Source organism: Heterocephalus glaber, unplaced genomic scaffold (assembly GCF_053883595.1).
Source record: "Heterocephalus glaber isolate CG9 unplaced genomic scaffold, H.glaber_assembly_v1.0 deba00001067, whole genome shotgun sequence".
Taxonomy (NCBI): Eukaryota; Metazoa; Chordata; class Mammalia; order Rodentia; family Bathyergidae; genus Heterocephalus; species Heterocephalus glaber.
The window spans coordinates 2854083-2975978 of NW_028258187.1; the positions used below are offsets into that span (position 1 = coordinate 2854083).

General features: G+C 48.2%; 2 protein-coding genes, 1 long non-coding RNA gene, 1 other non-coding gene and 1 pseudogene across 8 annotated transcripts; 3 read left to right on the forward strand and 2 right to left on the reverse strand.

The window, feature by feature from the left end:
• The first annotated feature begins 19989 nt into the window (after positions 1–19989).
• Positions 19990–81820, forward strand: Rab3gap2 (RAB3 GTPase activating non-catalytic protein subunit 2). 4 transcript variants are annotated; one of them, XM_004867400.4, is made up of 35 exons: positions 19991–20217; positions 33378–33442; positions 42691–42814; positions 43715–43796; positions 44946–44993; positions 45070–45145; positions 45391–45492; positions 49131–49230; positions 51510–51608; positions 57161–57309; positions 58114–58193; positions 58309–58398; positions 60203–60342; positions 61696–61912; positions 62317–62460; positions 62610–62689; positions 62913–62977; positions 66005–66095; positions 67613–67740; positions 69702–69915; positions 70268–70365; positions 72504–72609; positions 73115–73275; positions 73541–73769; positions 74301–74480; positions 74564–74670; positions 76159–76225; positions 76919–76989; positions 77649–77684; positions 78940–79014; positions 79092–79310; positions 79925–80014; positions 80214–80435; positions 80783–80941; positions 81025–81820. In XM_004867400.4, exons 1-35 carry the CDS (start codon positions 20103–20105, stop codon positions 81178–81180), a joined length of 4185 nt encoding a protein of 1394 aa, XP_004867457.2. In that variant the 5' UTR covers positions 19991–20102; the 3' UTR covers positions 81181–81820. The 4 variants fall into 4 exon arrangements, with proteins under 4 accessions (XP_012921972.1, XP_004867457.2, XP_012921971.2 ...); XM_013066517.3 differs by having other exon boundaries at positions 73550–73769; XM_013066518.3 differs by lacking the exons at positions 78940–79014; positions 79092–79310; positions 79925–80014; ... (1 more) ...; positions 80783–80941; positions 81025–81820 and adding an exon at positions 77781–78138 and having other exon boundaries at positions 19990–20217.
• LOC147828476 (small nucleolar RNA SNORA36 family) lies at positions 53491–53621 on the forward strand. Its single transcript, XR_015450765.1, has one exon. It is a non-coding gene; the product is annotated as a small nucleolar RNA SNORA36 family (small nucleolar RNA).
• Positions 81821–82988: 1168 nt separating the features above from the next.
• Positions 82989–121074, reverse strand: Iars2 (isoleucyl-tRNA synthetase 2, mitochondrial). Of its 2 annotated transcripts, XM_004867399.3 has the most exons (23): positions 120710–121073; positions 119648–119770; positions 118535–118694; positions 116847–116995; positions 116720–116769; positions 116529–116638; positions 116357–116447; positions 115538–115653; positions 110271–110440; positions 108605–108695; positions 107083–107234; positions 106104–106264; positions 94764–94866; positions 94253–94346; positions 91002–91110; positions 89457–89559; positions 88392–88517; positions 87624–87755; positions 86629–86735; positions 85878–86023; positions 85255–85445; positions 83879–84023; positions 82989–83458 (listed from the first exon to the last, which is right to left on the reverse strand). In XM_004867399.3, the coding sequence occupies exons 1-23, from the start codon at positions 120947–120949 to the stop codon at positions 83316–83318; spliced, it is 3012 nt and encodes a 1003-aa protein (XP_004867456.2). In that variant the 5' UTR covers positions 120950–121073; the 3' UTR covers positions 82989–83315. The 2 variants fall into 2 exon arrangements, with proteins under 2 accessions (XP_004867456.2, XP_087065986.1); XM_087209860.1 differs by lacking the exons at positions 82989–83458; positions 83879–84023 and adding an exon at positions 84057–84196 and having other exon boundaries at positions 120710–121074.
• On the forward strand, positions 85271–86987 carry LOC110346176 (uncharacterized). The gene is made up of 3 exons (XR_002390045.2): positions 85271–85459; positions 85651–86753; positions 86839–86987. It is a non-coding gene; the product is annotated as an uncharacterized LOC110346176 (long non-coding RNA).
• On the reverse strand, positions 113296–113382 carry LOC147828477 (U2 spliceosomal RNA; annotated as a pseudogene).
• Positions 121075–121896: the final 822 nt, after the last annotated feature.

Sequence of the window (121896 nt, forward strand, 5' to 3'; positions counted from 1 at the left end):
AGTAACTATGTAATGATGTAATATCATTACTGGGTAACAATGTAACAGAGTAACTACAGCTATATAGAGGATGAGAAGGGCAGATTTATCTCACAAGTGCTGCTCATCAAAACTCATTCATTCCAGAAGTGTTTATTAAGCATGGACTGTGTCATATATTCTTCCTGCGAATTACAGCTCCAGAGATGGGTGAATCCATTGTTCTTCCCCTGCTGGAGCTTATTTTCCAACACAGGACACAAATACGACACAAGTACCAATATAGCAAGGGCGATAGAAAGGAAACACAAGGTGACCTCTGAACCCAGAGTGGTGGCCTGGATCTCAACTTTGATATCACAGAAAGCATCTCCGAGCAAGAGTTTTGTGAGTACTGGGAGGACACAAGCCGATTTGTGGGATTGGCAGTCAACAAAGCCAAGGAGTCTGACAAATGGGAGACAGTTTTTATTTTTTTAAAAACATTATCTGAACTGTTGCCACATGCTGTGCTCCGGGGTTGCAGGGATGAACAAAACACTGTATTGCTGTCCTGGCAAACAATCAGCTAAGGATGGCAGAGGAGTGGGTTTGCAGCCACTCCTAACTGTGTGCTAGAGTGCTGTGGCTGAACACTGAGGCCGGCTGGGTGTTAACGGGATGGTAGAGCTGACTCCATCTTCACAATAGGCACAATGCAGGGACGGAGGCTGTCCAGACACAGCCCACCTTCTGGCAGAGGAAGTGAACAAGAGGGCTGGTCTACACAGTGCTGGCTCTGTGCGGGAAAAGCTCTCCCAGCCAATTAACAGCTATGTGAATCCACCCCTACCCACCTCCCTGCAAAGCAAGCTGAAGAACTAACATGAAATTTGATCTCAAATCTCTGATATGCCTGTGATATCTGACTATAGCAAACCAAAACCTGTTCAAGAGACACACGTTCTTAACCTGGCTGTACAGGATTCCCACACAGAAGTTGAGCTAGAGATGAGATCACAGTCCAAAATTATGAAACAGAGCTGGGGATGTGCCTCAGTGGCCCAGCACTTGCCCAGAACTGGCAAAGCCCTAGGTTCAATTTGCAGCACCACAGAAAAAGGGGAGGGGATTTGGAGGCTGGAGGTGGAGGTGCTGGCCTAGCATGCATGAGGCCCAAGCATCACAAGGAAAAATAAGAGTGGAGAATAGAATGTGAAAACCCCCAATGTATCTTAAATAGATATTCCAAATGGAGATGGGGGTGAAAAAAAAAGAGATGAGAGTGTTTGTAAAAGCAACTGGAGCTGGCATCGTGGTGCATGCCTGTAACCATAACCAGAAAACGAGCGCTGGTCATTACCGTGGTGAAGGCCAGTGTCTGGGAGATATACTTCACTGTTCTCTTGCTTGTCCACTCTGTAATGGCAGGTAAGGCTCTTGGGGCTGGCATTTTTGATCTCTAGTTGTCAAAACTGATTATTTTCCAGTTTGGTCTTATTTTCAGGGAGACAAGGTAGTAAAGACCAGAGTCAGAAGGCTTCAGCTAGGAACAAGGAGTCCACTGGCATTTGGACTTAAGGCCGTGTGTGTTATGCTCTGGCAGAAAATTTGTCCACATTTTGCCCATCATCTTTGTTATTTTTCTCATTGCTGAGGCAAAATACCTGACACCCACAAGTTAAAGAAGGAAAGGTTTATTTCAGCTCACAGTTTGTAGAAGTTTTAGTCCATAGTCAGCTGGCTCCAAGGCAGAGCGGCATGGCAGAGCAGCATGGCAGAGGGGCATTGCTAAAGAAATAGTCCATGAAGGCAGGCAGGAGGCAGAAGAAGTAAGCAGGAGCAGTGACCCTGCCTTCCCTCTCTCCCTTTATATTCCATCCAGGAAATAAACCTATTGATTGGTGCTACCCACATCCATGTTGGGACTTCCACTATCCACACCCAGAGCTATGCTAAACCCATTTAGTTATCACACATCCTTAATCCCAGTAACACACACCCTAGATCCAGCTACCTCTGAAAATCCCCACCTATGAGGACACGAGGCTTTGAGGGGACATCTAGATGCAAGTCATAACACCTAGGTTCAAGGTTGCAGGAGCCTGAGATCAAAGATGGCATACTAGTTAACATGGTGGAGGAAATTTCAAGGCACCTCAACACTTAGGGTGTGGTATGGGTACTGCTTGCGGCTTTTAGCCAAATTTATAGTGACAATCAGAAGCAAATGGCAAAGCTGAATAATTTGAAAAGTCTACAGTTTCATCAGAAAGGAAACACCTGCAAATTTGATGCTTGGAGACCTTGGTTGCTGAAAAGATTAGCATTAAAAAGAAGCCAAATACTTTGCATCAGAACACTAAGAAAGATGGCTTGAGGGCATCTCAGGAATCAGTAAGGCCCTTCTCTTTGTAGTCCTTTTTTTTTGGTACCAGGGATCAAACTCGGGTCCTTGTGCTTGCGCAGCAGGCGGTGAAACCACTGAGCTAAATCTCCAGCCCTAAAGGTGTAAAAGTGAAAGACTTTACTTTGAGAGTAGAGCCCTAGGGAGTCCAGGTGATCCAGAGCCAACTAGGGAAGTTTCCCTGAGTTCAGCCATCTGGGCACTCAGAAGCCGCTGCAGCCATGATCCAAAGGGACCTAACTAGCTGTTGCTTGAGCTGGCAGCAGATCCTGGCATCATCCACATGGAGCTGATTTTATATGCATGCAGGATGTAAGACTTATGAGGTCATGGAGGCTTTCCAATCAGATTTCAGAAGAAGGCTTGGGAGGCCAGGCAGTGTACTCCTGAGATGGCAGTGCATGAAGCTGTGAAAGTGAAGCCAAAAATACAGCAGACATCCCAGGGGGGTGGAGATGCCAGGAATATGAAATGTCTGCTGAGGAAAGACAAGGGTAGTGAGAGAACCCACCCCAAGAGAGAGGCTAAAATGCCTGCAACTGCCAGTGCTTTGGGGACGGGGCTGCCCAAGCCCTTTGGCGTGTATAGCCCACAACTCACTCTGGGTGGAGGATGGGATGCTCTAGGGTTTAATGGTTTCCTGTGGGGCTTCGGTTTTGCTGTAATCCAGTCTCTTTCTATCTGATTATTCCTCGCTTTTTGGAATGGGAATGTTGATCCTGTGTCACTGTATGTTGGAAGCATTTAACTTCCTTTTTTATTTTTACAGAAGCTCACAGCTAAGAGTTTGCCTTGAATCTCAGAGGAGACTTTGGATTTGGAATTTTTAGCAATGCTGGAACTATGAAAACTCTGGCAACTCTTTCAGATGGAGTAAATGCATTTTGCATAAAAAGATGGATATGAGACTTTCAGAGAGCAGGGACAGAATGTTATGGTTCAGATTAAAAGCCCCTTCTATAGATTCATCCACTGATGAGTTCAGAGATAAATGTGCTTTTAAGTGTTGGGGTCTCTTCAGAAGAGGTGGGTTACTGGGGAGGTAACCTAGAAGGGAATATCTCCCTCCTGGTCATGCCCTTTCTGCCTTGGAGCCAGCCAACCAGGAACTGTAACCATGAGCCAAAATAAACCTCTCCTCCTGTAAGTGTAGGTGTCAGGTGTTGTGTCCCAGCAATGAAGCACGTGACTAAGACAGGAGAGCTGCAGGGAGTTGGAGTCATCCAGGGAGGATGCTGGGTGAAGTCCTCTGGCAGGAACCCATGAAGGAAGTTTGCTATGGCCAAAGCACATGTCTCCTGGAGCAGCCGTGAGGTGTCTGATGCAGCTATAGCTAACCGAGGGCATTTGGGGGAAGCTGCAGAAGAAAAAAACCTAAAATACCCCTTGAGGTATGTTGGGCCCTTCTCTTCTGTCTCAGTATTGCTCGATGTGATTGTACAATTCAGTTTTTAAAATATCCTTCAAAGAAATAAACCACCTAATGAAAAAATTATTTGTGGGTCTACTGCCTTTATCTGAAAACAGTTCCCATTTTTCTCTTCATTTCTCCATTTCTCTTTATGCCTTCCTTCTCTCTTTGCTTTCTTCCTTGAGACAACTGACCAGTGATCTGGGGTTGTAATCCAAATAAACGTGGCTCACACATCAATGCTACTTAGTTCAAAGTGGCAAACAAATGCCAAATGCTAACCATGTTTCAGGCACTGAAATATAAGGTATGATCAAAACACACACTTAATACTTAAATTTTTAAAACGTTGTAAGAGTAAGACACATTGCCATTAATCTCCCTCAAGCTACTCCCCTTCCCTTTGAACACTCATCCCATCATTTTTGCCACTTTCTGAAGCAGTTCTGGAGTCTTCTTTCATGAGGGTCTTTAGTTGTGCTGTCATGGCTGCCTCAATGTCCTGAACTGATTCAGAACATTTGCCTTTCATGGTCATTTTGACATTGGGGAGGAGCCAGAGGTAGTATGGTGCTGAATCTTGTGAATAAAGTGGATGAAGAAACACCGCGATGTTTTTACGAGCCTGCCTTTCCATCAGATGGCCCTTGGCACAGCATTCACAGCATTTTTTTCTTTAAATCGCACCTCATAAAGGCACTCACAAAACAGGACTTCCAGAATGGCTTCAGAAAGTGGCAAGAATGACTGGAGAGGGAGTATTTTGGTGGAGATTAATGGCAATGTGTCTTTTACTGTAATCATTATTTTTTAATTTAAGGATTCACCATATATTTTGACCACTCTTTGTAAGTGATACTTTATTTCTTTTATTTCTTTTTTGTACTGGGGATCGAACTCGGGTCCTTGCGCTTGCAAGGCAGGCAGTGTAAGTGATACTTTAATGGAATTGATTATATAGGAATGATCACTACAAGCTGCCAATCATTTTCTGTCATTTAAGATAAAACATATTTGAGACTCTTACTTTAGGAGTCTTAAGTTTCAGTTTGTTCTGTAAAACCACCGTTTCTTTGATGGTGGTGATTTTTCCTCTATGGCACATTTGGCAATGTTTAGAAATATTTTTACTTGTCACATTGGTTGAAGTTGGTATTGGCATCCACCAATTAATTCCAATGTTCAGGAAAGGACAGCTCCTATTACAAAAAAATTATTGGGGTCAAAAGTGCCATGTTGTAAAGAGTTTTCTATGATTATATTCTGCTCTGCACATAACAGATAGTGGGATTATCAAATGTGCTCACTGGACGTGGACATCTATAGCATATCACGTCTGTGCAGTGCAGTGATGGACCAAAGGTCAGTTTTTGCAGTTGGCATTGAGGTGGTTTAACTAATGGTCAACTTGTAATGTCCAGCTGAACTGAATCAGCCTGGTCTGCGCATGGAAGATCCACCTGAGGATGGGTACCAATGGCATAAAAAGAGAACTGGAGGGGAAGATCGTGTGCTGTTGATTTCCTGGCTAAATCCCCGGCCCTGTTTCTTATTTCTTTGTGATACTTAAAATGAGAATCTGCACTGAATAATTTATCTCCAATGTCATTTTTTTTTTTTTGGTACCAGGGATTGAGCTCAGGATCTTGTGCTTTCAAGGCAGGTGGCGGCACCACTGAGCTAAATTCCTGGCCCTCCAATATCATTTTTAATCTTCAAGACAGACACAATATAAAAAATGTCACAGACTCACATTGCAGTTGATGAAATTGAGATTAGGGAGATGAAAGTAACTTGGATGTTTACACTACTTAAAAATCCAGAGCTAGAACTCCAGCTTCCGCTGGTCTGCTGTGAGAGAGAACCCTTGCTCACCCCTGCCACCCATGCCGCCTTACACACTTGTACAAGCTTAGTGAGAGGACCAGGAGTTAAGAAGTGTGCAGAGCAGGGTCTGTTTTACAACAAAACAAACACCAGGTGTTTAAGAAAATCTATTTAAGACATTTTTTAAGCTATGTATTAAGAAAACACATTAGGGGCAGGGATTTTGCTCAGTGGTGCTGGCGCCTGCCTTTCAAGCACCAGGTCCTGAGTTCAATCCCTGGTACCAAGAAAAAACTAAACTAAACTAAAAAAAAAAAAACAGATTAAATTAAAACGTTTTTTATTTACCTTGATCACAGTCAGTCATGTGCTGGCCAACACTTTTTATCAACTGGTCTTGGAAAGATGAGAAAGAGCAAATCCAAATCTGTAATATGTCCTGATTTCTGTGATGTACATATTCTTACTGTTCCAGATTTCAATATACCAAGGTGAAAAAACTGGCTTCAAGTTACCGAGAAGTTAGTGCTCTGCTCCAACTAGCTGGGAGCAGCTGGCTCCAGCAGCACCATTGCTAGAAAAACGTTAACTGATGGTGTGAATATCTTAGCTCATGATCCCATTTTATACAATCTTATTTGCAATGTTAACTCAAATTGGTGTGGAAAGGAGGATCAAAAACTGCTAACGTTATCAGGAAGCAGACATAAGATGGTGAGCCTGTTTAGAGAGGATGTGAGAGGAGAGGAGTTTGGTCACATCCGTCCTTTTGGGTTTACGGATAGGATTCAGTCCTTTCCACACCTTCAGACAGACACTGGGGTCTTGGAACATACCCCCCATGAATAATGAACTTCTACAGTGAACCCGTCACTTTTAAGTACAGTTTATAAATAAAAAGCAGAGATGTGATGTTCAAACTTTTAAGATTTTTTTAAGAGAAAAAAACTCAAAATGAAATTTAGAGATTATCCTAAATTTGGGATTGTTGTAAACAAGGGAAAAGACTGAAAAAGAACGCCACAAACTAAAAAAAAGAAGCTTAAAAGAAAAAGAATCAGGAGGATGAAATAAGTTTCAGCTTCATAAAACGTGAACCATTACAATTAGAGAAAATAATTTAAGCAGTAGAATCAGAAAAGTAAAAATTCAAAGATATGCAGCTGTGATGTACAAACTGCAACAGGGAAATGCACTTACAGGGGGATAGGCAGCAATGCTGGTGAGGGCCAGGAGGCTCCGAGAGGACCACAGTCAAACTCGGCCCCGGAGGAGCTGTCCACAGACCTATGTGTGCTAGGATTGTCTCAATTAATGATCGCCTAAAAATTGTAGGGTATTGATTGCTCTTTCAAAGCAAAATAAAATTTTACTGCTATTTATTTTTAACTGAAAGATAATAAACATGATACCTACTTTGTGTCTTTGCATACTTTTTTTTTTTTTTGGTACCGGGGATCGAACTCGGGACCTTGCACTTGCAAGGCAGGCGCTGGAACCAGTGAGCTAAATCCCCGGCCCTGCACACTTTTTTTTTTTTTACTAGAACTCAATCATAACAAAAAGTATATTCTGGCTTGGGATTTAGCTCAGAGATTCTGCAGCCTGCCTCACAAGTACAAGGTCCCGAGTTCGATCCCCAGTACCAAAAGCAAACAAACAAACAAAAAAGGTATATTCTATTCGGATCAAATATAGGAGCTGGAGTTCCCTTGGGCTCTGCCTCTATGCATGGGCACTGCGGCACAGGGCGGTCTGCCTGGGCTCTGCGGCCTTTCCACAGAGCTCTGAGGCCCTCAGACAGGAGGGGATAGAAAACAAACCAAGGAAGTTGAGAAGGAATCTGCTTCCTCCTTCTCCCTACTCCTGCAGGGCCCTGTCTCTTCAACACCCTGACTGCATTTCCTTCCCACACCCGGCACTGCTGGGTACGTGGCCTCTCCTTTTTAACTTTTCAAGAAACCTCCGTACCGTTTTCCACTGCGGCTGTTCTAGTGCACACTCCCAACACCAATCACACCCGAACCTCCACACAAGCACTCCCAACTCTGATATCTGCCGGGCCCGGTGGGGCAGGCATCCCACTGTGGTTTGGCTTGCATTCCCTGATGATGAGTGGCACGGACCCTTTTCCATATGTTTGTTGGTCACGTGTGTGTCTTCTTTTGAAAAATGTCTGTTTCAGTCTGCTGCCCAGTTTTGATCCTTTGTTTTTGGTTATTTTTCTACTAGTGAGATTTTTGAGTTCCTCCTATACTCCAGAGTTATTCTTTTCTTTGTAAACCACACTCCTCCTATCGATGAAGCTCCGGTCCCATCTTCGTTGTGTAGGCCTCCCCAACCACCGCTGGTCACAGCAATTGCTCCAGTCTTTCCCGTTCCCTTGGATGCTCCCTTCTCTTCGGGGGCTGAGTCAGAGGGGCCTGGCACCGACCTGTTTTGACAGGTGCATCTCACCTGTGCAGTGAGGTGTGGGTGAGAGGTGCTGGGTGTGAGTCTCACGTCATTGACATACGTGCTGGGCCATTCCCCTCCTCTTCCTCCCTTCCCCACACAGGGATTAACCAACTGCCTTGTTGTCTAGCACTTTGCCAGGCCCAGGAGAGAGAAGCAAATCCGAGCAAACTTCAGTCCCAGCCTGAGAATCTGTCTTTGATTTCAGCCCTGCCTACCTGCCTGGCTGCATCCCTTAGCTTCAGCCCCACTAAAGCACATGCAGCTCTCTAACCGCCACGTCCCCCGTCCAGGTTGGGAGCCATTTCCTCTGTGCCTGAGAATGCCAGCCTCGCCGTCCGCAAGCTACCTTAGCGGGCATTGACCCTTCCTGGGGAGCCCTCCTGGGTCCCCACATCGACCTGTCCTTTTCCTGCGCTCCTTCATGCAAGTGAGTGTAACTGCTGCCTCCCTGTGGAGTGGCACACTTTCGTGCGTTGAGTGTGTTCCTTGTGGATGGCTAGATAGGTGGCGCCTAGCAGGGACAGTACTCAGCAAAGTGTCGAAAGAGTTGTCACCAAAGTAGGCAGGTCAGGAAGCCTGCCCTTGAGGATATCGCCATCTAGTGGGAGCGTCGGAAACGCAGATAAACCACAGCCGAGGTGTTCGCTTCACAGCAGGCGAACTCACGAAAGGCCCTGAGGCTCCAAAGTGACTCACTGCCCAGGCAGTCAGGCCCTCTCCGAAAGAGGCTGTGTTTCTGCTGATTTCTGAAGGACTTCAAGGTTACTGAATGAGGAAGAGAAGACACGGGGTGCTCAGAAGGAGCGACTGTAGGAAGTTCCCACGCGGCAGCCAGCAACGTCACGAATCCCAGAAGCCTCTCGGCGCAAGAAAGGTGGGAAAGCAGAGTGTCCGGGGACAGGGGCTTCAGCTCATCAGACAGGGGCCGGACTGTGGTTTGATTTCCACATTTTGATTCGTACATGTTCGCTGCACATCTGTTCACGCTCCTTGTGTGGAGTTGGTAAGAGTACATAGCATGACTTAATTCCTTTTCATCCCGCTTCCCTCCATCTCTCGAGCCGCTTCCTCTCTGAGAAACACCTAGCTCCGTACTTCCCATTGCTCTCTTTTCTTGTGCTCTTTACATTTTGGGTTTCTCATATAAGAGAAACCGTGTGATAATGAAGCTTATGTGTCTGCTTTATTTTACTCGACATTGTGCTCTCAAGGTGCCTCCTCTTTCCAGCACAGGTGTTTGTAAAGATGTAAAATGCAAGCGTCCCGTGTAAGCCACGAGGCAGCCGCCAGTGGGACAGTTGGCACTGACTACATCAGGAGGAGAGAAAACACTGGGTGGTGCCAGTCAGTGTGGGAAGGAGAATTGGAGGGCCTGCAGGAACCCTGAGCGGGCCATCGAGCCATCTAGGAAAGTTCTAGCAAGGAAGAGCAGAGTTCAAAACCCAGCAGGAACCTTGCCTCTGGTGTGAAGCATCGGGCGAGTCGGGGGAGAGGAGCAGGTGGCCGAATCCCTCTCCTGTCCGCCTTGGCTGCAGGGAGGTGCGAGAGGCTGTGCTACTGCAGAAGAGGAAGGTAGGAGCCATTCCTTGCCTTGAAGCAAACTAAGAAACATTCATTTGCCCTGCATTTCTGGAGGAAATGAAATTTGAGGAAGTTAAAATCCCCCAGGCCACCTCCCGAGAGACACTGGCTGTGTTTGTCCCCAGGAGATGCTGCTGGCCTGGCTATCAGATCCTCCCTCTGCCCAGGGCGCATCCTCACCACTCACTCCCCTCCTCAGCCAGTGGAGACCTCCCAGCTCCCTGCACTCGGGCGGAGCACAAGTGTGCAGCCTCCAAAGCCCTGCTGACTCCAGAGGCTTTTGCCCCTGCTCTGTGCCCTCAGGATATTTTTACCTCTGCGCTGGTTGTCTCCCATCCCCATCTTACAGGAGGTGTTACTGGAAAATGCAGTGTGTCTTGATCTTTAGTTGCTCGGTGTTATGACTCATGATTCAAAACATTTCCTTCTCATGGGGAAGACCTATCCAGAAGTCACAGGGTGCCAGATCCACACCGCCATGTTTTCATGAGCCTGTCTTTCTGTTGGATGGCACTGGGCAGCAGTTGTAAAGACACTCACAAAACAGGACTCCAGAACTGCTTCAGAAAGTGGTGAGGATGATGGGATAAGTGCATTTGATGCAAGAGAGACAATCTGAGGGGGACTCATGTGTCCTTTACTGTAACACATTAAAAAGTTATAAACATTTACTGTATTTTTTGAGCACCCCTGGTATCTATGTTCATAGAGACTCCAGCCACTCAGGGCTCCTAATGGGCACTGGGAAAACAGTCCTTAAATGAATGAATAAATTAAACGATAAATGAAGGTGTCATGGAAGATTTACCGAGTGACAGGATTAGACCTCTGCCTTGGAAGGCAGATCTAGCAGCAATGTATGGGATGACCAAAGAGGGAGGGCACCAGGATTCGAAGCAGGGCACTCCTCCGGCGAGGAGGTGGTGGTGAGGATGGCCAGGAGAGGCCCAAGCCAGAGACATCTTGGAAGTTCAGTCACCAAAACTTGGTGACTGAGAAGTAGCAGTGGCGGGGTGGAGCGTGTTGTTAATTAACGATCCTGAGAATAGGTCACACACTCATGAAAAGGTAACACCATTAACAGAAAGAAGAGAATCTGGGATAATGCAGGTGACTGAAGAAGGGACTGGAGAGAGGAAGAAAGATGACAAGAAGGTAGCAAAATACCCAGAAATAAAGAGGTCATAGGGGAAGAAAGGGCCCAGGAGGTTGCAGCTCCATTGAACAAGGTTGCAGAAGGATTCAGAAAGGGTGGCCAGTGCACATGGACAGGAGCAGGCCAGGAAGGTGCCTAGCTTTCTGTGTCACTAACTACAAGACAATGGCTATTTGGACTTGTGCTTCCAGGGTTCAAACCTGACACCACCACCCCCCCACCCCCCTGCCAGAAGTTTCTCCTTCTAACCTGCCCTTGACTTCCCATTATGAAAATTGTTATTTGGAAATTATCACTCGGCTACCAAATGGCAATGGGACATTCCTTTATATCACAGAATCTTTTAAGGATCTATTTTGGTTGTGGCAAAAATAAGAGGGAAAAAAACAGAAATATGTGGTCATCTGGACATATTTTTATTCCCTAATGAAACCAATATTATTTTAGCAATTAAAAATGTCTAGGTAGGGGCCCAGAGATTTGGCTCACTGGTTCCACTGCCTGCCCAACAAGCACAAGGACCGGAGTTCGATCTCTGGTACCAAAGAAAAAAAAAAATTCATGAAGATGTCTTAAATGTCACCTGGGTAGACATGCCACAGCTCCCAGTGGAGAGGAAGAGGCTTCTAGGTCGACATGGCACCACTCCCAGTGCAGAGTAGGAGGCTTCCGGGCCAACGTACCACCACTCCCAGCACAGAGGAAGTGAGCTGCCCCAGGCGCCAGCAGCATCCCCCCCCCAACGAAATGAGAAAACACATAAACAAGCCTCAAAACCAGATTTCCAGATCACCCACAGCAACCCCAAAGGGAAACGAGATGGAACACTGATACTCAACCGCCTGGAGTTCCTGAACTAGCAACAAAAGAAGATCTGGAAAAAATGAAATCAGAAATAATTTCTCATGTAACAGCAGAGATTGTACCCATAGTCCAAGACATGATTAATAAATCTAGAGAGGACACAGATAAAAAAATAGAGGAGCTGAGGAACATGATGGAATCCCAACATAGGAAACAAATGGAATCCATAAAACAGATGCAAACAGATTTCCAGGAGATTAAAAACTCCACTGAAAGTCTACATAGCAGAATGAGCCAATGTGAGGACAGAATTTCAGATATAGAAGATAAAATTGCAATTAGTGACCAGGAAAAGAAAAATTGCTTTAAAATTGTAAGGGACCACGAGAAATCAATCCAGCAGCTGCTAGGCGATCCAAAGAAGAATAACATAAGACTGATTGGAGTCAATGAAGAAACAGGAGAGAGTACAGACGACATAAAAAAAACTGTTCACAGAAGTGATGGCAGAAAACTTCCCAAGCAGGGGAAAAGAACTTGACATACAGATAAGTGAGGCATATAGGAATCCAACTAGCCTTGATCAAAAAATATCTACACATAGGCATAAAATTGTCAAGATTCCAGAAACCCAACAGAAGAACAAAATTCTACAAGCAGTGAGAGAAAAGAAACAAAACACATACAGAGGAAAGCCCATCAGAATCACAGCAAACTTCTCAATGCAAACTCTCAAGGCAAGGAGAGCTTGGAGTGACATATTGCAAGCCCAAAAGGAAAACAGCCTCCAACCCAGATTGAGGTACCCTGCAAAACTATCTTTCAAAATTGATGGTGAAATAAGATACTTTCATGATAAAGAGCACCTCAGGAACTTCATGAATACCAAACCAGCACTCCAAAAAATTTTAGACAATATCCTAGGAAAAGACAATGAGGATCACAACCTCAGGAAACCCAGCAGAATGAATCCATCAGGCACAAGAAATTAAATGTAAAGGGGGAGAATCCAACAAAAAGAAAAAGTCATGACAATGATAAGTCAATACATATCAGTTATAACCATCAATGTTAATGGTCTCAACTTGTCAATCAAAAGCAATAGACTGAGGACTGGGGATTTAGCTCAGTGGTTTCGCCACCTGCTGCACAAGTGCAAAGACCCAAGTTTGATCCCTGGTGCCAAAAAAAAAAAAAGAAATAGACTGGCAGAATGGGTCAAGAAGCAAGATCCAACAATATGCTGCATGTAAGAAACACACTTAATTCAAAGAGAAACTCATAGACTGAAAGTTAAAGGATGGAAAACAATACTCCATGCGACAGGAGTAGCTATCCTCTTTGCAGATCAAGTGGATTTCAAACCAACATTGATTAAGAGAGACAAAGAAGGACACTACATCCTTGTAAAGGGAACAATCCAAGAGGAAGAGATGACAATCATAAATATCTATGCACCAAATACTAGTGGGCCCAACTATATAAAACAAATACTAACGGACATGAAAAATCATATAAGCACTAATACAGTAATAGTGGGGGACCCCAATACGCCAACATCACAAATAGATAGATCAACTAGACAAAAAAAGAAAGCATGAAAAATGTCCAGGTAGGGCCGGGGATTTAGCTCAGTGGTTCCACCGCCTGCCTTGCAAGCGCAAGGACCCGAGTTCGATCCCCAGTGCCAAAAGAAACAAAAACAAAAACAAAAACAAAAATGTCCAGGTAATTGGTCTGACCTCTTCTAAATTATGCTAGAGAAAAAGAACATCAGAGTAATAAAAATGCTTTTGTTTAAACATGACTATGGACTGGATCACACTTCCTTCAGAGGTCGCTCTCCTTCCTACTCAAGTTGTGCTGTGGTAAGAGCTCCCACTGCAATGACAAGCAACCAGACGGCAGCTGATGAGATAGATATGGATTCAATCTGTACGTGGAAGAAGTCCAGATGCGGTGGCCCCAGCTCAGCCTGCAGTTCACCTTGCAGAGAGAACTCGGTCCTATATGCACACCCCACCTCCTTCAGGTCGCTCCACGGTCTAAAAAGGATGTTGGAGCTACAGCTATGCCAAACTCTAGGCAGAAAAGAGGACAGCAGAAGGAAGGACCAAAACGCCTTTCCTTGGCTGTCTGTTCCTCCTTTAAGTAAACTTCCTAGAAATCCCTCTTGACACTCTGATGACTGGTGCTCTGTCCCATCGGCCAGCTCTTAGTCAATCACACAGATTTATGGATTTACATACTCAGGGTCAAGAGAGGCTGGGAAATGTGGGTATGGTTTGTTTTCTTGTCCGAGAACACAGCTGGCCCATTATATAGGGGCCCTCTTCTGAAGAAATAAAAAAGAAGAGTGGACAATGGCAATTAGTTGTCTGTTCCCTGAATGTCAGTTCTTGTTTAAAATGTGGTGGCTTACTCACCTGACAAGCCCTAAACACATCAAACCAAACAGACAGAGACAAAAGCCTCAGCCCTACTGATATCTGGAAGCTAGCAATGCTAATATTGTTGCAGAATACCAGAACCAGGAAACAGACGGCATCCAGAGGTTTGGAGGCAGTAAACAGCTTTATTTACATCGGTGGACCTGACCAGGATCTTCCCCAAAGAAGCCAGGCCCAGAATATCAGTGGGGCAGCAGTTTTATAGGGTTGCAAGCAAGAGGTATTGTTCCAGAATTGCAGAAAGAAACACACAGAGACACAGAAGTTGGGTAAAATAAAAATTTACTCACAAGCAGGCAGGACTGCCAGAAACTGGTCTGGTCAGAGTCCGCGCCCTGTGTTCTTTGTCCATCACCTTTTATACTTTTGTCAGTCATTATCTCATCCCTAGTGGTCTTTGCTAAGTAAATAAAGTTCCAATTCCTGTTTAATGGTTAGACACAGGTGGCTTCTGTCACTGATTACAGTCCTGAACACTTGACAGTTAAGTGACATACATCACAGGTTAGTTCAAGGATTCCCACTTTGTTCTTCAGAGCTAGGATGTTATCTATAGTGGAGCTACAGATCAAAAGAGCTATATAACCTTCACTTTAGACAACAAAAGCAATGGGCTAAGGCAAGCTTTTAAAGGGATACACTACCTATTTTGCTTCCACAACTACTTTAATAGCTAATCTGCTAAGCTTACTTTAGAACTTTTCCCTATCAGTATAGAAGCAGAAGCAGAGTATTTGGCAGTCTTTGGTTCATTAGTTGTCATTTTTAGTCCATTACGCTCCTCTGGTGACAGATTACAGAAGCTGTCATGGCTACTCAGGTGCATTATACAAAGAGCATAGTTACCTAGTTAACCCATAGTTGTTAAATAACACAGTTAATTCATAGTTGTCTAATTTAGATATTTTTATTAAAAATATCCATCTGCCTGGAAATTTCCTTTCGATATCTTCTTTCCTTATGTCGACATAAGGTACATTTTGATGCAATACAAATACTGGAAAATGTTGACACTATGAATGTATTTTTCTTGCATTCAAAAAACAGTAAAACATAGTGTTTGATGAATGGAATTTTCCTTTTCATAAGATCAATGCCAGCATAAGGGAAACTCTTTTTCAAAAAGTTTCTCCTTTAGTTATATTTACAGAAAAGGATTGCCATTGCCTCTATGTCTATCAAAACAATATTTTGCATCTGAAGAAAGATTATTGCACGTCTTCTGCCAAGGAAGCAGAGTTTGGCTGTCCCATAGGCTGGACGCTCACTTACAGCTTCCTACCCACCAAACATGGTCTCTCTTCTCAGCCTTGTTCCCCTTAAATTCTTTATCTAATGCAGTACCACAGATTCGCCCATTTGTGAATGTTTCCTCTCCCTCTCTTGGATCTTTGGCACCATCCTATTCTCCATGGTTTCCTTCTTTGACTGCTTCTTTCCTGTCTCCTGCACTAGGACTTCTTTCCTACATAGTCCCCTAGCTGGCTCCCCTCACCTAATTCCACTTTCAGGCTATACACACGCCACTGGCACTTTCAGCCCATTCTTCAGTAAAACCTCGTGTGGGTGATGTCCACAGGTCTGGCCTCTCTGATACGACGTTTCTAACCTCTGTGGACAGGACACAGCTTTCTTTAAACTTAGCTCTTCCACAGGCTCTTCAAATTTAATGAATCCAAGACTAAATTCATCCCATTCTCATTTGACTCCAACTTTTCCTCCTTTTGCATTCTCTCTCAGTGGTGACACGACCTGGTAACCTCCCAGCTCTCTGGACTGTCTTATCCTCTCATCCCACCACATGCATCTAATTATGTGTCCAGATTCCGTGGAACTGCCCTCCAGCATGTCCTTACTTCTTGTTATTGTTATCGCACCCTGAGGAGTCTCTGCCACTGGTCATCCCATGCACTGCTCGCTCTTTGAAATTCTTCACTTGGCTACATTTTTTACCCAGAAAAAAAAAAAAACAGATAATGTTATTTGAGCTTTAAAGTTCTCTATAATCCAGAATCAATCTGTTCATCACCTTCCTTACCTCTTTGCTAAACCTTTCCCACACAACAAGCCTAGTAACCCAAATCAACCTCGCCTTTATTTCTCCCACCGCCCACTGGCCACTCTGCTCCTTCATGTGCTCCTCCACGGCTGCCTGTTTTCAGGTAGTGAGTGACTACAGAGCTCGTTCTCACCAACCCACTGTGCCCACCACAGCACCTCTTGCTGATACAAAATACCCGACACCCAAAGTTAGAGGGGAAGGGGTTTATTTGGCTTACAATTCACAGAGGTTTCAGTCCATAATCGGCTGGCTCCAAGGCAGGGATGGCAAACAGGCATCGCACAGGAGAAACAACATGGCCCACTGTCAGGAACAATTCTACATAATTTGGGGGAAAAATTATTTCATAATTAAATTACGATTAGGCCTAGTTTCCCTGCCTATAGGCTGGCTATGGCATGTTGAGACATAATTCCATTTTCACCTCCCGTCACAGCTAAAACCTCAATGGTCCAGTGATGCTCCAGGGCAGGATTACACCAGCTGAAGTCATCCTGGGGAGGAACAAAATCTTCATCTCCATAGTTCCTCATTGTTCTGGGATTATCACCTTGGCAGGCCTTCTGAGTCATCTGTTAGTCCCAATCTACTAAATAAAGGTGTGGTAAGGTGTGGTCTTTCATCTTTGCTGCCCAGACCAGCACTGAAAAGGGCCAAAGCTCAGCTTCTGCTCTAAGTCTCATTCTCTGTCTTCATTAATTTTTCTTATGCTGTAGTGACTCACAGGAGACTAGGACTCAATATAGGAGTTCTAGTAACATCCCCTTTTCCTGTTCCCTACAGTGTACACAAGGCAGCAAAGGCAATGAAAGACCTTAACAGCATCTTTCTGCTCCTTTTATCTTGTTCAGACTGCTTAGGGTGAGTAGCACTCATACCCTTAATCCTAGTGCCCTTGGGCCTAGCCCCACCATGAATTAATCACACTCTCTAGTTTTGGCCACCTCCAAAATAGCCTATGACCACATGAGGCTTTGGAGGGACATCTAGACTAAAACCATACCCTAAACCACCCACAGATGTTTGTTGAATAAAAACTCACTGTAGAAAGCCCTTGTTTCTGCCCATGCCATTTTCTGCTCAAGGATGACCCTCAGTAACTCTACTCCTTTTCTTTGCTGTGCTTTCAGAGATGCTCAGAATTCTCACACCTACTCCTGCCAACCCAGGCCTTTTTCTCAGTGTCTTTTGTGCAACTCAATGCACAGACCTCGCCTGTGCCAGTTTCTTACCAAAACCTACATGTCCCTGGGGTTGGCCTCAGATCCCAGCCTCTTCATTTTACAAGTCAAGACACTAAAGCCCAGACAGGTGACACACATAGCCCAAGATCAGGAGACTGATCAGTAGCAAAGCTGAGACAGTCTGGAAGGCTCCTGACCCCACGTCCATTGCTCTCTGTCACCCTTTGCTGCCCATCCTGCAGCTCAGCCCCTCGGCCTTGGGCTGTGGCTAAGGACTGGCAAGGATTTGCTGCTGTGAGTTACTGTCAGTACGCATCTCTCTCTTAATAGCTGCGGGTGCTCTAACTCAGAGGAGTGGAGCCTAGGGAGTTCCCATCGAACCTGGCACCTCCTCTTATTCTGGTCAGAGCTCTTTTCCTAGCTCCTGAACTCAGATCTCAAAGAGACACCGTCTACACCTGTGTATGAAAGGCCTGCACATTTTCCTCAATGTGCTTTCTTGAGACCGTGTGATTACACGTCCACTGTCTGACACAGTCCTCCCACACGCCACAGGAATGATAGCAGCAGAACTCCGAGGCGTCCCCTGCAGCTTGACAATATCCTGAAGAGCTCATGAAAGTGCTGTGATTTCTGTGAAGCGAATCTGAAGTCCTTAAAACATTCATAATGAGCCTTTTCAACACCACTTGGAAGGAAGTCGGTAGTTCAATACTGACACTGAGCCAACACAGTAACGAAGTCAACAACTGCCACACAAGAGCTACAGCAATGCTGCAGGGCCGGACAGCAGCCGTCCCTTCCACAACATGCATGTACAGGAACAGGAACCTGACAGGTTTCAAAGAAGGACACTGTATTTCATAAAGGGCTATGTGCTCTTTATTTGTCCAATAAAGCTATGAATCTAAATTTCAATGTCTCTCTCCCTCTCTTTCTCTCCCCCTCTTCTTCCACTCCTTTTTTGTGGTACTAGGAATTGAATCCAGACCACTTAAACTGAGCTTCATTCCCAGGCCTTTGAGATAGGGACTTGCTAAGTTGCCCCAGCTGGAACTTGTGATCCTCCTGCCTCAACCTCTCAAAGTGCTGGGATTACAGCCATGTGCCATCGTGCCTGGCTTAAATTTCATTTTAGTTTGCTGTTGGTGCTGGATTTTAGGAAGTAATCTTATCAGAACTGGATTATTCTACTGAGTGAGGATCTGAGGCTGCACTGCATGTTCTTCAAATGAGGAAAGAACCACATTGGCCACTGCCGTTCTGCAAGATTTGATTATATAATTATAGCTCCCTGACAGTTAAACTTATAATACATCTAATCCACATCTAATTGTATAGGTGAAAAATAGATCCCTGTAAAACTTATAACACAGAAATTGTTGGTCCTATTTTGTGAAAATCCTTCTACTCTAGAGGCAGGAGTTTACGGAGTAAGGACTTTGGCACTCAGCTAAAGTTGTTACATTATTAGGACCAAGTGTGCACACAGGACTGAGAGATACGAATCTCTGGACTCCATATATGTGCCTGGCACTGATTCTTTTATAAAAAGTAGATGACCTCATTAGATTTTCTTCAGGAAGTGAATGCCTGCAGTCCTTTGTGCCAATATTAAAATGATACATTTTTTGTTTCTTGTTCTCTAGAAAAAATAACCTAAATGGACTTCAAGAGTCTCCTTCATTTAGATCAACTTCTTCATTTAAAAATTTGGGACAGGGACGGGGATTTAGCTCAGTGGTTTCACTGGCTGCTGCCCAAGCGCAAGGACCCAATTTCAATCCCAGGTACCAATAATAATAATAATAATAATAAATAAAAATAAAAATTTGGGACAAGACACACTTTCAAGATGACATTTTTTGATTCTCCAATTGCACAACGAATGGAAAAATACTTTCAAAAACCAAGTGCTTCCTAAAAGAAACGGATAGTCTATTAATTTGGGTACACATTTATCCCTTGGGGAAATATGATTAAGCACTATGTGCCAGGTACTATGCTAGATACTGGGTATACAAAGGTTATCTTCTGTTATAGCCCTTTGTGCTCCTTTCCGTCCTAGAATTATCACAACTTCGGTTACAACGGTGCGTAATTAATTGCTTAGTGCCTGCATCAGTCACTGGCATTTCAGTGCCGTGGGAGTAGGTCCTCTTTGTTCTGACACTCGGCGCCTAGCCTGGCGGGTAACAGAAAAGACTAACAAATACTTCTCGAATGGGTGGATAAATGAATGAAGAATCATCTGGATGATGGAAACACAGAGTATAATACAGAGTATACACAGTGTCACTCGTCTACTCTATTCGCTTCCGCGGCACTGCGGGAATTTATGGGAGGAACATTTAAAGCCAGCCTGGATGGGGCTGATTTTCAGAAATCCATCTTTTCAAAACAAGCTACTTAAACGTGCATTTTATACCGGTACCTGCCCCTGGCTTAAAAAGCATTACTCTGTGAAATATCAGAATCGTGTCAGCAGTAAACATCAATAAACTGGCTGGATGACTCAAAGGTGCGCGCAAGGTCCCATTAGGTCACATTGGGCGAAAAGGCAGAACGAACCTTCACGTTAGCTCAGCACTGCAGTTCTGCCCCGCCCGGGCTCCCGTAGTTTTCTGAGGCGGAGCCACGTGCCCCGTTCGGGTGCCGCGCAGGCGCAGTGCCGCTGTTGGGGGGGGCGCTCCGGGTGCAGACAGCTTCCGGTCTGGCTCCCCCCGCCCCCTCCTGCGCGGCTGACGCGCTCGGGCTCCGCGGTGCCGGGCCAGGCGCAGAGTCCCCGAGTCGGCTCCCGCAGCTATGGCCTGCTCCGTTGTCCCGTTTTGCCACTTCCAGGACCTCCATGCCGCCCGGGACTTCCTGTTCCCGCAGCTGCGCGAGGACGCCCCCAGCGGCGCCGCGCGGAGGGACCCGGGTAAGCGCTCGCCTCGCGGTCCCGGGCCTCAGGGGGCGTCCCCTCCTCGGTCCGCGCGGACGCCCAGCCTGCCGGGCCCCTGGCCCCTGCCCTTCTCCTCTCCCTCGGGGGTCTCCCCAGCTGCCCGCCCGCCGCCAGGCATCCCCTTCCCGCGCACCCTGCCCGCCGGTCGAGTCCTCCACCCCATCCGGGCTGGACGTCAGCCTCTTGCCCGGAATCCCTGCGCTGTGTCTTCCAGAAGTCTCGTCCCCGCACCCCTTCCACTCCTCCCTCGTCCAGCTGTAGGGCACTCCTGGCCGACTAGCAGGAGAGGGACTGGGTGGTGAGAACACTTCTCCCAAGCAGGAAAAATTACCTGTTAAGAAGTGGGCACGAGTCGACAGTGGGACTCAAATGACAGTAGCGTGGCCAAACAAAATTAATTTTGCTTTGTTGAGGTGAGAAGCCTTCCACCTGTTAATAGCATCAAACAATGTGAATAAGCCCTTCCTTGAGCTTAAGTATAAATTCCCAAGGCCGTGTCATTAGGTACTATGTAGCTCCTCAGTTTCCTACATTTCTGCTCTTGAAAGGGCGTGTTGTCATTTCCGATGTGAAGCACATTTTCTGTGTAGTACAGTGTTGTCACTTTGTGCTGTACTGGAATGGTGAAATATAAAGGCCACAAAACAAGCTTCCCTTTCAAATATCAGACAATACTAAATAAAAGCTATCCGGGAGAGTTTACTCTGAATCAGTCATCGGTGCAATAAACCAACTAGAGTTAGTAGTTTCTGCCCTCTAGGAGTTTATGGTTCATTGGGAGAGACAAACAGTAGCTACCACAAAGTGATGACATCTCTATGAGGTACTTCCTTGAAGTGGTCCCAGGAAACCTACTTTTGAAGTAGCAAGGCGGGGAATAAGGGAAAATAATAGCCTGTGCAGAGGAAGGAAAACTGACAGGCTGTGATACTTAAAGAACTAAGAAAAGCTAAAGGGCTGGAGAGGAGGAGAGGGGACAGGATGAGGCTATAATGCTGATACAGAGCCGTATCATCTTGAAGTCCTGTGAGAGTTATTGGAGGCCTCTGAAAGACTTCAGGCAGAGAAGTGAAGCGGTCAGCTCTGTACAGAATGTGTACATGAAATTTGTCAAATACCTATCGTGTTCTGGCAGCGATGTGGTGGAGAGACAGGAGCGGGAAACTTAATTGGAAGGCTGTTCAGTCATCCAAGCAAGAAGTCATGCGAGCCTGAAGTAAGCCTAAGCAGGCTTTGAGAGGAAGGGCCACGGCAGACTTTAAGGAGGTGGATCTGCAGGACCTGGCAGAGGCCTGGTGACTGGCGGTGGCTGGTGAGTGGCAGGGAGTTTAGGATGCCTCTCGCTTGGGCAGGGGTCTGTAATGAGAGAATGACAGCATTTTAACCTTTCACGTTTTAAATCTTTGTGGTGTGTTCAAGTGAAGAGGTCCAGTCGAACAGTAGATATAGAGGTGTAAAACTTGGTATAGGGTCCTGAGCCAGGGATATTAATTTGAGAGTTACCAGAAGTGTCATTTTCAATCTCAGGGATTGTGTGCATTGTGAAACAGTCTTAGTTCCAAAGATGTAACCTTTAAGAGTTGGTGAAAAGTTTGGAGAGGGCTGAGGAGTAACAGAAGAAACTAGGTGACAGTAATCCCCCGGGAGCTGAGGAAGGAGAGCATTGGTGCGCGCAAGGTGGTCAGCAGTCTTGCAAATACAGCAGACGTCAGGTAAGAGTAGAGTGTTCGCTGGTTTGGGGAAGATGAAGGTAACTGGGACCTTTGGACAGTTGGAGTGGAGCAGTGGAGACAGAAAGCATCTTTATAGGATGTTGAGTTAAAAAATGATGGAGACTGTTCTGCGGAGCTTGGCTGTGAAGGTTAATAGGAACAGGGTTATAGGCGAGGGATACAGAGAAATGGAGTAGTCTTCTCTGTCCCTCTGCCACTGCCCTGGTCCACCCTCTGCTTTCTGTCAGCCTGGGCCTCAGCACCAGTCTGCTAACAGATCTTACAGCTTCTGCTCTTGGCTGCCTGTAATTCAGCAGTAGTCAGAGTAAGCTTTTAAGAGGATGGATCACAGCATTTCCCTCTTTGTAACCCTCTATGGCTTTTGATGGCATAAAATCTAAAATTTTTACATGGCTTATATGGGCCTGAAGGCTCTGCCTCCTGCCACTTCTTGGACTAGTATTCCTGGCCCCTTATTTCTTCTACTTCACTCTTGTTAAACTAGCTGGGCTCATCTGCGCCTGAGGCCTTTGCCTCACAGCTGACTCTGCCTGGGATGCTCTCTGCAGACCTTTGCATGCTGCTTGCATCTTGTGTTCCAGACTCAGCTTACACATCAACCCCTTGGGGTAGCCTTTCCTGACCACAGGATCTAAAGCACTCCATAAGACCTCTTGCTTCCACTTGTTATCTTCAATCACATCTTCCTGGTTATTTTTACTACCATCTGTACTGTCCGGTGTGGTGACAGCGAGCCACACATAGCTTCAGAGCTCATGAAATGTGGACAGTGCAACCGAGGAACTGAACATTTCACTTAATGTAAGTTCAAATAGCTGAATATGGCTAATGACTATAATATACGGTGGCACAGCTGTAGATCCTAAAACTCAGGTTCCTACAAGTTGAATACTCGTCTAAGGCCACAGAGTAAAGAGCAGACTCAGGATACAAACTCCATCCCACCAATTGGGGGTGTAATCGTACTCTACTATCAGTAGCAATTTGCACTATGTTTATAGGCTAGTGTCTATAGTTTATTACTCTTTTAAATCAGATTCTTAGGCTTACATATGTTGGCACTATTGTGACTACCCTCATTCACACAGAAAATAAACAGGAAGAAATTCCTAGCCAGTGAACGCCTTTGCAAAAGCTGTATTTTAACTATATATGTGATAAAATATAAAATAGTATATATAACTAAATTATATGTAATGTAAGGTATATATAAAACTATATTTTAGTATAATATAAAACTATGTTAAAATGGTGCCTTAATTTACAAATAAACATCAGAAAAATAGCTTTTTCTCTAGGTAGTTGAGTTGGAATTCTTAGAATGACCAGGGCTTTGGATTTCTGTAGTCATCTCTGGCTGCTATTTACAAAGCGTCAGGTTTTGTAAGAGCTCTTCATGAAGAAACCCTGAACTTAAACTTTTGTTACAGCAAAATTTTATAAAGTAAAAATGAAGTTAGGGCCGGAGGCACATTTCAGTGGCAGAGGGCATGCTTATCTGCACGGGGTCCTGGGTTTGATCCCCAGGACCCCATCCCCCAACCCCCACCCCCAAAAGCAGCACAGTTAGGGCCTCAGGAGTGCTCCTGCTGGAGTGTACTGTCTTGCTCTCTTCACCTTATTAATGCTATGAATGATTCCTTTTCTGGGAAGCAAACTCTTGAGATAATTTTAGTTTTTCTATCCGATTCAGTTTTAATTTGTTAATGCAGCTGATGTCTAGAGGATATGTAAAAACAAAAGAATTATAGAAGCTTATCAGTTGATTTAGAATGCTTTTGGTCGTTGTTTTGGTTGTTTGGTTCCAAGCGTTAAACTCAGGGCCTTGCGCTTGCTCGGCAGGCGGTGGCACCACTGAGCTACATCCTTGGCTCAGCTTTTATTTTTGTGTAGACAGCTGCTAAAGATGTTAATGCTACCTGATACCTGGGCACCCAGAATTTAATACCACTGTCTTCTATTAAATTGTTGAATAATAGTATGTCTTTATGTTGCTTGTATCTTATTTCTTGAATTATAAAATAAGTTGTACGTAGCTTTAAAAGATCTTAGCACTACTATTTACCAATGTTCACATCAGTGATAACTATTAATAGTTGTTTTTTTTAAATCAGGTGCCCTCTATTTCAGACATGAAATCTGGTCTTACTATGAAATTGTAGGGATGAGTGTGAGTCCCTCTTTATGGGTCCCCACTTAACCACAGAGTGACATAATTTCCAGTGAGCCTGAGTTCTAGATCAGAGTCTTCTGAAATTTACATTTGAGTTGGACAATAAATGAATACGTGCGCAGATGGAGTCAGAACGTTTGGTCATAATTTCAGTTTTATACTACTGCAGATCTCTTAATTGACCTAATAGTAAAATAATTTTCCTGCTGGCCTACTAAAAATGTAGAGCAGCTTTTCTTGGCCGTTTTAGTGAAAAGATAGAAGATAAGGCATGACGCAGATAATATTGGCATCACCAGCTGAAACCATGTTTTTATGTGATCATTGATGAAAATGCCTGTGGTTTTTTGGACTCTGTTCTTTTCCACTGATGTATGTGTCAGCTCCTGTCCATTTCATGTGTGGTAGATACAGTCCCTGCCAAGCTACCCTCCTACCAAAAATATTCTCATACGTTCGTCTTCCAGTTGAGCTTCAGAATTATGTATCAAGTTCTAAACTAAAGCCAAGTTCATACTGTGATTTTGATGAAAATTGTCTCTATGTGTTAGTTTAAGAATGATGGCCATTTAGCCAGCCTGCATGTTTTTCCTTCAAGCTAAATTTACTGAGGTATAATTGATGGATAAAAATTATATATGTTAATGGTGCACCGTGTGATGATTTGCTATATGATTACATTGTGAAATGATTATTACAATGAACACATCCTTCACTTCACATACTTTTTTTTTCTTTTTGGTGGCAGAACACTTAAAATCTATTCTTGGCAAATTCCAGGTATACCTTATGGTATGACCAACCATCATTGCCAGGGTTTGCCATGTATTGGGTCCCCAGAGCTTACTCATCTTGTAGCTGAAAGTCTGTGCCCTCTGATGTATCTCTCGGTTTCTCCCACACCCTGTCCAGCCCCTGGTGAGCACCGTGCCACTCTGCCTCTTGAGTTCAACATTTTACAATTCTACATATAAACGAGGGCATACAGAATTTGCGTGAATATTTTTATTTATATCTTCTGTGTTCTTTAGCAAAGTTTTTGCTTTGCACACAAATACCACACGTTTCTTTTAAATATATGTGTGTCTAGATATATTATTAAATTCTTGTTAGGACCAAGATCCACTCATCGTTTTTCAAAATTGCTGATTAATTTCTGTTTCTTGTCTCTATTTTCTCTTTTACCTAAAAGCTGTGTAAGAGTACCCTAAAATTTGTAAGTGGTTCCTTTTTTTCCTCTAAAGTTTATGTTTTTGTGTTGCTGATTGTTGTTTTGTTTCATTGGTTTGTGTACCCTTATGTTTCTGCCCTTCGGATATCATGTACAGGTTTGCTTTTTCAGCCAGTCATCAATATGTGTGAGTATACTTTGGACCTAAGAAAACACTCTTGTTTTCTGTAGCGGACGCACTGTTCTGTGGATAGCTCTGCAGCTTTGGTCTCTGCCGCAGCCATGCACCCTGTTGCTGTTTCACTTGTGCAAATAGATCTGTGATTGGGGTTAAAACTGCTGGCAATGGCGCCGCACTGGACTCAGAAGGCTGCTTTGTAACTTCACAGCACCGGAGGTGGTGCTCTGGGAACTAAATGGCCAGAGGCAAGGTGGACGTGCCCCGGCTCTGCCACTTGACCCCCGTGTGTCTGTGAGTGCGTGGGGACCCCTTTTGCCTCAGACCTCATCTGTAAATGGAGAGCAGCGTTCCAGCTCTCTCAGGGACGCTGAAGTGCTTCCAGCATCTTTGCATGTGGTGAAGACCATACGCGTGTTATTTTTTAACAAAGATCCTGATGAGGAAGGCATGTGGAGGGCCTTGTCCCCTGAAATTTTTTTTCTTTTTTTTTTTGTGCCGGGGATCGAACTTGGGACCTTGCGCTTGCAAGGCAGGCGCCGGAACCACTGAGCTAAATCCCCGGGCCTATCCCCTGAAATTTGAAGGTGAATACTGCAAGAGTTCTAAGTTAATACATTTTCTGTCACTGGGATTTTGAACATTTTTGTCTTTAGTGTCATGTGATGTAGGGCATAGTTAAATGTCATCTGAGTACCCACATTTGTAATTATAATGTTCAGATTGCCCAAGAAACCTGTGTCGGGTTGTGTCTCAGTTGGATGTTTGTCCTTATTTTAGGAATGCTAACTGTGAAATAAAACATGCCATCTGTATTTTTTTCTTCACTGTGGATCCAAAATATTTAGGTTCTTAAGGAATACTGTTAAAATTATCAGCCTTTTCCACTGCCTGCCTCGCAAGTGCAAGGTCCTGAGTTTGACCCCCAGTACCAAAAAAAAATAAAAAATAAAAATCAGCCTTTTTCTCTGTGTACTTAAAGCAAAAAACAAAACTGTAGCAGCAAAATTAGACTGGTATTGGAAGAGTAAAGGAAAATGTAGGATTGGCTTCTGTAGAATACATAGAAATGAGCTTTCGCTAGCAATTTTTATATACCTTCAGTCACATTCCATAGTGTCAGGCTCTCCCTCTTATGAGCCATACTTACTCTTTTTCTGTTGCTTTGACTATAAGGGTTATAAGAAACAAAATTAGTGGGCCGGGGATTTAGCTCAGTGGTTTTGCTGCCTGCTGCGCAAGCACAAGGACCCAAGTTCAATCCCCGGAACCAAAAATAGAAACAAAATTAGAAAAGAAACATACGTTCTTTTTTTTTTTTTTTTTTAATCAAACAAGTAAGTTTTATTGGCATCTAAAAACAAAATTCACCCAACATTGAAACGTACTTTAATATTTACGCTGTTTTCTTTTTTCTTTTTTACTCACTGCAGCATGAGGAACAAATCACACACACTTACTTTGGAGTAACAGAGACCACGGTGTAGATTTTACAAAATCACTTTTTAAAATCTCTGTATTAGAAACATACATTCTTTTAAAAAATACATAATATATTATTGCCCTTTACTCACTGACTCCTTTTGAAAAACAAATAGAAAGGAGAATAGAACATAGGAAATTTCTTTTTGTGTTTTTTTGTTTTTCTAAAGGTAGCCTAATGGTAAACCTAAAGATTTCTTAGGTTTTTGGACAAAGCATGTTTAGTTTTATACTTTTTATAGCAGTCTTACCTGGGCCCAGGAGGATGTGATATTTCAGCTTTAAGGTATTTCCAGTCTCCTTTCACAAGCTGATGACCAGGTTATACGTTCTCTATGATAAAGATCTAGCCTGGTTTAATCACCCTGGATAGAAAGAAATGAATCCCTGCTTGTTGAAAATGGGGTTGCTTATTGCCTCCTTATTTTAAATGACTGCATATTTTTATGTCCTGAGAAATATGCTAATATGGAAATTATTTTTCCCACTTTCTATTTCCGTAGAAATAGAAAAAAATCTTCATAGTTTTGAAGCACAGAAAATTCAGAAAGCAACCTCTTCCTTCTTTTTGTTGCTTTGTGCCTTTGTGCAAGGCTTACCTGAGGCAGAAGGAGCCGGGTGAAGTTGGTTCACCCCTGAATTACTCACAAGTCATGCGCTCTGGGGTCCTACTTTTTATAGAAACAAGTACACACTCTCTCGTCTCAGAACGGAAGTGAATTTGGCTCTGGGCTGAGAAGATCTTTTATTAGACCGTGGAAATTAAATTAGGTTTTGCTTTCCCTCACATTTAATGGTTGCAGTTTCCCATTTAGGTTTTGATCTTGACATGTTCATCCAAATACTGTCAGATTAATTGTCTACCTCTGGAATTCAATTTCCTTTTTCACTTCAGGTTCCTGTTAAATGAAAACATACACTTAGTTTATGGGGACAGACTATTGAGAACCAAATTAGAAAACATGGTTTAGGAATTAAACAGCTATAGAAAGCAGACAATGGATTTCTTATTTAGGCTTTTGTTAGAATAATTCATTCATTGGAAATACTCCTCAATGTGATACCTGTGATTTTTTTTCTTTTTGATGATTGAAATAAAATGTATTTTCTCTGTGATTTGAAGGTTTTGTTTATCAAGTTAGAGGCAACATGATTTCTTTATTTCATACTAGTATAATCTAAGCGCTTCAGAAGAAAAGTTCTGTACAGTAGGAAATTGTGGTAATGCTTTACCCTTTAGAGTCACTGGTTTTATTGTTTGAGACAAAACAATGAACTGTATCTTCAAGGGCAAAAGCAAGATTTTATGGTTACATTCCCAGTCATTCTAGACCTGTTCAGAACAGTCCTGTTCATTTATGGGTACTTACAAACTTTGTCTTGCTCTTCTTTATTTTTCTTATGTAAGTTGGTTGGATGTCAGTTTATTAACTTTAGATTTTAACTAATTTTATGATTCAAAATGTGTTATGAAACAATAATGAAGGATAATTTCAGGAAAACATTTTAATCTGGAAAACTTGAAAGATTTAAATTGAATATTCAGTGAAATCCTCAACTTTCTCTGGACTTTAAGCAAAATATGGCTAAGAATGTAAAAAATAAATTTTAAAGGAAATTCACCCCTCAAGAAAGGCTCAGGTGAAAAATATGACTAAAGATTCAAATGTAAGTAGATAGTCTTATGTACCCGAAATGCCATTTTTGTCAGTAGGTTTGTACAGGAACTGAGGTTAAAATATTCCATGAATATTTTAAGTACTCTGCTTACAGTTAAGTTAGAATGTTGTCCTGTAGTAACAGTTTTTAAACAACTGTTTTAGGAGCAACATCTGCTCTCGAATCATATTACGAAAGTAACAGGATCAGAGAAGCTTTCTCGGCATCTGTTTAGATTTCTCCAGTAGACAGTTATTTGCTGTTTTAGCATAACTTGTTTCATTCAGAGTCGGCAAAAGGAATGTTTCCCTAGTAGAGTACAGGCACAACTTCACAAGGCTGTGGTGTTCATTTTACTCTTCTTCAGTGTGGTGTGGCACATACTTGGGACCTCAGTGGCCTCTGTAAATACTTTCCCTAGCCCCATCAAGAAATTAGAGTTTTGTGCTGGGGATTTAGCTCAGGGTACCACCGCCTGACTCGCAAGCACAAGGACCTGAGTCGGATCCCCGGTAGCACACACACAAAAATAGAAATTAGAATTTTGCCGCCTGCCTTGCAAGCACAGAGTCCCAAGTTCGATCCCGCTTGCATAATTTGATGGCATGAGAAACAACCCCTTTTAATGGCTGTCATGACAGACTGAATGGCAGCAGAGTGATTTTCAAGCAGCATTTGGGAGCCCACAGAAAGTGTATCACTGGCCCTGAGTAGAAATAACCACAAGGGCAGTGTGCACTTTGCAAAATGCCGTTTGTGAGTCAACTAGATTTTGGAATGCATTTATTCATAGTGTTACAAATAGACTTAAGATGCTAGAGCAACCTACAAAACTGCTTTAGCTGAATCATAGTACTTTTTCACCTTCCTTGAACCTGTCTTCTCTCCTGACTTCTTTGGGAAACTGTGTTCGTGCGATAGCAGGAAACACCTGATTGAACACCCCCCCACCCCCCACCCCACCCCACCCCCTGCCTGGTGAGAGCAGCTTCTCAGTTGGGCAGTGAGAAGTGTGTGAACTTCCCTGAACCCAAATCTCATGTGTAACGTATTTCTCGAGGTCTTTCTCTGGGATGTTTCGAATTGTGGCATAAAGAGAGATTGGGTCTCCGCAGGGGTAGGAAATCCAGCTCACTGCTGTCTTCCATTTGGTTGTATGAGTCACTTGTGCTTTGAGTCAGGTACTTTTTATTACCAATATGAAGGAGAAATAGGACATTTTTATAGTTTTGTTTTGTGCAGCATCCAAGCAGGATGATGTGCTCGAGCCAAGCTCTTTGAAGGCTTATTTGCTTTTCTATTTCCGGCACCTAGCACAATGTCCAGCACACAAGAGATGCTCTTTGTTGAATGAGTGATTAGCTGACCTTCCTGAAGGGCCTTAAATTCTTCATGGTCTTTTTTGATGTTTTAATTTGATATGTACAGTTTTAAAAGTGAATCATGGACTTAATTTCTTGTATATGAGACAACGCATACTCTGAAACTATAAATGAGATGGCCTAATTGCCTGCCGTCAACCCATAATAAAACAGCTGTTTTTGGTGCAGTGGGAAAATGAGTAAGACTGCCTAATTGAGTTAAAATGCCAAAGAACAAATTGCAATTTTCCAAGTTAAAAAAGAAAAAAAGCCTTGAAGTCTTGGAATGCGGGGACCGTTACTTTTGGAAATAATAAGTCTTCCCTGTGACCCTAGTGTGCACCCTCTTGGCGTCTCGGCCTCGCTCCTGGGCTGCAGCGGGAGTGAGCACAGCATGGCTTGGGCACCTGCACCGCGGGGCTCAGGGAGGCCCGGCGAGGCCCAGCCTCGAGCCCACAGCTCCCGTGTGGTCGTAGTCAGGCTCCTTAAACTCTCTGCGGGTCCCGGGCTTTCTCACTGTAAAGTGGGGGTCACCCGTGGGATCACTGGGCGCATGGGAATGTTCAGGCTGTGCTCATCATCGTGTGAGTTGCATCTTTCTGCCTCTGTCTTTTCTTATTCGTGTTGACCTTTTTTCCAATTACACTTGAAAAGTTGCTGGCGGCTTTTTGTTAGTGCATGTTTGTTGTACATGATTACATTCATCTTCCTTCCCTCATCCCTCTATCGCTAGATCCCCTTCCCATTAGCAAAAGATCTATCACCTATCATCTGTCTTTTCTTTTGTTCTTTATTTATACTTTGGGTTTCTCACATAAAAGAAACCATGCAATATTTAAGCCTGTGTGTTTGATTTATTTCATTTAACATTACAGTCTCAAGGTGCATCCATTTTCCTACAAATGACTCAAGTTTATCCTTCTTTATAGCAGAGTAGTACTCCATTGTGTTGATGGACACATAGACCACTTCTAGGATTTAGCTGCTATGAATTGTGCTGTTACAAACATGGACGTGGATGTGACACAGTAATATGATGTCTTTTAACTCTTCTGGGAAAATATCTAGAAGGGGAATAGTTGGGTCAAATGGGTTTTCTAGTTTCAGTTTTTTGAGGAATCACCACACTGATCTCCACAGTGGTGGTACTAGTTTCCATTCCCACCAACCATGTAGAAGGCTCCTTTTTCCCTGCAGCCTCATCAGCATTTGTTATTATTTGATTTCTTGTTTTTGGTACTGGGGATCAAACTTGGCACCTTGCACTTGCGAGACAGGCAGTGGAACCACTGAGCATGACAGCCATTCTTTCTGGGGTAAGACAGAATCTCAGTGATGTTTTCATTTGCCTTTGTCTGATGGCCAGCGATGCTGGACATTTCCATGTATTTCCTGTGTATACAGTGCTGTCTTTGTCCTTCCCAGAGGTGTCTCTTCCTTTCAGTTGCCCATTTTTTGATGGGATCTTTTATTTTGGGGGGGGTCTCATTTTTTTGTGCTCTGGATGTGTTCTTTATGTGTTCTAGGTACTAGTCTTCTGTTGTAGAAGTAGTGGCAGCATTTTTTTCCTATTCTGTAGATTGTCTCTTCACTCTGTTAGTCATTTGCTGTGTAGAAGATTTTTAATTTAACATAATCCTACTTGGGGGGTTTTCTGGTTTTGTTTTTTTTTTTTGTAATCCTGTTTGTTGATTCCTGAAGTTAGGGAGTTCTGTTTAGAAAGTCCCTTCCTTTGCCCGTGTCTTCAAGAGTTTTACCTATTTTATGGTCCAGTAGACTGCTTCTGCTTTAATATTTAATCAATCCATTTTGATTTTAGTTGAGTGCATGGTGAAAGATACTGTCTAGATTCAGTCTTCTTTGTATGGATAGCCCGTTTTCCCAGCACCATTGGCTAAAGAGGCTTTCTTTCTTCCAGGATGTTTTGGCTTCTTTATGAAAGATCAGATAGCTGAATGTTTCTTTAGTCTTTTCCATTGATCCCCATGACTGTTTTTGTGCCAGTATCATGCTGTTTTTCATCAGAGTAGCTTTGTAATGTAGTTTGAAATCCAACCAGGATTGTGATGCCTCCTGCTTTGCTCTTGTTGCTCAGGATTGCTTTTGCTATTCTGGGTCTCTTCTGGTTTGTGTAAACTTTTTAGGATTTTTTTTTGGTAGTTCTGTTTGGAATGCTGTTGATATTTTGTTTGTTTGTTTGTTTGTTTGGTGCTGGCGATTGAACTCTGGTCCTTGTGCTTGCTTGCGCAGCAGGCAGCGAAACCACTCAGCCAAATCCCCGGCCCTCCTGTTGATACTTTTTTTTTTTGGACCTTGCGCTTGCGAGGCAGACGCCGGAACCACTGAGCTAAATCCCCTGCCCCATTCTAGCTACTTTTTGAAGACTTAGTTTGGGATGACTCTTCAGTGTGCGTGTGTGTGTGTGTGTGTGTGTGTGTGTGTGTGTGTGTGTGTGTTTTCTAATCTAACCCTTGTCCATGTTCTTGTAAAACTCTGTTGCAGAATTCACCGTGTATTATAATTGTGTTTGTCTATCTACTATACCAGATCACAGATTCTTTAAGGGGAATGAATATGTTTGTATTTTTCTTAGCTTCTACTACAAAGTTTGGGACATAGTATTTAACAGAGCATTTGTTAAATTACATTGACTTGTATATGGAGGTCTTCTATAAGTTGCTCAGTTTTAATCAAATAGGAGTGCTATTTTAGGACTTAATATATACCTACCAATGTGCTGGGCATATTAGGAAGTAATTATTTGGCATATAAGTGCTGTAGTTTAGACTATTACTATAAACTAATTGAGCAGTAATTCTAAGTACTAGACTGCACAAATTTTTTATCTCTATAATTGATTTCAGCCACTTTTAAAATCAGTATATAAGTGAAAGTTCTGTTTGCTGCCACTCCACTATAAGCCATTAAGATCAGTCCCATTTTTTTTTTTTTTTTTTTTTTTTGGTTCCAGGGATCAAACTCGGGTTCTTGCGCAGCAGGAGGCGAAACCACTGAGCTAAATCCCCAGCCTAGTTCCATCTTTTAAATTGATTTTTCCCTCAGAATTTTAAAGTTGGTTGCTTAAATATAGAATTTTATTTCTGTTTTGTAACCGTTACACTTTAATGGTTGAATCTTGACGGCTGGCCTTGAAAATGTGCAGTGTTTTATTAGTGCATAGATTTGGAAATTCAATAGGCCAGATATTTCCTGATTGTTACTATGTGTAGCAAAACCCTAATGTAATACAATTTACCATTGTTTTCTTCCTTAACATCAGCATTGTACGGGGATTGGTTCTGTTGTGTTCAGGAAAGAAATCTCTGTAAAATATTTAAGCCCTATATTCATGTAAGTCCTTTTCATCTCTCCTAAATAGGTAAATCAACAAACTGGGAAGATGATGGTTGGGGAGCATGGGAAGATGCAGAACTCCCAGAACCTGTAAGTCTTTGTAAATAAATGTGTGCTCTCTGCTGACAATGGCATTTCCTTGTGCAATGTTGGTGACATATTTCAGTGCTAGGCTGACATTTTTAAATCTGACATTTTTATGCTGACTTTATAGTGCCTCACTAGATACTTTTTCTTAGGGATCTTAGTGACTGTATAGCTAAGGGGGTGTCTTAGTCCATGCTGTGGCAAAATATTTGAGACTAAATTCGTAGTGAGCGGAAAGGTAATTGGGTCATGGTTCTGGAGGCTGAGAAGTCCAAGAATGAGGGCTGCATTTGGCAAGGCCCTTCTGGCTGTGTCATTCCATGAGAAGTCAGACAGAGCGAACGAGCAAGCAAGCGAGCGAGCCCGCACTGGCCTCCCCCTTACAACAGATCCACTCCTGTGATGAAAACACACTCTTGCTCCCAGCATTAAGCCATTTCCACTTCTTCATGTCCTGGGAGCCTGTCCCTTGGCTGCTTCTCCGCACATGCTTTCATTGGTCGTTAAGTTTCTAACATGTGCTTTGGGGAGATGTTCGAGCCATACATAGAAGAGAGTTGTTTTAGGGTTCTTCATCCTTCTCATAAGTTATTTTAGACTGTCACTTATCCATTCAGTGAACATTTGGTATGCCCACTATATTCCAGGCATTTTTCTAGGTGCTGGGAACATAGCAATGAAGAAGGTAGACAGTCTTCGTATGAATTTTCATGTATTTTCACCCGTGAGTAATAGAAAATCTGATCTAAGGTGGCTTAAACAAGAAGCTTTAGCTCACATAGGTAGGAAGCCCCAGGTTGGTTGGCCAGGTGACTCCACTGTCATCGGGTTGTTCCTTCTCTCTGTCCCACATTTAGTTTCTCACAGACATAGTGTGGCAGCATATCTCTTATTCATGACCAGCGGGAGGAAAACGTGTGGCTTTTCCATGATTCTTTAGGACAAGGGAACAACTTTCTTAAAAGCCTCTAGCAAACCTTGGCTTTCATTATCTTAGCCCATATTGGGCCATGGGCACATTTCTGAATTGGCAAAGGGAGAGGGTTTTCATTGACTAATCCTGTCGTTCCTTGGAGTTGGAGGATCAGAGGGTCAGCTTCTCTCCAGCTTCACATTGATATCAGAACAAAAATCAGGATTTTCTTTTTCTTTTTCTTTTCTTTTTTTGAGGAAAGAACATACATACTTACATAGGTCTTACGGACTCTGATCCCAGGAGCTTACATTCCAGTGGGGAGAGAGAAATAAAAGGGAAAGTGAGAGGTAGCAGATGGTAGTAATAGTTATGCAAGGAATTTAAATGATTGTGTGAGAGCGGGTGATCGAGGGCTGACTGTAGGTTGGGTGGTGGGTGAAGGGTTTTCAGAGGAAGTGAGCTGAGATCTAGAAGACCACATAACGTCAACAAGGTAACCACTGGCAGAGAGTGTTTTAGGCTGGGACAGCAGCTCATATATGATATAATTCCGTAATGTTTTCATCACCCCATATTCATTAGCAGTCGCTCCCTGTTCTTCCTCATCCCTACCCTGACAATCACTCATCTCCTTTCTGTCTATGGATTTGCCTGTTCTGAATATTCACATAAGTAGAATTATGCATTTTAAAAAAAAAGACTGACTGGCTTCTGCTTATAATTTAGACTTTTTTGTGGATTTTCTTATATCTTTTGTTTATGGTCTTGGATTCTGTATTAGTCACTTTTCCATTGCTGAGACAAAAATAACTGACATACATACACAGCTTAAAGAAGGAGCAGTTTATCTTAGCTCACAGTTTCAGAGGTGTCAGTCCATGGTTGGCTGGCTGCAAGGCAGGAACATCAAAGTAGACAAAGATGGTGGAAGAAACTTCACAGCAGCCAGCAATTAGAGCAGGAAGAGCCAGAGAGAAAGAAAGGACCGGGGGCAAAAATATACTCTTCAGAGCCATGCCCACAGTGACCTGCTTCATCCAGTCAGGCCCCACCTCCTAATAAGCCCATTAAGCTAATGAATTTATTGGTGAACTAATCCATTTGATGAAGTTAGAACCCTTGTAAGAGTCCCCAAAGCCCTAACAGTTCCAGCATTGCTCAAAAGTCCAAGTCCAAAGTCTCTTCTGAGACTCAAGGCAAACTCTTAGCTGTGAGCCCCTATAAAGTAAATCCAAAAGCAAGTTTCATAATCATAAGATACAGTGGTATTCATAGCTATCCCAGTACTGTCAGAAATTTTATTCAAGTATGGTGAAGCTGCTGTTATTTCTACAACTTTTAGTGATTATGAACAACTCTAGAGGCTTAACCAGCTCCAGAGTCACTATAAGAATCAAAGTAAATGTTAACAGATGCACAGATACTCACAAGGGTAACCGACATAGCTGCTCGTAGGAAGGTGGAGATTGGAAGGGAAACTTCCCTTCTCTTTTGGTAGGAACACACAGCAAACTGAAACCTGCTTTCCCTGAGAGAATGACCGGGGTTTGTTCACATTAAAGATGACACCAGGAATGGAAGAAGTGGGGTGTCTTGAAGTCAGCTAGTAGCAGTGTCACAGAGTCATCACTGTGAATATGAAATGTTCTCCATCACATGCTGTGGAGTTGAGGTCATTTCGACCCCCAGAGGAGAATAAATGTTCCTTCCTTGTCGGTCTGGCCTAGAGCGGCTGCAGTGGCAGGTAGGAAATGCCAGGTGGAGGTGGCAAGGAGTCAGGAGGAGCAGCCACCACCCACCCTCTGAGTGCAACTGGAGGCTGCCCTGCTGCTAGTGAGTTGGGTGGAAAACTGCAGGAGCTCCGGGATATATTTATTTCCTCAGTCTGTTAGCTCTTTGAGAGTCATTCCTCAAAGGCAGCAGAGTACAGGGTTTTTGTATCTAGAGAGACTTAGTCCCAGGGATTTGGACACAGCTTTCAAAGAAAGGAAACATCCCCTTCAGCGTTTCTGATTGCGAGGGGTCAGCTGTAATAGAGGCTTAGTGAAGAAAGTGGATTCTGGACCTGGCAGAGTGGAAGTCACTCTGGGTAGCAGTGGCAACAGCAGCAGTAAAAGGAGTGATTCGAGCCTTGAAAGATGATGAAGTGGGGACCATGCTGGAATGAAGAAAACAGCACACAGAGGATAGCAAGAAGGAAGAGCAGGGGACCAGTCAAACTAGCAAGCAGAGGAGGGCCATGGCCTGGGCCCCCAGAGCACCCTGGGGCTCTGGGCTCTTCCGCCCACTGCAAGAGTTGTGAGCACAACATGCAGCGTGTGAGGGCCGGGGATTTAGCTCAGTGGCTCCGCAGCCTGGAGGACTTACAGCCTGCATGCGCTGGGGGCTGGCTGCCACAGTGACTTCCGACTCTTCAAAGGTGAACTCAGTCCACGTGGCAGGGTGATGCAAAGAGAAGGGGTGACGAGGGCTCGCTCACCTGCTGAGGGCTTGGCCTCGCGTTGCTGGGGACCAATGTGTGGTTGGGGAGCAGCTCTGCGGGCCCTTGGATTCTGTTTCAGTAGGACACTGAAAATACGGGCTAGCACTGCTGGACCAAGAGCCAAGTCCCAGGTCTGGGACTCCGCCTCCGCAGGAGCCTAGCCCCTCCCAGGGCCGACGTGGGGCTTGGAGTTCATGCTGAAAGGCCAGGGAACAGATGGCCGCTGTGCTAGCACAAGTAGCTCCACAGTTAGACGCAGAGGCATGTGGCTGACAGGAGGCCAGTGTGTCGAGACAGGACAGACCAGGCTCCTCTCCAGGGCTCATTGCCACTTGCACAGTCCCTGTTGGTGTGGCTTCCTGCCACCTGCACTGCAGGGTGCTCTGGAAGGCCCCACGCCCACCCAAGCTTCCTTGGTGTTTGGTTTCAAAGGTGGGTGCTGGTTCACCGACCCCGCCTGGACCAGGGCTGTCCTCCTCTGCACTGTATGACATCTCGTGGAGGTACTTCTGCCGTGACTGAGGCTCCCCTGAGTCTGACAAGGACCTACTTCAGGCAGATCCACAGTCTGAATTCTTGCTTTGTATGTCAGCTGCCCCTGCCCTTTGCATTGAGCTGCATCCGTGTGACTGAGACGTGGTGAGACAAAAAGCCTCTGATGACAGTAACCCAGACTAGGTAATACCCCAAAATTATAAACAGAGGTAGACATTTGTTGTTTCTGCATCGTCTTGCCTGTTTTGCCCCAACCAGAGCAGATTTACCATATTATAAAGTAAATTTAAAACAGAAAAATACTGGAGGTGCAGGTGGGAGAAGTCATCTTATGTAAATCAAATTTCTTTCAATAAATCCTCTAAAAGAAAGAAGAAATCCCTGGGTACATGATGAGAGCAACGGTGAATATCAAAGGCAGACAAGGGACAGAAAAGTTCGTGTGGCCACGCGTTGCCTGCTAGCTGTGCCCAGCAGTTGGGGCTGCAGACCTCAAAAGTCTCGGCTCAGGATGCACAGCGGCCCTTCGGTGTCCCTACGCTGCCAGCCCCGGGTCTGCTCGGCCAACAAGGAGGCCCCGCCCGGTTGCCCTGCCCCGTGGAGCCCTGTGCGGTGTTTGGCCCCACCGTCGGCACCTCTGTAGAGAAGGCCCCTGAGTCAGCAGGACAGCTGCCCGTCCCAGAGGAGCGGGAAGGCTGTGAAGGCTGGCACAGGGCCACCGGTGCTGCTTCTGTCCCAGCAGTGGGTCAGGATTCAGGGAGTGGCGAGAAGCTCAAGCCCATTTCCAGCCTGCGAGACAAATGCCTCCTGGTGATCAATCAGTCGATCGATCAGTCAGTCAGCAGTGGAGTGGCTCGAGCACAGCCTATCTGTTGCAGGGCTGTACCACATGGTAGATGGAAGTGGCCCTGTGAAGTGAGTGTTGTTCCGCTGCTCTTTTCAAGGAGAGCCGTGAAGCAGCGCCCGCCTTTAGGTCCTGCATGACTGCCAAACACTGTAGAGAATCTGCCCACTTAGAGCTAGGCCATAGGCGCTGGAGGAGAAACAGAAACTTAGAGCAGGCTCGGCCTTGAGTACGGAAACGCTGGGCCTGTGGTTTAGGGCTCTCTGCCTCAGTGCTCCTGACAGGCCACGCTGGACAGGGACTCTGTCGGGCGGGGCCTGGCACTGTAGCATCCCGAGAGCATCCCAGCCTCTGCCCACCAGGGACTCAGGTGTCTCCAGGCTCTGCCCAGGGTCCCTCAGGGAGCAGATGCCCCCAGCTGGAAACACTGGGTTAGCTAGGGAGAAACGTTTTACGTTAACAACAGCAGCAAATTAACTTACTAAGAAATTGTAGCACTAGGACAAGACCGTGTGATCAAAGACCCTGGAGTGCGTGTCAGCACCCGCGGTCTCCCCTCAGTGTCGCGGTCCCACGGCCGTCGGACAGGATTGTGCAGTCTCAAAGAAATGACGGCAGACTCGTTTCTCTGAATTTATATCCAAGAAGATGACGTCCATTTCCCGAGTTTTCCTCATACTTCATGCTCACGGAACAAAATTCTGTTTGCTTCTGGGATCTCTCAGAGGGCTTTTGTAGGGAAGGTGGCAAACCAAGCTTGATGACAGTGTGGTGCTGCTTTGCAAGCCCAACTGAGAAGGCGGCGAAGAAGTGGTGCTGTCTTGTGTCAGTCTTGTACCATCACGATTGTGTCAGCCACAGTCTTGAGCTGTTACTGTTACTTAAGAGAAAGCACTACTAAGAATCGATGGCTGTTGTGATAATAGATTATCCACGTGTTTTTGTGAATGCGAGAAGAGAGATGTGGGATTGCAGGTCTTCACTCACATGTGCTGCTGCAGCCTGTGCCACCTATGGAGGAGAGTCATGTAGGCACAGTCTTCACCAACCCCAGGGCTTCTAGTCCAGCATGGGAGAAACAGTGACAGGTGGAATAGGCAACAGAGAGCAATAGCTTTTAATTGCAGTCAGTTGGAGAAAAGGTAAAAGAGTAGAATGTGGTTGCCAGAAGAACTGGAACTTCAGGTGGAAAGGCACAGAAGAGGTCCAGGTGTTTTTAAAGGAGTGCTTAAAAGGAACGCCTCAAGAATATGCTGCCAGAAAAACCCCAGAATATGCTGCCCCCATGTTTAGGGAGTTACCTCGAAGCTCTTAAGTCACTACAGAAAGGAAGTGGTCAGTAATGGAGCGGATCGTTTTAAGAAAAGGCTTTTCATAGATTTTGGGACTGGGGGAAACCCGGGGCACAGGCAGCCCGCTGCCAGCGCGGCTGCTGCCTTCTCTGAGGGGCAGGAGAAGAGTAGAAAAGCCGCCCTGACTACAAGTCAGGGCTCCGTGCTGCAGCTGGGAGCACAGCCTGTAACCTCCTTCCAAGGGCCGTTGTCCCGAGGTTTGGCCAGCTGGCCTCTAACGCCTCGCTCTTTGAAATGCGCTAACTTTGTCTCTTCTGTGTACACAGGCATCAGGTCTAGCCCCTGTCCGTGACATTGCTGTGATATAGGCAGAGATGTGGAAACAGTAGGCCTTAGTATATACTCAGGGTTTACTCTTTGAACATAATCGTAGAAGTATGATAAAAGAAAGAAATGCATTTGTGTAGATGACCGATTGGTTCTTAAAATTATTTTTGGTAGAATTTGCCTAAATTGATGTACTACTCCTTTTCTGGAGCATTATTTTGATTCTTTTTTATTGCAGTGAAATGGAAGCTATGGGATAAAAGAAGCCAATTAAAGGTTTTTAGACACTGCTAATATTTTTTGTCAAGCACGATGCCTAGATAATATTTGTGTACTATTTCCCCTGCTTCGGGCTGCTGCCTGAAGGTGGCCCCCACTCGCTTGAAAGGTCCCGAGGCTTGGTATAAGTGGGGTGTCCGTCACGGGGGAGGAAACCGCGGTGGCTGCCTCTGGGGGGGTCTCGGGTGACGTTCAGTAAGTGCAGGCTCTCCCACCGCAGAGCCTGCTTGGGAGAAGCTAACCTCAGCTGACCTTCATCCTTAGCAGACAGTTTTCTCCGAGTTTTTCTGTATAAAATACACATTTTAAGAAACACCAGGCTAAAGAGTGGAACGTGGACAAAGCAGGATTTTCCCAGTATTACTCTTGTCTTCCTACTTTGGGAGAGGGAAGCGTGCAGCCTCCTTAGCTCACCTGGTCTTAAAAAACAAAGGTTCTGAGTCTTCATTCTCTAGGGTTCGGTCTAAAGGGAAAAGGACTGCAGGTTTTCCAGGGGTTCAGGCTTCCTGGGAGCCTGTTGGCCTGTCTTATTTACGCTTTACACATTTCTCTGATGGTATCCCCTCAAGAATAATTGATCTTTCCTGGAAATGCTACTGGAATATTTCTGACTAGCATGACTTTCTTTTTAAAATCTCTTAAATTTTGTTAATGCTGGTAGTGCATGCTTATGAAAAGTTTTTAAAGAGCATAAAATTGTAATTTTTAAAAAAAAACGAAAGCAGCCTTACAGTTCCTTCCTCTTTTCCCACTTGAATAGTCCAATCTAAAAAATACTAGGTGGGGCTGAGCAAAGTAGGAGTCTTCGTGACATGAAGCTGAGAACCTGTAAGAGAACAAGTCAGTGATTTAGCTGCTTAACAGTAAAGCATGAACTACCACACAGTACATTGGGAAAAACTATTTACAGCTCTCGTGACAAGAGCAAGTTTTTATCGTGTGTAAGGACAACGTACAAGTACTTAGCAGCAGGCTAGCAGGAAGTCTACGGAGGACAGCAGCAGCCTGTTCCTAAGAAATTTGCGTATTTTTATGCAAATGAGAATTTTTGTTATGCAGATTAGAAAGTTCTTATTCTCACTCTGAGAGTAGGGTACTGAGCTGTCACTTTTCCAGTCCTCAGTACAGAGAGTCAGAGACAGAGACAGAGATCACTTGTCATGTATTGGATTGACAAAGATCAAGAGTTACAACATTTTTCACAGTGGAGCACTACTCTGCCATGAAGAAGGAAAGCCTTGAGTCATCTGTAGGAAAATGGAGGCACCTTGAGCCATAATGTTAAGTGAAGTAAATCAACACCCAAGGTTGAATATTGTGTGGGAGGGGGAGGCGGGAGGGAAGGGGATGAAAAAAGAATTGAGATGTGCGATGTACATGTAACTCCCTGCAAGGAATATAATCATTATGTACCGCAAACGTGTGCTAACAAAAAGTAAAAACTGAAAAACGAGTTCAAACATCTTTTGAAACATCTGTGGGAAAGCAAGCACTTTCCAAGCTTACATAGTACAGTGTGTGCAGAGCACAATTGGAGAGCACTCAGCAACTTACTCACGCACAGTCCCTTTGAACCAAGTTTCACTTCTAGGAACTTTGTTATTGAGGGATTCCCAAGCAAATGCGCTGACAGATTCCTGAAGTTACTTACTGCATTGTAGTTTATGACAGCAAAAGATCACAAACAGCACAAACGCCCATCAGTAGGGAGTAGTTGAACTTGAAGGATGTAAAACATGGAATATGTGCAACTATTAAAAAATAAATAAACTAAATGTGGAATGAAGCCTGAGGTATCTGTTAAGAGAAAAGAGCAAGTAGTTGGGCCGGGGATTTAGCTCAGTGGTTCCGCCGCCTGCCTCTCAAGCTCAAGGACCCAAGTTCGATCCCCGGTACCAAAAAAAAGCAAGTAGTTAAAGTCTGTGCGTATTCTGATGCTGTTGTGTGAGAAGGAAGGGTGAGGCACTCATGTGTGTATACACAGAGGGTCTCGGGAAGCACACAAGAACGGGGAGCCACGTCGGTCATCTGCAGAGTGGACCGCTAGGGGACTAACGTGTGGGAACGGGGGATTTCCAAATGTGTCTGCTGTTCACATTTTAACCATGGGATTTACCATGTAGTAAGTATCCAATTGGAAGATAACATTTTGCAGATCAGATAAAAAGCAAGCAGCATCGCATACTTTTACAGACCCTACAACCATCATCACAGTCATCAGGTGATGTTTTTCTCCTCCGTCCAGCAGAAGATACTGTAGTTATCTCTCTGCAAAGAGAGTTATGTACCAGTTCACCAATACCGACTCATTCCTGGAGTGACCCCTGTGTAACACTCCTCTAATGCTGTGCTTTTTTATATTCAAATTTGTTGGGTTCATATTCAGAGCTGAGATGTATTTATAGTATTTTATTTGTTGGTCATCTTTGACATGTTTTGATAAGAAATATAAAGCTCTCTAAAAGAATTGAGAACCCTCAAAAAAGCAACCAACGAGAAAAGAATGGAGAACCTTTCATTTTCCTTTTTTTTTCTCCCTGCCCCTCAAGGCAGGCAAGCCAAGTTGAAATCCTTTTGCTATTTTTGCACTTACAGTAACTGCGCTTTTACCCACAGGAGGAAGAAGAAAGTACTTGCAAGACACAGAAAACCTCCTGGCTTCAAGATTGTGTTTTATCCTTGTCGCCAACCAGTGACCTTATGGTCATAGCTCGGGAACAGAAAGCTGTGTTTCTAGTGCGTGAGTAACTTGTTATTTTGGGGACCTTTATTTTCAAGCAGAGCCCTGAGCAGAAGAGCGATTGGATGGAGCGGAAAAGCGTCGCTTCTGCTGTATGTATCATGCAGTGGCGTCTGTAGACCGCAGAGCACTTTGTCCACCCCTTCCCTTTCTTTTTCTCCTTCCTTCTGTTTCATCTTTTGACTTGAGACACTTTAGCTGTCTCTGTGGCACTTGAGGAGCTGAACTGGGCATTTTCCACTTCTTGCAAGGGACAAGGTCCCAGGCCCTCCTTTCTTTCAGTTCTTTTTATTAGCGCGGTGTGTAGCACATAATGATTGGATTCGTCCTGGGGTTGGACAGACCCTTAGATGAGTAGGGTGATTTCCAGCCTAATCTGAAGACTCACACTACTCTAGAGGTTTTTTTTGCTACGTAAGTTTTCAGCTCATAAAATTTTTGTTGAAGGTCAAATTTTTGATTTGGGAATATATGGGGTATGAAAACCCTCATTGGTCAAGATGAGGTTATATATAAAATGGCTAGGAAACAGTCTTACAAAGCAAATGTATCCCCAGTATCCTAAATGTGATAGAAACATTTCTCTGCTATCTGAAGATAAAAGTAATTATAAATAAAATACATAGGATGATGCATAGGATTAATAACTTTGTTCTGCAAAAACTATGAAGACATTATATGATTTTAATTGGAAGAACAGGAGACTAAAGGCTAGGAGACCAGGTGATGTCATAAAATCTCTTTAAAAATTTAAAGCATTATCTTGTGTTTAACACCCAAGTCAGTTAATATAGAACTTTTAAATTTTGTACTCATCATTCTAATGGGAAAGAGTGAAATTTATAAATTACTGTCTTAGTGTATTACAAGGTTATTTTATATGGTATCTTAATTTTTCAGCAAAATGGAAGCATAGTGATAAAGGAAGGGAAGAAATGCAGTTTGCCGTTGCTTGGAGCGGTTCTCTAAGTGTTGAAGAAGGGTAGGTGCCAGTTAACTTTGTTGTTTCTCTGTGAGTTAAATCGTATGTGAAATTGACTTGTAACTGAATCTATTAAGTTTTATCATTTGAAGTTATTTAAATGTATGTGTATCCCAACTTCAAAAGTTATAAAGAGTGATTTTCCCAGTAAATTTTAATTTTACTTGCGTGATTTATTTTTAAGTCCAGTTTGAAGATTAGAGTTCAGGAAGAATCCCATAAAATCCTTTGTATACCCTGTCTTTCACCTCTGCTCTCTGTAGCTAACTTTAGTCATCCAAAAAAGCCAAGGGTGGTCATTTTCCTGTTTTACTAGCTTTGGGCTTCCACACCTCAAGGGCTATACGTTCATTCCCAAAGCTCTCAAGTACTCCAGAAATGCACGTTGCTGCATTTAAGTTTCCTACCGACCCAGTGAAACTTGTAGAACCCGGATCTTAGGGTGGTCACATGCCAGTGCTGCTAGCATTTACCCTGGAGCCAGGAGTAGTGTTTGGTTACATTTTTACGACTGGAGACTGCTGAGAATGAATAAGGAGGCCTTTCAGACTTAATCCATCAAGCACAAGTGCCTGGTGCTTGCCCGGCACACTAGAGATAGTGAAATATTTTCCATTATTATCAAGAGAAGCAATATTTTTCATTTTATCACAGCATTTTACGCATATTAAAATGTCTTGTCATAAATGAACAGTAAACATATTACTTTAAAAAAATCAAGAGGGGGCCGGGGATTTAGCTCAGTGGTTCTGCCGCCTGCTTCGCAAGTGCAAGGACCCGAGTTCGATCCCTGGTACCAAAAAAAAAAATCAAGAGGGCCAGGGATTTAGCTCAGTGGTGCCACCACCTGCCTTGCTAGCACAAGGTCCCGAGTTCGATCCCCAGTACCAAAAAAAAAACGAAAAAAAAAACAAGACTAATTTAGTTCCTTGCTTTCCTCGGCCTATGTGGGGCGGGAGTGCTGGAGATTTCTTCCGAAAGCTGGTAGTGCCCCAAGGTTTGCAGGGTTAATGAAGGCCAGTCTATAGGAGCTGTTCCAGATAGAACTGAGCACTTACTGCCTTTACCACCACACTGTGGAGAAATAAAAGTAATTGCTAATCACTGGATAGGCCTAAGATTTTGACTGTGACTTGCTTTTGTTCTTAGGGAGTGTGTGACCAGTGCTCTGTGTATCCCACTAGCAAGCCAGAAGAGGTAAGGGGAGCACGGGCTGTCTGTGGCCTTGGCATGGACGCGTGGGCTGTTTGCTCATGAGCTGTGTTTGTGACAGGAGTTCCACAGGGCGTCCTGACTGGACCTGCATCGTGGTGGGTTTTACTTCGGGTTACGTTCGCTTCTACACTGAGGTGAGTTGAGTTTCCAGTGGCAGAAAACCAGTTGTGTGCATCCCCGTTTACTCGCTGTGACTTAGTTTCCTCCGCCTGGAAATGTGTCCATGATGCTTGAGGGGGTGGCGGCCAGGACAGCATGGGCCTTCTGGTGGAAGATCCGAGAAGAAAAGCTGGTTTGGAAAAGGGAGGACGCCGAGTGGCTCTGCCTGGCCACCTGTCCAGCGCCAGGGAGAAAGCAGCGCCTCTGTGCTTTCTCCTAGACCGGCGTGCTTCTTCTGGCACAGCTGCTGAACGAGGACACGGTGCTGCAGCTGAAATGCAGGACCTACGAGATCCCCCGGCACCCTGGCGTCACTGAGCAGGTACTGCGGACAGACTGCTTTTCTTCGCTTTGCAGCATTCACAGTGAAAAGTGTAGGGTATACCTCCCTTTCTTGCATATGTTGTACACACAGGAGAGTGAAATTGCATGATAGCTGGACTGGAGGTGTAGAATAAGATTGCGTATCTAGTAAGAGAAACTGGTTTAATATCTCTTAATACCTATGAATGAACTGATAATATAAAAATACCTAATTGCTAATTTACGTGGACAGAATAAATTCTGTACACATTAGAGCAGGGGGAGCTCCATTACAGCTAAGTGACAGTTTCATGGAGGAAGCCATGAATAATAAGCATGGGATTTAATTAGTTGAATAATGGAAAAAGAGGGCAAGTATCACGTATGCAAGAGAAAAATGAGAGAAGGTTTAGATACAGGAAGGAGTATGTGTGCTGCAACAAAGAAACCTATGCCAGGAAACAGGGAGAAACCCATAAACAGACAGAGTGGCCACATTTTGCATAAACCTGAGTGCGTAATAATAACAGAATTGATTCAGGAGAGGAGAGAAGCTCCCAAGCATTCCTGAGGAAGAAGTGCTGGGATGAGAGACCCATCCTTCAGGATGGGTTGGTTGGTGGTCTCGGGTGCAGAGCAGCTGGCCCTCCGGGTTTCTAACTCCTCTGCAGGATGTGGGGAGGGTTCTGAGGTATGGGGGGAGAGAGGACAAGAACAGAAGTCACTGATGAAGCAGCCAGCAGGATCAGTTAGTGCCTCGAAATGCAGACTATTAAAGAGAAATGGGTCAAGAGTTGTAGGGACTAGGGAAGGGGCATGTTATCAGAACCTCTGTAGTAAGTCTCAGTCTCTTGTGAGCCACGACAGCACAAGGCGAATTAATTAATATATAGGGAGAAAATGAGACTTAGAGAAGAAGCTGAGCTTTGGGCCTGATCAGTGCCACTTGGGGCGGCAAAGACCCAGACAGAGCTTGCCACACCTTTATTTAGAACATCAGCAGAAACAAAAGTAGTAAATGACTCAGAGGGTACAGTGACTATTTTAGAACAATGAGGAACTGTGCAGAGGGAGATTTGGTTCCTCCCAGGATGTCTCCAGCTGGTGTGGTCCTGCCCTGGAGCATCACAGCATCACAGGACCATTGAGGTCTTAGCTATGACTGAAGGCGAAAATGGAGTTATGTCTGGACACATCATAGCTGGCCTGTAGACAGGAAAACTAGGCCCTAATTGTGATTAATTATGAAGTGATTTTTCCCCAAAATCATACAGAATTCCTCCTGACAAAGAGTGACACTAACAGAGCGGGAAGAGGGAAATAAATAAAGGTTATGAAAGGTGGTTTGGAGCACGCTGATCTCAAAGCAGTGGCAGGAAATGAAATGAAGACACAAGTGTCAGGTAGTGGGTGCAGAGCTGCTGTGAGGCCAGACTGCAGGTGGAGATGGTGATGCAAGTCCTGGGTAACAAATCCTCCAGGTAAAGGTGGGGGCGGCAGAGCTGCAGCTGGACACTTACGTCTCAGTAATGGTCATGACAGGGAGAGGGGAAGACAGCAGTCGGAGGCAACAAAGAAAGAGTGGTTAAACCCGAGATGAAGAGCTGTAAATGCAAGGTGTCTCTCTCAAGAGCCGCTTCCCATCTTCCACACATCCCCTGGCTGGTGAAGGTTCATTACCACTCTAGGCCTGGTGGAGTCTGTAGTACTGTTAGGACTGATGGAGAAATCACCTGACACTGAACTATCTGCTTGTGGTTTGCTGTACAAGCCCAGAAAATCACCTTTGAGCTGGACACCGCACGTGGACCAGAAAGCCTTTGTGTGGCTCCGGGTGCCGTGTGAGCCCCAGACCTGGCCCAGGCCTTTGTGTGTCAGCGCCGAGAGCCTCTCACTGGCCTGCTTCCTGTAGTCCAGGCCTAGCACAGGCCCCAGGAACCATCTCCTCCACGGTGCTGGGTCAGGGTGCAGTCAGGGCAACCAGGAGTCCTGCAGGGAAGGCTCCTGGGGATAGGTCAGAAGGCCCTGTCGCCCCTGCATGAGAATCTTGTCACCTCACAGCAGCCTCAGGCGAGGGACTGCTGGTGTCTGTGGTAGTGTTTTCTAGGGAAGTTGCTGGTCTGAGTGGTTAGGTCCCTCTGTCTCAAGCTGGTCAAGCCAGGGAGGAGGCCCCTCCCTGCACACATACTGTGTAAGCGTGCATGCCGCTCCCTTGCCTGGGTCCTGCTCCTCGTGGCCCAGAGTCCCTTTTCTAATAGAAACAGCCAGCAGTTAGAAGAGGAGGGGGCAGGGAGGCCTCCAGAGAAGAAATGTCATTGGCCCCAGAGCGTGAGAAAGTGTTGAGCCTTCCTGGTCGAAGAGTGGAAGGTCATTGACACCTGCCACACTGGCAAAGCTGAAGATCCGCAGAACTGGTGGTGGCAGTAGGAATAGGCACTGTCACGTTATCGGGGTGTAGATTGACGAGCACTTGAGGCTGTGTAACAGTAATAGGTTCTGTGATATTCTGGGAGCTGGCAGACTCACTCAAAGGAACTGACAGTGAACTACTAAAGCGGCACCCTGCTAATGGGCGAGGTAGAGACAGAAGGATGTCTGTCGCAGTGATGTCTATAATACTGAAAGATGGCCATGCCTCACCCGTGGCTCGTCCTGTCCAGGTCTAAGCACTTAGGGTCACCGGCGAGTCTAGAGTGGGGCTGGGAGCCAGAGAGAGCCTGGTGACTCTGGTCCCACATGGTGCCCCAGGGACGGGGTCGAGGACTGAGCACTGCAGAGGGCCGAGGTGTTGCCCTCCTTCCTGCTGAAGCAGAAGCAAACGATGGTGCCAGGCGTCCACGCCAGGTCTCACCCTGGGTTTTCCTCTAAACGCAGTGGGAGCTGTGGGGTTTTCATCAGGAGAGAGGTTCGGTCCCCGTGCTTCTGAAGGTGACACTGCTGTGTGGCTTGTGGCTTGTGGAAAGCAGGGACAGAAGCAGGAGGCCAAGTGAATGTCCATTGGGTAGAGCTGGTTAAGTAAAATTGGGTACATAGCTGGGCACAGTGGTGGAAGGCTGAGGGAGGAGGATTGCTTAAGCCCAGGAGTTCAAGGCCAGCCTGGGCAACATAGAGCAACCCAATCTCAAAAAAAAAAGAACATTGTAAATCCAGGGGAAATAACGGTTTGCTTATTTACTTAAATGGGAACATAACACTGGCACTATTGAGCCATAAAAACACGCAATAAAATATGGCGTGGTATAGTCTCATGTCCAAGTGTATGAATATATTTGAGAATGTGCATTGGGACGCGTCTGGGACTTCAGGTGAGCTTTCTTCTTCTTGTTATTGTAGTGCTTGTATCTGTGCAATGACTTTTAATTTTTATGATACTGAAAAATTTTTTGTTGGCCTTCCAATCTGTCCTGAGACCACTTTCCTACCATTTACAAGAACTCATGTTTTAGAATTTTAAGTCTTTGGCAGAGGCATTCTGGAATTAATTTTCCATTTGTTTTTATTGTCCTGCTGCCTGATACTGCTTTTGTGTTAGGCAGTCACGGTATTTTACTTTACATTATTCCTGATTATCAGGTATTTTTAAAAAACAGCTATACTTATTTTCCAAACCTGCTTAAGAAAAATTTATAATTTTTCCCTTTCTCACTTCCTTAATAGAGTGAAGAACTGAGTATCTTATATCCGGCTGCCATTGTGACCATTGACGGATTTAGCCTTTTTCAGTCTCTTCGTGCCTGTAGAAACCAGGTAGCAAAAGGTACTTTTTTGGCAGGAAATACTAACTGGTTGTGATGTTATCTTATTGAGTGTGACCTGGTTACGGAATTAGTCAAGTCTTCTGAATAAACAGGGCCTTCAGCTCCCGACTGCTGCTGTGGACAGGAGCCTGCATTGGTGGGTGGCTGCTGGGTGATGGAGGTGGGGTAGAAACCAGCGCTGTCTTAGTAGGGACAGCCTGGGGTTTCCTCACCCATGGGGTCGCCCTCGTCGGGAGAAGGACTCGCACCTGCTCAGACAGGAGGTTGGCTGCAGCTAGCACTTCCTCACCCGACTGCAGCTGTCGGGCTGTGTGCTGCAGTCCTGTGACTGCACTGCCTCCCTCGCTGAGCCCCAGGGTGTCCTGAGCAGCGCTGAGAGCCCTGCCAGGAGGGAGCATCGGCCTTGTGCTGCCAACCCAGAGCCCTCAGAAACGGAGGAAAGCTGGAGGCTCCCAAACACTGCCCCGTTAGAGTAACCCTTCCTTGTCCCCATAGTTTCTGTCCCGACCCTGTTGCACCCTTGGAAGAGGATGGTGTATTCCATCAGTCCAAGAGGCCATTGGCTGTAAGGTGCACTGGTAGGTACTCTGATGCTAAGAAGAAAAACGTAATAATGCTAGTGAAATACACACCATTGGTGATGTTTAAGATGTCAGTTGTAGAGATGTTGAAATGCGAGGAAGAGAAGACAAAGTTCAGTGAAAGTCTCGGGAGCGGCGCGTACGTCCTCTTTCTCTCCGGGACTGGGTAGGAGCCTGGCGGCCCTTGGTTAACCCCTCGGCACTGGAGATAGTTCCCTGAATTGAACGCTTTCCTTGGGATATGTTTGCTACTCCATAAAAATTTCCAAATCCAGATCGACTGTAAGATGCAAAATAAACAATTTCTTCTAGGGAAAAAATACACCATTTCTCTTGCAGTAGAAAATTTTCTGTTCATAGTAGGCTGTGATTGATAAAATTCTGAAGTTTTGGACCTATGGTTCTTTTTAGTAGTATATGCTTTTTTATTAGGTCAGAATATTTTTGAATTTTATTGCTATATTCATAATCTTTTAAATTGCTTATGTTTAACCTACCGTAAACGTCATTTGTTTAGTCACCATTTATTTAAAAGTCACCATTTAAAATTTGCCATAGTCATCATTTTAAATAGGCACCATGAATTTAAAGTAGTCACCATTAACATGTGATGCCCAAATAGATTGGCAATTTTCTGTAGGTAAGAATTCTGTTATTAAACTAGAAATGGCTAATGCTGTTACAGTTGGTATTGTTGGCCACCTGCTCTTCACAGGTTTTGAATTCCGGTGTATTGGTTACATAGAAGACTGTGGAGTCAGTTGTTTTGCCTCCTAGGAAATCAGGAACTAAGCCACTTAGTGCTCTCTCATTGTAAGTTGCTCTGCAAAGAATTATGGTGACTTAGAAACAGATGGTTGTGGCATTTATTGGACAATTTAGGAAAATTCTTTTGGTCTTCCTATCAAATCTGCAGTGTTTAGAGAATTATATTTTCTTTTATTAACTTGTACTTTTCTTAGTGAAGGAAGACTTGACAGTCAGAACTCCACCGTGTTCACTGTGAACATGGAGCGTACTGAGAATGGGCCTTGAGTGACTGGCCTGGTGTTAGCTGTCGGTTTCCTTCCGGTACTCAGTAGACGGAGGGATGAGGCTGGAGGCTGGTGTCTCCGTTACACCTCTGTCCATTCCGGCCGTGGTGACCAAAAACATTTTTGGTGGGGTTTTTTTGGTACCGGAGATCAAACTTGGGACCTTTTGCTTGCGAGACAGGCAGTGGAACCACTGAGCTAAATCCCTGCCCCTGGTTTCTCGTTTTTTGCCGAGCAAAGCCCGGGTTGCTGCTCCCAGGATTTCCCGCCTATCTCAAGTGGGAGAACCTGGCTGCCTGGCATATGGAGTGAAGTGTGGATCTGCCTCCATCTTTAGTGCTTCTCTAGGATTTTTAAGTCTTCTGGAGTTACCTGGGTCCCCAGAATCTCCTGAAACAGCCTTTTAAATGTTGGCATTTTTATACCAATTGCCATGGCAGAAACCTGTTCCCTTAGTTTGCTTCTTTTTTTTGTTTGGTACCGGGGACCAACTCAGGTCCTTGCACTTGCGAGGCAAGCGGCAGAACTACTGATCTAAATCCCTGGCCCATTTGCTTCTGTATTAGTTGAAATTTTAGAATAACAAATATTATGTGTTCAGTTATTTTTGTGGAGCTTCATTTCATCCATTTCAGCAGGAATTGTCTAACTTTTGTCTGATAGCTGCAGCATCAGGCAGCGAGAACATAGAGCCGCCGCCCTTGGCGTATAAGAAATGGGGTCTGCAAGATATCGACACCATCACGGACCACGCCAGCATTGGTAAGCTCTTCCTGCTGGACTTCTGAACTTCACTTCTTATGCATTGTGACTGGATAGCTCATGTCTTAGAAGCGGTCATTTACTCTTATGTGAGAAAATGCATTTCCGGCTGGGGGTTTCGCTCAGTGGCACCATGTCTGCCTCGCAAGCGCAAGGTCCTGAATTCAATCCCTGGTACCAAAAAAAAAAAGCATTCACTTTAGTGAGACATTTGGAATTTACTTCAGGCTCAGATCATCAGAGCCTCATGTCTTTAAGAAACAGCTTCAGTTTTAATAGATTTACTTACGCCCTGAGCCAGCAGTGTTTCAGTTGCTCCCTCTTTGACTTAATTTTCTGTAGGTAGTTATTTCCATATAATGACCATATAAATCAGTCTTTTTAAATGTGATCCTTAAAGCAGCAGAATACAGCCAAAAGCAGATTTCTCCCACCAGCCAGCGTCTGAAGGCTCTTGTGTGAGGCAGGCACCGGGAGCACAGCCGTAAGCAGGCGTGGCCCCTGCTACCTTGCAGAGCCGAGCCCAGCAGAGCCCAGTGTGGGGGAGGACCTGTGTGAGAACAGCTGCGGCGCTGCGACAGGGCGGGCACAGAGGGGCCGCCCAGCACTGGGGCACCAGGGAGAGGAGCTTGGCTTTGATGGGGTTGAAACAGTGACGCAGAGTGGGCCACGAGGAGTGCGTGGGAGGCGTTCCAGCGGGCGGGCTCAGGCGAGGGGTGGGCACCGTCGGCCAGGCTGGAGCGAGGCGTCCGAATCTGCAGCCCCGTCTTCCCCGGAATTGCAGCCCAGAGCTTCCTTTGAGCTTCTCCCAGCAAAGGTGTAGCAGCCCCCGCCACAGTGGGCTACCTGAAGAAGCACTGGGTGGCCGTGCTGTGGCTGGAGGAGAGGGGTCAGGCCTGGCAAGGACAGTGCTTAACCCTGGCGGAATAATGGGCTTTGAGTTAAGGAAGTCAGAGTAGGGCGGAAAAGACAGAAATGGGTCTGACAGCTTCTGTGTGTGTTTTCTGTCTGTGTGATATATGCTGGTCGAAAACGCAAATGGTGCCCAAATGTACAAAGAGAGAATACCCTTAAGCCCTGCTTTCCAGAGGTCACCCTTGGCATCCGTAAGCACCCTTACAGACGTCCCAGTGTGTGTGTAAATGTGTGTGCAGTGTGCGTATGGACACGTGAGAGATAGGCTCTCACAAGTGGGATGGTATCGTGCCCGCTGCACTCCAGCCCTCTTCCAGTCAGGGCATCGTGAAGAGCCGTGCACATGGCTTTTCTAAAGGTCCGTCTCATCAGCCAGATTCCTGATAAAGACAGATGGCACCCTTGAAAGAAGGAAGCGAGAGGAGGAGACCCACCAAGGAATGGCTCCGGGTCCCCAGGCTTCCCAGTGCCACACTGCTACCACAGCTGGGTGGGAGGAGACTCGGGCTCGAGGCAGCACCAGAACTCGGAGTCAGGGCCGCAGAGCAGGGTGGCTTCTGCTCCTGAGCCACAGCCAGCTCTCAGGGAGGGACCCGGGAAGTCCACATCTGACTTCACTCTCCTTTCTCTCTTGGGTCGCGCGACAGGCTTCCCCTCTGTGTGAATTCTGCCAGAAGTCAGCCTCAGCCTTGGAGACGGGCCAGGGGAGGATGCAGGACAGAGGCCCTCAGAAGGTGTTTGCCCTCAGGCCCCGCTGTTGTGCACTGCACGGTCCTGTGGTAGTTCTTACTGCTCTGTAATAAACCCCCATTGGCAGGCATTCAGCCTGACTAGTTTTTCAATAACATGAAAATGCTGTCTTCAGAATTCCAAAGTGTTGGGCTGGAGATTTAGCTCAGTGGTTCCGCCATCTGCCCTGCAAGTGCAGGGACCCAAGTTCGATCCCTGGTACCAAAAAAAAAAAAAATTCCAAAGTGTTGAGTTCAGTTCAGGGTATCTTCCCTGCTCTGGTAATTAAACTTTGGAACATTGGAACTGGCTAGGGAAAGTGCTTGGATAGAAATTGTTGTTCTGTTCATTTATCCCCAGCCTACAGATGCCTGTATGTAAAGGTGTAAGGAAGTTACCCAGCAGATAAACAGCTGTAATGACTTAGGGTCAGAATCTGTGCTTGAAACATAAAGCAGACGGAACCCCTACCCTGATGAAGCGTGTGTCCCTGTGGTGGAGAGACACGATAAACAAGTAAACTAAGTGAGCAGATGCAGTATTGTCAGAATGCTGCTGTAGTAGGTATTGCCAAGACATGAGGCAGAGAGTTCTGTTAGAAGGAGAGTCCCTTCTGCAGATGGAGGGGAAAGGGCTCCGTGGGGAAGACTTCAAGGGACGGAGCTTGGGGAGAGAGCGGGAGGAGAGGTGTTTGGTTTGTACTTGCTGAGTTTGAAAAACAAGAGAAAGGAAAGAATGTCTTAATTTTCAAGGCCTAGGAGGAAGAGTGACGGTGGACAGATGAGAGGAGGGTGTTGAGCATGCGTTCAGATGAGAGGACCAGGTGGACAGGTGGAGGTGCTGGGCTGAAGGTCATGGGAGGTTCTGATGTGGACTTGAACCGGCAGAGAGCAGGTAACTTAGGGGAGTGCCAGAGATGGAGGAAGGGAGATTGCTGGACCCAACAACATAGGGCGCTCTGTTGACGCCGGATGTGAGCAGCTGAAGTGGAATGATGAGGATGAAGGCCAGATAGGGTAGCTTTAGGCTTAAGAGTAAGTATTCCTACTCCCTGCTCTCAAAAATCACCCAGAAAACCCTACAAATAAGTAAAATCGCAGCGTCTCCTTTTCTTTAAAGACAAGGTATCACTGAGTTACGCAGCCTGAGTTCAGACTTGTCATCTTCTTCCTCAGCCTCCCCAGCAGCCAGGATTCTTGCTGTGCATCGCCGTACCCTGCTGCGGTCTCCATTTTCCTCTCCAGTTAGGACCTCTTCCTTGAGCTTTGTGTTCATTTTTCCAGCTCCTTCGAAAACATTTCTCAATTCCAAAATATAACAACCACAGTTGGGTTCTTGACTTCTTCCCATCAAACTGGCTCCTCCGCTTTCCTTCCACCTCTTCCCTGTGCTGTCTTCTTCCGGGCCCGGCCAGGCCCAGGGCTCTCACTGCATCACACAGGGCTTCCGGGCCCGTGGACTCACTAGCGTCTCCCACTCCCGGCCTCTGTGCTCACTGCTGCCTCTGCCCAGGAGGCTTTGCCCAGCCCCTGCCTGGCTTCTCCCAGTCCTCACCAGGCCCTCTGTTCACTGCTGCTCTCGTCAGAGAGGCCTCTGCCACTGGCACAGGCCTAGGGAGGATTCCGTGAGGTCGACCATGAAGTTCCTGTGTCTGGAAGTGTGGAGAGACCCAGTGTTAGGAGAAACCCTAAACGACATGGTACTGACGACTCCAGAAAGCACTCGCAGCTGAGAAGTGTAACCACAGCAGGAGGCTTAGCAGGGACACTGCATCAGTCTTCATCCAAACAGTGTGAGTTTAAGAAAAACCTGAGGTGAAGTGCATTGGAAAGATTGGCGCGGGAGAGGGCTGGAAGTGGACTGTCACCGCAAGCCCGTGAGAACTGCCAAAGTTGGTGATGGCTGCAGTGCTCTAGAGGAGCCAGCGGCATGTAGCAGGGTGCAGGGCAGAAGGGCATTTACGTCGTGCTGCAGGGAGGGGTCAGCGAGAGCTGCCCTGGGAGTGCGTGGCCGACGGGGAGGACGTGGGTCCGTGGAGACTGCGGCCTCACGTGGAAACCCGTGTGTCCTCTGTCTCTGGCGGTGACAGGCTGCAGAAAGCTGAGGTCAGCCAGGTTTGGAGGGAGCCAGGGGGAGTGTGCAGAGGGAGCGGGGTGCCGGGAGTGGGGCATTGGCGAGAGAGCAGCCTTGGCTGGGCGGGAAGGGGAGTTGCCACGAGCAGCTTGATAATCAGGCAGTGATGGGACTCAGGAGGCGAAACTCAGTAAAACCGCAGGATCCTTGAGGGCCTCACTAAAGTGGCTGGGACGGAGAGCTAGGTGTCAGAGGGTGCTGGACGCGGGGTCACGGGACATGCCGCGCATGTGGCAGAAGCTGGGTGGGCAGTGAAGGGTGGCGTGGGTGGTGGGAAGGCTAGAGCAAGGCAGCCGCTCCCGTGGAATAGCTGAGGGCCGGGCCGGGCCTGGCCGCTCCCCTGATGTTCACTGTGTAGTGACGAGTTGTCTGCTGGACATCTTACAGCAGCTTACACTATGCCCTGGGTTGCATGGGAGTATACAGAGGAGCCCTTTTAAACTGAATATCAGTTTCTATGCTATCATTTCGCCCTTTGATTTTGTCCAGGCAGAGGCAGGCAAAAGGGAGGCAAATTTATTGTGTAGTACACACTGTGTGTACTGAATCTGGAATTCATGAAGATGAGACAGGCATCTTGATCTTTTAAATTAGTCCATCATTTACAAGGATTTATTTGATTAGTTTAATGCCTAAACCCAAGGAATAGTTTGCTTATGAGTTTACTGGAAGAATTTCCTTCCCCAGTTCTCCTCAAGAGTAATGCACATTTGGGCAGTTTGGGGCCGAACAAAGGCAGTGTCTCCATGTGGAAGTACATGGCGCAGTGACGTGAAGGAGGCGAGGCCCTCCGGGGGTTTGTCTCCATGTCCCCTGTGGCCCTCTGTGAAGACGTCGCCATGGCCATGTGTGCTGCAGTCTGGCACCAGGCCTGCCTTCTCTCCATCTCTAAGCTCATGTTCCCCTCCTCTGGCCCCCGGGCGAATCGAAAGGGCAGGCTTTTCTCTGCTGCACGCAGCAGGAGGATGGCAGCATTCGCTCTGTAGTGTCTGCCCAAGAGCCCTGGGGAAATGCAGAGCAACCTTCACTGTGAGGCAGGCTGGGGACCTGGGGACTGCAGAGGGTGCTCAGCCTGTTCAGGTGGGAGCGTAGATCATCACCTCCTCTGGAATGCAGCGAGATGGCACTTAATAAAGATTTGAGAATACACATCCCCTTTGTCCCCACACTTCTGTTCATAAGAATTTATCATGCAGATAGACTTAAACAGGTGTGCAAGAACATGTTAAGGATATTATATAACGTATTAAGAACATAATGTGTGTGTGCGTGCATATAATATGTGTGAAGGCGTATGTGTGAACACATATGAACACATGCCAGAGGGTGAGAGAGCCTGGAAGTCTGCGAGTGGATCCCATCAGTTATGGGGTCCAAGGAAGGAACAAGTGATTGGGGAGACTACAGACTTACAAGCTCATAAAGAAAAGACCAAGGGACACATCTGGGTCTCAGGTGTGCTGTCATGTGTGTCTGCAGACCTCTGGCGTAAAACACTGTCACTTGTTGCATCCAGGAAGTGAACTGGTAGCTGAGAATACAGGTGGTTTGTACATTTCTTGTACCTTCTGATTTTGTATCTGTTCAGACAGTTGATATTTCAATTTTGTTTTTGTAATATTTTATAAGGCAGAGAAATTATAGATGACAATTTTAATATTTATGAATATTTTAATGTTGATTTTGTAGTTTTAAAAATGACTTGAGTCTTAAACTAAACAGCATGGCGAAATAAAAATGTGACATAGGACACTGTTGCATTGTCTGCATCCCAGGTGTTACGACCCTGTCCCCTTTTGATCAGATGAAGACCGCCTCCAACATAGGCGGGTTCAATGCAGCGGTCAAAAACAGCCCACCCGCCATGTCGCAGTACATCACTGTCGGCGCCAGCCCCTTCACCGGCTTCTTCTATGCACTCGAGGTAGGAGCTCCATCCCTCCCTCCCGCGCGGGAGCCTCCCGGCCACACCGGACATGTGGATTCGGCAGTGAGGCTTTGGAAAGACAAAGCACTTTACATTTCTGCGTTTCATTTAAAGCTGAAACGAATCACATGTAGGCTTCATGTAAATTCCTTGGTAATCCGAAGGTTTTGAAGTCAGGGTGAAACACGGGTGTTTCTGGAGCCCTGCTCTCTGGCAGCAGATGCCAGTGCAATAGTCAGGAGCTGCTTGCATCAGGCACGAGGACTCGGTGAGTGAGGAGCTGGAAGATGAGCAGCTGCCAGCTGCTGCTGATGTCAGTGCTGAAAACTGCTTCCAAAGTGGGAAAAGTTAGTGCTACCTCTGGCAGCTCTTATTTCTCACGTAAAAATCAGCCTTCTCAGAATTGTCCAAGCTGTCTTCTTACTTTGTAAAAAATACGTACTTACTTAAAAAAAGAGAAAAGAGCCAGCTGTGTGTAGATAGCACACCTATAACTCATCTAGAACAATGTCTTCTTAATGGGATAGTTTTAACATTTAGTTTAGTTAAATTACAATTTAAAGAGAGAAACCCTGAATATAAAATAGTCTGTATACTGCTAGTGATTTTATTTTAAAACTAGAGAGTTAAAAGTTTTTATTACATTGCAGGTAAAATAAAGGTTTTGCCATCTTAAAAAGCCAAACTGCTAGTGCAGGCTTCATAGCTTTTCAGGGCATTCTAAAGTGTGTCTTCTTTGGTAAGAAGCCTTATTTCTTTGTAAGCTCCTAAGCTGTCTCTCTCACGTGTCCTGTTTTTCAGGGGAGCACACCGCCACTGTTATCACATGTTGCACTCGCAGTTGCAAGTAAACTCACTTCTGCTTTATTTAATGCTGCCAGGTAATTAACCAAACACTAGCTAACTTTATATGGTTTGGTTCTAGCTTACATTTTGATAGCCTCAGCTGTGAACGCTTAAAGCTGTAGTTATGTTCTAAATTTTCTTCCTATTCAGCGGTTGGCTTGGTTGGAAAAGTAAGCACGAAGAAGAACCTGTCCAAAGGCAGAAGCCAAAGGTGGAACCAGCTAGCCCGTTAGCCGTAAGGCAAGTCTCCCCTGCTGCTCCAAGCTCAGGATTGGAGGGGATGTGCTGTGACAGCTGAGCGATCCCAGCTACTCTTCAGGCTGAAGCAGGAGGATCGTGAGTTCGAGGCTAGCCTGAGCAACTACCACGAGCCTGTCTCAAAATGAAAAATAAGATGGCTGGAGATCCACCGGCATTGGAAGAGCACCCTTGGGCTCATCCCCAATACCACAGAGAAAAGAAGAGAAAAAATATATAGAAAGGAAGGAATGTAAAAGACAAAATGAGTCATTCCCATCACACTGAATCCATGCTGCGCTAACTAAATATTTCTTTGATTTGGCCAGGTTTAGCTTAAGTGCCGCAGCTCTCTCTGAAGAGGTTAGTTGGGTCGAGATGCAGCTCAGTGGTAGAGTGCCTGCCTAGCGTGTGTGGAGCCCCAGGTTTGATCCCCAGTGCCGCAAAGTAAATAACTGAGAGGGCTTGGGAAGTAACTCAGCATGGGTTCCGTACCACCCAGTACCACCCTCGCCCCACAGAAAGGGAAGAAGAAAGAAAGGCACTAGGCTTCTGAGAAGCATCTGTGGGAAGTCCAGGAGGAGTGGCTCTCGCTGCCTGGTCACCGCCATCTCCCCGAGAGCAGGTACCCAGGACGCACTTGGGCCTGCTCTGTAGCAGACATCTGTAGACTTAGCCCACGGTGCTGGAAAACTAGGGTGGTGAGGGCTGTTAAGTTTCTCTTCTAAAAAGTTGAGTTTTAGGCAGCATATGTCTCAGTGCTCTGCAAAACACAAGGTGGTGGCTTCTGGTTTGCTTCAGTTAGTGCATTCATGAGGGTTTTTACGATGGAGGGAGACATGAGTTTCTTGGTTTTGTTTTTATTTCTTATTATCTAATATAAAGTACAAATACTCTCCCTCTTTTTAAAGATGTTCTTTTTTTAATTTTTTAAATTCTTTTATTGGTACATTTTAGGTATACAATATGTTTACATTTATCATTGGGTGCTTGAACCTGTATTAAAGATGTTCTTTAATGGTAGAAAGCCTACTAATTGTTAATAAAATTTATTGAAGTTTATCTTCTGAGATTTTTATCTTGTTTTAAAATGTTATAATATCTAACATGTCCTAAATTCACTCAGCAATCAAGAAATTAGCCAAATGGTCCTTTGTAGCTCAGATTTAAGTAACAAAAGCTTAGAGACTCCAGGTCCTCTGTTCTGTACCTTTCACAGTTCTGAGAAAGTTCTTTATAACCAGTGTAGTGGTGGGCACCTTTAGTCGAAGCACTTGGAGGGCTGAGGCAGGAGGACTGAGAGTCCAGGGCCAGCCTGCACACAATAGAGATTGTCTCAAAGGAAAAACGGTTAACTATAGACCAACAGCAGTTTGGCAGTAACTATTTAGAAAAAGGAAAGTTCTTGTTTTAGGCAGATGAACTGGTATCAGCAATAGTGCTACCCATCAAAAGAGAATAGATTAGGAACAAGAAAAAAATAGAAAGATGCTTGCTGGGGAGCAGAGCATTCTAAGGTTTAATTGGCTGTAAGAGCATTTTCTGCCTCTTATCAAGGAAACAGTAATTGATGTTCTCTAAAGATATATAATTGTGGGTATCTGTTGAAAGCCTATATAGGATTGTGTTTTTATTCATTTTATATATTTTATAATGCAGATGTCACATAGGACTAATAAATTATTAATCCAGATAAGGTTCATATTTCTTTATGTAAAAACAGATGCAGTCTGTTGGATTATGCATTTCATTATTGTTTCACTTGTTTTAAGACTGGAATGTGATTTTTATTTTCTTTTACATACAGATTTGGGCTTCCAGATTCTCGACGCCATGGTGAAAGCATATGTTTGTCGCCGTGTAACACATTGGCAGCGGTGACAGATGACTTTGGCAGAGTTATTTTATTGGATGTAGCTAGAGGAATTGCAGTGCGCATGTGGAAAGGTACTTTACCAGTCCTGAGGACCCTGCACTGGTTTTTTTGCCCCAGTAGGGGGCGGTGTTTCACCCTGGGTGTTTGCGCTTTCTCTTGCACCTGAGCTCGGGTCGGGCGCATGGCTTAGCAGTCATTGCTGAGTCCACTCCTTTGCTCATGTCCTGGCCGTTCAGCTCTCCCTGGGCAGGTTCTGACCTCAGTGCAGCCCCCCTTGGGCAGACCTCCTCCCACATCCAGAAGGCCAGTAAAAGGCGCCACAGTCTCTCCATGCTCCTGACTTTACCTGCACACGCCCTGGTGGGTGGTCAGTTGGTCACAGTGTCGGTGCCGGTCCTGCTGGGGACACATCTGTGGGCCCCTCTCCAGTTCGCAGGGCGCTCCTGCCAGCCCAGTCCATCTGTTCCGAGAGCCCCGTGCCCTCAGCTTCTCCTATGGTAAGGCAGCCAGGACTCACGAGCTGGCCGCGCGCCTGACCCTGGGGGAGACTTGAGAACGCCAGTGAGCCACACTGCCCCCGAGTGAAGCAGTGCCCTCTAGGGAGGGAGGAGCGCACGGCAGCAAACTGTCGGGCACGGGTTTGTGCAGCACTCTGGCCGGAAGCCAGGGCCATGGACAGGACGGGGTGGGCTTGCCTGGCTTAGTGTGGAGAGTAGTGGCCTCGAGAGGCTTGGGTACTTAGTCCCCGGATGGAGGCTCCATCACCCTGCCACGCAAAAGCTGCAGGGGCAGCAGAGTCCCCTCCTGCCACACGCTCTGCATCCCAGGAAATAAGTTTGAGAGAGCTGTGTCGCGCCTCCTTGGTGCCATCTTCCCACAGCGCCAGGGCTGTGTCCTCAGTGGGACTTGTGCATTTGGCCAGCAACACACAGCTACGCCCACTGCCACGTCCACACGGCGACTGCGCTGGCCTGGCCTGTGTTGGCAGGCACTGCCGTCCCTCCTGTGCTGCCTGGGGCCCTGTGAGGACAGAGAACAGTGAGGCCACCTCTCCTGTCACACACAACCTCCTTGGTCACTGCAGCAGCTTTGCCTCTGGCCGCGAGCCACCAGTGGGCTTCAGAGGCAGGAAGTGGATTGGATCTTTCGCTTCTGTCCCAATTAGGCCTTTATTTTAAAGGCAGACCTGGTCATCTTCCAGAGAGTTTTAGAAGAAGGGAATCCCAGAGAGAAGGAAGGGAATGGGAGTGGGGTAGAGGAATGGAGGGGCTGTCAGGGCTTCAGTGCTAGCCGGAATGTTGGTTACCTCTTCTGTGTAAGATGTTTCACACTAAGACAATAGTGTACTTGTGTAGCTTTTCTGATGGGCCGAGGTGGTGCCCAGGTTGCTCGCTGCCTAACCGGCTCCCTCTGCTGTCCCCAAGGGTACCGAGACGCGCAGGCCGGCTGGGTGCAGGTGGTGGAGGACCTCCAGGAACGAGTGCCGGGGAGGGCGGACTGCTCCCCCTTCAGGAGCGGCCAGGGTCCCAGCCGGGTGGCTCAGTTCCTCGTGATCTATGCACCGAGGAGGGGCATCCTGGAAGTGTGGGGCACGCAGCAGGGACCTCGCGTGGGGGCCTTCAACGTGGGGAAGCACTGCAGGTGAGCACGGCCAGGGCGCGCACCGTCAGCTGCCCCATGTGGGCTTTGAGAGCTGTGACTCCTCTCCTGTAGCTTTTCCAAGTATTTAATAACAAGAATTACCACAGAGAAGCCAGGCAAACTCAGTGCAGCCGCCTACCCCTTCCTCACGCTCAAAGGCACACAAGGAGAGGTCCCTCAGCTCTGCTGAGGCAGCGCAGGGCCGCGCTCTGTCTGCCACAGAGCCTTGAGCTCACTTTGTCCATCTGGAGCCCTCTCAGTCGGCCCTGCTTTCCCTTGGGTCGGGCCCAGGCTCAGGAACGCTCCTGACTTGAGGAGAAGATGCACTTTCCTAGTGGGGTAGCGGTGCCTCTGCCCTCTTCCTCTTTTAATGTCTTCACTGTATCGGTGTGTGCTGTCCTTAGGCTGCTGTATCCTGGCTATAAAATCATGGGCTTAAACAATGTCACCAGCCAAAGCTGGCAGCCACAGACGTACCAGATCTGCCTCATGGACCCCGTGTCGGGGAGCGTGAAGACGGTGAATGTCCCCTTCCACTTGGCGCTGAGGTAAGGCGCGGCCTCTGTTGACCTTGCCGGGCCCTCGCTGCCTGTGGAGCTGGCGCTCAGGGTCACTGGGCCATGGCTTCAGAGTCCCATGGGAGGTGGGAGGAAGACAGCACCGCATGCTGCAGGGAGTCGGCCCACTGTTGTTTCAGTGATAAGAAGAGTGAGCGCGCCAAGGACATGCACCTCATGACGAAGCTGGCGGCGCTGCTGAGAGTGAGGCCTGGCCCAGGTAGGTGTGGGGACAGTGAAGGGTCCTGGTGGGCAACAGGCTCCGCCTTGTGCCTGTGAGGGGCGCTGTGGGGGGGGCGGTCGTGGCACACACCCTCGACTGGGCCGGGAGCCCAAGCTGCAGGCTGACAGGGTGCGCCCGTGTGCCCCACTGCCTGAAAAGCGAAAATTCTACCTTGACTCTTGTCGTGAAAAGTGAAAGTTCTCCTTTGATTTTCTTGTAGATTCGGTTGAGACGGAAATAAAGGAGTTAATTCTAGATATTAAGTACCCTGCAACCAAAACTCAAGTAAGTGCGTCTAATATGGGAGCTTTCCCGCTGGGTGGCTGAGGACGTCGCTCTGCACCGATGCTGTGCCGCCCTTCGGCGTCCTTCCTGTGCTCACGGGCCAGCTTTGCCTGAGTGGATGTGTACTCCGTTGCTAGATAGGGAATTGCTGCTGCTTCCTGTTCCTTTTCCAATAGTGGGGATTGAACCAGACCTTTGCACTGAGCTACATCCCTGACCTGTTTTATAACGCTGAGACAGGATCTGGCTAAGCCCTTAAATTGCTCAGGCTGGGCTTGAATTTGCAGCCCTCCTGCCTCAGCCTCCCACAGCGCTGGGCTTGTGCACCCCACACACAGCTGGTATGGGCTGCCTGGACTGTACTAGTGATGGGAAACTGTTTTTCAGAATACCTACTAACTGGCTGGTGCACGGTCAGCTGATACTCGTTGATGTCCCTGTGCACTGTGAGCCCTGAGCATCAATAGCCTCGCCGCACGGTGTGGTCAGATCGCCCCTCCGCCAGGCGCGGCTGCCCTGGGGTGACCTGGGCGGTTCCTTCGCTCCCAGTCCTCTGTAGGCCCCTGGCAGTGCTGCTTCTGCCCACCTCCGCTTCTCAGGTGGCCTCAGCCCTGGACAGCTCTGAACTCCTGTGCAGGGCTGGGGCGGAGCCAGGTGGGGTGCAGATGGCGCTGTGTTCCCTGGCGCTCCGGGGTTTCCCAGTGTGAATGCTCGGGGGACCCCACCAAATACTTCCCGTTCATGACTCACAGCACTGAGATAGCGAGCGCTGTGGGGCTTGGGTCCCCTGAGCGCAACTCGCTGACACTTTGCAGAGGAGCCAGTCAATTATTTTGAAGGCACCCTAATTTACTACTTAGACCATGAAGCCTAGTAAAGCAAATGCTTCCAAGAAAAGCATCTCAACAACCAAAAAAATTCAAAAAGAAAAATTGATGATGAAGGAGTGGGGTTGTCAGAGAAGTTGGGAGGCCTTGGGAATGGCAAACGCACACGAAGCGTGTGGGAGAAGTGCCTCTGCCCAGCCCGTCTGACTGGAACAGAGCAGGGCTGCAGGCCTCTCTCCCCACTGGCCTGGCTGCCTGGGGCCAGGCTCCCCCAGCACTGCAGAAATAAGGGGCAGCCAGGGGGTCAGCGCTGCCCTTGGGGATTGTTTCTGTTGACAGACGCACATAAAAAGAAATAAAAATCATCCAAAGTGTCTATCTTCTGACATATTAATCTAAAACCGACGGCGATAGCATCCAGCAAGACAGCAGCCTGGCGGCCTTAGAGAGCCAAGCACACTCGCAGACCATGATGGAAGCAGGTCCAGTAACAGTATTACAGAGAAAACAAGTTCTGCGTCTCTCAGCTGCCTAAGAAAAGGTCGCAACAACTGCAGGAGGTCCTGAAAGCCCCTCCCAAAGCTGAGATACTTAACTAGTGCATCAGCTCTGCTGAAAACCACGCTGCCAGCGAAGAGGCAGAGAAGGGCCAGCCTAGTCACCAAGGGAGAGACAGAAACGGAAGGATCCGTAGCTCCTCTCGGCAGAGCAGAAGGCCCCACCCAGCCTGCCTGTCACTCCCCGGGGGAGGACACAGCGGAGTGAGGGCAGGGGGTCTCAAGCCAGGGCAGTCATGTGGACACAGCGGAAGGCACGAGTGGCCATGAGTACCATTTCCACAGGGAACGCGGAGCTTCTCATCAGAGCTGGTGCCGTGATCCTTTCGTGCTGTGTCAGTTATTTGTGTCTGACATTATACCCAAAATTACAGTTGAAGAGTCAGGCAGCTGTACAGTGCCACTTGAATACACGAAGAACAAGCCCTTAGCAGTGCTGGGGCTCTGTTACACTTAGACGAACATTTTTATGGATTACTAGGTATGGGGCTGGTGCCATTAGCAGATACTAGATTGTGTTGGTCTGAACATAGTATGTGTGCCAACGGATATATGAAGACTGCCATGCAGCATGATCCTTTTCTGGCAGTTACGAGCCGTTTACATTTCTCCGACAGAACCACATGCGGAACCGAGGATCCCTTAAATGCAGAAAAATCAGGAAAGAAATTGCTACTACATTCAAGAATGCAGTAAAACCTGGAAAAAAGACAAGTATAATTTTTAGGGCAAGGACACCTGCATTTCACCAGTACATTAAAGGAAAATGACACAAATACAGGATAAAATTACGTAATTGTTTGCCTGATGGATACACCTGTGATTTACATCTGTGCTGGAGAAAGCGCAGACCGGCTTTCATCCTCAGTACGGCGACACTGGTGACGCCCAGCGAGGCAGTGTAGGGACTCAGAGTACAGATGCTCTGACCCCAGCAGTCCCATTCTTGTATTACGTCGTGGAACAGCAGGCTAGGGAATTGTAGCCTAGTGAGAATTACCTTCGTGGGTTTGTTTTGTTTTCCTGCTGAGTCATGTATGAGAGTGAATTTTATTTAATATGCTGGAAAACCCAGTAGCAAACTGATCGTTGTCCTGCGACAGCAGAGGGAGGGAAGCATCCAGGTCAGGCTTGGGGTCCCAGAGCCCCATCAGTCAAAACCAGTGTAATGTGCCAGTGCACAAGGATGAGAGTAAACCCTGAGTCCTGTTTCCGGTGGCTGCCGCAAGGGCTGAGGGGAGATTTTGGAACTGCGGAATGAGAGCTCTAAGGCTGGGGGCCGGGGGCCAGAGGCAGGAGAGAGGGGACCCTGTGTTCCCAGTGAGCTGCCATGCCCAGTGTGGACAGCCCGTGTCACCCCTGTGGCCTTTACTTCCACCTCGAGTGGAGGCTCGTTCAGGCTCTGGCTCCGGGCGAGTAGCGCTGCCTCCGCTGATGTCTGGCCTCTGTCATTCACCGCAGCCGACCCGAGGTGAAGTGGATCACGCACTGCTTAGGTGCAACCTGTGCCCCAGGCCTGTGTGCCAAGCAGCGGACACAGGGAGCTTCCCTCTGAGATGGGGCCCTGAGGGTGCGGCGTAAAGGCAAAATGTACAAAACAAGACACTGCCTGATAATTACTAGACTTCCTCGATGTCTTCTAGGCTTTGGAAAGCATCCTGGCAAGTGACCATTTACCATTTTCCTGCCTTCGAAACATCACTCAGACCGTCTTGGACGTGCTAAGAAGCCAAGGTAACAGAGCCGCACCTCTCCCGTGGGCTGGGCACCTGGAGTTGCTCCAGTGTGGGAATAACCCGGTGTGCTGTGTGTGAGCGCAGAGACAGCGGCCTCCCGGATCTGTGGGCCTTCAGCGCTCTCATGCCCTGAGCTGCCTCTGCACGTGCTGACGCTGTTTCCTGTTTGGAATACTTTGTGTCTCCCCACTGCTGTGACAGAAGATAGCAGTCAGGGTGCTGGGCAGTGGTCATTCTGTGGGCTTAGGCTGACATGAAAGCCGTCCGCGATGGGACAGCTAATGATCACGTGCACAGAGCAGCCGGGTGTCCTTGGTGCCGTTGTCTCTGCCTTCCTTCACGGGCAAAGGCATTTTCTGTGAGGAGTGTCCTGCGAGGTCTCCTGAGCGATCTCGGGATAGAACGTGTTCGTGCTCGGAACTCATCTGTGTTGGGTGTGGTGTCATCCATTTCCCTCACGAACACGGTTAAGACTTCCAGAATCAAAGACCCTAGTTAAACTATTAGTTCTGAGCTGTCTGGTGGATTTTTACTGTTTAAGAATTCTGTTTGAGGCCGGGTGTGGTGGCACACATCTGTAATCCCAGCACTCAGGAGGCTGAGGCAGGAGGCCAGCCTGGGCTACCTAGTGGGTTCAAGGTCAGCCTGAACAACATAGTGAGACACTATCTCAAAAAACAAAAATTGGAGTTTTAACTCCATAGTCTTTGCGTCCAAACTATCAAACTTCAGCTTATTCTGAATTCCTAACATCGGTTAAATTGTAGCATGCAAAGTACTAAATTAATCTACTCGTAAATTTTTGCTTGTCATGTTAATTACATAAAGCCAGCTTTATATTTACTTATATTTTTGTTTAGTTGTATTTAAGGCAGGCTGTGGTGATTTAGTAAATCATAATGTGTTCTTTCAAGACTTCATCACCCTAAGGTTGAGACTCTCGTGACTTTTTGCAGCAGACTTTTGCTAACAGTGAACTCCTTAGTGTGCACAACTTGTTAGAAATACTTCTTTTAAAAAACACAGTTGATGTAGTGAATCCCATCTACTCCGGAGGCTCAGGGAGGAGGATCAAGTTCAAGGCCAGCCTAGGCAGCTCAGAGCCCATCTCAAAATGTTTAAAAAAAAAAAAAAAAAGGTTGAGGATGTGGCTGGCCTAGCACCAGGAGGCCCTGGGTCCATCCCCAGAGCGAGAAAGCCAGCCAGCCAGCCAGCGCGTCAGGGAGCTGAGTTCAGCCCCTCCCCTGCTGCACAAGCCTGTCGCCTGTGGTCCACAGCAGCCCCTCGGTAAAGTCTGTTTTCTCATCTTTGAAAGAATAAATAAATAAATAGAAAGAATAGTCTACTTATAAAGCCCTCACTCCTCAAAGCTTTAGAAAACATCAAAATGTACTAAATGAAATACTGCCTGGCACTGGGGTCCCGCAGTGCTTGTTGAAGTGCTGTAAAATCACCACAGGGCCATAAATGAGTCTGTTGGCCATGTCCCTCCCACGCGTGCCCTGTACCTTCCAGAGCGCGCATCTGTCGACGAAGGGCTGCTGCAGTTCTGTGCCAGTAAACTGAAGCTGCTGCATCTCTACGAGTCCGTCGGGCGGCTCAACTCCCTCGCTCCACGTTCCGACGCACCCTTCTCCGATGATGTGAGTAACCCATCCAGTATTACACACCCCATCGCCTCATTTGTTTGATTTGTAATAAACGAGTAGAAAACTAAGGTTTTCTTAAAGCTTACAGGTGCCTGTTCTTTTTTTTCCTTTTACTTCTATTAGTATGTTTGCAGTCACAGTGATTCCATGCACTGTGGGGATGATACCCGCACCTGACACGTCTCATTTCCCTTCTTTTTCCCGCCTCCACCACTCCTTTTATTTCCCCAGCATCGGACTCAGTTTGTCTACAAACCCTTGTAACGTTACTTACCGCATATACCCATTGGAAAGCAGGCTGACAGGCCAAAGAGCACGCCAGAGCACTGTCCCAGCCAGGGTGCACTTCCACATACCTCCTCCACACTGGCTTATGATGCCTTTTTCTTTCACTTTTTTCCCATTATTTGTCTTTTATTTTGTGCTTTATATATATTTTGAGTGTTTCATATGACAGAAACCATGCAATATTTGAGCTTGTGTGTCTGAGTTAGTTGGCTTACATTAAGGCCTTCAATGTGCATCCATTCTCCTACAGATGACTCAGGCTTATCCTTTTTACGGCAGAGTAGTACTCCATCGTGTAGAAATACCACATTACTTTTATACATTCATCTGTATAGGCTGTTTCCACGATATAGCTATTACAAATTGTGCTGCTGTATATATGGGTATGAAATACATCACTGTGGTGTGGTGTCTTTAACTCATTTGGGAAGACACCTAGCAGGGGAATAGCTGGCTCAGATGGAATTTCTACTTTCAGCTTTTAGAGGACTGTCTACTGTTCCACAGAGGTTGCACCAGTCTACACGCCCACCGACAGTGGAGAAGGGCTCCTTTCTCCACATAGCCCTCCCAGCATTTGTTATTGGTTGATTTCTCGATGGTAGCCATTCTTTCCAGAGTGAGATGCAGTCTCACTGTTGTTTTAATTTGCATTTCTCAAATACCCAGCAGTGTCCAACATGTTCTCATGTATTTATTGGCTGCTTGTGTTTCTTCATCTGAGAAGTGTCTGTTCATCTCAGGTGCCCGTTTTTTAGTAGAGTCTTTAAATTTGGGAGGTCTGATTTTTTCGAGTTCTTGATGTATTCTAGATCAGTGACGGTGAGAGAGCCTTTTAGAGCTCTCAGTGATGACAGGTTTGTTTGATACAGTATTAGTCTTCTGTCTGAGGAGAAGCTGGGAAGAATTTGTTCCCATTCTGCAGGCTGTCTCTTCATTCTGTGGGTGGTTTCCTTTGCTGTCAGAAGCGTTAGCGTGATGTGGTCCCATGTGTTGGTTCTTGGTGTCATTTCTCGTGCAACTGAGGTTTTGCTCGGAAAGCCTTTGCCTGCGCTTACGTCTTCAGGAGCTGTGGGCGGTGTGTTTGTGTGTGTTGTGTACCTGCTCTGCTTTCAGGAGATTCTCCTGCATATGTGTGCCCTGAGCAGTTTACAAGGCTGTCAGGTCGCTCTGTGACTACATCTTTGTATCCCTCAAGAGAGCTACCTGCAGGACTTGCCTGTGGATTCATGATTTCCTGTTTTTCCATGTTTGTTTTATGATATTTATGCTACTTAACATATAAGCATTTAATTTTGAGTACTTCCTTAATTTTACCACAATGACGAGTTACAATGACATCTTTTATTATTTTTTGATTACACAATAATACATGTGTATTAAAATCCTCACAGAAGAATATGGGGTACTTTGAAGAAACTTTCTAAGATGGTACTCTTAATAGCATATAGTTTTTCAAGATTAGTTTATTCAAATAACCTCCTACTTATAAAAGTGTAATTTGAGAGTAAAACTTTTAAGTAGAGTACAGTCTAGCTGTCATGTCCATTTTAAAAAGTGATCTTTTGTTTCCAGCCTTGAGCTTCACTCTGGATAATGAGGCTAAGTGGGTAGATTCGTAGCCGGAGGCCTGGTCTGTTCAGAACACTGTTCTTTCTGTTCCGAAGGACTTGGCTTCGTTACTAAGGCTTGATGAAAAAGAACTGCTGAAGCTCCAGGGATTATTAGAGAAGTATAAGCAAGAGAACACCAGGACTGTGGTCCGATTCTCTGATGACATAGACGGCGCGCTGCCCGTGAAGACGTTCCTGGAATATCTGGAGTACGAGAAGGATGTGCTCAGCATAAAGAAGATAAGCGAGGAGGAGTATGTGGCTCTAGGTGGGTGAAGTCCTCAGCGGTTCTTCACAGCCTCTCTTCTAAAAGCCTAGAGTGTCTCAGGGATGTCATTCTGTTTTGTGATTGAATTAAGCAGCGCGTGAATGTGTGTATTGTGGTCAACACAGGATACTCTGGATATGTATGCACTGTGTCGTATGTGTGGTGTTGCATTGGTAAGTGTACCAAAGAGGCAGTGTTAAGACACGTCATGATTTTCTCTCTGCTTTAATAACTCAAACCATTACTTTCTCTTCTGTTGTTTTGCTCCCCTAGAATTTTACATTGTTGAGGAAGATCATTAGTCCAAAGGGTAATTGGTTCTGGCGAATGTGTCTTATTTTTGTTCTACTAGGCAGTTTCTTCTTCTGGAAGTGTCTGCATGGAGAAAGCTCCACCGAGGACATGTGCCACACTTTGGAGGCTGCTGGACTTAGCCCTCAGCTGCTGTTGGTAAGGTCTTCTCGCTGGGTGCAGTTCTTCCTTGCACCTGGTGTGGAGAAGTGTGAGTGGCTGGAATCCTTGCCTTTTAGCATGTCACAGAACATACATGTGAACGTCTTAGGGAAACAAGGAAGATTGGCATTCACCACATTGAGTAAAATTCTTTTGTTTATTTTTGTTCCCTGTGAATGATAACAAGTACATTCTGTGGTTGACCTAAAATAAATTTGGAATGTGACATGAATGCATTTTCAGTGGACTTTGATCATCATCATAGAACAAAAAAAAGTCTTAGAGAACAGAATAAGCTTTCTTTAGAGCTATCTAGAATTGTGATCTACATTTCTAAACTTTGAACATCTGCTAGGATACAATCTTTATCCCGTAGCAAATGTAAAGCCAAAGAATCATCCAATGAAAAAACTACAGTACTGAATTTTTGCCCTTTTGAGCAAAGCTGGCCAAGTCGCTCCAGCCTCAGTAGCCAGCCAGCACCTGGGCACTCCACTGGCCTCAGCTCGGCCAGGATCCGGGCAGCCTGTGAGCTTGGGGGCTGTGGGAATGCATGGTTTTCATAGAGTATTTAAGTCCTCTAGAAATGGGTTCTGTCCCAGCTCTCGTGAAGTAAACTTGGGTGTCAGGAAGGAAAACGGCTAAAAATGCATGGAGAATTGACACGGGTGGTACGTGGCCAGTGTCCTTCAGAGATAACTCCCTTCTGGGTGTCGGGTGAAAATGATGAACTGCTGGGAAACACAACTGGAGGAAGTAGAAAGAGGCCAACCTTAAGAAGAGGCCCTGCATAGCCGCTCTGCAGAGGCAGTGAGAAGGCCCAGCGCCCTGGAGGGCACTGGTGCTGCAGGGCTGACGTGGGCGGGGAGCAGGGGCTTGTGGGCGGGGCTTGCAGCAGCTTCACCTCTGAGTGGCCGTTAGGACACACAGCTGCCTGGTGGGGAGTGCACAGACCACACACCTCACACACAGGGCACGTATTGCTGGTGAAAGCCACATGCGCCCTGTGGATTTCCAGTGGCCGTGTCTAGCTTTGGATCCCGGGTGCCACATCAACGGGAGGGGCCCGGGGAGGGGCGCATGGGACTCTGCATGTCATGTCGCTGTTGGTGAACCCCTCAAGATGAAAAGTTAGGAAGGTGGGCGGAGAAGCTTGGGAGGGCCGAGCACACTCCTCTTCCAGCTCCCTGTGCTCAGTTGGTGCCGGCTGCATTCCCGTTTCCCATTTTGCAGACACGTAAGTGGCAGTTTCATTGGAGTCCGTGGAGAGGTTTGGTGGTCCTTCCCACAGCTCCAGGCCCCAGGTGTCCCCAGGCATTCCTGTCCTCAATGGGCTTCTTCAGCTCCTTCCCCTTTAACTTTTCCAAATTACAGGAACCGGTGTTTGGATCCAACAGCCTTCTAGTTGAGAGCTTGTTTCACATACATGCACAGCAGTGCTGTCAATAACCCCAGCCTCAGGGCCGGGGATTTAGCTCAGTGGTTCTGGTGCCTGCCTGGAAAGTGCAAGGTCCCGAGTTCGATTCCTGGTACCAAAAAAAAAACAAAACTAAACTAAAAATAACCCCAGCCTCGCACAGGCTCCATTATCAACAGATGCACACTGTGACATCAGAGCCTCTGTTAGCCCAGGGTTAGCTGTGAGCAGATTTTATAAATGGGAAAAACATAACTGAAGGAAGTATGCTGGTCCATGCGCACCTTAAAAGTCACTCGTGTTGGCCTGGCTGCCTTGTCTAGGCTTTTCCTACCTTGTTAGCCATTTACAGTGGGAGTCGGGGCTTCCCTACGCCTGTTCCCCACAGCGAATTGTGAGGCAGCTTTGTAAGGCTGAGCCATGAGCTCCTCCCTGCTGCTCCTGTGAGCAGTGCCACTGAGCTGCCTCCTGGTCCCCAGGCCTCGATCCTGTCCCTCCTGCTCATGTGCTATGCTATCGAGGTTGGGGTCGGAAGGCAGTATGGATGGAAAGCAGGGCAGAAGTGGGTGATGAATCTCAGGTCACCCCCCGAGACATGACGCCACCAGCCACACCAGAAGGCCGAGTGTCCGCATGCGCAAGGGGCTGTCCAGGGAAGTGGGGAGCTTGCCAGGCTGAGCACTGCCTTCCACTGAAGGAGATGTCTCCCGGATTTCAGTCTCTGCTGCTGAGCTTGTGGCTCTCGAAGGAGAAGGATATCTTGGAGAACCCGAGGTCTGTCTGCTGCCTGCACACCATGCTGTCCCTCCTGAGCAAAATGAAAGGTAGGCTGCAGGCTGGGCCCAGGAGGGGAGTGAGCGCAGCGCTGCAGAATGCTGTCGCTGCACAGATTCGCTTCTGCACTCATTAAAGGCTCGGGGTGCGTCCGACATATGCTTTGAGGACTCAATCAGGCTTGTGCCACCATACATTATGATGTGAATGACATATTTCTTGAGCTCAGTAAGGAGAATCGAGGTCTTTGTTGGAGGGAATACTTTCCTTATTTTTAACATCATCTGATAATCGCCTGTATTAAAACGTTAAAGAGTAGTTTTCATGAGTGATGAAAACATTCCGAAGAGGGATTAAGTATTGATTCAGAAACAAGATGACTGACATTGTAAAGAAATGGAATATAAATATCCTGGATAAAGTAGATTGTGAGATTTATTTTGCAGTTTATTCAGAAATATATAGGTACATCTTCAGGAAATTGAATTTTAAAACTGAAAGAGTAGAAAAGATAACCATTCGGGCTCTCGTCGTTCATGTGTCCCTGTCCTGCAGTGGCCATCGACGAGACCTGGGACTCGCAGTCCGTGTCCCCGTGGTGGCAGCAGATGCGCCTGGCCTGCGTTCAGTCTGAAAACAACGGGGCGGCACTGCTGTCGGCACACGTGGGCCACTCGGTTGCGGTGCAGATTTCAAACCAGATGACCGAGAAAAAGGTGAGGGCCGAGGCACAGCTGCGTGCTCCCAGTGGCTTGGGGCGGGCGAGGAGGCTGCCAGCACGCTGCAGGTCCTCACGCTGGGCACCTGGGGCCAGGAGATGGGACGTCCGACTGGCACTGACACAGCTGCGTCCTTGCCGAGGGCCGACGCAGGCCACCGCGGCAGGGCTCCTCGTGAGCGTCCGCCCTGGGGTCAGCTGGTGCCCTCCTGCCCCGCAGCTGCAGTGCGCTGGCTGCACCGGTGACCTGCGCCTCCTGTCAGTTTCTGCAGACAGTGGCGGGGGCAGGGGCCGATGCCGAGGCCCTCACGGACTCATGGGAGGCGCTGTCCCTGGACACGGAGCACTGGCGGCTGCTGCTCAGGCAGCTGGAGGACTGCCTGCTCCTGCAGACCCTGCTGCACAGCGGGCCCCGGCGGCCCCAGGCCCCTGCATTGCAGGCCGAGCCGCTGCCCCGGCTCTCGGTGAAGAAGTTGCTGGAAGCCGGGAAGGGTGAGCGGCAGTGTGAGGGCTGAGCCCCGTTTCAGGCTGCGAGGTTTTGTTAGCCCACTCCGACAGCGCGGGTGTCACGAGGGGAGCATGCGTCCCCCCATGGTCCCCCCGTCCCGGCCACCGTGGGGATCGCCCTTCCTCCCTGTCATCGCCCCGGAACTCCGCTCCTCCTGTCTTTCCTTTTCCATTTCTCTAGATTCTTTTTCGAATGGTGCTGTAATTGACGCGTAACCGCTGTACATGTTTATGGGACACGGCAGCGTTTCAGTACACGTGTGAGGAGGCAGGGGCTGCTGCCATCGCCCCAAACGTGACTTCTTCCTATTCGGAGCACTCAGAGGCCGTCCCGGCCATTGTAAAATTAGCACTGCCAGCCATGGCCACTGCTGTGAATCTCGTGGCCTTTCGGGTCCCTGCAGGCCCAAGCTGGAGCATGGTGCTTGAGTTTCTGCAGGGAAACGCACTGGCCTCCTGGTCCATGCGGCCAGCACTGCCACCCATGCCAGAAACTCTTTCTTGTCTCCCCCACAGGTGGCATTGCAGACAGCGTGGCCAAGTGGCTGTTTAAGCAGGACCTGAGCCCTGCCACGCTAACCCTGGCTCATCAGGACGGGGACGGAGATGGGGGAAACCCAGACGAACCCCAAGGAGGTGCTGACAGAGCTTTCCTGCAGGCACCGGAGGCCGAGGCAGATGCAGGCGGCATCCCAGGTGACCGATGACGCAGCCGCGGGCCAGGGGCCGATGCAGCTGTCCTCACTGAGGAGAGCCTGACGCTCCCCTCTGGCTTCCAGACGCGCTGCTCTTGGCCTACAAGCAGTTTCCTTGCAGCCTGGAGCCGGACGTGCTGCATGCACACTGCTGCTGGGAGTACGTGGTCCAGTGGAACAGAGACCCCGAGGTGAGGCCCACCCCACCCTGCCCTGCCCTCCAGGGACAGTGGAGTCGTCTGTCTGAGCGGGGCCTCTCCTGTCCTACTGCCTGTGCCCACCTGTCCCGCCGGTCCCCGTGCGGCAGGCATGCCGCTCTCTGTCCTGGAGAAGGGAAGCCAGGTTCCCTGCGTGCGCCCACACTGCTCAGTGCAGGAGGGGAGCGCAGCTTCCTCGGACAGCAAGGTGTTTGCCCTGCGCCCTGCTGGGCCGTGAGGGGCACAGTCTCTGTTCCCTTGCGAATTTCCACATGAAACAGCACTTCCTGGCCGGCTGTTCTCAGTGTGGCAGTCATCGTGAGCCTAGGCAGTGCCCCGCTGTGCCAGGCGCCCCCTAGTCTGCGGGCCAGGCCGTGGCTTCTCTCACACTGGTCTCTGAAGTATGTTGGGGCCTCTCGGCTCTGCTCGGCTCCGCTCTCCCTGGACACACGTGGGCTGTGACGGGGGCCCAGGCCTGGAGCTTGGGCTGGGGTCCCAGGGGACTCCCTGGCCGGCACCTGGTCAGTCTCCGACGCTCTGCCCCGCTTCCTGTGTTAAATGAGGGTGCCAGTCCCGGGGTGGCCGGGACGGAACAGGATGAAGCATGTCTGCGGTGCGCCTCCACCAGTCGGGGCCTCCAGGCTCCCTGGTCAGGGCCCGGTAAATTACTCCTTTTTTTGTTGGTTTTTGCAGTGGTGGGGATCAAACCCAGACTACTGAGCCACGCCCCGGCCTGCTGAATTATTCCTCTCCGCTCAGAACTGTTTCTTTATTGTCTCTGTCGGTGTCCCTTTGTAGAGACTGAGCTGATTAGCTCTGATGTACTAATGGTAGGAATAGCCTCCCCTCTGCCCTCCGAGACCGTGTGTGTTAAATGTAGTCATTCACTTGGTAAAAACGTGAGTGATTTCAGCCGGGGGCGGGCTTCTGACCCGTTAGCATTTTGCCCAGAGTGGTGTGAGGCCAGGGTCCTGGGCCTGGTGGAATTGTCACCAGTGGCATGGAGTGGGAAGTGTTAGAACGAGAGTGAGGATGTGGCAGCCTCTCAGTCCAAGTGGCTCAGTCTCAGACCCACGTGTAGGAAGGTGACAAGAAACACTGCAGTGTGCGTTTCCAAACCACGAGCTGCTGCCACGGGGACACGGTGGCCCCAGGGCCTCCTCTTAGCGGGTGGCGATCATACACGAGGCTGCTGTGGCCTTCGGGGTTGGCTGAGCCGTGTCCCGGCTTCCTCCTGACATGAAGGCTGTACACGCAGTCATCCCGGAAGCACTGCAGTTCACGGAGGAAGAGGGGTGTGTCGCGCCTCCTGTCTGGTGGCCCCCAGAGCCGCCTGCATTGAACTAAGCGGCAGATGGTTTGTCCCACTAAATGCTCATCTCCCTGCCCGTCAGAGCCCTCCCCAGGACGCAGAGTACCCGAGCCCCCTCCCCTCCCTCTTTCTGACCCGCCCGTCCCTCTCTGTCTCCTGCCCACGTGAAGGAAGCGCGTTTCTTCGCAAGGTCAATAGAGCACTTGAAGCACATTGTCAACGCCCACGTCCAGCATGGTGAGTGAGCCCTGTGTCAGTGGGCTGGGGTGGTGGGGTGCTGAGCCCTGGCTCTTTCAGCTTCTTGGGAAAGTGCTGCCCAGAAGACAGTGCCAGGAGGATCGTCACCTTCTGTCCCCCACTGCAGGCTCGTTGACGCTGCCTCATTGCCAACTATGAGAAGTTTTCATTTTAATGTCACACCTCAGTGAATGTGCAATTACAAAACCCGATTTTTGGTTTCTTAAAAATATTTTTATATTTCATTTTATTTTTTAATATTTTCTCATTCGTCACTTTAGTTGCTTGTTTCTAGTGTTTGGACAGTGTTGAGCTGTTCTCAGAGATCTTCCCTGCACCTTCGGAACTCCGCTCTTTCAGACACAGGCCCGGCACTGCTGGTGCTGGGTCAGTGCAGACCACCTCCGCCAGGCCTGCTGCCCTTGCAGCCGCGCAGTTGTGTGCTCTGCCTGGCTCCTGCGCTGCCCTTGACAGCCGGCAGCCTTCCTGCTGGCCGGGCCGTGCTTTTCTACTTGATGGTGTGAGCGTTCTTACGCTCCGGGCTGTGTCCACCTGCTCTTCTGCAGCTCGCTCCCACTCTCACGGATTTCATTCAGTTTGCAGACACTGTATAAGATCTAAGGAAAGAACCTAAGCCAGTGGGGCGTCGGGTTTCGGGCTGAGGACCAGCCGCCCCACTTGCTTGCTCCCCAGGCATCGCACTCATGATGTGGAACACGTTCCTGGTGAAGAGGTTTTCTGCTGCCGCGTACTTGATGGATAAGGTAGGGCCCTCACCTGAGGGGAGCAGAGGGTTCAGGCTTGGAGCCTGCCCGCCAGAGGCAGTGGTGGGGCCGGGCCGGGGTGGCGGGCAGGAGGGGCCTGGGCTGGGGGGCTGTGCTCGGTCGGACTGAAGAGCTGCGAGGCCCCGCGGGAGCCGGGTAGAGCGGCCGTCTGTGCCCTCGCCTCCTGACGACACCGCCTTTGCGTCACGTGCCCTCAGCGAGCGAGGCCCCAGGTGCTGTCACTGGCCATCTTGAATTTGCCTCTGGGTTTGTAAGGTGACACGGTTTGACTGTTCAAAGTGAAGGCCAGATTGTTCAGAGTTTTTTCTTCATAGTTCAGAAATACACAGGTTTTTGTGGGTGTTTTTGGTACTGGGGATCGAACTTGGAACCTCACACTTGTGAGGCAGGCGGCGGCACCACTGAGCTAAATCCCCAGCCCTGCAGTTTATTTTTGAAGAGGATTATTTGTGAGTTCATTTTTAAGTTCCACCAAAAACCTAATGGTGTCACCGTTACAGAACCATGTTAATAAGGGAAGGTGGCCGCGTTTATTTAAGGCTGCATGGATAGTTTTTCAAGCTGGTTATTACTCCTCTTTCCTGTACCCTTTAAATGAGACCCTGACTACTACAGCACCTTGTTTCCTTTCACCACAGGTTGGCAAATCGCCGAAGGATAGATTGTGCCGAAGGGTGAGTCTCTCTCAACTTGAGGTGCAGTTGCTAACCCTGCACTTTTCCCTGGTGCCTTATTAACTAATCTTAACGGTGAACTTTGTCTTTCACCAGTCTGCTGATGGGTCAGGAGATAAGAGAAACGGAAAGAGAGAGCTATTTGAAGGAAACTGGCCATACCTGTGCCCCGTTTGCTCCACCTTTGCAGGCTGTAGACAGCGAGCCCGCACCAGGTTTCACAGGAGGTGTGCACCTCTGGCCGGCCAGGAAGGCAGCCAGCTGCCACCGTATCAGAAGTGAGCAGAGAAGCACCAGGCTGAGGCCGCTCCTCCGTAGTAACCACTGTGCAGATGCAGCGCTGCCTTCGAGGGGGCCTGGGGCCATGAGCAGCAGTGCTCGCCTCTGCTCACAGCTCTGATGTGATCAGTCACAAACCTCCTGAGAAATGCTCAGGTGCAGATTCAGCTGTCAGAGGCCCTTGGTCTTAAAAGGTCACCGTTCTGGAGAATTGACTGGCCTGTTGTGGGGAGCATTTCGTGTTGCACGCACGTGCCCACGCAGGCCCCTCTCTGATTTCTGTATGGGGATGCAAGGAATACAGCTCCTTGGTCTTGCAAAGCTGACCTGCAGCACGGTGGCCCCAGGACAGGCTCATTGGAGGGAGCAGTCAGCGTGAATCTGGTCCTTAGTTCTCAAGCTGGAAATTCTTGGTTTGTTTAAAGCGTTCAGTTGACTACCTAGAAACCAGACCAGGCCGTTTTCTCAGAACTTGTAGGCTGGTCGGTCGTGTGTGTCTTCCCGTGGTTCCTTGACTAGCAAAAGCCTTACGGCAGCGTGAACGATCTCTCTCGTCAGTGTACAAAAAACATTCATTTTTGCTTATTATTTGGGGGGAGGTCTGGGGGCTGAACCCAGGGTCGCATGTGGGCAGAGCACATGCACTCCCACTGAGCTACACAGCATACGCTCAGAACGGTCTTTGTCTTTCCTGGTGTTTTGAGCAGGGTCTTGCTAAGTAGCCCAGAATGGCCTCGAGCTCATGTGATCCTCCCGCCTCAGCATGCACCATCATACCCAGCTTAGAACATTTCTTTTTGAAAGTGGATAGTACCACTTTTTTAAAACCTGCTTTTCAGGTTGGTTGATTCTGTGCTAAAGGAAGGAGGTGAGATACGCAGGTGCCCTGACCCAAGAGCAGGCAGTCAGTGGCAGTGGTACGCCTGTTCAGTAGGCGGCGGCTGCCGCATGGGCTGATAGAGTCCTTGTCACGCAGGACGTGGGCATGAGCGACACAGCGCTGACCTCCTTCCTGGGCTGCTGCGTGGACCTCCTGCAGACCCTGATGGAGGTACCGGCTCCTTCCTGGGCCTGCGGCCGGGCTGTCCCGGGCGCGCATGGCCCTGACGCAGCCTCTGGGGCCCGCAGGCCGACGTGGGCAGGGACGAGATGCCGGCGCCCGTGCTGGACACCGAGGACACGTGGCTGTCGGCGGAGGGGCCTGCGTCCATCGCGGAGCTGGCGCTGGAGCAGAAGCCGGTGCACTACCCGCTGGTGCAGCACCACTCGGTGCTGGGGGCCGTGCTCTACGCAATGGCGCGCTTCGCCCTCAGGGCTGTCAGGCCGCTCTCGCTCTTCGACCGCAAGGTGCGCGCTGCTGGGCCGAGGGCTCTGGGCTCGCTGAGGAGCGGCGCGGCGCCGCGCCGCGCCCCTGATGGCGGGCTCTGGCCTGGCCACTGCTGGGAGTGGGCGGGGCTCGGCGGCTCCGCCCCAGCCGGCCCTGCGCCCGCCCTGCGCCGTTTTGTCCTCTGTGGCCGACCGTTGGGATGGTCGAAGCCTCTCAGCAGGTGTTTGTAAGGGCTCAGGGCTCAGGGCTCGGGCTTGGGCGTGGGCGCCTGTGGTCTGAACTCGCAGGGCCGTGGCGCCGGCCTGGCCACCGGCAGGTCACCTCTCGGGTCACCTCCGGGCAGCGGCGGCCCTGAGCCCGAGCCACAGACCTTTTGTACCCAGCCTCGGTAGTGGCATGTCACCTTTGCCTGGGTGACGGCCCACAGCGCAGGGGAGGGGACCTTGGGCCGTGCGAGGCTGCCTGCCACCACCGGGCGACTCGCCCACGTGTGATGGATGCGTTTCAAAGTCTCATGGAGGAGAAAGTGAAAACCAGCCATGGCCCAGTCACGGTGCAACGGTGTCGTCTTTCAGATCTTGCCTTTTTCTCCCTGGATCCATACTGAGCACTTCTCTTCATCTCTTTTCTTTAGGGAAAAAATGCATTTTTCAAAGACCTAACCTCAATCCAGTTATTACCTAGTGGGGACATGGACCCAAACTTACTTTCCGTCCGACAGCAGGTAAACTCTAGTTTCTGGATTCCAACCTTGAGGCTTTGAGGGCTCCTTAACACCGCTGCCAGCTTCTCGGAGGTCACGTGTGCTTGTTCTGACAGCAAAGACAGCTGTACGGGAAACGCGGTCGGACTGGAAAGGCCAGGGTCCTCTGTTAGGTAGTTTAGGGAAACACCGATGAGGCCTCACGCTGTCTTGTTTCCAGTTCCTGCTGAAAGTCGTCAGTGCTGCCGTCCAGGCCCAGCATTCCGCCCCCAAGGACAGGGCGCCCTCAGCAGAGGCAGCGGCCACTCCTCCTAAGGAGGACCGGGACTGGCCAGCCCTGGCCGTGGACTTAGCTCAGCACCTGCAGGTCAGCGAGGACGTGGTCAGAAGGCACTACGTGGGGGAGCTCTACAGCCACGGCGTCGACCACTTGGGGGAAGAGGTAATGCCCCTCCCTCGAGTTTGGCCCGGCCCAGCCAGCAGGGCGCCAGCCAGGCCAGCGGGGCCGCGGGAAAGAGGAGCCGGACTCGGGGGCTGGGGTGCGTTTGAGCCCAGTCCCCCAGGGGAGGAGGGTGCTTGCCGTGCACAGGACCTAGGGACAGTGAGGCGGCTGCACTGCGGGCAGCAGCCTCAGCCCAGGCTCGCCTCCCGCCTCAGCCTCAGGTCCTCTCCGGGGGCAGCCTGCCGAGAGCCAAGGGAAGCCCTTCCTCTGAGGCGCTAGGTGACAGGGCCCTCGCTGCACCCCTTTCCCCGTGTGATCGGGCTCACCTCGTCCTCCGTCCCCCTCAGGCCATCCTGCAGGTGCATGACAAAGAGGTCCTGGCCTCCCAGCTGCTGATGCTGACCGGGCAGAGGCTGGCGCACGCACTGCTGCACACGCAGACCCGGGAGGGCATGGAGCTGCTGGCCCGGCTGCCGCCCACGCTGTGCACGTGGCTCAAGGCCATGGTGAGGACACAGTGGCGGTGGGCGGGCGCGCACGGGGCCGCCCCCTGGCTGGCCATAACTGGGCGTCCGTGTCCCTCCCGCAGAATCCCCAGGACCTGCAGAACGCAGACGTGCCCATCGCTGCCACGGCCAGACTGGTGCACAGGGTCCTGGAGCTCCTGCCAGCGCAGCATGGGCAGTACGGCCTGGCCCTGCACCTCATCGAGGCCGTGGAAGCCGTGGCGCTGCCCCGGTGCTGACGGCCGCCCTGCGCAGCTGGCGTGTCCCGTGTTCACACAGCAGACCCGGGATTTTACGGACTAGGTCCTTTTTTATAAGATAAAAATATATATCACTTTTTAAAAGTTCAATCCTAGCAAAATTCCACACCTATGGTTGATACTGAAGGTGAACTATAAACAAATATTATAATACAGATGTTTTACTGTTTATTTTTAATTCAAAGTCAAGTAGCTTGTTAAATTTTGCCATTTAAAACTGGCTATGGCGATGACTATGACTCACAGGTGTTCACTGTCAGATTCTCTCTCACGTCCACATGTCACTGCTGCACCTAAACTCAGGTGTCTGTACACTCGCCATCACCCGCTCTCCCTCCCTGCAGAAGTCTGAGGACCGGGTCACCTGCTTCACCTGGCCCTGTCCTGGAGCCGTGTGGCCGTCAGAGGACAGGGCTGGAGGTCATCAAAGGGAGCCAGGTGGAAGCCTGAATCCATGTGCCAAAACAGGTCTGAGATGCAATCAACCAACCAGCAGTCACAGTGTAAATTTTGTTTTTGCAAAGCTGTATCCACATGGGCTAATTGTAAAAATGTATTATCTTGTAAAACTATTACGTAAAAAAAGACAAAGACAGTGAAAGTTTTAAGTCAACTTTTATTTTTCCTGGTGTTCCGTGTGTCTGCTTCCAGGCCTCGGTAAGGTCCACCCGTCCCCGGGAAAGGACAGACATAGGCCCGGGGTGTCCCAGCGTCGGCAGACCCGCCTCGGCTGGGCAAGCCCTGCCCCAGCGCCTGCCGCCGGCCCGGCTCCCTGCTCGGTGCTTCCCGCTCCCCCGCAGGCTGAGGCTGAGAAGGTCCTCCTGGGCCTGCCTTAGGAAGGGTCTGGGGTTGAGGTCACAGCCAGGTGAGAGCTTTGCGGGCTGCACCCGCTCACAAATTTCACCTTCGGACTCAGAGCTCGAGCCCCAGCTCTCCCGGCAAAGGCAGAGGCGTGGGTCCTGGGGGCTCAGCGCCTCCTCTTCTCAGAGTGGGCCGAACTAAGGCGAGCGGAGCGCGTGGCTGCAGGCATTGTAAGCACTGCCCTGCCTCAAGCCCGTGTTCGCTGGGGTTCGCTTGGGAGCTCCCACTGATAAAACTGCTCAGGACTCAGGTACAGCCGCGTGTCAGGCCCGGGTGGCTGAACGCAGGGAGCTGAAGCGCTCAAGGCCCTAACGCGAGTGTCGGTCTCCGCGTCCTCCGGAGCTCAGCGCTCAGACTCACATTGCAGCCTTACGGCTAAGAAGGGCAGTTCAATGTTTTGCTATTTCACTGAGGCCTTTTAAACGCTGCTGCTGGGTTTCCTTCCCAAGTGCAGCGCTGCAGGCCTGAGCTAGACAGAGCCACCCGCCCTCCCTGCCTCCCCTGTGGCGGGCAGGGATTCGAACTGGAGGCCAGAGTCGGCACCGGGCTTCATGCTTGATTCTTGCAAAAGGAAGCGGTTTCGCTTTTGTTATAAGAACCCAGCTAAGATCACGGCAGACAAATTAAAACTGCTCTTTTAAGAAATACGATTAAGTGCAGTTTAAACACAGAAACGAAATTGCGGCCACCCTGAGCTGAGCCAGGCTTCGACCGGCCTCCGCCCGAGACCCGAGTGCGTGGGCTGCGTAAGGGCGCAGTCTGCCAGTCTGCCCCCTGCCATGAGCCGCGCCTCTGCCCACCACTGTGCGCGAGGGGACCTGGGACCTGGGCCCTGGGCCCCGGGCCCCAGCCCCCGCCCCTCCGTTCCTGGCGCTTCCCGTCCAGCCCACCGCCCGCCCGCCGTAGCCACAGGTCGCACCAGCCGCAGCCGTTCAGAAGCCTTTATTACACGGCAGGCAGCACTGAAGACCGAGTCAAAGGGTTCTCACAAAACAGACCCGCCTCTGCTCGGCCCACCTGAAGCACGGGCGCGCGCACTTACAATTATGCGCTTCCGGCGGCCACTTCCATATTCTACCGCGTTTGGCTCTTCTTGAGACAGTCTCTGCGGCCGGCCGACTAGTGCTGACCTGCGGTCCTCCCGCCTCGGCCTCCCCAGGCTGTGCTGAAGGCGTGCAGCTCCGCCCCGTCCCTTCCGTGCTGTGACCCTGTGACCGGCCCTAGCCTAGCCCGGGGGGGGGCGGGCCCCGCCGCTACGCCCCGCCCACCACCCCCGCACAGCGCGGGCAGAGTGCGCCCGCCAACTCGGCCGTGTGCCTCCAGCAGCGCGGGCACTTCTCCTTGGTGGCCCGTGTGACGAGCACTTTGTACGAGCACTCCTCCCGAATGTCGCCACCTGGGAACAGACGCGCAGCGCGTGACTCCGCCCCTGGGCGCTGCCCCACGCAGCTGGGACGGGGCGGGGCGGGGCGGGGCGCTCAGCAGGGCCGGCGGGTGGTGACCCGGAAACCAGGTGCGTGCGGGCCGTGCCGAGCCCAGACCCAGACCGCCGCCGCCGGACCCCCGACTCAGGACCCGGCCGGGAGGGGAGCGGGGCCAGCCCTCGGGAGAAGCTCCCACCCCCGGGTCCGACCACCCCGAGGGAGCCACTCAGGTCAGCTGGGGGGCGGGGGCACGGCAGTCGCAGCCCTGGGGCACCCGGGGGCCGCTTCGGACGTCAGAGTCGGGCACGGGGAGCCAAGGGCGAGGCAGCAGCTGGCCGCCTCTGGGCCCAGCGCACCAGCAGCCGCGCGGTCTCGCTCACGCTCTCGCTCACCTTCCAGGTCGATGAGGAAGGTCCCCGCGAGCTCGGTCACGTCCGCCGGCCTCTGCCGCGGCTCCTGGGCCAGCAGCGTACACTGCGAGGCCATCGTGAGCTCGCTCAACTGCGAGGCGCTGGATGTCTCCTCGGCCTGCAGCATCTGCGAGCGAGCGAGCCAGGGCAGCGCGGTCAGGACGCGAGGCCCGGCTGGGGTTCACGGCTCGGTAGGGAGCGAGGTGCCGCCCAGGTCCTGTTTCGCCCGGACCGTGGCCGGCGCTACAGCTTCGGTGGCGGAGCGGCCCTGGGCACCGTTCCGCACTCCGCTTCCTCTTCCTGCGGGCCAGCGAAGGCATGCACGGGTCGGGTCGGGTCGGGGTCCGGGAGCCGAAACCCTGAGGCAGCGTCGCCTCCGCAGCAGTGAGCACAGGGCGCCTCGGGCCGGCCTGCACCAGGACACGGGCCCAGCCGGGACGCTGTGGTCTGAACGGCAGCACCCCGGGCATCTCACACTTCCCAATTCTCACTGCAGTTTCACCTCCCACACGAGCCCATGAGCTAAAACAAACACTCCCTAGAGAAACAGAAACTGCCTACTACTGCCATCTTCCAATCTTTTTTTTTTTTTTTTTTTGCCAGTGCCGGAGATCGAACTCAGGACCTTGCGTTTGTGAGGCAGCAGTGGTGCCACTAAGCCACATCCCCTGCTACCGTTTTAAACTCAGCTCACCAACCAAAATGAGGTGGTTGCTTCCTCAGAAAACCACTGCTCTGCTCCGGAGAGGTCTCCAGGCGATGAGCTGCCAGCCTGTCTGGCCACCCGGCCCCAGCAGCCCGTGCAGAGGCTGCAGCCACGCACACTGAAGGCCCAGGCCAGGCCGTGAGACCTGCCGCAGGGGACCGTCGCTTCCCTCTAAGCAGCCCAAGGTTCTCAGCTCCAGGGAGCTGCACTACAGCGTCCCTGTTCCTGTCCTGTCCCTGTGAAGTAAGGGTGTGGAACAGGCCATGGCAAAGACCAGCAAGGACACACGGATGCAGGAGCCAGAACCAGACATACATTAGGACGAGACTGAACTCCTATGTCTACATTAACAAGAAAGTTTACTACCTGGGTGTGGGGGCACACACCTGTAGTCCCAGCCCTCGGGAGGCTGAGGCAGGAGGAGCACAAGTTCTAGTCTAGCCTGGGAAACTTAAAAACTTATCGAATCTTTCTCACAATTAAAAAGAGGCTAGGAAGGGCTGGGGATTTAGCTCAGTGGTTCTGATGCCTGCCTCACAAGCACAAGGTCCTGAGTTCGATCCCCAGTACCAACAACAACAACAAAAAAACTCGACTCCAAGTGGAGCTGCAGGGTGTTTGCAGCAGGTCAAAGGCACAGGCTGCTTCGTACCTCGATGATCTCAAAGAGCAGGCCGGGCTCGATCACAATGGTGACCTCGTACTCAGCAGCATTTCTGCCCGGGATGCTTCCGAGGAACGAGTCCCGCATTGCACATGCGCTCTCCACCGCCTCCTCCAGCCCAGGCTTCTTCCAGATGGAGCTGGTGCTGATCCAGCCTGTGCGGAAAACACTCTTGGGCTCTGCAAGACAAAAGGTGAACAGACGCACGTTTACCCTCAACTGCTGCCAAGCTCTGGCCACCCCAGGGAACCCGGGATGGTGCTGTATGAGAACCGAGGGCTGGGTAAGGCCACAGGCCAGGGCTTCCCGGCAGAGGAGACCCCAGCCCGGAGGGCTGTCTGGGCAGGGCTCTGAGTAACTCCGACTCCCTCTTTTTCCAAACAGTCCCTCGTGGTGCAGAGTCAAGGGGAAGACCTCTCACCCCCGAAGGCACTGTACACTTCAGTGAGCCCTGAGACGTACGTGTGTGAACACATGTGAGAAAAAGTGACTTCTTATAGCACCAAGCTTCGACACATTTCCGCAGGCAGCAGAGTTGGCACAGAGCCACTGTCCCACCTGCAGCACGCACAGCAGACAAGAGGTGAGCGAGCCCGAGTCCCGAGCCTCACCTGTGCCATAGGGCAGGTGTTGGAACACTTCCTCGGCCAGGTGCGGCAGGATCGGCGCGAAGGCCCGGACCAGCACATCCAGGATCTGGGCCAGCGCCGTCTGGCAGGAGCGGCGCTTGGGGTCGTCCTCCTTCTCGCAGTAGAGGCTGGGAGAGAGCACTGGACTCAGCAGCCCCTCGCCGTGTGCTTCACCCACACGGCCGACTTGAGTCCTGGGCTCCTCGGGTCTCCAGTGGGAGACGCGCTCGCTCACAGGTGTGGCATCTGAGAAGCGCCCCAGTGTGCCCCAGCTGTCCTGTGCTGTGCTGTGTGGTTGGGCGTGCAGGATCCGCCCAGTGCGCCCCTCCCTGCGGCCCCTCAGGGAGCCAGGGCATGCGCTGACCGGGCGGTCACCAGGGGCCAGGAGCACCCGCCCAGGCGCAGCATTCAGCCCTCTCTCTACCAAGGACACAGCCGCACTGAGAGTGGCCGTGTGCCGCCCCTTGTCCCACCCCTGGGGTCTGTGACCCTGGGACCGGCCCTCTGTCCATCACCCACCGTCACACAGCACACCAGGGCGGCCGCTCCTGTCGCTCTGTCCCTCAGACCCACACTAGGGGCGGGCATGGCAGCCCCCTCCGGCCTACTGCAACCTCCCAGCCACCGAGCAAGCAGAGGCAGGGCACCTCGAAGTGGCTTCCCTCCCGGCCCAACTGCTGCCAGCCTGGAGAGGGCACTCAGCTCCCGAGGGCTCAGACCAAGCCTTACACACCGATCCTTGATGATGCTGAAGTAAAAGTTGGAGAGCTCCCGAGTGTAAAATGCCTGTAACAGTCGGACAACTTTCCCAAAATCATACTGTTTGTAGGCGTCGGTGACCTGCAGAACAAAGTCAAAGTAAGTCTGGAAGCCCAGTAGCAAGTGAAAAGGGAACAGGCATGCGGCCGCAGACACTTCTGATTCGTGCTTATCTCCCATGCAGAACAGACTTTTCTACCCTAGGAGCTACAAAGGAACACGACCAAGCAGAGGATCATGGTTTGGGTTTCTGCAGTACAGGCCAGGCAAGTGCTCTGCTGTCCCATGAGTGACACCCAGCCCTCCAACTTACATAATAAAAATCACACCATTTTGGGTTTGAGTCTTGCTTCACAGCCCAGGCTGGCCTGCAACATGCAGTGATCCTCCTGCCTCAGCCTCCTGTGTGCTAGGACTACAAGCATGTGCCACACCTGGCCTAAAATCACACCACTTTTAAAACAGCACAGTGAGGGTTACCAACAATCCACTCATGTGCACTCGTTTTTTTGGTTGTTTTGTGGGGTTTTTTTGGTACCAGGGATCGAACTCAGGTTCTTGTGCTTGCAAGGCAGGTGGTGGAACCACTGAGCTAAATCCCCAGCCCTCACTCATTTTTCTGATTTGCGCAAAACCTGACGTGCGTGCCCTGACCAGTACACCGAGGCAAACACGAAGACACCAACTACTTGTGTGTCTGCACAGCAGCAGGCTCTGCGGAGGCCAGGGGGAGCCGTTGCAGTGACTTCCCTTTACTGAGGCTCCGTCCCGTCCACAGACGCCCTCCCACTGTGGGAAGGGCTGACCGGCGAAGTGTGGCCTGAGGACCAGGCCTCCGCTCCCCAGCTCCTCCGTGCACTGTGAGTCGGGAGTGCACCGCTCCCCACTCGGCCACAGGGACTCTCCAGTGAGGCCTGTTTCTCTCGGATGAAACACGCTCGGCGGCCCATCAGCCCGCTCCACACCCACCTTGCTCGCTAAGCCCTGCAGCAGGTGCAGCATGTACTGGTCGATGAGGTACATGCTGTCCACAGGCACGGAGTCTGTCTCCGGGGTGAAGCCGGCCACGTTTCCCAAGAGAAAGCGGAGTGTATTCCTAAGCTGTTCCCAAGGAGGGAAAAGGGTGCAGTTAAAAACCATCAGAAAATCACTTTACAGCTCTCTAATTCCCATCCAACATCTGTTGCTCTTAGTGCGTGTCCTTTATTATCTCATTCCTAAATAAGATAATAATGCACAATCTTGTTCTCCCAGCTCAGCTGTAGAAACAACCACTGATTTCAAGCTACAGACTAAATTTTCATTGTTTTTCTTTTTTTTTTTTTTGTACTGGGGATCGAACTCAGGACCTTGCGCTTGCGAGGCAGGCGGCAGAACCGCTGAGCTACGCCCCGGCCCTTTGTTGTTTCTTTATAACCTTACATAAACCACCTCTCAATCGGCTCATCATTTGTGCAGGGCAAAGATGTTATTTTATTTTACTCACGGGTGAAAATAAAGATACACAGAACAAATGTGAAGTCACTGAGTACATGGAAAACACGTAAGTTACTGTAGTTTCACATCAGACTGAACTGTATCTCATGTGACGACAAACGTAAAGGCATTCTCTAGAGTTCTCGCATCACTGCTGTCTGGGCAGACTGACAGTGTTACGCTCACAGCACACGCTCCTTTCCACTCACGCAGCAGCCCGAGCCTGTCCCACGCCCCGAGGGAAGGCTCGCTGGCGCTGACCTTGTTGATGTCGTCCCTGGCTGCGCTCAGTGCAGAGGGCCCGAGGGTCACTTCCGTGAAGATGCTGGATGCGGCCACCCACCAGCGAAGGACATCCACCCCATATGGAGGCTCCGCAATCTGATCCTTCACGTGGGGAAGCAGGAAGCAGAGGGATCGGGTTTGGCTTCCGGGCACCACTTCCGGGAAGCCCACTGAGAAATGTCAGGGCCCAGGGACAGCGCGGCCACCCTCTGCGGAGCAGACGGGGATGCTGCGGGTCATGGCCCCTTGCCTCCTGGATACACACAGGGTGGGGGACAGCTCCACCTGTCCTTTCCCTGTCCCCAGCACCCACACACGCAGAGCAGCACGGGACAGGACAACACGGAGAGGGACAGGGAAGAGCCCAGTGGGAGTCAGACATGGCAACTCCACGCCACCCCAAATGACCAGCACTCCAGACCCCAAAGCCACCCTGGCCCTAAGCTCAACGTGGACGATTGCTGAGCTCTGACAGCGCACCACACATGCGGAAGGTACACTCACGCGCTTTCCTGACAAGACTCCCACGGACCTGGGAAATCAGTTTTCACTTCCCAACAGCTCAGGGACCTAAGACAGTGGGGTCCAGACCTTGCCGGAGACACCGACTGGAATGGGTCAAAACGACCACAACCTTTCTCATGAGAATCTTGGACTGTGTGAGCACTTAGATTTAAAACACGGGAAAGCACTCCATCCGTTTTTATTTGGGGAGACAGGGTCTCACTGTGTTGCCCAAGCTGGCCCTGAACTCCCAGGCTCCAGCATCCTGCCTCAGCCTCCTGAGGAGCTAGCACTAGAGGCGGGCACCATCGTCTATGAATATAAGACATGCTGTGTTTTTTGCTTGTATTTTTACACTAAAGTTACTGTATTAAGGAGTTCAGGGGCTGGGAATGTAGCCCAGCCGCACCATGCCTACCTCCCTGAACTCCTGGCATCAGAAAAAACAAACAAAAAAGTGTAAGCAGACAAAGAGTTTGGGCTGCCAATGCAGGAGCCTTAGAATGAAACTGAAAGGAACTGTAGGGCAATACCTACTTGTCCCCCACTGATGATGACATCGGGGTCCAGGACATTGCCGAGGGACTTGGACATCTTCTCTCCCTTTTCTCCAAGGGTAAAGCCATGAACCATGACTGTCCTGAGGAGACAAGTCAGCGTCTCAGTGACGAGTACAGCATAATGAGCTCCTGGCAGATGACAGCTTAAAAGGCCACCTGAGCCCAGCCCACGGAAAGCGGCCGAGCCCTCTGCAGGCCCAACGTGAAGGCTCCCCCGGAGGGGCCCAGCAGGCTTCCACCCAGCCCTGTGGCTGACTCCGCTCATGAGCAGCCTCTCCTGGCCTTCTCCTGTGCTCTGATCCTTTACGTTTTTCGACCTTGGACCTCATCGTGCTGGACAAGGGCGCTCCCACAGGGTCCATCCAGCCCCGAGAGGCCCTGACTCTCCCCCTAAATGTGCAGAGGAAGTGTGGCCCTAAAGGAGCTGTGTCCCCTCAGAGCCACCCTGATTCAGAGACAGCTTGAGAAAAAGTGCCCGCTGCTCTGCTGGTTTCTAAATATTGTTCCTAAAAAACAAACACATGGCAGGGTATGACAGGACATGCCTGTACAATCCAGCACTCTGGCAGGATGAGCCAGGAGGGTCACAAGTTCGAGCCCAGCCTTGGAAATGTAGCAACTTAGTGAGACTGTGCCTCAAAATTTTAAAAATATTTTAAAGGCCGGGCATGGAGCTCAGTGTGAAAGCCCTGGGTTCGATCTCTAGTACTGCCAAAACCAAACACGTTGTGTTCTGCTCAGACAACAACAATAGTAAGCTATTTCGGGATCTAACTGAAGTTCTGCCACCAGCCTGAGTAAGGAAAGCAGCTGTGTGTCCTAAGCAAGAGCCGCTAGTGAGGTCAGGTCTTGGTCCCTCACGAGGCCTGTCCTGGGCACAGAGGCCCCATGTAAACACACAGGCTGCCCACTGCTCTGCCCGCGCCCCGTTCCTTCCGGGTCTCATGGGCAGGGTGACCAGCGCCGCTGTGCTGCTACCATGTATTTTCCTAAATTCCTATTTGTCCACTACGACAGGAGACTGGACCGCCAGATCATACTGACATGCGTGTGTGCCAGTGTGTGTCTGTATAAAAGGCAACACGGCACGGGCCACATGGATCAGCGGGCAGTTCCACCACCTCTTGCACATTAGACTCATGAAGCTCCTCGCTGGGCTGCATGCCCTCTTGTTCATCAAGGAGGGGCTTCTTACCACACTGCAGGGCAGTGGCTGCGCCTTCCCTGCAGACAGGGCCTCGGCGCTGCAAGCCACAGAGGCTGCAGGGCATGTGCACGCGTGTGTGCGGGAAACCCTCTGAGCCGAGGTGGAGGCCGGCCAATTAATCAGGGTGCTGGACGGCAGAGCTCTGTCCGTCAGCTGCACACACACAGTGAGCGCTGCCCCTCTGGTGCACAGCTGTCACACCCGAGACAGCCCACTGCCAGAGACTCGAACTCTGTGCAGCTGGACACAGCACTACTGGGTTTGGAGAATGAGCAGCAGCGTGAGCAGCGGCGGCGCCGGCCACAGTGCACTCGCCTGAACGGGGCCTTCTTCCTGGCTGCGATGCTCGTCAGCAGGGACGACTGGAACCAGCCGCCCAGCTGGTCCCTGCCTTCCAGGTACAGGTCTGCTCTCTGCTCGGCACCTGGAAAGGAGAACCACAGAGCACACGTCCTGTTAATCAAAGCCAGCCACGGCCACAGACAGGCGCCACGTGTTCATCTCACACGTCCCCAGCTGCCTCCCGAGCTGTCCCAGGACGAGCTCGGTCCCAGGGCTCAGGTGAGCGGAGCTCGGTCTTGGTGAGGGGCGAGGAGCTGCGGTGGAACGGTGAGCGCTGCCCCCAGGTACATCCATGATGCCTGACATCTGGATGATGACGCCTAGCAACCCGCTGAGCACCACCGACCCTGAAGGCTCTGAGCAGCGGCAGAGGGTATGAGGAGACAGCTGCGGCTAAGCCCCAACCAGAGTGGGCACCCGGCCACGGGGACGTGGGCGAGCACTCGCCACCAGGCAGCCCGGCCGCTCCAATGCACTGTCTCCTCCATTACTTAGAAAAGGCTTACAAGGGTCAAGGATCAACCTCCAATTTCACGACTCAGTCAAAAAGGACAAACTAAAAGAACAGTATGAGCCAAGCACTGCGGCACACGCCTATAATCCCAGCATTCTGGGAGGCTCAGGCAGGAGCATCAAGAGTTCCAGCCCACCCTGGGCAACTAGAGACCCTACCTCAAAATTTTTTAAAAAATGGATGGGGATGCAGCTCAGTGCAAAGGCCCTGGCTTTGATCCCTACTATAAAACAATACACTAAAATGAAATAAGTAAGTTAAAATTAATTTAACTTAAAAATCCTTTCCAGGAAGTTGGTGTCAAATCACACTCCCACTGACAGTGTACAGCAGGGAGGAATGGTCTTTTTTTTTTTTTCCTGCTTCTTTTCCTTTTTAATTTTAATCCTTTTTCCTTCCTGAATAACCTTTTTTTTTTTGGTTCCGGGGATAGAACTCGGGACCTTGCACTTGCAAGGCAGGCAGCGGAACCACTGAGGTAAATCCCTGGCCCTTGAATAGACCTTTTAATGAAAGGAGAATCTACAACTTGTGTCTGGAGTAGAATTCCAGAACACCCGGCACTTCACTGTTTGTTAAAACAGTATTTCTACACAGTAACTGTTTTTCTTAGCAAAACTGTAAAGGCTCACTTAGAGAACAATAAACTGGTCGGCGCCTCTAAGATTATGCTTTTCATTTCAGACAGGGTCTCACTGTGCAGCTCAGGCTGTCCCTGAACTCCCTATGTAGTCTAAACTGGCTTCCAAGTTGCAGTGACTCTCCTGTCTCAGCCTCCCAAGTGCTGGGATTACAGGAGTGAGCCACCATGCCCAGCTAGTACCTCTAAGATTACGATGCCAGGAAGTAACTTAAAGAATACACCAATGTTTAAAAAATTATCTTTAAAGGGAAAACCAGAAAAATATTGAATCATCTATGCTTTTATTACTAAATTTCTTTAACTCAGATGAACTGATGAATTCTGAGCAAGATTATTGTACTTACGATAAATTACAGACAGCACAAACACAGCAAAGCTATTTTGCTTAACCAATGTACACCTGAAAATAAGTTAAACCAAAAATAACCACTAAAAGTAATAAAATGTAATTATTAATTTTTTAAATTAGACTTTCTGGTATAATACTGTAGGCGTCCTAAAAGTCAAGAAATTTTACCACAAGCCTGAGCTGCAAGTCTAATTTTCTTTTAAAAATAACCTCTTTTCTCTATTTACGTAAATTTACTTGTTTAAAAAAAATATATTAGAAAGGAAGCAGAATGGGCATTGTACAACACTAACCAGGGCTCTGGGACACTATCACAGGTAAATAAGTCCTGGTGTATTCGGGCGGAGTACTACTCAGTACTACTGAGTACTACTCAGCGGATGCTCCCCAGTGAGGCGCCCCGAGGGCGGTACGCGCGCCGAACTGCTGGCACCCTGAAAGGCTGGGGCCCCAGGAGCTAGGGGGGCCTGAGGCCTGAGGGCGCCTGACCTGCTGTGAAAGGGCCTGGGCGGGGCGGGGCGGGGCAGGTATCCAGTGCTGAGGGCAAAGCCATGTGAAAACACCGTACAACTGGTTTTATTTAAACACACTGCTCCGAGCTGCACCTTACTACCTATAAAATACCATTCCCCTTCAGAAAGTTTCACCTTTCAGTTTCTTGGGGTTTGTGGACTTCGAATTCACAACGCAACAGGTACTCCAACCTGATGTCCAGACCTGCAAACCTAAGCTGCCCACTGTGAAGCCTGTCTGCAGTCTGGCACCGGGCGGCCACGCCCACCTCCCCACAGCAACGCTCTAGGACCGCCAGGCTCCGGGAACGCGTCCGGAGACAGTGACGCTGAAAACCCCTGTTCGGACCACCGCGACCACCACGACCAGGGCGCGGACAGAAACAAGCCAGAGACAGCGGCAGAGGTGCGTGGAGGATGTGGCCTGGCGAGCACCATGTGCAGATTTCCGTGCGTCTGTTCCTCAAATGTCCTGGCTCAAAGCGAGGGCCAAAGGCGGGCGCACCGCTCCCCACTCCGAAGCGCGCAGCCTCCGATAGGAGGCGCGGTCAGGCAGCCGGCTAGGAGGAGCCGCTGCCCAGCCTCGTCCCTGCAGGTTCCAGGCTCTGCGCCACAGGGTCCATGCGGCGGGAGCGAGAGTGCGAGGGTGCGTGTGCGTGCGACACCCCCGCTCCAGCCTCCCGCCCCCCTCCAGGTCCCGGGGCGAGCTCTCTCAAGCAGCGACTGCATCTCCGCTCCTTCCTTCTCCTGACCCAGGGCCGACCCTTCCCTGCAGCCGAAGGGCAAAGCTTGTCCTGCCTCGGAGGCGGCTGAGTGAGCAGCCCACTGTGCGAGCGAGGCCACCGATCGCTCCGCCAGGTTCTAAGGAAACCTCCTCTCCTCCTCTGGAAATGATGGGCAGATTCTTCCAGTGCCTCCCAGACTGTTTAACGAAACTGGGTGCTCTGGGGCTGTCAAGCGGGCCAAATGAGACAGTTAAGGGAAGGGAGAGCACTCCCATTTCTATCTATTTATCTCATATTGTGGCTCTATATAAAATTTCATCTTGAAAGACAAAACCAAGTTTGGAAATCATTGAGTTAAACGACCTCCCTTGGTCCTTCCACGTCTAAAATTATAGTAGAACTTCCAAATAAAGCAGAAAAAAACACTCTTTTTTGCTTATAGATCTCTTCTAAGTAACACATGATCCATTTTACGAATCACCTGGAAGAACACAAGACCACGAGGTTCCACTGTCGAACCAGATGTCCAGGATGTCCTGGCCAGGCAGGTACTCCAAGCCATCGGGACCACCGAGCTAGGAGACAGAGAGAAGTGCTTCACTCAGAGTCCAGGCACACAGGATAGCACGCCCAAGTCTGAAGACCCACTCTTGCCATTTCCAGTTCAGGCCAGTGGCCTGGGAGCACGGGCCAGGCCAGGCAGGCCCTGTCACACACCACCAGTGCATGGTGGCTGGGCATCCTCGATGCCAGCGCCCAGGCTGGATCCTTGATGTCGCTCCACACACATCCCAGAGTCCTGACTGCACTCTCGGTCACAGCCAGTTAGGTCCACCCAGGCCCAGGGAGACAACAAACAATGCTAACACTGCTGCTAAACAACCGCTTCTACTGCTAAGCCAAAAGTCCCCTCTCAGACTGCATGAGCTTCCAATTGACAGTAAATAAATTCACTAACTACATGGCAGTAGACCCTCCCACTGGCCTCATACCTGGGACAGGACCTCCTTTGGGAGCAGCTGTTCCGGGGGCAGCGTCCACCAGACGTCGCTGCCATGCTGCTCCACCAGCTTGGCAATGTGCTCCACGGTCTGGCTGCAGTGCAGACAGGTAAGTCAGTTAGATATCTTGTGGGCAGCTAGACAGCGGTGGCCCACGAGGAGCCAGGATGGGGGACAGTCAAGGCAGTCACTGAACGCCAGGATTGTAAGAGAAACTACCTCATGGGCCATGCTTCCCCGAAGGAGGAACAGCAGTGACTGATACGCTAAATAGGTAGGTGTCAATCCCCTGGGTGGAGGACCGAGACCTTACCCCCCGCTTCCAGGAAAGATCCCTGACCCAAAACCCTTGTATGCCTGCTGCATGACTTGCTTCCCCGTTGGAGCCCTGTTTAATCAACATTACCTAAGTGACTGTACTTGTTGTAATCTTACCAGTGGATCATAGTTTTGTCCACCTTGTGACTTCTCACTGATCAGTGTTACCTAAGCAACCACACCTGCAATCTTACTGGTTGACCGTAGTTTTGTCCCGCCTTGAACCCACCTCACCTAGTGGCTTTGTCCCATAAAACACCTTTGAGAAGCAGGGTGGGCGGGCAACCCACCTTCCAGGGCCCCTTCTGGCGCTCTTAGGCAGAAGCTGTCTTTCTCTCAATAAATTCTTCCTACTCTTAACCTCCGTTGTTCCTAGAATTCATTCTTCGATTTTAGAGAACAGGAACTCCCATTTCGATACCTAGCAGGCTTGGGCATTGCATCCATTCCCCCTCTATCAGCTGGTTAGAGGGAGGCGTGTGACTCCACCACAGCTGCGATAAACAGCGAGCAGGTTTACATGAAAAGGCGCTCCCACCATTTCCTACCCTTGTCCGTGCAGTGGCATCTGCACTTCCGTGACTGCTGCCATCATCTTAAACTGGACGGAAGTAACATCGCCTGATCAAGCACACACCTCTAAAGGCAAGGCAAGGGGGCTGGGGTGAGGTCTCGCACTCGATAGGCCCTGAGTTCCACCCCAGAATGAAAACTAAAAAATACAAAGAGACAAAACAAAAGCCTTCTCCTGATCTCCTACATCGATCGCTCTATTTTCTACCCAGGTACAGTCCCTAACCTTAAAACCTCCTAATGACCTCCCCTCTCCAATTTCTGCCTGATTCTCAGTCCTACCCTGAAGCCTGTCACTGTCCTTGCTGACCCCTCCCCTCAGGGCTGGATGACACAAGGTCCCCACTCTCCTCTCTGTAATTACATGGCCCACCCTGAGAGACGCATTCCTAAAACAGCTTTTGTCACAGGACTCTGCTCACAACAAGGGGGCCGGGTGTGGTGGCACAGCACTCAGGAGGCTGAGGCAGGAAAGCCACAAATTCAAGGCCAGCCAAGACCGTGTCTCAAAAAAATTTTCAAAAAAAGCTCCCCAGAGCTCCCTCAGTCCTTCAGACCGAGTGCAAACCCACAGGCCCAGGAGGTCGGCTGGCCATCGTGGAGTGTGGGCTTGGACGCCCAGAATCACTGTTCACGTGACCTCGTACGGGTGCCACAGCTGCCCTGGGCCCGGCGGCCCTCAGTGAGGAGCTCAAACCCCAGGCTTCGGCTCCAGGCCTCCAGTGTGGGGCCCAGGTCCAGCCCTGGATGAAGCGCACACAGACCCCCGCCCTGGAGGGCCATGCTTCTGAGCGCTGCACCCAGCCTGAGCAGAGGACACGCGCAGCAGTGTCTGTGGAGGTGGGCCCACTTTGGGAGGGCACGAAGTCGCACTCTCTCATACCCCCAGCCCGGCGACTTGGGACTGGACTCCGGAGGAGCAGACATTGGCGTCTGAGACTGCGCAACGCGCAGAACAGCACGGGCGTCAGGGCCTCGGAAGGCTGCTTTCCCTGCTCTGGTGAATTTCTGGCTCTGCCACTCAGAGCCACGGCACCTGGCAAGACCCATGGCCGCTCCGTGCCTCGGCGCCTCATGTGCGAAATGCAGCTAACGGCAGGATCATTAAGATCCTGTGAGTGTAACTAAGCTAACACATACAAAGCTTCTACAACAGGGCCGGGCACATTTTAACACACAGCTAGGCAAGCTGTTATGTGAACTGATTCTCTGCCATCAGGCAAACATAAAACAGGCTGACCGATGACCAAAACACACACCTATTTTTAAACTTAAAGATAAACTCAAGTCAACTTTTGAATGCAGTGGACCTCAAGTGACGACCAGCCTGACAGGAATGACTCGGGTTCATTAGGTTAATGGAAGATTCATCTGCCTCTTGTCATCTGTAGCATGTGCCCAAGTAAACATGCAGAATTCAGCTGTACTGACTTACAACTAACTTGAGCTGCATCCAGCCCTGGGAACTGATCGAGTTTGTAGGTCAGAGGTCCACTGTACCCTCTGTACCATACTCCTCAGCGCCAGCGCCTCAGATCCCACTGCAGGTCCCCAGGAGACAGCAGCAGTCCCTGGGCAGGGTCGGGCCTCACTCACCGCAACTGTGCCTGCCTGGCTCAGAGCGGCACAGACAGGGAAGCGCCCACACAGCTGCAGGGGATGCAGGCTGGCTCTGGCGAGTCAACTGTCTTACAAAGACAGGGTGTACTCCATGTGTACTGTGTTTTCCATGAAGCACAGGATGGGAGACCGGAAGGACAGCAAGCACGTACTCTGAAGAACTTACAGACAAGAATGTCACTGGGCCCTGTCCACAGTTCTGAGACAGAGGCTGGCTTCAGACGGACTTTAACATGAAGATAAACTTCCATCTCGCGAGACCATAAAAGCTTCATGCAGTAACTACTCAGTTGTATGACAGTAATATTTGGTTACGTATTTACACAGCTGGCACAGAACATTTTATTAGTTAAGAAAATACAAATATCTTATGAGTAAAAAGTCTGAATAAATCTAGTGCCTGGAGAACGAAAAGAGAAAGGCACTAGGAAAGCACATTTATACACACACATGAAGTATAACAGATATGCTGCTCATACCAGTTAGGAAATTTTCATCCAGAAAGAATGACTCAGGCCGGGGATTTAGCTCAGTGGTTCCGCCACCTGCCTCACAAGTGAAAGGTCCTGAGTTCGATCCCAGGTACCAAAAACAAAACAAAACAAAACTCTAAAATGGTGTCATGTTACCCTTTGTTACTTTAGTGTTATCATTAACGGGCAATTTAAGCTGCATACAGTGATGTCAGAAGAAGACAGACAAAAACAATCTGGAAGTAAAGTGGATCACATTTCATATTAGTTCACAAGCAAGGTGGAGCCATCAGAACATGGCCACGAACCAGAAGCTGCAGCACACGCACGCCACACCCTGCAGAGCACTTGAGCTCTCCTGCTGGGTTTACAGAAACTGCCCTGGGGGTCTCTCAATCACGGGCTACACAGCAAACAGTCGGAGCCCGGCCCGGTGGTGCCCCCACAGGTGGCTCAGCGCCGTCTCCACTGCTGTCCCTGCCCCTCCACCTCCCCATGGGTCACCGGGTCACAGAACTCGCACACGGTTCCCCAGAGTTTGTGAAGCAGTGGTAAAGGTCTCTTCCCACCCACAGGTGACAAATACTGCAGGCAGGGCAGGGGTGAAGCTGGGGACAAGGGTGTCACAGGAGATTAGCGTGCGGACACAGAAAGCACCGGGTCCAGAGGCTGGAGTCCTGGGACTCCCTGCAGGAACACAGGAATAAAGCACCTCACTTCTCTAAGCTTCAGCTTCTACAGTACTGGGAAAGCTGTGCCTAAGGAGGCTGTGAACAAAAGGTCCTAAGAACCAAATAAAAGTGAGCCAGGCAGGGCGGTGCATGCCTGTAACCCAGCACTCAGGAGACTGAGGCAGGAGCATCGCCAGTTTCAGGCCAGCCTGGACTTGAGACTCCAAGTGAGACCCTCTCTTAAAACAAAACAAAACAGGGGCCGGGGATTTAGCTCAGTGGCACCGCACCTGCCTCACAAATTCGATCTCCGGTACCCAGAAAAAACCAAAAGACAGAAACAAAAACACATATACAAAAACAAACAAAAGAGAGTAACCTAACCTTTGTAGATGAATACTTCCACAACCACTTTAGAATCCAAATTCGACTTTAATGAAGCTAGGTTTTTTCATATCCTTAAACATCAGGTAACTCCATGAAGTTTTAAAATTATATTTTAAACATTACTTAATCATACTAAAGTCTATAATGAGTGTATAAAAGTACCAAACAAAGGAAGATTCCAATTTTGCTCTTGGCATGTTATTAAACCAACTACAAAGTCCTATCAAATTCAGTCAAACATCTCTAACGAAAATTTGTTTTAATCATATTTTCTCATAAAGATGAATTCACATATATGTTTTACTACAGAAACAAATGTTATCTTCCTTCTTGACTTTTCTTTTGAGTGCTACAGACAGAACCTAGAGCCTCATGAATGTTACACAAGTAATCTACCACTGAGCTGTAATTCCACCCTTTTAAAATGTTTTATTTTATTCTGTTCTGTTCTACTTTATTTTATTTTTATTTTTTGGTACCAGGGATGGAACTCGGGTCCCTGCACTTGCGCAGCAGGCAGCGAAACGTGTTCTATTTTGAGGCAAGATCTCACTGCTTTGCAATCTCCCTGCCTCTTGCTCTCAGGTAGCTGGTATTACAGACAGGCACCACCATGCCTGGTTTATACACATTTAATTTGCAAACTCAAAAAAACTTTTTTTAACTCAGAAAGGTCTTATTTTAGTAAGAAGGAAGGTTTGCTTGGTTTTGTCTTCTTTTAGATTAATGACACGTTTTGTTTTGGAAGTAACATAACCAGACACTATTCACACCAATAAAAACTGATTCTGGGGCTGGGAATTTCGCTTAGTGGTTTTGCTGCCTGCTGTGCAAGTGCAAGGACGCAACCCAGTTTGATCCCTGGTACCAAAAAAACAAAAAAAACAAAAAAAACCAATTCTGCAATATTTTTTTTTTTGTAGTACGAGGGCTCAAACTCAGGACCTTGGGCTTTCGAGGCAGGTACAGTGCCACTGAGCATTATCCCCGGCCCCTTGCAATAAATTTTAAAAATCCAATTTCAAGACAGTTAAAGTAAGTGGAGCTGCACCCTACGAACAGCCCAATATTTTTCTGTATCACATCCATATGAAGCTGGACAAAAGAAAAAGATTCTCAATTTGTTCAAGCCTCACCAATGCTTAGAGCAAGACACGCCTCCTTACTTGACATGGTAAAACATGTAAAAGTACCATCAATCAAATAAAATGTATCAAGTACACTTTATTAAGCACTGTATTCTGCTATTCAGTTGTATGTTGAGATTTTAAACAACTAAATTACTTATATTTTAAAAATAAAACACAACTCTGGAATTACAGAGTAAAGAAAGCCAAACAAGCACATGTTAAAGCTCTGTTCAGCCGTCTGCCTCGCAAGCTCGAGGACCTGAGTTCAATCCCCAGTACCAAAAAAAAAAAAAAAAGAAAAAAAGCTCTGTTCAGCCACTCCTGATGTACGTGCATTTCAAACATCCATACTGTGCACAATGCTGTGGACAATTTTTTCAATTAAAAAAGTTAAACTAAACAATGCAGATTTCAAAGACAAAAACACTCTCGTAATCCAAACTGATTAAAATTCAAGTTCAGGGACAGGGATTTAGCTCAGTGGTTCAAGGACCTGAGTTGGTTCCCTGGTACCAAAAAAAAAAAAAAATTCAAGTTCACAGGATCTGTATCACAAAGAAGAAATCTTCTCTTGACTGTACTCTGGTAGACTCAACAGCTCCAAAAAATTATGATGGAGTTTCAAAAACAAAATCTGCAATAAAAATAACCAGACATATAACCTAGAATCTTGAGGTGACTATAATGGCTTACAAAATAAACATATACGTTCAAACAAAATCTGTAAAGGTAATTTGGGAAAAATACAAGTTAATGTTGCCCAGGTGCTCAAGAGATAGTTATAGACACGAAGGAAAAATCTAGACCCAGAGGTCATGTGGTTCGGCTTGACGTATTTTCCTACTGGAGGCGGCAGGAAAGAGCCAAGCGAGCTCCTGTCTCTAATGGCTCGGGGTCCTGTGCCACACCTGGGGCCAATGACTTCTCCTTCCCTGTTCCACTGCTCCCTTCACACCTACTTACACGCATGTGTACAGGAGACTTGAGTCCTGGTCGTTCCTTATCCCTCTTACAAGTATTTTTTAAACAAGGAAACTGAGATCATGCTTTAACCGTGTGTGGGTGTGCTGTGTGTACATGTCCACACACAGTGCTGGGGCATGAACCCAGGGCCTCAAGCCTGCTTTGTAACCACTCTACCACTTATATCCCCAGCTCATGCCTTAAAATGTTTAAAGCCAACTTTCTTTTTCTTCTTCTTTTTTTTTTTTTTTGGTACCAGGGATTGAACTCGGGTCCTTGCGCTTGCGTAGCAGGCAGCAAAACCACTGAGCTAAATCCCCGGCCCTAAAGCCAACTGTCTAAGCATTTCCCTGTGATACTTACTATCGAGGGGGGAAAAAAAAGTAAATTTAAATTTGCCTTTGGAAATTCCAGGATTCGCCCTTGTATTTTGTTAATGACACCCTTATCTGTGACACAAGGCAGTTATAGCCCCAAGGTGGGTACAAATCTACAAATCACTGGTGATAAAGGTGGCGCAACCGCTTATTGCTGCTGCCCTGCCCACCTCCTCCCTAATGCTGCCTTTCATAAAGCAGAAAGAGGTCATAAAACTCTGCCCTTTACTCTCGGGGCCTCCCCAAGTGCAACACTCTGTGTCCGGCACTGAGGGCCCAAGAGGCGCTGTCAGCAGGGACGCCACCGATCACTCGGAGCTGGGTAACGAGGGACGTGCCCAGGGCTTATTTAGGGCACTGTCGCAAATTCCGCGGCCTCACAGCACCAGCTGGTGAGGAAGCGGCTGCTGTCACTCCACGGTGTCTTGCGTTTTGTCTCACAAGCAAAAATATTAAGGATACAAGACAATTTTCTAGTGCAAGTTACTGGAGTAAGAATGAGGTAAGAAAATACATGTTAACTATTATTTATTACTAAATTTAATTCACGAACACAAATGAAATCTGGAAGGGGAGAATCCTATTTTTAATGTAAGTTTACATTTATGTTTTGCAAGTGACAGGAACAATTTTGGAAAAATTTTTATTTAATGAACATAAACTTTTATTTAATGAACTTTTCCCACAAAAATGGTGTTTTTTTGGTACCAGGGATAGAACTCAGGACCTTGCACTTTAGAGGCAGGCATGGTGCCACTGAGCTAAATCCCTGCCCCAAATGTTACTGTTTTTATTTTTTTTTAATTTAATTTAATTTTTTTGGTACCGGGGATTGAACTAGGGACCTTGTGCTTGTGAGGCAGGCAGCGGAATCACTGAGCTAAATCCCCAGCCTTATTGTTTTTAACATAAGCAAAAATTTAAAGTAGCAAAAGTTAACACTCAAATTAACCAGAAATTTCTTCCCCAATGCTACTAAATTTCTCATAATTTCCAGAGGTCAAGGTATAAATTTCCTAATGTAAATGTTAACTATTGCCGTACTGCAATTATAATCATCTGATTATGTTCATCTTAAGCAAGAATGGAAATTTAATCAACTTGTTTTCCTTCCTAGGTAGGTAACGTTTCTACATTTTTTTCTTTATACTATAAATTATTTATTTCGTTTTATTTGACCAGGAATAGAATTTAACCTAAATTATAATGTCACTGTTACAGAAATGCCCAATGATATTAAGTCAGAAACAGAATTATTTCTTGGGGAAATACAAATGAATACAAAATGCCCATGAAATTACTAATTCAAGTCAGAATTAAGCATCAGAGTTTGAAATTTACCAGCCCCTAAATTTACTCAGCTCACGAATAAGCTAGGACTCTCTTCTGGAAAGCAAGTGCTCTTAGCGATGATGCACTTACTGAGAAAGGCAGGAGGGGCCGTGTCGCTCAGGGGTGAGCGCTGCCCAGCACGCAGGCCAAGCCCTCGATCTGATCCCTGGTACTGCACACACGCACCCACATTTGGAAGCGCAGGCTTCCTGAGCTGTGCTCTGAGGTGTCACCAGGTGTAACAACAACTCCATGTGGACCGAACACCGAGGTCCAGTGGAGCCGCTGTTACCTTTGGTGCCTAGCAACTTGCTGCAACACCAGGACTGGTGACGACAGGAAATCGGGATCACTGGCTCTCCTTAGATGAAGAAGGAAAAACCACCCTTCCAACCAACTCTCAAAACTGACAATTAAAAATGAGATCGATTTGTGTCCCGTCACAGAAGCAGCCCGCCCACGGACAAGGCTCAGCAACACCATTCCAGAGTGGGGTACAGGAACATGACCTACGAGGTGATAGACCATGCGGCTGAGTCTGTCTGTCACTTCTGTAGGCCGACATCCTGTACGTCCCTGCAACTTCAAAGGCTGGAACCCACTGATAGCACGTAAGCCACGCAGAGGCACTCGCAGAGCCACTGGCCTCAGAACCATGGAAAGGCGCTCTCGAGGCCTAGGGACGGCCTGCTGTGCTCTCCTGACCAAGCTGACCAAGCTCACCTCCAGGCCCAGGGTAGCAGCGAGGGCGTTTCCTGTAAATAACAGCACTTGTATATAGGCCAGATGGCCGGGCTGGGGGCTGTGCTTAGCAGGCAGAAGCTCCGCCTTCGTCCCCAGCACCAAATCCAGGCTGCTCTGCTACCTAACACTGCATAGGAGGGGCACCTCAATCACTCCCGGGAAACTCCCCAAACCCTTGCTCTCCACTGGAAAGAAGGGGAAATATTACATGTACTAATTCCCCACAATAAATATAATTATCATGTCCTGCAACCATGCACTAATAAAAATTAAAATCTGAAAAACTCTCCAGCGTGAAACTTTTAAAGAGTACTTGAGTAAATTTACCTCAACGGTAATCATTTTAATGCTTAACAGAAATGTACAGAAATTAGCAGTTCACATCTGACCAATGTTAATGAAGCAACACTGACAGCAAGAGTCTCCAGCTCTGAACTGGGACAATACTGAGGAGCCTCCCCTCACTTCTGGGCTCCGGGCCTCTACTTCCGTTTGTGAAGCACTCCCACCCCGTGAATCTCACCTCCATCTCCAAGGCTCCTGCTCTCCCAGCCCCACTCCTTGGCGCCACTGCGCTCACCCTCCCTCGGTCTCAGCTGCTCCCACCTGCTCCCCTACATCTGTGGCCAGCCCCACCTGCTCCTCAAGGCACACCAGTCCCCGCCTGCTCTGAGGGAGCCCACGAGCCACATCCACCCAGAGCCTCCATCACCCCAGCCATGCCAGGAGTCTAATCACACACCCACTGGGAGTGGTCCACACCTAACTGGGAAGAAGCCCTCACACCAAGGATACCAGGAACTGCCCAACCAAAAATACACAGCAAAAGAAAAGAAAAAGTGTAGGGGCTGGGGGCTGCGGAAGCAGAGTGCGTAATCAGAATGTGCAATGCACAAGTCCAGTCCCCGGCACCCTGTTAAAGTAAAAATGAGCTGGGACAGTGGTGCACGCCTGCAATCCCAGCTACTTGGGAGGCTGAGGCAGGAAGATCTGGAGTTTGAGGACAGCCTGGACAACTTAGTGAGTGCCTTGTTTCAAAAAGAAAAAAGTGCAGCTTATCAGCATGTGTACTCAGCATATGGAAGGCCCAACTTTAACCCTTACCATCAAAAGAAAGAAAATAAAAACACCAGCAACACCCTAGGGCTACTGGAAGCCTCCCAATATGACAAGCTGAACTAGCAGCACGGCTCTCACCACAGGGCTCTCACCACACGGGGCTCGTTCCCTGCAGCTATCGGCAGGGCCTGTGCTGCCACGCTGAGTATTTAAAAGGGGCTGTCGGGCTGGGGATTTAGCTCAGTGCTGCCGCCGCCTGCCTCAAGAGCACAAGGACCCGAGTTCGATCCCCAGTACCAAAAAAAAATTAAAATAAAATAAAAAGGGCTCTCAAAACAGCTGAGCAGCACGGCCACAATAGAGCACTGCTTCAGGCCATGGCCATTACATGCATCCCTCAGGATGCATCACCATCCGCCTGTATCTGCGGTTCTCCCCATGTGACAGAAGACAGAAGTTAGGCAAATAAATTCCTTAACCTCACATACAGTAAGTGGCAAAGCCTGGGTTCAAATTCATCCTACAAAGCTGATATTCTTTCAAAAGGTGCCCAAGCTGGATGTGGTGGCACATACCCGTAATCCTAGCACTGTGGAGGCTGAGGCAGGGGGATCACTGCAAGTTACAGGCTGGTCTGAGCTACACAATGAATTCAAGGTCAGCCTCGACTACATGGCGAGACTCTACCTCGAAAACACACAAAAAAACCACAAGGAAAGTGTTTGACTAAAAGGAACTGTTCTAGATTGCCACTGTGATGGTGTGTACAACATGTAAATCTACTATAATTACCTACAAGGGATGGATTTCAGCATATAAAGTACGCTTCGATGAAGCCTTAAAAAACAGGAGTGAGGCAGATCTTAAGTACTGATCTGGAACAAACTATAAGATAGAAGTGAAAAGCTCAGCTTCTGTAATCCCAGCACTTAGGAGGCTGAGGCAGGAGGATCATGGGTTCAAAACCAGCCTGCTCTACAGAGTAAGACCCTGTCTCAAATAAAAAAGCAGATAAAGTAAAAACAAAGGCCCAGACCAGCACACGTAGATGATCCCTTTGTATAAATGTATGGACAGCGGACAGGAATTCTCTGTTTCTGTAAAGATTCAGAAGACTGGTGAACAATGCAGCAAAATGAGACAAGAAAAAGCCCACCTCTCGCTGTGGAAGCTTTTCCACTCTACTGCTGCTTACTACATCCATCTGTCATTAAAAAATAAGGACAAAACAAGAAATAACCGAGAACCCAATAACCAATGCAGTCATATGCATGCGGCTACCTTATAGCTTCTTAAAGGTTAAAATATCTGAACAGGTATTTCCAGCGGAAAGGAGTGGATGCAGAGTAAGGAAGTGATTCTGATTCCTAAAGAAAAGCTACATCCACCTTTCCACTGAACACTGCTCATCCTGGGGTCCCTAGCACTGTACGCTGGCACAGCACATTTTCCTAGAAAAACTCAGAGCCTTGCTCCTACATATCAGTACAGAAAGATATACTTTCTGTTAATATTTTAACCATATGAAAGTCCTGGAAATTTATATTTTAACGCTTAAAAACTATTGCTATTTTAGAATATTTTGAATAAACCGTACAAATGAACTCCAGACAGCCCAAATTATTTTCCATTTTTAAAGAACAAAGCCCGATGTGGGCAGCAATGCGAAGTGCAAAGTGCTCACCTGCTGATCAAGCACTCATCTCTGGCCCTGTGGTGGAACACGGGGATAGGCACCCCCCAGGCCCGCTGCCTCGAGATGCACCAATACGGCCGCCGCTCCAGCATGTCGGCCATGGTGTTCAGAGCCGTTGCAGGAATGAACTTCACGGTCTTCAATGCCTCCTGCAGTGGAAGCAAAATCAAGCCAGTGAGAGAAAGCAAAGCGAAGGTTCCAGAAGAGCCATTCTTTCCGAAGGCAGGGCGGTGGCTTGTGCCTACAGTTCCAGCTACCTGGGAACTTGGGAGGCTGAGGAAGGAAGATTACTTGAGCTAACAGTTCTAGACCAGCATGGGCATATGGCGAGACCCCATATCTCAACAGGAGAGACAGGCGGGCGGGGAGAGCAAGAGTGCACACACACACACACACACACACACACACACACAGACACGTGCATGCACACCGTGTACACAGACACACATCTACATGGAATTCACAGCACCAGTTCACCAGTTCTTTTTTTTGGAGGGGGGGTACCAGGGATCAAACTCGGGTCCTTCCTCTTGCGAGGCAGGTGGCGGAACCACTGAGCTAAATCCCCGGCCCAGTTCACCAGCTCTAAAGCATCTGCCAGCTCCAAGAGATCCTTCTGAAGTGGATCCTGCTCTCAGTCTAAGAGTTCCGGAAGTGCATCTCTGCCTTCCACCACCACCCAGCACAGACGAGGGTCTCAGGTGTGGCAGCTCGATGCCCGGGCTCTGCCCTCACGCCACTACTTTCCTGGCAGAGGGCAACTGGGGGCGCTGAGACTGCATCCTCCACACACAGATAATGGAAGAATGAAGCCCAGATCTTCAGATGTGAAAGGCTAAGAATTCAGGAAACAAACCCTAACACCGGCAATGCCTCCACCTCCAATGTGCGCCGACCTCATCCTGAGACACACACACCCCACAGACAGGGGCCAGGACCCCGCGCTCCACCAGGACGCCTCTCGCACCTGGGCTGCGGGCTTGATGTCCGAGATCTTCACAAACCACTGCTTGCTGGCACGAATGATGACGGGCTGCTTAGTCCTCCAGTCGTAGGGATAGCTGTGGATCAGTGTCTCCTCTTTCAACAGACTCTTCACACTCTGAAGCATCTTTATTACTGCCGAAAGTGTTTTATGTCAGACACGAAAAGCAGCACAAAAACCAAGTCCCATGGTGCACATATGTGATGCCAGCTATACAGGAGGCTGAGGCAGGAGGATTGGAAGGGCAACTTAGCAAGGCCTCTTCTGCAAAAAAACGCCACTAAGAAAATCCTACTGGGCTGGAGACGTAGCTCAGTGGCGCAGCACCTGCCTGGCAAGCGTGAGGCCCTGAGTTCATTCTCTGTAGGAAAAAAAAAATCCTACTGATGCTCTACACCTGGGCCGACAGGGGCCAATAGAGGAGCCACATCTGGGTTAGGGGTGATAATGTGGGGCTCCAGGCAAAGAAAAGCAGGGGCTGTACAACCTTAGAGCCCCACGTGCCACTCATTCCAACGTGCTGCAAAGGAAAGATGGGCGTAAGACAGAGAACTGCAGAGCTGGAATTCAGAGCTACAGCCCTTAAAATGGTCTCCAGTAACCTGGAATCAAGCAGGTGTGGAGGGCTGAGCTGTGTCTCCGAGAAGGTGACCTCCCTGGGAAGACAGGTCTCTGCAGAGGCAATGAAGAGGAGGTCACGCTGGGTCCAAGTGGCCTGAACCGTATCTGGAGTCCTCATGACAGGGGAGGGGACCGATTCACAGCCACAGGGTGCCAGGGAGCCTGAGGTAAGGTGAGGGTGCCCTGGACTGAGCAGCGGGAGCACAGCCAGGAGCCCCAAGGCCGGGAGGGCAGGGAGGGGGCACCGGGCCCCCAGAAGCCCAGAGGGGAAGCTCTGCTGTCTTAAGCCATCAGACTCCCGGCCTTGTTACCATTGCCCTGGAAAAGGAACACCTGGTCACCCTAGCATCAGCCCTAGCAGGCGAAGAGCAGTGTCCAGGACACCTGGTTTCCGAACACATGAGGAAAGCCAGAAAGAGGAGCATGGCTGGAGCAGCGCAAGGGAGTAACGCCCGAGCACCTGGAGGGTCGGGTTTCTGCGCGGGCACACGAGGCGCAGGGACACAGGCTGCATCCAGGCCAGACGAGTTTATCTTTGTTAAAACAGCACCCCTCCTTGCTGGCCGTCCCCATGTGCCCAAGCAGACAGAGCAGCTTTGAAGCAACAGATGGAGAAGCGCCGACTCCTTTTAAACCATGCCGCCACACAAAACGACGTTGGCTTTTGTTTGTGCCGAAAGTGAAAGGAGGGAGAACAAGCTGGTACACGGTGCGCGCCTGTGTCACCCACATTCTGGGAGGCTGGAGCAGGAGGGCTGCAAGTGTGAGCCCAGCCGGGACAGTGTGCTCGCTGAGCGAGCCCGGTCTCCAAATGAAAACACAACGGGGTAGGAACGGGGCACCGCGCACAAGGCCGGCGGCCGCTTCTAACACTGGGACTCACCCTCGTCAGTCCCCTCCTCCAGGACAGCCTTGCTCTCAAGTTCAGGGCCTGCAGCAGCTGTGAAAATCCCACCTTCGTCCACTGAACAATCCTACAAAGTGCCATTGTGAACAGTTAAAATGAAGGAGACGAAATTCTATCTTATAACACCTCTGGCAAAGCAATACACACGCAAAACACCTCAGAAGCACAGTCTAGTCTCCTCTGCACTAAAACTTTTAGTACTTCTTTCTTCTTTTCTTTTCTTTCTGCGGTACCGGAGATCAAATTCTGGACCTTGCACTCTGAAGGCAAGCACGGTGTCACTGAGCTAAATCCCCAGCCCCGTAACTTACTATTTGCAAGAAAGTACAGGTAAGCCAACCTCTACAGGGGAAAAACATCAGGTATGTGCTCAAACGTCTGAGATTTCTATGTGAACAAGTACTTGCTATGGATTCAGGTTGTGCACAGCAATACGAATCCCAAAAGAAAGACAGCAGGCAGCACGACAAGGTGGCACACGCCCGTCATCCCAGCGCTCTGGGAGGCTGCAGCAGGACCATAAGTTCAAGCCCATCCTCGGCAACTTAGCGGCTCAGTAAGAGCCTGTCTCCAACAAAAATACTGTGCTCTCGCTTTCTTAGTGGCCAGCTCTAACTCTGCAAAGAAGTTCTCTGTACTTCTTTTCCTACCTTTAATTAAGGTCAAACCTCGCTACCTTTAATTTAAAAAATGAATTTTTAAAATTTTTAAAAATAATAAAAATAAAACTCCCCAGACGTAGTGGCGCACGCCTGTAATCCCAGCACTGGGGAGGCTGAGGCAGGAGGAACACTTTGAGTTCCAGGCCAAACTGAACTACATAGTGAGACCCTGTCTCAAAGAAAACACAAATACAGGGCAGGGGATTTAGCTCAGTGGTTCCAGCGCTTGCCTCGAAAGCGCAAGGTCCCGAGTTCAATCCTCGGTACCAAAAAAAAAAAAATACCCCATAAATAAATACAATAAATAAATAAAAATATATAAAATGCCCAGGGATGTAGTTCAGTGTAAAGGCCTCAGCTTCAACCCCTAGTCCTGCAAAGGAAGGAAGGAAGGGAGTGAAGGAAGGAGAAAAAATGAAAGGAAAAAAAGTAAAGCAGACCTCAGAGGCTGTAGGTGTGGTTCCAGCCCACACAATGAAGCAGGTATTGCAACAAAGCTAGTCACTCGAATTTTCCAGTTGCCTGATGCATATAAAAGTTATGTAAGCTACCAAGTATGCAAAAGCTTTATGTCTACAGAGACAACGCGCATACCTTAATTTAAAACACCTTGCATCTAACAAATGCTAACAATCTTCTGTTCTATTATTGAAAAAGTGCCAAGACATTCACTCAAACATTTGCCACGAACCCTCGATCTGTGAGGAGCGCACATCTACAGATCACAGGAAAGGAGCACAATTAAACGAGGCGTGCGTGTTTGAAAGGGCCTAGTGGTCCCTACTCCTCCACTGCAGTGCCAGGCTAACGCTAGGAACTCTGCTCAGAGTGAAAGAACCCAACTTCAGCAATGCAGACCTAAGCACTGCGCAACTGCACTAGGATACGAACACTCCTATCACCCAGACATAAAAGCCTCATTAGGATCTGTCACTTGCGTCCTGCAAGATGAACAATGAAGGCCAAGTGCAGAGCAGTACCACGGGCAGACTGTGCTGAGCCGCCACTCCATAGTCCTCCATGCCATGAGCTGGGGCCGTGTGCACCAGCCCCGTGCCCTGCGCCACGGTCACGTGAGTTGCAGGTAAGAGAGGCGACACTTTATCTGGAATCAAAGGATGACCACAAGCACCACCTTCCAAATCTATACCTGTGGAGAAAGAAAACCACTATTAGAATGTTCTTGCAGCAGGGTATGGTGGCACACACCTGTAATCCCATCAGTTGGGAGGCTGAGACAGGAGAATCCAAGTTTGAGGCCAGCCTGAGCTATACACTGAGACCCTGACTCAAAATACCAAAAATGACAACAACAAGAGTAAAACAATGAACGGTCTCATATGACAATTCTGCCTCTTTAGGCCTATCAACAGAATGTCAGGTTAAAGGTGCAGAACCCAGGAAAAGACTGGTAAGGCTCAAACCTCCCCTACTCTTTGACGTTCAAGAGGCTGTAGAAAGCAGATGACCATGGTCCCCAGCTCAGGGTGTGGCTGTGGGAACAGTGTTCAGACCTTTTAAGTGTTCCGGACACTTAGCGTGATATTCGCCATACAACAAATGCTTAATAACATTAGCAGTTTTATCTGTGTGCTGCTATTGTAAGAGGTGTCAAGTGAGTCGAAGAAAATGTCTCTGCTTACGTACCACTGTGTAAATTCTGGAATCTAAGGACGAAGACATCTAGGCACCTCTGCGGGAATGAACTTGTGAGACCTAACTAACTCCATTTTAAAGTTTGACTCCATCTTAAAATAAGACAGTGAAGTGGCCTTGACATAAATTCCACTTCACTGAAGTCAACTATTCCCCTAGTCTCCTTTGTGCCCATAAAATAATGATAAAATGTCCTTGCTGTGGGACAACAGATAAAAAAAGAGACACAGCTCCTAACTCAATCCTCTGTCTGCCCAAAAAACAGATGCTCCCAGGCCCATTATCTATAAAACATTCTGTCAATGTGCTGATTGTTCCTTTTTCCCATAAACCCTACATACAGCCACCCCTCAACCCCCCATGCTTGCTAAATATCAACCAATCATGTAACTGCTAAATAAAACATCCCCAAATCTTACAGTAGCCACAATAAAAACCCTGCTGATTTAAAATTTGGGGCTCTCAATCCTGATCCGCTGCGTCGGTGACGACTGAGTGCCCCTGCTCAAGCTTAAATAAATGACCCTCGTGTGTTTACATCAGAATTGGCTCCTCGATTGTCTTTGGGGACTTCGCGATCTGGGCACAACAAACTCACTGCCACCACTTTTGTATTTCTCTAAAAAGGTAAGACACTGTAAGTAACACTTGGCTACTGGGCACCCAGTAACTCAACATAAATTCTCATTTCATTTTCACAACACTATACAAAACAGGTAATACTGTCTTTAATTTACAAACAAGAAAAAGATTCTGGAACAATTAGCAACATCTGGGATCACATGGCTAATAAACAGTTAAACCCAAATTTCAGAGCAAGCCTACTCCGACTTTAATGCTCTACACAATCCTTGTTCGCCTTACCTACGTATCAGCTATTCACTGTCCGGTTCCATTACTGCTTCGCATCTTCACTGTCTCTGGCACTCTGTAAACTCGTTTCTGGGTGTGTGCTACAAATGACTCCAGCCCGGGGAAGAGGGCTGCTCACTTGGCTCTCCTGCCTCGGCCCAGTCGAGCAGCTCCCACAGCCCGTGGCCCTCCGACCTTGCCCACAAGGTGGTCTTCACTCAGACTACAGGATGTTAACTCTTAAAATACTACTCTCACAGAGAACTGCCCCTCTGCTAGGACAGGTTTTTCTGTGTCTCATAATCACAGCTAGGCAGCTCCTTCATATCACCAAAAGACAAAGCAATCTTTTTCATTCTTACATTTAACTTAATAACCTGTTGATGCCTGGCATGGTGGCGTACGCCTGTAATCCCAGCACTTGGGAGGCTGATGAGCAAGGATCACAGCAAGTTCAAGGCCAGCCTGGGCTACATAGTGAAACTCTGTCTCAAAAAAAAAGAAAAATGAAGGGAAGGAGACAGGCCTGGTGTTGCATCCCTATAATCCTAGCACGCAGGAGGATCGCCTCGAGTTCAAGACTGGCCTGAACTACATAGTGAGATCCTGTCTCGAAAAGTAAATAAATAAAGAAACATTTTTTAAAAGGGGGGAAGAGATAAAGGTACGGAGTAAGGAATATCTCCTAACTTTCTGACTGTACCAACAAAGACAAATGTGTTTCAACATCCTGCCTTCACAGAGAAACCTGTCTATTCTGTTACAGTTGTCTGTTTCTACTTCTAATTGGCTTGCGTCTGAACTGATGAGCTCAGAGGGCTTGCCTAACTAGCTACAAAATTTTGAGAATAATGTATGAAAGTGGGTTTTTTTGTTTTTTGTTTTAGATTTTAGTTTTAGTCTCAGTAAAAAGTACATTTCTTAAAAAAAAAAAAAAAGTTGCAATAACCATTACAATTAGCAAATTTAACAGCCAACTCTCAATTCATAACAGGTTTTACTCTGCATCAGATTCTCAACAGTCAAAATGAACCTGAAATACCTATTTTGAAAGTGTAGCTCTACCTGCTTCAAATATTGTGTAAAGCATTACATGATCAAATAAAACTGCACCTTATTTACCATATAGTACAGTTAATAGTAAGAGGTATTTTTATTTTTACTGTTCCAACTTAACTGTCAAAGTGTTATCAAATACTTTGTGAATGTAAAACTAAGCTCTCTTAGAGTCTGCCAAGTGATGCCAACAAAAACACTGTAGGGATATTACCTGACTGGGTTGGCTCTTACCAGTCTTTTCTAAGCGCACATATCAGTTAGGGCTATCAACAGGCGGTAGAGCTAAACAGGTTGAAAGCAACGAATAATTCAACATAGAAAGCAAACTCCTATATCCTATTTCACAGGTGTAATTTAACATATTAGTGCCAGATTCTTTTCCCTCAGACCAAAGTCCCTTATTTTCATGGCAAACAGCTGCTTTGAGATTTAGGAATGAAAAGGTATATTTTAAAAAGTACTAGTATCTCTTAGTATGTCTGTTTGATACTACACTTGATCTCAGCCAAAAGGCCGAGAAGCTATAAGTATGTCTGAGTAGGAGTAAAATAAATGAAATCATGGAATCCACTTTATAAATAGAACACGAGTAATAGAAAACGAATCCAGAATCCAGTCAAGCCACCAAGAAGCAAATAAGCAAATTAACTACATCCCACATATGAACAAAACAGGAACTGACAAATGTGAAAAGGGCCAGATAGTAAACATTTTAGTACTTATTGGTTATACATCTGTGTCAGACTACTCAGCCCTGCCATAGTAGCAGGGAAGCAGCCAACAACAGTATATAAATAAGCATAACTGTGTTCCAACAGATCTTCATTTCTGGACACCAAAGTTGTTGTTCATATATTTTCATCCTTTTCAAAACAGTCTTAACTTTTTTCCAACCATATAAAAATATAAAAAGCCATTTTAGCTTGTGGGCAGGACAAAAAACAGGTGGCAAGTGTCACTGTCTGGTCCCTGTACACAAGCTTACCAGGAAAGAACTCCACCCTTTAATTTCTATATTCAAAAACTGATTCCAGGGCCAGGGATTTAGCTCAGTGGTTTCACCACCTGCTGCACAAGCACATGGACCCGCGTTTAATCCCTGGTACCAAAAAAAAAGAAAAACACAAAAAACTGATTCCATCTTATATCCATTTTCTTTTAAAAAGTTTTCATTCTATAAAAATAAATGCTTTAGATATTTTTTAATCATTCAATTATGTAGAAAAATAATTATACTATATTCCATTTTCAGTTCCATAATACTATTTTAAAGGTGAACTTCCTACTCACATGTTTCTTATCCACTTAACAAAGATGCCTTCTGTTGAAAATAAGTAATTTACTGCTGGTGTGTGTGTGCATGGGGAGGGGACACACTATTATTTAAAAAGTCTCCCAATTAGGGTACTGTGTTAGGTATAGAATAGCTCAAGACAGGACTGCTTGTCCCTATATCAAATAGCTTAATTTCCTCATTAAAAATTTGGTTCAATGTTCCTTTTCCTTCTACTTCATCACTCTGTACTGTATCAATTCCTGTCAGCATATCTGCTTATTGTTTAAAGAGCTTAGATTTATCTACAATTATGTTAGTAAAGATAATATAAGAAAATAAAATTACATAGTTTTTCTTCCTTTTGGTATCAACAACTGGAAGGACAGCTTTCAGTTTTAGTCTTACAGAAAAGTAAGAATTACAGCTTAGTATGTCATCTTTGGATTTAAAGAACAAGATTGACTGTTCTTAAAAAAAAAATAATTGTTCTTTTGAGAAAGGCCTAGTAGATAAAAGGAAAAATGGTTAAGATCACAATGTAAAATTTAACATATATTCAAAGAATGGAGTGAACTCTCATTCTTTAAGACTAGTATACAGATCTTCAAATTTGAAGGACTGAGCTTTAAACCTGGCATATAGTAAACATCCCATTAACTGGGCCACAATAAATCATAAATTTAAGCAATCTATAAAAATTGAGACATGGCCTTGAATATAGTTTAGGCTGACTTTGAACTCAATTCCGCCTCAGCCTCCAGTGTTGGTATTACAGATGTGAGCTATCATGCCTCACTGTAATAAATAAATCCTGATAAAGTGATTTCAAAATCCTATTATATGACTTTTGGTTCAATTTTCTGAAGCCCTTTGAATTAAGGCAGCCCTTACAAATAGTTTTAAATATGTGAGAGAAATCTTACACCCAAGCACAATTTCAAGAAAAATTCACCTTTGAGAATCAAATTATTCAATTGTACCTTTCACACAACATTTTATAATGAAACAGAAATTCTCAATGAAATAACATTAACAAATGAAGTTACCAGAAGTCCTCAGTAATATGACTGATGAGAAAAAGTTTGACATATACTCAATATAAAATCTATTCTAGAGGTCCAGGGATGTAGCTCAGTGGTTCCACTGCCTGCCTCGCAAGCTCAAGGTCCCACGTTTGATCCCCAGTATCAAAAAAAAAATCTATTCTAGAAAGCCAGAGATCTTATCTGCTTCAATCCAAGATTAGAACTGTCCCACAGAGTAGTGAACTCAAATCAGCTCAATATATTTTGGGGGGGTACCGAGGATCAAACTCAGGCAGGCGCGGCACCACTGAGCTACATCCCTGGCCCTCAACTCGGTATTTTGATAACTGTGATGATTTGAAAATCTATAAATCTTTACCTGAAAATGTTGATATAACCTCAAATGTTGTGTCCAAAGTAGAAGCAAGAGAGGTGACTTTATCTGCAGCCACTATGTAGCGGTCTCCTGAGGTGGAACATTTCACAACAGCATACCTAACAAAGAACATGGGGCCAAATCAGTAACCATGGAAAAAGAAGAGCCACAAATTAACATTTTAGCCTTAAATATCGTTTTAGAAAAATTAACATCAAGATCAAAAAGTTGGATGGAGGGCCAGGATATAGCTTAGTGGTTCTGCTGCCAGCACCCCCGCAGGCACAAGGACCCAAGTTCAATCCCCAGTACCAAAGAAAAGCTAGATGGAAAGGGAAGGAAAGGGAAGTTAAAAGAATTCGGATGTGTCATATACATCCACCGACTTCCCACAATGAATGTGATCATTATGTACTGCAAACGTGTACTAATAAAAATAAAAATTTTAGGGTCTGAGGATTTAGCTCAGTGGTTCCACCACCTGCCTTGGAAGCGCAAGGACCTGAGTTCAATCCCCAGTACCAAAAACAAATAATAAATACATAAATAATAAAAATAAAAAATTTTAAGAAGATCAAAAAGTACTATTTCCAGGGCCAGAAATGTAGTTCAGCAACTCAGCACCTCCCTGGCAAACTCCAGGCCGAGTTCGATTCCTGGTACCAAAAAAAGGACTATTTCCAAAATGCTCCATACTTTACACCACAGGAATTACAACTCACTCAACTCCAAGAGGGTGAGGATGGAATAAACTCGGCACGGCACTAATGATGGAGCGAAGCCTCTGTGCAGATAAAGCACGAAATGCAGCGGAGACCCTACCTGGACTGCGGCGAATAGCACACGGCCTGGTTGGCTGGCACTGTCCACGGCTGCGTGGTCCACACCAGCACGCTCACGGGTGCGGCGCCATCTGCGGGGAGAAGTGCCAGCCCATGAGCATGCGCTACAAGCCCACCCCGTGCTGAGCTTCCAAGCACTGCTCACTGCTCACCGAGAAGCGAGGCCAGCTTCAGGGGAGGCGTCCGGAGAGGGAACGTCACGTACACGGAGCGGCTGGCGTGCTCAGGGTTATACTCAAGCTCCGCTTCTGCCAAGGCCGTCCTGAGGGTTAAAGATAGTTCACATAAACCCTCGGAAGCCTCACACGTTTCTCCCCTTTAATCTCTAAGGAACACTCTATACCTTGACGAGGGAGACCAAAACACAGGCTTGTAGGACCGATAAACCAAACCCTGCAAGAGACAAAGGTACTGTGTAAAAGCTGAAATGTAGCACCCACTTCAGCACACTGGGAAAAATACTGTATTACCTTATCATACATCTGGTAAAAGAGTCTCAACTGTTTGGCCTCATACTTCCCATCAAATGTGTAGTAGCAATTATTCCAATCTGCCATTATTCCCCAGCGAATAAATGCTGACTTCTGTTTCTCAATTGCCGCTTGAGCAAATGACCTAGCTAAAGAAGGAAAGAAACGAAAAGCTTCCGAAAGCCAACCAATTCAAATTCTTAAGCATGGGTCAGCATGTAGTGCTCTAATTGCAGGCGTTATCCACAGTGGAGACTTCTTTTTCAATCCTGGGGGTGAACCCAGGGCCTCTGCACTTAGCTACATTATCAGCTCTTTGTATTTGAGACAGGGTTTCACTAAGTCGCCAGGTAGGACTCAAACTTGCAGTCCTCCTGTGTTGGCCTCCCACGTGATTACAGGCAAGACTAGGAAAAATGTTAATAGAGTACTTGAAGGTGTTCACAACTGGAATTTCCAAAGTTAAAATCTTATTACAGTTTTCTGTATTTTCCAGACAATGACCTACATTTAGAAAAACTAAGCTGAAAAATTATTCTTCATCATTTCTTTCTTGAGTTTTTGCTGCTAGCGATCGGAATCCAGGGTCTCATGCATGCCAGGCAAGCACTCTACCACTGAGCTACCTCTCCAGGCCAGCCTTATTCTTTCTTTTTTTTTTTTGGTACCGGGGATCGAACTCGGGACCTTGCACTTACGAGGCAGGTGCAGGAACCACTGAGCTAAATCCCCAGCCCAACCCTATTATTTCTTAATTTAAGGAAAGTCGTGGAGTAGGGGTTTTTTTTGGTTTTTTTTTGGTACCAGGGATTGAACTTGGGTCCTTGCGCTTATGTAGCAGGTGGCAAAACCACTGAGCTAAATCCCCAGCCCTGTAGAGTAATTCTTAATTTATTATACACCAAAAAAAAAAAAAAAATTAACCAGCACATTGAGTCTAAGTCAATGATGGTGTGCTTCACAAGGAAGCAAAAACATCTTCACAATCACAACCTAACAGCTAACATCTAAGAAAGAAGATTCAGGGCCGGGGATTTAGCTCAGTGGTTTCACCACCTGCTGCGCAAGTACAAGGACCGAAGTTTGATTCCTGGTACCAAAAAAAAAAAAAAAAAGATTCCTCTCTGACCAAACCTATGAAGAAAAGGGCCAAGCAAGAGATTAATTCAAAAACAGGTAGGGCCAGGGATTTAGCTCAGTGGTAAAAGCTCAAGGTCCCGAGTTCCATCCCTGGTACCAAAACAAAAAAACAAAACAGGTATTTTAGGATTTATTTTGGGTCAGTACCTCAAATAGATAAACAACTAACAAAAACTGTAATTTAATAAAGTACAAACATTAAAAGTTGACAAATTCAACTGAATATATTCACACCATCTTTCCTTCTATCTCTATACAAAATCAATTACACAAAACCTGAGGGTTCTGAGATACCAAGCAGTTATCAACAGATCTCATTACAAGCAAACCAGCCCTGGCTTTTCCAAGCAACCTAAGTGTTTACAGAAATAGAGATTACAATGGCCATGGTGTGCACACCTGTAATACCAATCTCAACTCAGGAGGCTGAGGCAGAAGACCACAGTTCTAGGCCAGCCTAGAACCTAGGGAAAGACTCTGTCTCAAAAGAACAAAACAAAACGGAAACAGAGATTGCAAATATTAAGGCAGAAATAGAGATCATTTACCTTTCTCTCTAATTTCCATAACTGAAAGATTCTGAGCTTTTCCACCAAGTTCGGATAAAACTTTTATCTCAATGGGCAGCCCATGGCAATCCCAGCCAGGCACAAAGTGGATTTTGGACCCTCGCATCATATGGTACCTATTGGCAATGTCTTTCAAAATCTGCAAAGATGAAATGATAATCATTCAAATATGAAGCATGTTGCCCACAATTTTTAATTTTCTCTTAATGTGATACCATTTTAAAGCACTGAGAAAGCCTAGTTTTAAAAGGATTTTGTAAAATGACCTATTAAATATACCAGTTCAAGTGCTAAACACAGAAGTAACAGATACCTGAACTTTTAAACTGTTATTAACTCCAGCTCAAAAAAATCAAACAAGAGATTTTAAACTGAAAAATGTTATGCTCAAAATTACTGATTTGCTTGAAAAGCTGGAATCCAGAAATGAGCACCCCATTCTGTGATTAAATATTTTTGATCTTTCACAAACAAGAATATATGTAAGTGAACCAGGATTTTCCTTTACCTATGCAAAAAAATGAACTCTACCATTGTTATTGTTCATGCTTGACTACGAAAAACCATGGAATAACTGCAGAATGTACAGTGCACTGGGCTATTTTCCAGCTTCACTGGAAAATATGTCATGTTTAAATTTGTATTTATCATTGTCATTTTTGATTACAAGAGTAATATAAAGTCCTTGTTCAAACAATTAAAATGTTAAAAAAATAAGTATTAAGTTTTTAATCTTAACAAAATTGAGTAATAACACAACACGGCTTTAAAACTTGCTTTTCCATACTTACTTACCAGATTTGGACATCTTTTATGTGGAGATCTACCATATAGAGATCTATCTCATTTCTTTTAAGGTTGTATACTACCTCATTACTGGGATTTACTTACAAGCTTCATTAAGAGTATCTAGTATGGTCACATATGATGCAAGATTAAAACAGGGTAATTAATACTTCTTTTAAATAAACCACAGCTGGCCCTTCTAACAAAAAGCTGTTATGTGCCAATGTAAATTCACATCATCACACGTTTTACCAGGTATTTAGGGAAACATTTTCTCTCAAGTCGGATAATCTAGATTCCAATTACCTTATTTAAAGCATGTCCCACGTGAGGGTCACCATTGGCATAAGGAGGTCCATCATGAAGACAAAATTCTGTCTTTACTTTTCTTTCTCTTTGCCATGAATAAAGTTCTGAAAACCCACATTTCTGGTTAAAAAGAACATCGTATCAATACACACTGCAGTCTTATAAGTTACACCCAACATTTGTTTACTTCTCAACCCATCCTAATCTACTGGTTCCTGAAATATAAAGGAAGATTCTGGAATGCACATCTGCGTATTCTCCTCTTACAGCTCTTCAGCAGTACTTATGGACAGACGAAAAAAGTCCTTTCCCAGCACTCGGGAGGCTGAGGCAGGAGGATCACTGCGAGTTCAAGGACAGCCTGGGCTACATACTGTAGCATGATCCTGTCTCAAAAAACCAAAAAATTAAAAATAAATAAGCCCTCTTCTGCAACCTAGAACCCATCGCTAGTGTGCATTCTGATACACGCAAGAGGATGTATCACGCCAGGTGCAGCGGTTCAGGCCTGTGATCCTGGCACTCCTGAGACTGAGGCGGGAGGAATGACAGTTTGAGGCCAGCCTGGACTCCACAGTGAGACTGCCTCCGAAAACAAGACCAAACTATACCTAACAGATTAAAGTCATGAGAAGCGCTGATAACCACTAAGGCTGCTTCCAAGACAAAAGCGCTGTTCACCAGCACGGGACAGGAGCAAACTCTCAGCCCTGCCCACTCAGCCCTGCAAGGCTCGAGGCTGACGCGCGAAGATAGCTCCTCTCTCTTAGAGGCTTGGACAGGGTGTGAGTGGAAGAACTGTTTGATCGCGTTTGATTAAATGTACCAAGCAGTAAATCCGATTACGAGTCCCACAAGTTGTCGTAAGAGATTGCACTTTTCTTTAAAACCCCACTTTCCGGTAGTTTCCGGCGCAGCTCGGCCCGCGACCCCCCGCCCCATCTCCCCGGTCCGGAGGCGCCGGGGTCACCGCGCCCTCCAGGCCCGGACAGCGCCGAGGCCGCGGCAGGGGGCGGCCCGGGAGGCGACCGAGGGGCCGCGGGCTCCGGTCCGCCGCACCTGCTGGATCTCCAGCTCCGTGTCCGGCTGGCGGCGGCCCGGCAGCCGCATGGGGAAGGCGGTGCGCGGCAGCAGCACGGTGTCTCGGTACCGGCCGCGGTCCGGGCTGGCCGCCAGGTCTCCAGCCCCCGAGGCTGCCCGCACCGGAGGGAGACGCGGGGACCAGGGGGGCCCCCAGCGGCTGCGGGCCACGGCCACAGCCGCCGCCCCCGGCCCGCGAGAGCGCAACCCCCAGCGCATGGCGCCCTCAGCGCCCAGGCAGCTTCCGGAACTTCGGCGCGCTGCAGTGCGCCTGCGCGGAGACCTCGCGCCGCGGAGACCCCAGGGACCCTAGGTTGTGCGCAGGAGTACGCATGCACCGGAGCCGGAAGGGCGTGGCAGCGCGAGGCTTTCCGGGTATCTTTCCGGAGTGGTTCCGGGTCCTTGCGGCAGCCCTATGGACAGCGCCCTCCTTGTAATGAGGTCCCCCACCGCGCGGTGGCGCTCGCCGGCACGCCCCGCGCGCGGGGAAGCTGAAGCAGGAGCATGGCAAGCAAGGGCAATTTAGCAACTGAGCGAGACCCTGTCGCAAAATAAAAAATAAGGGCTAAAAGGGGCTGGACGTGTAATTCAGTGCGAAGCCTTGAGTTCAATCCTCAGTACTGGGAAAAAAAGATTATTTAATACAGTAACCTGTGATACAACTTCAGTTTGGAATCAGTAGAAGTTACCACGGTGCCCCGCACCTCCTCACCCTGGGTTGAAACGCGAAACATCGCCCGCGGGCGGAGCCAGGCCGCTGGTGAGCCATCCTGAGACACCCGTGCGTGGCGCGTGGGCCTGCTGGGAACGGCCTTCCGCATCACAAAGCAGGGGGCCCAGAGCGCTGCTCCACTTGCAGAAAACACTGACAGCTTTACTGCGTTTTCAAACAAAGGTAACCCAGGCTGGCCTCAGACCTGCAACCTTCCGGCCTCGGCCTCCCTAGGGCTGAGAGCACAGATGTACATCACCGCACTTCATTTGAAAACCAGTAGATTTCCTACAGAAGTGAAAGAAGTATGTACAGAAAAAGATACCAGGGAGTGAGAAGGCAACAGGAAGCGCTTGATCAATGCCTGCACGTTACGAGGCAGCCTCCCACGCTGTGCCTCTATTGCCACATTTAGCCTTCAGGCCAGGTGAGATCAGATGCGAGGCCAGGCACA

Coding starts and splice junctions, on each gene's coding strand:
- Rab3gap2 (XM_004867400.4), top strand. CDS start 20,103: ATGGCCTGCTCCGTTGTCCCGTTTTGCCACTTCCAGGACCTCCATGCC. Junction 58,194..58,308: donor GCTTTATTTAATGCTGCCAG/GTAATTAACCAA, acceptor CTTCCTATTCAG/CGGTTGGCTTGGTTGGAAAA. Junction 60,343..61,695: donor TGCAGTGCGCATGTGGAAAG/GTACTTTACCAG, acceptor GCTGTCCCCAAG/GGTACCGAGACGCGCAGGCC.
- Iars2 (XM_004867399.3), bottom strand. CDS start 120,949: ATGCGCTGGGGGTTGCGCTCTCGCGGGCCGGGGGCGGCGGCTGTGGCC. Junction 115,654..116,356: donor TGCTATTCGCCGCAGTCCAG/GTAGGGTCTCCG, acceptor GTTCTTTGTTAG/GTATGCTGTTGTGAAATGTT. Junction 91,111..94,252: donor GTGGTCTTGTGTTCTTCCAG/GTGATTCGTAAA, acceptor TCTCCTTTCCAG/GTGCCGAGCAGAGAGCAGAC.